At 42.1% G+C, this 144,179-nt stretch overlaps 2 protein-coding genes across 12 annotated transcripts; one reads left to right on the forward strand and one right to left on the reverse strand.

The window, feature by feature from the left end:
- Positions 1 to 4,415: 4,415 nt before the first annotated feature.
- LOC144264047 (uncharacterized) lies at positions 4,416 to 38,687 on the reverse strand. Of its 11 annotated transcripts, none has more exons than XM_077815303.1 (10): positions 38,416 to 38,682; positions 26,533 to 26,955; positions 24,471 to 24,497; positions 21,641 to 21,817; positions 19,581 to 19,607; positions 16,765 to 16,941; positions 14,703 to 14,729; positions 8,302 to 8,381; positions 7,531 to 7,606; positions 4,416 to 7,085 (listed from the first exon to the last, which is right to left on the reverse strand). In XM_077815303.1, the coding sequence occupies exons 1-9, from the start codon at positions 38,459 to 38,461 to the stop codon at positions 7,532 to 7,534; spliced, it is 1,059 nt and encodes a 352-aa protein (XP_077671429.1). In that variant the 5' UTR covers positions 38,462 to 38,682; the 3' UTR covers positions 4,416 to 7,085; position 7,531. The 11 variants fall into 11 exon arrangements, with proteins under 11 accessions (XP_077671429.1, XP_077671431.1, XP_077671432.1 ...); XM_077815305.1 differs by having other exon boundaries at positions 16,765 to 16,935; positions 26,533 to 26,958; positions 38,416 to 38,681; XM_077815306.1 differs by having other exon boundaries at positions 19,581 to 19,606; positions 21,679 to 21,817; positions 26,533 to 26,958; positions 38,416 to 38,679.
- Positions 38,688 to 39,742: 1,055 nt separating this feature from the next.
- On the forward strand, positions 39,743 to 46,747 carry LOC144264385 (uncharacterized). The gene is made up of 4 exons (XM_077816148.1): positions 39,743 to 39,750; positions 40,141 to 40,286; positions 45,279 to 45,536; positions 46,124 to 46,747. Exons 1-4 carry the CDS (start codon positions 39,743 to 39,745, stop codon positions 46,663 to 46,665), a joined length of 954 nt encoding a protein of 317 aa, XP_077672274.1. The 3' UTR covers positions 46,666 to 46,747.
- Positions 46,748 to 144,179: the final 97,432 nt, after the last annotated feature.

Genomic DNA, 144,179 nt, shown 5'->3' on the forward strand with positions numbered 1-144,179 from the left:
CCACCATCAAGCGTCTAACAGATATATAACAGGGAAAGAGCCCGCTTGGAAACGTCTTTCCCCCCCAAATCCTCCCCAAACCCTACACCCCCTTTCCTGGGGAAGGCTTGATAAAAATCCTCACCAATTTGCATAGGTGAACACAGACCCAAACCCTTGGATCTTAAGAACAATGAAAAAAGCAATCAGGTTCTTAAAAGAAGAATTTTAATAGAAGAAAAAGTAAAAGAATCAGCTCTGTAAAATCAGGATGGTAAATACCTTACAGGGTAATCTGATTCAAAACATAGAGAATCCCTCTAGGCAAAACCTTAAGTTACAAAAAGACACAAAAACAGGAATATACATTCCATTCAGCACAGCTTATTTTCTCAGCCATTTAAACAAAACAGAATCTAACGCATATCTAGCTAGATTACTTACTAAGTTCTAAGATGCCATTCCTTTTCTGTTCCCGGCAAAAGCATCACACAGACAGAGAGAACCTTTGTTTCTCCCCCACTCCAGCTTTGAAAGTATCTTGTCTCCTCATTGGTCATTTTGGTCAGATGCCAGCGAGGTTATCCTAGCTTCTTAACCCTTTACAGGTGAAAGGGTTTTTCCTCTGGCCAGGAGGGATTTTAAAGGTGTTTACCCTTCCCTTTATATTTATGACAATAGCTAAAGGAGACATTGTTGAAAATTCAACCTGCTAATTCTGTTATGATGGAGGGTCCGTCCTCATCTCAGACACTGTACCTGCCTGCTCAGCAAAATCAAACTGTTCCAGACGTTCACAAAATTGTGGCTAAACACACATACAGTGAGTTATTTCAACCCAGGGAGCCCTTTCTTTCTACTATGCTTCATCTCATCTACACCACTAATCAAAATTTAATTCAGAGAGAAATATTTATACAGGAAAAGAAATGTGAAGCAGTGATGACCAATGTGTGTTTGTGTGTTTGTGTGTGTGTGAGGGCGGGGGGTGGGTGGTAACTTCCTCTTACTTATGTTGCACAGGACTCTAACCTAGTTGGGAATTTCTGAAGGAGCATGCCACTAGAGCTACTATTAAACTTCATGTCAGCTGCAGGATAAAATCCTGTAATATTCCTGAAATGAATGGCATGCCTCCCTAAAGCACCACCACAAGAAACATTTTGTTAAGTTATAGATCTCATGCCCACTGCTGACTTTCCTGAGAACCCATTATTTGCCAGTGTTTGACTCCAGTATTCTGGACTCCAGTATTCTTCTCATATTACATCTTCACTAATGACAATCTCTGAAGGGAACGTAGGGAAAGCAGCATTCCAGAGCCAATGTGGTATTTGTTGTGGAGGTCTGAAAGCAGATTTTGCTGCAGAGGCCTGTCCCTGACACAGCATGATTCCCATGGTGGGGCAGCTTGCCACAGCGCATACAGGCCCTGGTCAAGACAGTACAAAACACATGGACCTCAATACAACCAGTAGGAATTGAGATAGTTGGTCACAGAGCCACCTTCTCAATAAATTAGTGTAATCACTCATATGATTGTGGAAATCCCCATCAAAGTATGTGAAATTAAAAGGTTTTTTCCCACCCGCATTGAGACAGCATCTGTACATCCACCTACTCCAGCTGTATTACAGACGTTTCAGTTCATCTGCTGATGGTAGCCCCAAAACCCCAGGCTGAGCCTGATGAAGAATTTAAATGGAGGAATCTCATACTAATTTTTCTGTTTTGTTTCAAGCACTAAACTCTGCTCTCTGGCACATCTGGTGTAAATCTGGAGTGATTTCCACTGAAGTTGGCCCAAATTACCTGGTCCACTAAGGTCACTTTGCTGCTATGCAAAATGGTCTTAAACCAGTCAGAGTTTCCATTGGAATTCCAGTGTGAAGGAGAATCGCTGCTGGCATAGAGCTGTGCTGCCTCCCATGCAAGACACCTTTCCCACACCAGCATAAGCGGGAGGGCTGAGGGAAAGGAGTGGGCATGAGGTCTGCATGGGGACGTTACACCAGCAGGCTAAGTTAAAGTAGGACACTTCTTGCTCTTGTGCTCGGGCTAGGAGGACTGTATCTGAGAGCCACAATCAGCTCCCTGTAGCCTCCCCTTGTCACTGCAGTCGCATGCTTCTTGGAAAGAGTGGTTAATCAAGGCCACTGACTTCAATAGGGGTAACTTCCTATTTAAACTGGGGAAGCTGAGAACAGAATTTGGCTGGAAGTGAGTTCAGTGCACTTGAAAGGTAACTGGACTGAAATCCTAAGGTACTGAAATCTTCCCTCAATAGAACATGTACAACATTCTCTTATCAATGCCCATTGATGAAATTATGTATCAAAAGAACATGTGAACTCCTTGATTGCAGATGGCTTCTAGCAAAAAAGTATGTCAAATTTGTCTCACACTGTCCGACTGTTGTGTGTTAACTCTTTCGAAGAGGGACGTCAATGAGGCAAGAAGATATTGTAATTTCCATGCTTATTTGATAGTCAGCCTCTCTGCAGGCATAGGTGCTGGAACCAGGGGTGCTGCTACAGCCCCCAGCTTGAAGTGGTTTCCGTTACATACAGGATTTACAATTTGGTTAAATGGCTCTCAACATCCCCACTATACAAGTTGTTCCTGCACCCCTACCTGCAGGGACAGCCAAGCAATTCCAGTTCTATTGGTGTTTTGTGACAATCATCCACTAGGAACTGGAGGAAGAGAAACTCATTTCATATAGGCCTGAATGGTCTTGTGATAGTGTGGCAGAGATTTTCACCCACTGCCAGTCTAAACAAATAAACTAACATCTGCAATTACTAATCCTCTGAGCACGGCAATTCCCCTTCACCCCCTTCCTCACCACTTCCCATCCACAAGACTCTTTTTTTCCATAGTGTTAGGCAGCTTTAGACAGTTGGGCAGTGGTGAGTCTGCAGCTGGCATGTTCAAGAGGCTGTGAAGGGAAACCTGATAAAGTGAACGTTAACAGACTGGAGGATGACTTTGCATAAAAAAGCATTGCTCCCTCAAAGCACAGTACAGTGTACTGTGATATACTCCTACACAAAGAGAAGTACCTGCTACACTGTGCACTCAAAAAAAATGATGACTATGTACCAGTCCATTGTCTGAGCCGACCCCATACTTTACCAAGATTCAGTCCCTGTTATTTTCTTTTGTTTTCCTTTTGATGTGTCTTTGTTGCACTCAACACCGCCTCAACTTTAGTGAAGCCAGTTATATGAGGGCAGTCATGCCAAAGAATTTTGCTGTACACAGATATTGCAAAGGGGCGCATGGTTGGTATTCTGGCCCATTGAAGCCAATGGCAAAATGTCTATTGATTTCAGTGGGGCCAGGATTTCACCCCATAACAATGTTGTGATTCCCTGACATTATCAATGTGTCCAAGGGACCCACCGATCTTCTTAGCCTGTCAGTGGAAGTACCATAATGCACAGTAGTTCTATTGACATCAAATTCTGTTAAAAGGCATTTATAGTGATATGACTGTAAGATGTATACATTGTTGATTTATAGTGATATCACTGTAAGATGTATAATTGTTTTAGTTCCTTCCCCCCAAATGCATTTTTAACTAATATAGAGGAGTGCTTTAATACAGCTATTTTAAATTATTATTTATAATTTCTATAGCATCATAGCTGAGTATAGTGCAATTTTTAAATCATGTGAAATATAATTACAAATGTAAAATCCCTAGCATTATTACTTATGTAGTATATATATTTCTCGCACTACCTTCTTGGATAACTATTCATTCCTTAAGTCATATTGCACCAGCAAAAAGAAGTTTTAAAAACATTTCTTCACTTTTCTTAACAGACATATGTGATTAGTAATATTAGTTAATATGCATGAATAGACATCTGGACCATATTCAGTATCTGACATAGGATGTTTGGGCCAGAGGCTTTTTTCAGAATGCAGATTTGAACTATACTTATACAGGTTATTAGCAAACTACAGCATTGTCTAATATTTTCTTTCAAATGCAGCATTAAAGTATAGTGAGATTTTGATTAGAATAAAAAACAAACATAAATGTGCAATATTTGTCCATTGACTGTAAGGAGATAATGAAAATATTCCTTGACACTGCTGAGACAGGCCTATCATAGATTGCTACTCTGATTAAAAGGTATAGGGAAAGTGCTTTGTACCTTTTTGACAGTGCAGCCATAGCACAATACACCACTAAATCCACATTCACTGATATAGATTTCTCCTAATGTACATGTTATACTGGAATGTAAACATGAACTAGATAGGTAGGACAAACCATTTTCGACTTCTGAGTTGTTCACTATTTGGTATTCATTACTCATAGTGTGGAATTGATCACATAAGTCACATAGTATTGTTTCTGATTGCTCATTGGCTGACAAACATTTTAAATAGGACAGTAACAAATGGTGGACACCAAATACTGAATAACAAATACTCCTGTTAGAACACAAATAATATTGTTCACACAAATACAGCCATTCCACAAACATTTGGAAAAGGAAAATAGCACTCACACAAGTATTAATGAACAGCAAATAAAAAAAGAACATAAATATGGCTGACCTGAACTGCTGGCGCATGAACAAATATCTTTGAGCCTGCTTCTGCAACATTCAACCAGCACTATAGAACCATACAGGGCAATAAAATGTAGTAAAGCATTTAAGCATATGCTTAACTTTCAATTAATCCAAATTAACTATGACATTTCTTTAACAAAATACCCTGAAATCTGCAGACTATGTCTATATCAAGCAAAACAAAATTATAGATTGCTCTTCCAAAATTCAGAGTTTATTATTCTTTTTGTGGAAATGAAAATATAATTATAATTGCAGTTTTTAGCAAGACTGGAATGAAACAGAATTCTTGTAATGAGCTCATCCTTAACTCAGATCATGTGTACACAAAAGCAAGATTTTAGCTCTCATTTGTTAAGCACATAGGAAAAAAAGTGGCCAGCATTTTCAATTACCTTTCTGTGTGATCAGTCTTATCCGGATCCACTGAAGTCAATGGCAAATTCCCTTTTCCCTTAATGGTGCTGAACTATCTTTCATCTTCTCTTCCCCTCATGCAAGGAACTTCTATACTTAAGATTTTGCATCCTCATAGAATGTTGATTACTGGTTGAAGGCTAATATAACTCAATTCCGTATTATTATTAAGAGGGAAGATATCATGCCTGAGCAGATTTGGAAACAGGCCAAAACCTATGATTAGATTTTCTGGATAAGGTACTTGCAAAAGCACCTGTTACCTGAGCACCTCAATCTTTAATGTATTTATCCTCACAACATCCTTGTAAGGTAAGGAATTGCTATTACTCCTGTTTTACATACCGGGAACTGAGGCCTAGAGAGATTAAACTGTAGCTTGACTATAGGCCACACAGGAAGTCTGTGGTAGAACAAGGAATTGAATCCAGGTCTCCCAAATGCTGGGTTAGTATCATACCCACTGGGTCATGCTGCCTCACCTTGCCACTTTATTAATATGCCAACTTTACATAGTATACTGAGACTTAAGTATGCGACTACTAAGTGCTGGATTCTGCACTCACATTGCATAGTACTTAACTCACATGAGTTGTTCCATTGACATCAGTAAGTAAATAAGTGCTACCCACTCAGAGTAGAGTAGTGGAACAGGGCCCTTAGACTGTACTATGAAATTCAGGAAATGCAAGATTCCCAACCTTAACTGTCACCTTTTTATTGATTATAGTTATTGTTAAGCACAGGGGCTGAATGAGATAAAAGAAAACCACAATTTCTACTCTAAAGAGTCTCCAATTTAAAGCTTGCACATTTAGTGGTCTGATTATGCATTTATACTAGTTTTTGCACAGGTGTATCTTCATTAGCTCTGGTGAAGAAATTCTTGATTTATACTGGTGTGAGAGGAAAAGCAGACAGGCCTATATATTACAAAAGGGTTTTTCCGTCTAGGATCATACAACCCTGATTGCAGTAACACTAGTTAGCAAATAACTTCATACCACGGAAATAAGCTGCATTGTTTTCTTACATTGTGTTTGTAAAACTGTAAACATGGTATACAGAATCGTAGGCTTCCATGTTAAAACTACACATTATTTTATAACACTTGATGAACAAATATAATGTTTTGTGTTATTGCATATATAAGTGTTATGATTAGATGATAAAAATCCCTATTGTGCAAAAGTGTCTCTGGAAACCTGGGGCCAGATCTTCAGCTGGTGTTAATCAGTATGGCTCCAATGAAGCCAAGGAAGCTATGTCAGTTTGCACCAGCTGAGGCTCTGGTCCCTTAACTTTACATTTTCTGATTTCAGTGAGCATAACATTTCAATCTTAGCAGTACATCAGCATCATTTTTGCATTTAATAGCAATACATTGTGCTGAGACTCACTTTTACTTAGGTCATTTATTAAAAAACAAGCTATGTACAAATAATTAGGGACTAGATTGTCAGAGGCTTTTGGGCAGATGAATCGGTGGGAGCAGGGGGCATAAGGAGTTTTCTCCGCACTCCTTAGGGGCTCCACATAAGGGCCCAGAAAGACCCCAGTTCCTATACTCAGGGAAGCATAAGGACTGCCCCCCTCTGTGTCTCCCTCCTGCTGTGCACCCACAGGGCCACGAATCCCCTAAAGGAAGCAGGCAGGGGCAGGAAGAGAAGGGTCATGGCATGCTTCTTCTGCATGCTAGAGAACTGGGAGAGGGATTATGCCTCCCCCCGTTCCTCATATGCTGGTGCAGATTTGTACCTAAATGATGGAATTTGGCCCTTAGAGAACTATATTAAAGTAAGGTGAGCTTTTTTCCACAACCAAAAAGGAACAGGCAATGAATAAAGATTTGTAGCAGCCAGCACCAATGAACATCTGCTTATTACTGTGACTAGATTCAGGAACACACCAAAATGTGCCATTTAAAAAGAAGTTTACACTACTGAGAGTGCCATTTTCTGTGATTAAGTAGATTTCTTTGAATTTTTCCAATCCATTTTAATCTCTCTGAATATTCAGCCATATTAGTTCTTTTTGTGAGATGTTCTTGAATGGCTATTAAGTGAGAGTGCTTTCATTTCTTCTGCCCACCTGAAAATGATACAAAGAAAAACAGGAAACAGTAAAAATTCACATGAATTAAGAATAAGATGGTTAACACACCCCACTATAGTGTATAATATAGTCAAATACAAAATAAGGACCAGAAATCATGGTTCAGAAGTGAAGCTGAGTCCCACAGGCCATGGTATTGCATGGTTTTAATGCTGTAGCAAATGGCTTTGCATGAGTCTTGTTTGGAGATTGAGGGTTTTTTTCATAATGATACTTTTGGGGTGTGAAACTATATATTGGTTGAAACTGAAGAAAATGTTGGCATGGATTCCTGTGAAGCACACAGCTCTAGTGTGTAGGTTCACAGAGTCCGAGTAAAGCCGCAAGTAGATTATATATGCTCAATCATAAAGAGTACTCTCCTACACCCTCCATTTTAATGGCCATTCAAAAGAACAGAACAAAACCAAGGACACTCTACCTTAGCTTGGTTCTTTTGTTTCAATGGGATTTAAGGGAATAGTTACTTCTACTGAGTTCAAGTCAAATGAGCTTTTCTGTACAGGAAATAGAAATATGTTAACATCACTGCTGTACACATTCAAGCTGTAGAAACCAAATGGAAATATTATAATAATAAATAATAATAAAAGATCTGCTGGTCTTACTTTTAATCTCTGTAATCTATTTTCCTCATACCGATCAGTTTCAATCATATCATTGCATGTTAAAACTGTTCACGCTTTAACATTTCAGTAAGCATTAATTTATTTTTTAATATTAAGGTTACAGATAGATGGCTTGAAATGTTAATGTGCCAACATATTATTAACTTTCCATGCATCTTGCCTATAGTCCTCAGAGAACTAAAGAGCACAATCTAAACTGGATAGGCTATGTTCTCTTAGGGTCAGTGACATTTTCAGATGGACTGTCATCTGCTGGTGCTGAACCTCCTGGTGACAGAAAAGTATCTCAGAAAGAGATAGCATTGCAAAGCAGGGACCATCATTACTCCAGAAGTGGCTGGCATTGGCCAGGACTGGAGTATAATCCAGGTATCAGGAAAATATGTATATCCTAAAAGGATTAAGGATGTCATCCACTGGCAGAATCTCACGGGGAGATCTAACAGTGGGTGAAACCTCATTAAACGATCAGTGCAAATCTGAGAGATCACTGAAGAAATTTAAAAATAATAATATAATTACAAAAATATAAGAATAATAAATATAAAAAAGTTTACACTTACTCTTGACTTTTTCCATATACAGAAATAAATAATGACACTACAAATAAGGAGGATCCCAAAGGAAATGCTGAGTCCTATCACTGAATAAGCAAACAAATAGCATTAGTTACTGTGAGTCATCAATAAAGGGAACAAACAAGTACATCCTTTGGCAGGATATAATGGCACAAGAGATAACAGTTATATAATACAGTGAAATCTCGATCTTCAAAAATGAAACTTCAAAATTAAAAAAAAAATCTTGATGAGCACAAAAATGAACCATACATGGTGGCTATGACTGCCTTTTTCTGGACAATGTGACATAACCTAAACCTTAGCAAATCAGCTCAGGACAACTAACCCCTAACCTCCCCTAAGTGTCTGTTGAACTTCATGAAGGACAGCACTAAGTTTAGAAACATTTTCCCAAACAATAGGTCTATGTTTTATATGAAGACACTCAATGGGATCCAAACTTTTTGACCTGCCCTTGGAAAATGTTTGGAATACAAATGATTTGTGCAGTTTTATTAGAAGTCTATGAACCCAATCTTGTGACATGGCTAGACTCCTTTTAGAGCAGGGGTCTTTTAGAAGTGGTGTGCCGAGTCTTCATTTATTCAGTTTAATTTAAGGTTTCGCGTGCTAATAATACATTTTAACATTTTTTAGAAGGTCTCTCTCTATAAGTCTATATATTATATACTAAACTATTGTTGTATGTAAACAAGGTTTTCAAAATGTTTAAGAAGCTTCATTTAAAATTAAATTAAAATGCTGATCTTACGCTGCCGGCCCACTCAGCCTGTTGCCGGCCTGGGGTTCCGTTCACCTAGGCCAGCAGCGGGCTGAGCAGGGCCCGCAGCCCGGACCCCAGCTGGCAAGGGGCAGGCAGGCAGGCAGCCAGAACCCCAGACCAGCAGTGGGCTGAGTGGGGGCGGCGGCCGGGATCCCAGACTGGCAGTGTCAGTCTGGGGTTCTGTTTGCCGGCTCCTGCCAGCCAGGGTCCTGGCTGCCAGCCCTGCTCAGCCCACTGCTGGTTTGGGGTCCCAGCCCTGTCCACACAGAGTAGGTACCTAACTTCTCCCTGGTTCTAGCCATTCTCTTCCTCTCTCTGCACTGAGATGAGGGTGGGAGTGTGCTGAGAACAGGGCTGGGGTGAAGGAGCAGGCTGGAGGTTGGGGTGCAGGGTCTGGCCAGGAGCTAGAATGAGGGAGGGGGCTCAGGGTTGGGGCAGGAAGTTTGGGTAGCTCCCATTTGGTGCAAGGGGTGCAGGTGGGAATGAGGGTGTGTGTGTGTGCAGGAGCTCCCGTTTGGTGCTCAGGGTGGGGGTGGGGTGGTGGGGGGTGCAAGAGTCAGGGCATGAGGTGTGTGGGGGCTGGGTATGTGTGTGGGGTGCCGGACTCAGGGCTGGGGTTGTGGGGGGGGTGCAGGTGTCAGGGCACAGGGTTGGGGTGTGGGGGGGTGCAGGGGTGAAGGCAGAGGGCTGGGTGTGTGTGAGGAGGGTTCAAGGGTCAGGGCAGAGGGCTGGGTGTGTGTGAGGAGGGTGAAGGGGTCAGGGCAGAGGGCTGGGGTCGTGGGGGTGCTCCCAGCCTCCTGCCCTGAGCAGTTCATGGCAGGCGGCTGGAGGGGATATGCCCTGATTCCACCCCTTTCCCCAAGGTCCCTGGAGCAGAGAGCACGCTGCGGCTCCACTTTTACCTCTGCCCCGCTTTTCCCTCTCCCCCTCCATAGCAAGGGCCATCAGCTGATCGGCCCCAGGGAGGGAGAGAAGGAGGGGCAGGAACCCAGCACACTGGGGGAAGAGGTGGGAGGAGGGGGAAGCTTGCCTGCCCTGCAAGGAGAGAGTGGTGGGCGGGAGGCGGAAAAAAGCAGGCCGGGCCGGGCAAGATTTTTAGTGGCATGCTGCTGTCTGCCCAGGTCCAGCAGACAGAAGCGTGCCATTAAAAATTGGCTTGCGTGCCATGTTTGGCACATGTGCCATAGATTGCCCACCCCATTTTAGAGCAAGGTAGCCTTACCAGTACATGCCTTTTGCAGGATTTCAAGCATTAACTTCCTGCAATTTGTTTCATTCCATTTTTTCTTTCAGATTTACTTTCATTTTCACATTGTTTTCAGAAGATAGATGAGATACATGACCCAAGGTGAAGCCATTTAGTAGCCACAGCGTGGCTCTTCCATCCATAGAAAAAACAGGGTGTCATAAAGTTGAGGTGAACTGGTTAAAAATAAAGGTTTCAGAGTGGTAGCCGTGTTAGTCTGTCAGCAAAAACAACGAGGAGTCCTTGTGGCACCTCAGAGACTAACAAATTTATTTGGGCATAAGCTTTCGTGGACTAGAACCCACTTCATCAGATGCATACAGTGGAAAATACAGCAGCAGGTATAAATACATGAAAAGATGTGAATTGCCTTACCAAGTGTGAGGTTAGTCTAATGAGACAATTCAATTGACAGCAGGATACCAAGGGAAGAAAAATAACTTTTGAAGTGGTAATGAGAGTGGCCCATTTCAGACAGTTGACAAGAAGGTGTGAATAACAGTAGGGGAAAATTAGTATTGGGGAAATTAGGTTTAGGTTTTATAATGACCCAATCACTCCCAGTCTTTATTCAGGCCTAATCTGATGGTATCTAGTTTGCAAATTAATTCCAGTTCTGCAATTCCAGTTTTCACGTTGGAGTCTGTTTTTGAAGTTTTGTTGTTGAAGAATTGCCACTTTTAGGTCTGTTATTGAGTGACCAGGGAGATGGAAGTGTTCTCCTACTGGTTTTTGAATGTTATGATTCCTGATGTCAGATTTGTGTCCATTTATTCTTTTGCATAGAGACTGTCTGGTTTGGGCAATGTACATTGCAGAGGGGCATTGTTGGCACATATCACATTGGTAGATGTGCAGGTGAACAAGCCCCTGATGGTGTGGCTGATGTGGTTAGGTCCTATGATGGTGTCCCTTGAATAGATATTTGGATAGAGTTGGCACCGGGGTTTGTTGCAGGGTTTGGTTCCTGTGTTGGTTTTTTTGTGGTGTGGTGTGTGGTTGCTGGTGAGTATTTGCTTCAGGGTGGTGGGCTGTCTGTAAGCGAGGACTGGCCTGTCCCCCAAGGTCTGTGAGAGTGAGGGATCATCCTTCAGGATATGATGTAGATCCTTGATGATGCGCTGGAGAGGTTTTAGTTGGGGGTTGTAGGTGACAGCTAGAATGTCACTTAAAGACTTAAAGTTACAGAGACGCCATCACTTACACTAGTTTAAATCTGCAAGTGGCCCATGCCCCATGCTGCAGAAGATGGCAAAAACAACAAAACCCAAAAGCAAACAAAACAAAACAGGGTTTCTGCCAATCTGACCCAAGGGAAAATTTCTTCCCAACCCCAGATATGCTGGTCAGTTGGACCCTGAGCATTTTGGCAAGACCCAGTGGCCAAACACCTGGGAAAGAATTCTCTGTAGTAACTTAGATCCCTCCCAATCTAGTGCCTCGTCATCAGCCGTTGGGTATATTTGCTGCTAGCAGTCATAGACAGGCTACATACCATTGTAGGCAGTCTCATCACAGGATCCCCTCTACAAATTTATCAAACTCAGTCTCGAAGCCAGTTAGGTTTTTCTCCCCCACTGCTCCCCTTGGAAGGCTGTTCCAGAACTTCACTCCTCTGATAGTTAGAAACCTTCATCTAATTTCAAACTTAAACTTATTGATGGCCAGTTTATAACCATTTGTTTTTGTGTCAACATTGGCCCTTAACTTAAATAACTCCCTCAGGGTATTTATCCCCCTTGTGAAGTGCTGGGAGTGGAAGGTGCTTAGCACCACCTCATGGGATCTGACCCCCCCAAATCCATCAGAATAGATGTTTCTTTAAAAGCCAATAATTCAGGTCCTGTAATTAAATGGTATAATTTTGACTGAGTGTTTGTCTTTTCAATAAATTCCTGAATGTAACCACTTACAGAAGGTTTACAATTCAAGGCAGAGATTCCCTACTCTTGGACCATAGAGAGAGCTGGCTAGTCTCATATTGTTGGCTCCTCTTCCTCGCTTCAGCCAGAGTCCTGCACTTAGGATGGAAGAATCCCATGCACCGCTACAGACTAGGGACCGAATGGCTAGGCAGCAGTTCTGCGAAAAAGGACCTAGGGGTTACAGTGGACGAGAAGCTGAATATGAGTCAACAGTGTGCCCCTGTTGCCAAGAAGGCTAACGGCACTTTGGGCTGTATAAGTAGGGGCATTGCCAGCAGATCGAGGGACGTGATCATTCCCCTCTATTCGACATTGGTGAGGCCTCATTGGAGTACTGTGTTCAGTTTTGGGCCCCACACTACAAGAAGGATGTGGAAAAATTGGAAAACGTCCAGCGGAGGGCAACAAAAATAATTAGGGGACTGGAATACATGACTTACGAGAACAGGCTGAGGGAACTGGGATTGTTTAGTCTGAGGAAGAGAAGAATGAGGGGGGATTTGATAGCTGCTTTCAACTACCTGAAAGAGGGTTCCAAAGAAGATGGAACTAGACTGTTCTCAATGGTAGCGGATGACAGAACGAGGAGTAATGGTCTCAAGTTGCAGTGGGGGAGGTTTAGGTTGGATATTAGGAAAAACTTTTTCACTAGGAGGGTGGTGAAACACTGGAATGCGTTACCCGGGGAGGTGGTGGAATCTCCTTCCTTAGAAGTTTTTAAGGCCAGGCATGACAAAGCCCTGGCTGGGATGATTTAGTTGGGGATTGGCCCTGCTTTGAGCAGGGGGTTGGACTATATGAGCTCCTGAGGTCCTTTCTAACCCTGATATTCTATGATTCTATGATAAGACAACTACAATACATAAAACCCTTGTTTAATTTCTGTAGAAGCAACTGCTGTCGTAGCCACAGAGATGTTATGTAATTGTGGAGGGGAGAGGTTCCATGAAACAATTCCTCTGTTAAAAGGTGGTCCACACTATGAAAAAAGCTTATGAACCTTTGCTTAAGGCATCTGAGTACTGTAAAACCTCAGCAAAAAGTTCTGTTTAAGGAGTTAAATGAGAAAACATCACATAGTAGGGGAAAAACACACTAATAAGTGGTTTCTGAGGAGCAGCCTTGTTAGTCTGTATTCGCAAAAAGGAAAAGAGTACTTGTGGCACCTTAGAGACTAACCAATTTATTTGAGCATAAGCTTTCGTGAGCCATCCAATGAAGTGAGCTGTAGCTCACGAAAGCTTATGCTCAGATAAATTGGTTAGTCTCTAAGGTGCCATAAGACCTCCTTTTCTTTTTACACTAATAACTATAGCTAGTCACAAAACCAAAAAGTATGTTTGAAAAGTAATAGTAACATTTTCCTTTGTTTTGTCTCTCCTAGCCACTCACCACACTCTCCCATACTGAACCCCAGTCTTGGCATACAAGGAGTAATTGGAATTAGGGTAGTCAGTGAGAAAAAAAAGATACTGAAGTTATTATTAAAATAAAAATAAATCAATAGTACTTCAGTGGATACTAACTACTAATATAGCACAATGCATTATTATTAGTCAGATGAATATACAACAATAATATTAAGGTTTGCACTTAAAGAAAAAGTCCTCTAAAATTTCCTTTATAGATGCAGTTCTTTTCAGGCCATTCTGGGCATGCAATATAATGTCTATTCTTCAAAACTTGCAATGGTAAATGACTTAGGCACCTAAAGAGGCAGATCAGTGCCTAAAGACCTTTGATCTGGACCTCTGGGCTCAGATCCCCATCCCTGAACTGGGGAACTTTTTATCTTAGATACTATGGTGATAGGCAGCAGTATAAAAACTAAGTGCCTACCACGTGAAATCAATCGCCATAACAAAGCCCCTATAGATTTCATGGAGTCATAGACACTTCTCGCTTTTGGGGTCAAAACTGCTTGGGACAGATTAAGAGTACATAAGGGGATTAAGGTCGTGAGCATTCTTATTCATAGATTCTAAGGCCAGAAGGGACCACTGTGATCATCTAGTCCAGGGGTTCTCAAACTGGGGGGTCAGGACCCCTCAGGGGGTCGTGAGGTTATTACATGGGGGATCATGAACTGTCAGCCTCCACCACGAACTCTGCTTTGGCTCCAGCATTTATAATGGTGTTTAATATATAAAGAAGTGTTTTTAATTTATAAGGGGGTGGGTCTCACTCAGAGGCTTACTATGTGAAAGGGGACACCAGTACAATAGTTTGAGAACTACTGATCTAGTCTGATCTCCTGTGTAACACAGGCCATAGAAATCCTCCCCGCTCCCGCCAAAAATCCGTTTGAACTAAAACATAACTTTTAAAAAACATCCAGTCTTAATGTCTGTTCTTCAAAACTTGCAATAGTAAAAGAAACCCAGCAGTGAGAAAGACATGGGAAGCCTATTGGAAAGTCGAAATATACATATTAAAGTTGTTGACATACCTAGTCCAGATAATTGCTGTTCTTTCTCTATGGAAAAAAAACAAAAAAAACATCAAAGTTAATTTTGAGGGGAAAAACAGGCTCTTTGGAGGCAGGGGCCTCGCTTTCTTTTGTGCTTGTACAGCATCTAGCATGATGTGGGTGCTACCAGAAACAAATAATAACATGCAACTTCTCTGTCACAGTTAGTAAGTTCCCTTCCAGCTATTAATTACTGCGTGCTTATATTCACGCTGAGCATTTTGCTTGTATGCTGCATCCCATTTCACCTTCCCTACATCTTTCTTTTGTCTAGACTATAAGCTCTCTGGGGCAGGGACTGTTTCTCCTTACATGTTCATACAGCACTTAGTGCAATGAGGCCCCAATCCTGACAGTAGCCTTCAGCTCCACTGTAATACAAAAAACTATTAATAATAATCTGTTACTAATGAGGTAAGGTGGATCCTGACAGTGTGGGTTCAGGTGGAGAGGAGCACGAGGGTGCGGCCTGATGTCACTTCTCCTTCCTGACTTTCTTCTGGTTACTCCACTCTCTGCCTCAGGTATGGTGCAGTGAGAAGCACAGAGCAGACAGCTGGGATGGGGGAAGGAAATCCAGCAGCCATCTGCAGGGCAAGCAGAACAGCTCTAAAAGCTGCTGGAGGAGAATAATACACCTCAAAAAACCCATCTAACTCTGGCTTTGAGGCCCTACCATGACAAGAGCATAGCTCTCAAGCTTCGTGAAGCTCTGTGATTTTATGTAAATTGTTACTTAAGTTAATTTGCATAGATATACATAGCTTGCATACAGGCACAAACTTCCATACAAATTGTGGCGTTAGTGCTTGTGAAAGGCATTGGTTTGACACCAGATTTCCCTTACAAGATTCCCTCTAAAGCAACAGGAGCAGGTTTGGGGAGGCAGCACTTTATTTCTTACATCACTCAGAAAACGGGGGAGGTCTTGTGGGGACCTCAGAAGCAGCTTTGTGGAGAGCCAAGGATTACCAAGGGATCACAGTTCATTGGAAGGATGGAGTCTGTGAGTTATTGGAGTGAAGCTGGGGGAGAGGGGGTAACTACACAGTGACATTAGCCCCATTCCCCCATATTCTGTTCTCCCGTTAGGTCATTTCCCACACAGCAACTCCTACTCTTCCCGCAGCTCATATCCCCTCTGAGCTCACTTCATATCTCCTGTCCTCAGTGGTTTCTGCTCCCCATCATTCCTGCTCCCTCTCAACAGCTCCTGCTTCCTCTCCTTAGTTCCCCTCAGTAACCCATCTGTTCCTCACAAATAGCTCCAGCTGCTTTCCATAGCTCCCCTGTCTCCTCCACCTACCCTGACAGTTGGGTACTGCTGCCTCTGCTGCTACCTCCTGCCTTCTGTGAGCCAGATTAAGGGCTAGACACAAGAGGCACAGGCTGAGGGCTCATTACTAAAATCCTGTGTTGTCTTAGAGTCTACATTTTCATTTTTAAAATTGATGATTGCAAAGAAAAGCTTGAAGATGTGACGAGAGTATAATCAATGTCTCAATGAGGTTTATAATACTGCAGTTACTTCCTCAAATCAAATCACTGAGGCATTATTGGCTCTTTGGCCAGCAAGTACACTCTGGCCAAAATTACCTTGATATAACAGAAGCTGCATCAGGCCGCAAAGAACTGCTTAGCTTAAACCTGGACTGAGCCCTGCACTTTCTGAAACTGGGGATAGCAAGATCTTTGCTGAATCTCTAAGACTGTAGTGCAGGCATTGTAAGGGCACCTTCACGGCACCTTCTTGAATGGTGATTTAAGCAGCAGGTCTTAACAGCAGTTAAGAAAAGGAGCCTTGTACCATCTCATTGCACTAGGAAGGATGAATGGGCAAAGAAAACCCTTAGTTCTTTTCTGTCTAAGCAATGTGACTTTGAGGAAGAAATCTGATTTGAGGGGGAAATTTGCAAGAGTCCATCACTGCAGGAGTGGCAGGAAGAGCAGAAAATAGTGACTTAACAGGACTAGAGTGTGCATAGTGAGGGGAGAACGGATTCAACATTGTAAGGAAATAATGAGTTAAAAAAAAACAGACCTGGCCCCAAAGGCAGGTTGACTAAATTGTTGTCCTTATGCACTATGGCCACCGTCGTCTCCCCCGTCGTGTCTGGGATGGTCGCCTCCGTGACGGGCGCTACCGTCGTCTTTTCCGTCGTGTCTGGGACGGTCGCCTCAATGATGTTCTCTTCCACTGCCATCACATCTCCTAAATCTTGTGCATACATAATATTAAAAGAAAAAAAGTTATCACTGGTGGGGCTGATAGCAGTGCCTTTTATTAACTCTATCAGACACTTTCCTTAGAAGACTCTGGTTTCAGCTGCTTATAACTTTGCCCAACTTTAATGATTCAGGCTGAGTTTTTTGGAAAGTTTCAGCTAAAGTGGTTTGCCCGTTTAAGCAACATTTTACCCCTGTGAAAAATATTCTTACATCCTTTTCTCCTACATGGGATAGCCCCCTATGCTTTGGAGCAAAGACTTGATATTTGAATAGAGTCACACTGGTACTGGGATTGTGCCTTTTGCCCTCGCTGTGAAAATCTGCCTAAATCTGGCTAAGTTATAAACCTCTGAAAAATCTCAGTTTGCACACATTCAGCAGCGTGCACTGAATACCCAGGGCTACAGGAACTGAGCAGGATTTGCGCTGCACTTGCTTCTCCTGCCCACTGAGAGCTGCTGTGGTGCCAGACGCCAAAACTAAGAGCAGAGAGACTGTCTGTCATTACTCAGTGCTGGCACTACTCCCCCTGCTGGCCCCCAGGAAAGGTGAAAGCTGCCTGACTCAAATCCTGAAGGGCCAGAGCTGGGCTGGGAAGAAGTCAGAACAGAGGAGCAGAGATGGGCTGTGGGAAGGGGTAGGGAATAAGATGAAGGTGGGGAGGAGACAAACTGTGGGATACATGCTAAAGGACAGGGACAGACAGAACTGCAGAAAGGCCTGTAACCACTGCAGCACACTCCCTTCCAGAACCTGGACTGCAACCCAGGATTTCCTTATGTCATCATTCCATTGTTGTCTAGCAAATAACTGCAAAACCCACTGGTAAAGTGCAAGTCTGATCCCATCTAGTGGCTGGTTCACATAGCAGATAACAACCTATTACTGCTAGCAGTTATCCCATTAGTTCGTATTTTAGAGTTCTATGCTGTGGCCCTAAAGGTTACAATCCTGCTAATGACAAATAGGAGAGTCAGTATTGTTCCACATGATAGTTTTGTTGAGGTTTGTTTGTGCTTTTAAAAGTATAGGAAAGTACCTACAAAAATCTATGTTAAAAGAATGTTAAAGGTGCAAAGTCTAGCTTGTAAAAGTTAGGAAATACCAGAAGTCAGGTTGAATTCATCTTTCTTGCATGTAAGCAGCATTATACACACTTTAATCACACATTACTATTTCCACAAGACCTCTGCCTCATTCAGTGTATGCACAAGGGGGCTCCTCTTTATGAAGAACGGAAAGGGGATGAAAGAAGAGAGAAATTTAGATAAGTAGAAGGAAGGAAAAGTTAACCAGAGGGACAACAAACACTGGATTACACTGAAAGAGAGAGAAACAGAGACAGAACCCAAAATGTAATGAGGGAAAAGAAGTAGAAAAAGAATGTCATGGTAAATTATTATATTTTATTATTGAAATGGCAGTCAAATATAAATGATACTGTACAGGAAGACAAGTAAAACAATTCATATATAATGTACATCAAATACAATTTTATCTATAGCATTGTCTATAGTGAGTAATGCGATGAGAAAGATTCACCTGGCATCACTGCATGAAAAATTAAATCAATCTATGTTTGAAATAGTTAAATGTCTACCTTGGGTAAAATCCTGCCCCTAGTAAAGTCAACAGGAGTTTTGTCATTGATTATCTTCAACTGTCCCCATGTATTTTACTTATAAATATGAAAAAAATGTATTTGGCAATGTCTTCTTCCACCTTCTGCCACAACCAGCAGATCTGCATTGATAAAGGCAGAAGCACATGCTAGCCCCTTTCGAAGGCTGTAGCTGGAGCCAATCTGCCTTACTGTCTCCAAGGAGCATTGTGCCCTAGTGCTGCTAGTCCCAGCTATATGCTATGGTGCCTACATGACTTAGGCACCTAAAGAGGCAGATCAGTGCCTAAAGACCTTTGATCTGGACCTCTGGGCTCAGATCCCCATCCCCGAACTGGGGAACTTTTTATCTTAGATACTATGGTGATAGGCAGCAGTATAAAAGCTAAGTGCCTACCACGTGAAATCAATCGCCATAACAAAGCCCTTATAGATTTAATGGAGTCATTGACTCTTCTCGCTTTTGGGGTCAAAACTGCTTGGGACAGATTAAGAGTACATAAGGGGATTAGTGTCGTGAGCATTCTTATTCATAGATTCTAAGGCCAGAAGGGACCACTGTGATCATCTAGTCCAGGGGTTCTCAAACTGGGGGGTCAGGACCCCTCAGGGGGTCGTGAGGTTATTACATGGGGGGTCATGAGCTGTCAGCCTCCACCACGAACTCCGCTTGGGCTCCAGCATTTATAATGGTGTTTAATATATAAAGAAGTGTTTTTAATTTATAAGGGGGTGGGTCTCACTCAGAGGCTTGCTATGTGAAAGGGGTCACCAGTACAATAGTTTGAGAACCACTGATCTAGTCTGATCTCCTGTGTAACACAGGCCATAGAAATCCTCCCCGCTCCCGCCAAAAATCCTTTTGAACTAAAACATAACTTTTAAAAAACATCCAGTCTTAATGCCTGTTCTTCAAAACTTGCAATGGTAAAAGAAACCCAGCAGTGAGAAAGACATGGGAAGCCTATTGGAAAGTCGAAATATACATATTAAAGTTGTTGACATACCTAGTCCAGATAATTGCTGTTCTTTCTCTATGGAAAAAAAACAAAAAAAACAACAAAGTTAATTTTGAGGGGAAAAACAGGCTCTTTGGAGGCAGGGGCCTCGCTTTCTTTTGTGCTTGTACAGCATCTAGCATGATGTGGGTGCTACCAAAACCAAATAATAACATGCAACTTCTCTGTCACAGTTAGTAAGTTCCCTTCCAGCTATTAATTACTGCGTGCTTATATTCACGCTGAGCATTTTGCTTGTATGCTGCATCCCATTTCACCTTCCCTACATCTTTCTTTTGTCTAGACTATAAGCTCTCTGGGGCAGGGACTGTTTCTCCTTACATGTTCATACAGCACTTAGTGCAATGAGGCCCCAATCCTGACAGTAGCCTTCAGCTCCACTGTAATACAAAAAACTATTAATAATAATCTGTTACTAATGAGGTAAGGTGGATCCTGACAGTGTGGGTTCAGGTGGAGAGGAGCACGAGGGTGCGGCCTGATGTCACTTCTCCTTCCTGACTTTCTTCTGGTTACTCCACTCTCTGCCTCAGGTATGGTGCAGTGAGAAGCACAGAGCAGACAGCTGGGATGGGGGAAGGAAATCCAGCAGCCATCTGCAGGGCAAGCAGAACAGCTCTAAAAGCTGCTGGAGGAGAATAATACACCTCAAAAAACCCATCTAACTCTGGCTTTGAGGCCCTACCATGACAAGAGTATAGCTCTCAAGCTTCGTGAAGCTCTGTGATTTTATGTAAATTGTTACTTAAGTTAATTTGCATAGATATACATAGTTTGCATACAGGCACAAACTTCCATACAAATTGTGGCGTTAGTGCTTGTGAAAGGCATTGGTTTGACACCAGATTTCCCTTACAAGATTCCCTCTAAAGCAACAGGAGCAGGTTTGGGGAGGCAGCACTTTATTTCTTACATCACTCAGAAAACGGGGGAGGTCTTGTGGGGACCTCAGAAGCAGCTTTGTGGAGAGCCAAGGATTACCAAGGGATCACAGTTCATTGGAAGGATGGAGTCTGTGAGTTATTGGAGTGAAGCTGGGGGAGAGGGGGTAACTACACAGTGACATTAGCCCCATTCCCCCATATTCTGTTCTCCCGTTAGGTCATTTCCCACACAGCAACTCCTACTCTTCCCGCAGCTCATATCCCCTCTGAGCTCACTTCATATCTCCTGTCCTCAGTGGTTTCTGCTCCCCATCATTCCTGCTCCCTCTCAACAGCTCCTGCTTCCTCTCCTTAGTTCCCCTCAGTAACCCATCTGTTCCTCACAAATAGCTCCAGCTGCTTTCCATAGCTCCCCTGTCTCCTCCACCTACCCTGACAGTTGGGTACTGCTGCCTCTGCTGCTACCTCCTGCCTTCTGTGAGCCAGATTAAGGGCTAGACACAAGAGGCACAGGCTGAGGGCTCATTACTAAAATCCTGTGTTGTCTTAGAGTCTATATTTTCATTTTTAAAATTGATGATTGCAAAGAAAAGCTTGAAGATGTGACGAGAGTATAATCAATGTCTCAATGAGGTTTATAATACTGCAGTTACTTCCTCAAATCAAATCACTGAGGCATTATTAGCTCTTTGGCCAGCAAGTACACTCTGGCCAAAATTACCTTGATATAACAGAAGCTGCATCAGGCCGCAAAGAACTGCTTAGCTTAAACCTGGACTGAGCCCTGCACTTTCTGAAACTGGGGATAGCAAGATCTTTGCTGAATCTCTAAGACTGTAGTGCAGGCATTGTAAGGGCACCTTCACGGCACCTTCTTGAATGGTGATTTAAGCAGCAGGTCTTAACAGCAGTTAAGAAAAGGAGCCTTGTACCATCTCATTGCACTAGGAAGGATGAATGGGCAAAGAAAACCCTTAGTTCTTTTCTGTCTAAGCAATGTGACTTTGAGGAAGAAATCTGATTTGAGGGGGAAATTTGCAAGAGTCCATCACTGCAGGAGTGGCAGGAAGAGCAGAAAATAGTGACTTAACAGGACTAGAGTGTGCATAGTGAGGGGAGAACGGATTCAACATTGTAAGGAAATAATGAGTTAAAAAAAAAGACCTGGCCCCAAAGGCAGGTTGACTAAATTGTTGTCCTTATGCATTATGGCCATCGTCGTTTCCCCCGTCGTGTCTGGGATGGTCGCCTCCGTGACGGGCGCTACCGTCGTCTTTTCCGTCGTGTCTGGGACGGTCGCCTCAATGATGTTCTCTTCCACTGCCATCACATCTCCTAAATCTTGTGCATACATAATATTAAAAGAAAAAAATTATCACTGGTGGGGCTGATAGCAGTGCCTTTTATTAACTCTATCAGACACTTTCCTTAGAAGACTCTGGTTTCAGCTGCTTATAACTTTGCCCAACTTTAATGATTCAGGCTGAGTTTTTTGGAAAGTTTCAGCTAAAGTGGTTTGCCCGTTTAAGCAACATTTTACCCCTGTGAAAAATATTCTTACATCCTTTTCTCCTACATGGGCTAGCCCCCTATGCTTTGGAGCAAAGACTTGATATTTGAATAGAGTCACACTGGTACTGGGATTGTGCCTTTTGCCCTCGCTGTGAAAATCTGCCTAAATCTGGCTAAGTTATAAACCTCTGAAAAATCTCAGTTTGCACACATTCAGCAGCGTGCACTGAATGCCCAGGGCTACAGGAACTGAGCAGGATTTGTGCTGCACTTGCTTCTCCTGCCCACTGAGAGCTGCTGTGGTGCCAGACGCCAAAACTAAGAGCAGAGAGACTGTCTGTCATTACTCAGTGCTGGCACTACTCCCCCTGCTGGCCCCCAGGAAAGGTGAAAGCTGCCTGGCTCAAATCCTGAAGGGCCAGAGCTGGGCTGGGAAGAAGTCAGAACAGAGGAGCAGAGATGGGCTGTGGGAAGGGGTAGGGAATAAGATGAAGGTGGGGAGGAGACAAACTGTGGGATACATGCTAAAGGACAGGGACAGACAGAACTGCAGAAAGGCCTGTAACCACTGCAGCACACTCCCTTCCAGAACCTGGACTGCAACCCAGGATTTCCTTATGTCATCATTCCATTGCTGTCTAGCAAATAACTGCAAAACCCACTGGTAAAGTGCAAGTCTGATCCCATCTAGTGGCTGGTTCACATAGCAGATAACAACCTATTACTGCTAGCAGTTATCCCATTAGTTCGTATTTTAGAGTTCTATGCTGTGGCCCTAAAGGTTACAATCCTGCTAATGACAAATAGGAGAGTCAGTATTGTTCCACATGATAGTTTTGTTGAGGTTTGTTTGTGCTTTTAAAAGTATAGGAAAGTACCTACAAAAATCTATGTTAAAAGAATGTTAAAGGTGCAAAGTCTAGCTTGTAAAAGTTAGGAAATACCAGAAGTCAGGTTGAATTCATCTTTCTTGCATGTAAGCAGCATTATACACACTTTAATCACACATTACTATTTCCACAAGACCTCTGCCTCATTCAGTGTATGCACAAGGGGGCTCCTCTTTATGAAGAACGGAAAGGGGATGAAAGAAGAGAGAAATTTAGATAAGTAGAAGGAAGGAAAAGTTAACCAGAGGGACAACAAACACTGGATTATACTGAAAGAGAGAGAGACAGAGACAGAACCCAAAATGTAATGAGGGAAAAGAAGTAGAAAAAGAATGTCATGGTAAATTATTATATTTTATTATTGAAATGGCAGTCAAATATAAATGATACTGTACAGGAAGACAAGTAAAACAATTCATATATAATGTACATCAAATACAATTTTATCGATAGCATTGTCTATAGTGAGTAATGCGATGAGAAAGATTCACCTGGCATCACTGCATGAAAAATTAAATCAATTATGTTTGAATCAAATTATGTTTGAAATAGTTAAATGTCTACCTTGGGTAAAATCCTGCCCCTAGTAAAGTCAACAGGAGTTTTGTCATTGATTATCTTCAACTGTCCCCATGTATTTTACTTATAAATATGAAAAAAATGTATTTGGCAATGTCTTCTTCCACCTTCTGCCACAACCAGCAGATCTGCATTGATAAAGGCAGAAGCACATGCTAGCCCCTTTCGAAGGCTGTAGCTGGAGCCAATCTGCCTTACTGTCTCCAAGGAGCATTGTGCCCTAGTGCTGCTAGACCCAGCTATATGCTATGGTGCTTACATGACTTAGGCACCTAAAGAGGCAGATCAGTGCCTAAAGACCTTTGATCTGGACCTCTGGGCTCAGATCCCCATCCCCGAACTGGGGAACTTTTTATCTTAGATACTATGGTGATAGGCAGCAGTATAAAAGCTAAGTGCCTACCACGTGAAATCAATCGCCATAACAAAGCCCTTATAGATTTAATGGAGTCATTGACTCTTCTCGCTTTTGGGGTCAAAACTGCTTGGGACAGATTAAGAGTACATAAGGGGATTAGTGTCGTGAGCATTCTTATTCATAGATTCTAAGGCCAGAAGGGACCACTGTGATCATCTAGTCCAGGGGTTCTCAAACTGGGGGGTCAGGACCCCTCAGGGGGTCGTGAGGTTATTACATGGGGGGTCATGAGCTGTCAGCCTCCACCACGAACTCCGCTTGGGCTCCAGCATTTATAATGGTGTTTAATATATAAAGAAGTGTTTTTAATTTATAAGGGGGTGGGTCTCACTCAGAGGCTTGCTATGTGAAAGGGGTCACCAGTACAATAGTTTGAGAACCACTGATCTAGTCTGATCTCCTGTGTAACACAGGCCATAGAAATCCTCCCCGCTCCCGCCAAAAATCCTTTTGAACTAAAACATAACTTTTAAAAAACATCCAGTCTTAATGCCTGTTCTTCAAAACTTGCAATGGTAAAAGAAACCCAGCAGTGAGAAAGACATGGGAAGCCTATTGGAAAGTCGAAATATACATATTAAAGTTGTTGACATACCTAGTCCAGATAATTGCTGTTCTTTCTCTATGGAAAAAAAACAAAAAAAACAACAAAGTTAATTTTGAGGGGAAAAACAGGCTCTTTGGAGGCAGGGGCCTCGCTTTCTTTTGTGCTTGTACAGCATCTAGCATGATGTGGGTGCTACCAAAACCAAATAATAACATGCAACTTCTCTGTCACAGTTAGTAAGTTCCCTTCCAGCTATTAATTACTGCGTGCTTATATTCACGCTGAGCATTTTGCTTGTATGCTGCATCCCATTTCACCTTCCCTACATCTTTCTTTTGTCTAGACTATAAGCTCTCTGGGGCAGGGACTGTTTCTCCTTACATGTTCATACAGCACTTAGTGCAATGAGGCCCCAATCCTGACAGTAGCCTTCAGCTCCACTGTAATACAAAAAACTATTAATAATAATCTGTTACTAATGAGGTAAGGTGGATCCTGACAGTGTGGGTTCAGGTGGAGAGGAGCACGAGGGTGCGGCCTGATGTCACTTCTCCTTCCTGACTTTCTTCTGGTTACTCCACTCTCTGCCTCAGGTATGGTGCAGTGAGAAGCACAGAGCAGACAGCTGGGATGGGGGAAGGAAATCCAGCAGCCATCTGCAGGGCAAGCAGAACAGCTCTAAAAGCTGCTGGAGGAGAATAATACACCTCAAAAAACCCATCTAACTCTGGCTTTGAGGCCCTACCATGACAAGAGTATAGCTCTCAAGCTTCGTGAAGCTCTGTGATTTTATGTAAATTGTTACTTAAGTTAATTTGCATAGATATACATAGTTTGCATACAGGCACAAACTTCCATACAAATTGTGGCGTTAGTGCTTGTGAAAGGCATTGGTTTGACACCAGATTTCCCTTACAAGATTCCCTCTAAAGCAGCAGGAGCAGGTTTGGGGAGGCAGCACTTTATTTCTTACATCACTCAGAAGACGGGGGAGGTCTTGTGGGGACCTCAGAAGCAGCTTTGTTGAGAGCCAAGGATAACCAAGGGATCACAGTTCATTGGAAGGATGGAGTCTGTGAGTTATTGGAGTGAAGCTGGGGGAGAGGGGGTAACTACACAGTGACATTAGCCCCATTCCCCCATATTCTGTTCTCCCATTAGGTCATTTCCCACACAGCAACTCCTACTCCTCCCGCAGCTCATATCCCCTCTGAGCTCACTTCGTATCTCCTGTCCTCAGTGGTTTCTGCTCCCCATCATTCCTGCTCCCTCTCAACAGCTCCTGCTTCCTCTCCTTAGTTCCCCTCAGTAACCCATCTGTTCCTCACAAATAGCTCCAGCTGCTTTCCATAGCTCCCCTGTCTCCTCCACCTACCCTGACAGTTGGGTACTGCTGCCTCTGCTGCTACCTCCTGCCTTCTGTGAGCCAGATTAAGGGCTAGACACAAGAGGCACAGGCTGAGGGCTCATTACTAAAATCCTGTGTTGTCTTAGAGTCTACATTTTCATTTTTAAAATTGATGATTGCAAAGAAAAGCTTGAAGATGTGACGAGAGTATAATCAATGTCTCAATGAGGTTTATAATACTGCAGTTACTTCCTCAAATCAAATCACTGAGGCATTATTGGCTCTTTGGCCAGCAAGTACACTCTGGCCAAAATTACCTTGATATAACAGAAGCTGCATCAGGCCGCAAAGAACTGCTTAGCTTAAACCTGGACTGAGCCCTGCACTTTCTGAAACTGGGGATAGCAAGATCTTTGCTGAATCTCTAAGACTGTAGTGCAGGCATTGTAAGGGCACCTTCACGGCACCTTCTTGAATGGTGATTTAAGCAGCAGGTCTTAACAGCAGTTAAGAAAAGGAGCCTTGTACCATCTCATTGCACTAGGAAGGATGAATGGGCAAAGAAAACCCTTAGTTCTTTTCTGTCTAAGCAATGTGACTTTGAGGAAGAAATCTGATTTGAGGGGGAAATTTGCAAGAGTCCATCACTGCAGGAGTGGCAGGAAGAGCAGAAAATAGTGACTTAACAGGACTAGAGTGTGCATAGTGAGGGGAGAACGGATTCAACATTGTAAGGAAATAATGAGTTAAAAAAAAACAGACCTGGCCCCAAAGGCAGGTTGACTAAATTGTTGTCCTTATGCACTATGGCCACCGTCGTCTCCCCCGTCGTGTCTGGGACGGTCGCCTCCGTGACGAGCGCCACCGTCGTCTCCCCCCTTGTGTCTGGGATGGTCGACTCCATGACGGGCGCCACCGTCGTCTCCCCCATCGTGTCTGGGACGGTCGTCTCCGTGACGGGCGCCACCGTCGTCTCCCCCCTCGTGTCTGGGACGGTCGACTCCGTGACGGGCGCCACCGTCGTCTCCCCCCTCGTGTCTGGGACGGTCGACTCCATGACGGGTGCCACCGTCGTCTCCCCCCTCGTGTCTGGGACGGTCGTCTCCGTGACGGGCGCCACCGTCGTCACCCCCGTCGTGTCTGGGACGGTCACCGCAGTGATGTTCTCTGCCACTGCCATCATAACTACTAAATTTTGTGCATTCATAATATTAAAAGAAAAAAAATTATCACTGGTGGGGCTGATAGCAGTGCCTTTTATTAACTCTATCAGACACTTTCCTTAGAAGACTCTGGTTTCAGCTGCTTATAACTTTGCCCAACTTTAATGATTCAGGCTGAGTTTTTTGGAAAGTTTCAGCTAAAGTGGTTTGCCCGTTTAAGCAACATTTTACCCCTGTGAAAAATATTCTTACATCCTTTTCTCCTACATGGGCTAGCCCCCTATGCTTTGGAGCAAAGACTTGATATTTGAATAGAGTCACACTGGTACTGGGATTGTGCCTTTTGCCCTCGCTGTGAAAATCTGCCTAAATCTGGCTAAGTTATAAACCTCTGAAAAATCTCAGTTTGCACACATTCAGCAGCGTGCACTGAATGCCCAGGGCTACAGGAACTGAGCAGGATTTGCGCTGCACTTGCTCCTCCTGCCCACTGAGAGCTGCTGTGGTGCCAGACGCCAAAACTAAGAGCAGAGAGACTGTCTGTCATTACTCAGTGCTGGCACTACTCCCCCTGCTGGCCCCCAGGAAAGGTGAAAGCTGCCTGACTCAAATCCTGAAGGGCCAGAGCTGGGCTGGGAAGAAGTCAGAACAGAAGAGCAGAGATGGGCTGTGGGAAGGGGTAGGGAATAAGATGAAGGTGGGGAGGAGACAAACTGTGGGATACATGCTAAAGGACAGGGACAGACAGAACTGCAGAAAGGCCTGTAACCACTGCAGCACACTCCCTTCCAGAACCTGGACTGCAACCCAGGATTTCCTTATGTCATCATTCCATTGCTGTCTAGCAAATAACTGCAAAACCCACTGGCAAAGTGCATGTCTGATCCCATCTACTGCCTGGTTCACATAGCAGATAGCAACCTATTACTGCTAGCAGTTATCCCATTAGTTCGTATTTTAGAGTTCTATGCTGTGGCCCTAAAGGTTACAATCCTGCTAATGACAAATAGGAGGGTCAGTATTGTTCCACATGATAGTTTTGTTGAGGTTTGTTTGTGCTTTTAAAAGTATAGGAAAGTACCTACAAAAATCTATGTTAAAAGAATGTTAAAGGTGCAAAGTCAAGCTTGTAAAAGTTAGGAAATACCAGAAGTCAGGTTGAATTCATCTTTCTTGCATGTAAGCAGCATTATACACACTTTAATCACACATTACTATTTCCACAAGACCTCTGCCTCATTCAGTGTATGCACAAGGGGGCTCCTCTTTATGAAGAACGGAAAGGGGATGAAAGAAGAGAGAAATTTAGATAAGTAGAAGGAAGGAAAAGTTAACCAGAGGGACAACAAACACTGGATTACACTGAAAGAGAGAGAGACAGAGACAGAACCCAAAATGTAATGAGGGAAAAGAAGTAGAAAAAGAATGTCATGGTAAATTATTATATTTTATTATTGAAATGGCAGTCAAATATAAATGATACTGTACAGGAAGACAAGTAAAACAATTCATATATAATGTACATCAAATACAATTTTATCTATAGCATTGTCTATAGTGAGTAATGCGATGAGAAAGATTCACCTGGCATCACTGCATGAAAAATTAAATCAATCTATGTTTGAAATAGTTAAATGTCTACCTTGGGTAAAATCCTGCTCCTAGTAAAGTCAACAGGAGTTTTGTCATTGATTATCTTCAACTGTCCCCATGTATTTTACTTATAAATATGAAAAAAATGTATTTGGCAATGTCTTCTTCCACCTTCTGCCACAACCAGCAGATCTGCATTGATAAAGGCAGAAGCACATGCTAGCCCCTTTCGAAGGCTGTAGCTGGAACCAATCTGCCTTACTGTCTCCAAGGAGCATTGTGCCCTAGTGCTGCTAGACCCAGCTATATGCTATGGTGCTTACATGACTTAGGCACCTAAAGAGGCAGATCAGTGCCTAAAGACCTTTGATCTGGACCTCTGGGCTCAGATCCCCATCCCCGAACTGGGGAACTTTTTATCTTAGATACTATGGTGATAGGCAGCAGTATAAAAGCTAAGTGCCTACCACGTGAAATCAATCGCCATAACAAAGCCCTTATAGATTTAATGGAGTCATTGACTCTTCTCGCTTTTGGGGTCAAAACTGCTTGGGACAGATTAAGAGTACATAAGGGGATTAGTGTCGTGAGCATTCTTATTCATAGATTCTAAGGCCAGAAGGGACCACTGTGATCATCTAGTCCAGGGGTTCTCAAACTGGGGGGTCAGGACCCCTCAGGGGGTCGTGAGGTTATTACATGGGGGGTCATGAGCTGTCAGCCTCCACCACGAACTCCGCTTGGGCTCCAGCATTTATAATGGTGTTTAATATATAAAGAAGTGTTTTTAATTTATAAGGGGGTGGGTCTCACTCAGAGGCTTGCTATGTGAAAGGGGTCACCAGTACAATAGTTTGAGAACCACTGATCTAGTCTGATCTCCTGTGTAACACAGGCCATAGAAATCCCCCCCCCCCGCTCCCACCAAAAATCCTTTTGAACTAAAACATAACTTTTAAAAAACATCCAGTCTTAATTTTAAAAATCGCCAGTGTTGGAGAATCCTCCACAGCCTTTGCAAAATTGTTCCAATGGTAAATTACACTCACTGCTAAAAATGTACACCTTATTTCAATCTGAATTTTTCTAGCTTCGGCTTCCAGTTATTAGATTTTATTATACCTTTGTCTGCTACACTGAAGATCCCATTAGCAAGTATTTGTTCCCCACATATGTACTTATATACTATGATCAAGCACTTTCTTATGGTGGAAAGGCTTTTTCAAAGAGCAAGCATTTACTGTATATCCTAAAGACAGACACTGGAGTTACCTGACCTCCCTGGGTAATGGCACTTCCCTACCTCACAGGAATATTGTGAGAAAAAACCAATAGATTCTGAGGTGCTCAGATACTACGGGAATAAGTGTCATACAAATACCATAGATTGATAGCTTAAACATACTGGGCTTTTTCCTTGCCTTCCTCCTCCTTTTTTCATTGTTTAGGAGTGGGCATATCCTCTGTGACTTTGTTACAATATGTTTAGTGGCATCCATGCTGAGTCTACAGATTTTAGTTTAATTTTAGACTTTAGAGTTTTTTTAATTAGTTTCTCCACTATTTTTTAAAATCCTCATTTCTAGTCTTTGATGTTACAGTGCTAGTTTCTGGTTGCATTCCTCCCCTGGAGGATATCAAATTGTTTCACTGGCTTCAGTTGTCATTTAGTTTTTGTTGTGCTGTCTTGTTTTAACATGGATTCTCTCAGACAAAACCCAGACTGAACCCAGGTGTCCCCATCTACAATTTAATTGCCTTTGCAGCTTTTGGAAGAAGCTTGTTTCCTGTGGAAATCTGTTCCAACGAATTTAACAACCAAATGCTCAAGAAACTTGCAGAAGCACTTCCCAAGTTCTTCCCAAGCCTGGGGTTGCATCCTTGACCATCTTGACCTATAGCTATTGATGGATCTATTTCTATGAACTTATCTAGTTCTTTTTTGAAGCCAGTTATACTTTTGGCCATCTCAACAACACATGGTAATGGGTTCCACAGGTTAATTGTGTGTTATGTGAAAAAGTACTTCCTCTTGTTTGTATTAAACCTGCTTATTAATTTCATCAGGTGACCCCTGGTTTTTGTATTGTGGGAAAGGGTAAATGACACTTCTCTTTTCACTTTTTCCACACCATTCATGATTTTATAGACCTCTGCCATATCCTGCGTTAGTCGTCTCTTTTCTAAGCTGAACGGCCCTAATTTTTCTAGTTTCTCCTCTTAAGCTATTCCATACTTTCAGTCATCTTTGTTGCCCTTCTCTGAACCTTTCTCAGTTCTGCTATGTCCTTTTTGAGATGGATTTATATAGTGGCGTTATATTTTCTGTCTTATTTTCTATCCCTTTCCTTTAAATGAAGACTAGATCCCTTCCTAAAAGTTATGCTATATATCCAGGAGAAGTTATGATTACTAGGTGAGGTTCTAGTCGTTAGCTCGACCTGCTAACATGTGTAAAAACAGCAAACACTTGTGTCTTCCCTAGAATTTTATCTGAAGTTAGTGAGCTCAAGTTAAGAACACATCTTTTTTCCTAATGAAAGCACAGCATTAATGCTTCCCCTGATGGTAAGCAAGCAGAGTGGAAGAGGAGGAGATGGACTTGACTGGAATAATGAAGAAGGGTGAGGAATGCTGTGGGGTCTGAAAAGCAGGATGCAGGGGCCATAGGTGGGAAGAAGAAGAGGAGCAGGTGGTCAGGAGCTGATGAGGGTAGACAGGAGGAGAGGGAATGGATCTGGAGGGGCATATATGCACCAAGAGGGAGAGGGTCAGGACTAGGGGGGTCAGATAGGAGCAGAGAGGGGAAGGGAGAAGGAGCTGGGAGGGGAGCAGATGATGAATCAGAGCTGTATAGTGAATGAAGCTGTTGTCTGTAAGACCTTGGCCTCTTGTTGCAGAATTGGGAAGGTGAATAAGGCAGGGGATTACCAGAAGAGAAAAGATGGTCTCATAGCTAAGGAATCTGAATACCACCCGAGATGATTGGATTCTATCTCTATCTTCCTATGTGATGCTGGAGAAGTCATATAAACTACATTTTTCACAGGTGGTCACTAATAGCGTGTTCCTCATTTTCTGGGTGCCCAATGTGACTCATGGGGTGTGATTTGCAGAAGTGCTGAGCACTTATGACTACAGCTGAAGTCAATGGGAGCTGTGCTTAGAACATATAAAGTGCTATCTAATGCTAAGTCTTTGAAAAATCAAGTCCTAGTTATCTCAAGCTGGGGACTCAAAATTAGAGAGAACTTGACAATTTTGGTCTTAATCGCTCAGTTCCCCGTGTGTAAACAGTAACAAGTCTCCAGGACCAGATGGTATTCACCCAAGAGTTCTGAAGAAACTCAAATGTGAAATTGCAGGACTACTAACTGTCATCTGTAACCTATCATTTAAATCAGCTTCTGTACCAAATGACTGGAGGATAGCTAATGTGATGCCAATTTTTAAAAAGGGCTCCAGAGGTGACCCTGGCAACTACAGTCCAGTAAGCCTCACTTCAGTACCGGGCAAATTGTTGAAACTATCGTAAAGAACAAAATTGTCAGACACGTAGATGAACATCATTTGTTGGGAAATAGTCAACATGGTTTTTGTAAAGGGAAATCATGCCTTACCAATCTACTAGAATTCTTTGAGGGGGTCAACAAGCCTGCAGACAAAGGAGATCCGGTGGATATAGTGTATTTAGATTTTCAGAAAGCCTTTGACAAGGTCCCTCACCAAAGGCTCTTAAGCAAAATAAGCAGTCATGGGATAAGAGGGAAGATTCTCTCATGGATTGGTAACTGGTTAAAAGATAGGAAACAAGGGGTAGGAATAAATGGTCAGTTTTCAGAATAGAGAGAGGTAAATAATGGTGTCCCCCAGGGATCTGTACTGGGCCCAGTCCTATTTAACATATTCATAAACAATCTGGAAAAAGGGGTAAACAGTGAGGTGGCAAAATTTGCAGATGATACAAAACTACTGAAGATAGTTAAGTCCCGGGTAGACTGCGAAGAATTACAAAAGGATCTCAGAAAACTGGGTTACTGGGCAACAAAATGGCAGATGAAATTTAATGTTGATAAATGCAAAGTAATGCACATTGGAAAACATAATCCTAACTATACATATACAATGATGGGGTCTAAATTAGCTATCACCACTCAGGAAAGAGATCTTGGAGTCATTGTGGATAGTTCTCTGAAATCATCCATTCAACGTGCAGCGGCAGTCAAAAAAGCAAACAGAATGTTGGGAATCATCAAGAAAGGGATAGATAATAAGATAGAAAATATCATATTGCCTCTATATAAATCCATGGCATGCCCACACCTTGAATACTGGGTGCAGATGTGGTCGCCCCATCTCAAAAAAGATATATTGGAATTGGAAAAGGTTCAGAAAAGGGCAACAAAAATTATTAGGGGTTCCATATGAGGAGAGATTAATAAGACTGGGACTTTTCATCTTGGAAAAGAGGCGACTAAGGGGGGATATGATAGAGGTCTATAAAATCATGAGTGGTATAGAGAAAGTATCATAGAATCATAGAATATCAGGGTTGGAAGGGACCCCTGAAGGTCATCTAGTCCAACCCCCTGCTCGAAGCAGGACCAATTCCCAGTTAAATCATCCCAGCCAGGGCTTTGTCAAGCCTGACCTTAAAAACTTCCAAGGAAGGAGATTCCACCACCTCCCTAGGCAACGCATTCCAGTGTTTCACCACCCTCTTAGTGAAAAAGTTTTTCCTAATATCCAATCTAAACCTCCCCCACTGCAACTTGAGACCATTACTCCTTGTTCTGTCATCTGCTACCATTGAGAACAGTCTAGAGCCATCCTCTTTGGAACCCCCTTTCAGGTAGTTGAAAGCAGCTATCAAATCCCCCCTCATTCTTCTCTTCTGCAGGCTAAACAATCCCAGCTCCCTCAGCCTCTCCTCATAAGTCATGTGTTCTAGACCCCTAATCATTTTTGTTGCCCTTCGCTGGACTCTCTCCAATTTATCCACATCCTTCTTGTAGTGTGGGGCCCAAAACTGGACACACTACTCCAGATGAGGCCTCACCAATGTCGAATAGAGGGGGACGATCACGTCCCTCGATCTGCTCGCTATGCCCCTACTTATACATCCCAAAATGCCATTGGCCTTCTTGGCAACAAGGGCACACTGCTGACTCATATCCAGCTTCTCGTCCACTGTCACCCCTAGGTCCTTTTCCGCAGAACTGCTGCCTAGCCATTCGGTCCCTAGTCTGTAGCGGTGCATTGGATTCTTCCGTCCTAAGTGCAGGACCCTGCACTTATCCTTATTGAACCTCATCAGATTTCTTTTGGCCCAATCCTCCAATTTGTCTAGGTCCTTCTGTATCCTATCCCTCCCCTCCAGCGTATCTACTACTCCTCCCAGTTTAGTATCGTCCGCAAATTTGCTGAGAGTGCAATCCACACCATCCTCCAGATCATTTATGAAGATATTGAACAAAACCGGCCCCAGGACCGACCCCTGGGGCACTCCACTTGACACCGGCTGCCAACTAGACATGGAGCCATTGATCACTACCCGTTGAGCCCGACAATCTAGCCAGCTTTCTACCCACCTTATAGTGCATTCATCCAGCCCATACTTCCTTAACTTGCTGACAAGAATACTGTGGGAGACCGTGTCAAAAGCTTTGCTAAAGTCAAGAAACAATACATCCACTGGTTTCCCTTCATCCACAGAACCAGTAATCTCATGATAAAAGTAAATAAGGAAGTGTTATTTACTCCTTCTCATAATACAAGAACAAGAGGCCACCAAATGAAATTAATAGGTAGCAGGTTTAAATCAAACACAAGAAAGTATTTTTTCACACAACGCACTGTCAACCTCTGGAACTCCTTGCCAGAGGGTGTTGTGAAGGCCAATACTGTAACGGGGTTCAAAAGGGAGCAAGGTAAATTCTTGAAGGATAGGTCCATCAATGGCTATTAGCTAGGATGGGCAGCAATGGTGTCCCTAGTCTCTGTTTGCCAGAAGCTGGGATTGGATGACAGGGCATGGATCACTTGATGAAAACCTGTCTGTTCATTCCCTTTGGGGCACCTGCCATTGGCCACAGTCAGAGGACAGGATACTGGGTTTGATGGACCTTTGGTCTGACCCCGTATGGCCGTTCTTATGTAAAATGGGGGTATTAATCTCACAGAGGTGTTGCGAAAATAAATTCATTAATGTTTGTGAAGCACTGATACTATAATGATGAGTACCACAGAAACGTCCCTAAGGAAATTCATTTTGTGCTCAGTGCAGGGTTTGGATGGTGTGCATTTAAACAATGGCCACACAATCAATGAAGACAATTAAAGGAAATATTCAGTAACTTCTCATTCACTGAATGAGGTAGGGGAAAAATAGAATGTTATCATGTAATTAAAGACTATATCACAATGCATACACATAAGGGGGCAAATTAAGCTTGTGCAGGTAACCTGAACTCTGGTATTTCCTCATTTTTGAGTGCTTGACTTTACAATTTTAATGCTCCTTTAATATAATTCTTTGGATGTAATTTAAAATATATTGATGTATATCACATATTGGCATCGCATTGATTTTAAATATTGGGGAGAGCTTTGTTACCTTTTAGCATGCTTCAGTCATGGCAATATCTCTGAATTATATGTGCAGTGCATTATTACAAACCAATGGAAAATTAAGCAACAAGATAAAACAGTGTCTGGTATCTAGCCATCATTGTGGTGATATTACAAGTTGATACTGCAAGTTAACTTAGTTTACTTCCACTTTTTCTATAGAATAAATTACATGTTTTTCCACTTTTATTGTAAACATTGCAAACATTGGAGCTATTGACAAGTATTGCCATGTTTGGGGAAATTCAGAGACCACAATCAGATTCCTGTTTTGGTGCATGTCACTCTAAAGCTAAGTACGTACTCAAAATATTTGTCACAACTTAATAATAATTTACATTCATCTAGTACTTTTCATCTGGAGAGTTACTTAAATACTGTAGTCATAGGCACTATAGAAACCTTTGAGACAGTTACAGCAGATTAGCTAGAACTTTTAAAAAGTTGGACAAACGTCATTACTCCATTTTATGATGGTGTAATTAAGGGAGAAGGTCTATGTGCCATGCTTATCACTGTGGTAGCTGAGAGATTGATTTTTCTCTTATTTACACCAGTTTAAATCTACATTGGAGTCAGTGGAGTTAAACTGGTGTAAGGCAGTTGATAATCAGGCCCAGACAGACAGTTTAAATGACTTGTCCAAGGCAACAAAGTCATTCAGTGGCAGAAGTTCAGAACGCAACTCTGCCAGTGACAGAATGAAATAACAAATATACATTTTTTTATAAAATCGTGGGCTCATTTAGGTTTACTTCTCAATATTCTGACATCAAAATTACTACTAGAGTGTAGCCAAGGTGTTATTTCCATGAATAAGGTTAGGTAACATACTTTTCACCTCTACTGGGGAAAATGTACAAGAAAAACAACATGGAAGTGTTTTCTAGAAGGAAAAATTCCTATTGGATAATACATTAGAGTCTTTTTGTGGTGCTGGGGTTTTCCATAAATCTTGTCAATGTGTCCATTTTAGTGTCACCCTCCAAAACCAGAAGCATTGACTCCAGTGTGGGAATCTGACAGAGGGTAGTGATTCCAATTAATGCACTCAACTTCTGAGATAAAGAGACTGATGAAATATACATGGGCCACAGAAGACAGTTTAGTTTATTTCTCACCCATTTGGTGGAATAGAGAACAATTATGTTAGTATTCGTACAATATAATTAGGAAACATTGGTTAATGTACAACACCCAAATCTTTCTGCACTATTTAAATGTACTATTACATTCAGAACTGTCCTCCTTTGTCAATAAGTACGTCATGACAAAAACAAAACAAAAAGCCCCAAACCCATTAATATGACTTTTTAATGGATACCAGTGTGATGGAAGGGAATGAACTTTGTAAATTGCTGCAACATTATGTGGATGCATCTTAAAAATATTTAAGTCATGATATTAAAACCAAACCAAACCATGCTTTATGGTAATGAGTGAAGTCCCACACATGAATTATACATTCTGAAATGGCTTATGGGGCTAGGTTTTGCAGCAAAGTTTCTTGGATATACAGCTAAGTAAAAAAAATTGCATCCTCTAGTGTATATGCTAATCAGCTTCTATTGCCTTGCCCTCCAATTTGAAAGTTCTTCCTGGGCTATTTCAGGATCCTCAGATATCACACATAACTCACAGAGTTAATCAAAAGGGGATCATAGTGATGTGTCTGTGAGATTGCAATAAGGGAAGGCAATTCAAGTAATGCAAGGACTCTACCTCCCTAGCTGAGATATCACATAACCGTTGTGGATCTCCAGATTCAGAATATGCTGCACCCATTTGCAGTCTGTTGATGTTGTTCAGTAGTTAGAGCAAAATCTTGTCCTGTCAGTGCTGCAAAGGAGGGTAAGGGTGCTGGCACACACATCTTGTTTCGCAAGTATCCTGCTAGCCAGAGCACAATTCCATGGGGTAGTCCTGAGGGAGGTGTAGTTGGGTACACCTGCCTACTCCTTTGAAAAGGAACAGCATGAACTCTCAGCTAGCACATGCTTGAGTGTAGTATGTGCACTAAAAAGGAGACCATGTTCCCATGTGGTAGTCCGGTGCATGGTCCGGACACCCTCACCTTCTAGCACCCATCAGAGGGATAAGTAGAGTTCCTGCAATACTACTGCATTTGTAGGGTGAGGGAAGAGGTGGAAAGTAAGCTCCCTTTCCTCCTCATATGCACCAACACCATATACAGCATATGGAAGGATCTTGCCCTATGTAATCAAGGAGGCAAAAACTTGATCAAAATTCAGGGGATAAAGGGTAATTAATTTTCAGTTGCACCAAAAGCAATCACGTTTCGAGCACTACATTTAAAAATCTTTCATTAGACATGGCTTAGAGCAGGGCCACTGCCCCCCTCCTTCCTCCACCAAATACTTCTTGCAAACTCCCAAATACCAAGTCCTAATAACACTAGTGGTAAGGGTGGTGGAAAACTCATGAAAGCTCACAAAGGGAGAGACCATGGTTTCTCACAGCAAAAGACTACAACTCCCACTACTGCAATCAACAGTACTTTGGGGTTTACAATTTAGTGGATACCGGTGTGGGGGACAAAGCTCTTGGAACATGAAGACAAGTGCTTCATATCTAAATAGCCTGCACTTACTTCCTGTTTTGTAGTAGCTCTGCGACACAGTGCTGATATTTGTCATCACAATGCTAACCGTATTAAGATTTAATTTAGTAATCAGTTAAACATTTACTTTTGACACATGCTAGTGAAAATAAAATGTTTAAAGTTGCAAAAAGATGTTGGTGATTGGTTCTCTTGTACCTTCAATACATTTCTTTTTAAATAACATGACCATATACATATATTTTTAAGATTAGTAACTACAGAGGTGCCATTTACATTACATTTGCAACATATCTGTCTGTTTTGCCACGCCATTACATGAGTTGGATCATATGGATTACAAAACCATAATGATGGAGGTGTAATAAATGCAGCAATAGTTCTAGTAATACAATATATTATTACATAGCAGTTACACATCAGTATATTATTGATATTTAACTTATATGTAATAGGGATCTAGTTTCAGAGTAGCAGCCGTGTTAGTCTGTATTCGCAAAAAGAAAAGGAGTACTTGTGGCACCTTAGAGACTAACCAATTTATTTGAGCATAAGCTTTCGTGAGCTACAGCTCACTTCATCGGATGAATGTCTACATAAAATCAGGAGATGAGTTGAAGCAAAAGCCATTTATAACTGACAAAAAAAGAAGTAAAACAAACAAAAATGTTCACTCACCGGACAGTAATAGAATACAAGGAAGTATAGTTTTGCACATCTTCATTTCTCCTGTAATATCTAACCACAGAGAAAAACACCCAGAAAACAAACCAAAACTCCTTGCTTTGTTCCCTCCAACCAGCAAGCTATGTGTGATTTCTATACCCTCAGGCAACAGACTAAACTCACTATCTCTCTGCCCCTGTGTCTTCCTGAAGTTCTAATCAGCCAGTAAGAAGCAGGCCAAGTAATAAATTATCTGCTGAAAATGGCTAACACATCATGCAGCATATGAAACTTCAGGCGTTATCAGAAGTCAATTTCATACACTGAATTTCAAAGTGAACTGTGCAGAGCATATGAAAGTTATAAAACTACCAACTGAATGGCAAAATCACACGTAAAAACAGGTTCTGATCTGTGTAGTCATTTAGTAATGCTTAAATTATAAGGACCATATAATGATATTTAACACTTATTGAGTGATGTTTATCCATAGATCTCAAAGCACTTTATAATTATGGATATGTATCATTAGCCTCATTTTGCAGATGGGAAAACTGGGGCCCAAGGAGGTAAAATGTTTTGAAGATCATACAACAAAACAATTGCAGTCCCTTGAGCTAATCACTGGACTACAGTCCCTTCCAAAATATTCTGCATTTCATGAAAATAATTAATATATTTATCTATAAAGGGTTTAAAAATACCTCCTGCATCCACACTAGAAAGTTCAGCTCAGGTATAGCAGTTGATATTACTAATCTTTCTAATCTAACTATCTAGGGCCTTCTGTGGGTGGGACCTGAGTGCCTCCCAGAATTTTGGCCCAGTTTTCCAGCTGCGCTGATTTAGGGACAGGGACTCAGTCTGGGTTAGAACACAGCCCGTGCAGTATCTTCAAATAAAACTGCGATAAACTCAGGGAGTCAAGCAAACCCTTTTATTGAGATGTGTGCATGTGCTGACAATACAACAAAAAATGTTTGGGATTAAATTTTCAAAAAATGCAAACATGCATGTGTACTCGAATCCCCCAAGATAGAACTCCCTAGGTGCATGGATATCCTGTGCAGAACAAACTGGAAGGGTCTAAATGTTTGAAAAACAGGAATTGCCTCTTCCAAAAAGTGTAGCTGTAGAAACTAATGATAGGCCCAAAGACAAGGCAGTAATTCTAGCCCAGCTATATGCTGCGTGTACAGAATGCCATTTGATTTTCAGTGAGTTGGGTACATATCGGGGAGTGCAGGCAAATTCAGAGAATATGAAATTAGGCCATTAGCACACTTTCTCTTGCTTGCTTCTGAATTTGAGCTCAAATGCACCCACATGTTCACCAGCCATGCCCAGGTAGGCGAAGGTGGGAGCTTGCCGTGCAAGAGCAATCTCAAGACCTCAGTACAGGAGATGTAGATCCTGCTGTCTTGGTGCACAGCTGTATGACTGTTTGTGTGGAAATTTGATCCCTGTACTCAAGGGATGAACAGTATCTCTCATGATTCAGGATACTTCTGTTGGAGGACTGTTCCCAGCAGCATCTCACAATAATCTACCATCAATGACCTCCATTAAATATACAGATCCTAAAAGGGTAATGGGCTATTGGACAAGCCAGTCCCATTCCAAAGCATGTGCCCTTTAAGCACATGTAGATCTTGTAAAGATCACCTGACTAAAATGGGATGGGGCGGAAGGTCAGGTGCCTGAATCATGTGACTACCATTAAGGATTAAAAAGAAGTATTCTGAGCTCAGTCAATGAAAACCTAGAGTCAGAAGAAAAGCCTTCTTCTGATAAGATCAATGGCTGGGATTCAAACACAGCCCCAAGAAGGAGGGCTGTGGAGACCTTGTCCCAAGAGAAGGAGTCTGAGCCCAGGGAAAGAGGTAGGAATTATCCCAGGAGTAGGCCTCTCCAAGCGAGACCATCAGAGCTCCCTTGCTCAGAAGGAAGCGGGGAGCTGAGAGAGAGCCAGAGCCTGAAGCCAGGGTATATTGAAAGCACTGAAGTTGGGGAGGGGAAGGGGAAGGCTGGGGGAATTATATTTATTGTGTAAGGGCTCAATTATTCAGCCCACAAGAGAGGGAATGGGTGGCTAGAAAACCAAGAATGGGAGCAAATGAATTGGGGTGACTGCAGTGCCACATCACGGAGTGCCATGCTCTGGGACTGCACTGGGCTCTATGTTTGTATCTTTTAAATGTCAGAATTGAACATAGTTCAATTCAACATAGTTGTTCAGAAAAAAACATCTGGGGGAGTTCACACATCTACCCAAACTTACAGCACTATGATTTTACTAGAATTAGAACATAAGAATGTCCCTACTGGGTCAGACCAAAGATCCATCTAGCCCAGTATCCTGTCTTCCGATAGTGGCCGGTGTCAGGTGCCTCAGAGAGAACAAAATGGGCAATCATCAAGTGATCCATCGCCTGTTGCTTACTCCCAGCTTATGGCAAACAGAGGCTAGGGACACCATTGCTGCCCATCCTGGCTAATAGCCATTGATGGACCTATCCTTCATGAATTTATCTCCTTCTTTTTTGAACTCTGTTATGATCTTGGCCTTCACAACATCCTCTGGCAAGGAGTTCCACAGGTTGACTGTGTGTTGTGTGAAGAAATACTTCCTTTTATTTGTTGTAAACCTGCTGCCTATTAATTTCATTTGGTGACCCCTAGTTCTTGTGTTATGAGAAGTAGTAAACAACACTTCCTTATCTACTTTCTCTATACCAGTCATGATTTTATAGACCTCAATCATATCTCCCCTTAGCCGTCTCTTTTCCAAGCTGAAAAGTCCAGTCTTATTAATCTCTCTTCATACAGAAGCTGTTCCATACCTCTAATAATTTTTGTTGCCCTTTTCTGAACCTTTTCCAGTTCCAATATATCTTTTTTGAGATGGGGCGACCACATCTGCACACAGTGTTCAAGATGTGGGAGTACCATGGATTTATATAGAGGCAACATGATATTTTCTGTCCTATTATCTATCCCTTTCTTAATTATTCCCAGCATTCTGTTCGCTTTTTCACTGCTGCTGCACATTGAGTGGATGTTTTCAGAGAACTATCCACAACTCCAAGATCTCTTGGAGGAAAGGATACAAAAAAGAGCAACTGCCCAGTATTCAGTGCCATTAGGAACAACTACGAGTAAAAATGTGTGATGCAGGATTAGATGTTCCAAGAAATGTTCCTTCACGTCATTTCTGAAAATTGCACGTGAACTGTGCTGGAGACTCTTACTTGTGAGCTCCTGTTTTGGACTGATAAAGTGAGAGTGGATGAAACCAAACAGCTACAAAATGCAGAATAGAAAAGCAACTGTGTCTCAGTGATTATTTGGTGTCTCATAAAATGCTGCCTCTACAGTATGTGATACTATTTAAGGGCCTTCAAGTAATAATTACCACTTACTAATGTGCAAAGTCCCGCTGAAGTCAGAACACGAACTAGGAGTCTCCTCTTCACCAAGATTACTTTGCAGGATCTCATTCTTTACATGTACAATTTCATGAGAGATTCATGTATCAGAGTTATATGGAAAATCAGTGAAAAAATGCTAATGTTCATTAAATTTCTTACTCACAAAACTTTCAAATATATAAACTTCTATTGAGCAGTTACAAATCCTTATGCAAATAACTGGTCACCAGTGCAAGATGAATTAGAGGGTGTGTCTGACCTTGTATTCCTGACACTTATGCCCCTATGCAGTAAAGCACTTGAGCATGTGCTTAACTTTAAGCACATAAGCAGTCCCATTGTAATCAACTTGGCTAATTATGGGTCAGACTGCAAGCCCCTTATTTCCACTGGTAAGAAGTTAGTCACACAAATAGCATCCATTGTCTTCACTGGTACTATTCATGAGAGTAAATATTCACCAGTGGGAATAACAGGGTCACAAATTGATCTGTGTGCCCAAAATTAAGCACATGCTGAAGTGATTTGTAGAATTTAGGGCCTTAGAGCTCCCTCTGACATCACCGGGCATTTGTGATGGGCAGGGGATTCAGCAGGAGGAGACTTGGTTTATAATAATCATAAAACTGGAAGCAAACCACATGACTGAAATGTGCACTTCATCCTGACACCAGTGTTGTCCCATGTAGAGAACACGTGACCCCTGTACATGAGTGTATTGTCTAAGCTAAAAGCAGGCACTGATCCTGAAAAGAAATCTATGTGGAAAGACCCCCGTGTTCCTATGAATCTCTTTGCAGAAATGGGATAAATAAGGAGTTCATTAATGCGTAAATCCACCTCATGTCTTTATTCCTATTCTTTCCTCACAAAGGACCCATGCCACTGAATAGTGGAAAGTGTCACCTTTGTCTGCATTGTTCCAGTGTAATTCTGGTTAATGAACAAACCTAGGTAACATGAATCTGGGCAGGTCTGTGAATCCCAGAAGGCTTTGTGATTCCAGTACTAACACATGATCAGAACCTTTTAATGGGAGAACAAGCTTCTCTAGCATCCAGAATAACTATTGGTGCTCAACTGCTCTTTTTGTGATAAGGTCACTTCTTTATCAGGTCAGAACACCAACTCTGCAGTAAGACATCCTGGGACATGTCTATATTTTTTAAAATAAAATAGAAAAAATAACTCAACTACCTGCCTTCAGAGTCCTTGCATCTACAGCATTATAAGTAATTATCTCCTTTTAAATAGCAGCAGCAGATTTTTCAGACTAAGGAATGTAACACTGGGAACAAAGTTTGAAAATTTCAGCCATAATTTAGTATATTGAGGTTAAATTTTTAAGTGCTAACATAACATGAGACACGGATCTAGTTAGTATTTTTAAAATACCTTCATTGAAATTTTCTGTTTAGACATAAGACAACAGCTAAGACATGAATGTACAAATAACTCAGTACATAAATTAGAAACCACTTTCATTTTAGTTTATAATTTATTTATGCTTGATTCTAGATAATGACTGGGAAGCCAGTGCACAAGACCACTCTTATTAGGTAACCTCCTGTCTTAAGAGACAGCTCCAAAGCGTTTGCAGATATAATGGAATACGTGCTGCTCAGGTTTTATTAGAAGACCACCACAAGCTATTTCTTGTTGCCTGAGTGGTCCCTTAAAAAGGTTTTACTATAATTAAAATAAATGGCAAGCAAATCATCCAGAAAATTTCCAGTATGCACTAAATCTATAGTTAATTAGTCTTCAACAAATTAGGGTTTTTTAACTTTATTACATCTTAACAATTTCTGTTTTATGAACTTAGAAAACATCCAAATATAAATGAAGAAAGAAAAAACAGGGATAAAATAGGTATCCAAACACAGGGGAATACAGAAAAAGTGCAGGAAGACACAAAGAAGTAGGCTGTTCACTCAAGTTCAAATACAATAGAATCCCCAGTTACAGTGCTACGAAAGCCCTGGTATCCACAAAGATCAAACCTGTTTGTTGAGATAGTCTCTAGTGTAAGATGCGCATGCCCACGGTTCCACAACAAAAATCTCTCGCAGCAATTGGACACCATGGCCATGAGCAGACATTAATGGACATATGCTCCCTTTTTTGAGCCAGATTCCTTGGTGGGTCTGATGGCCTGCGTGAAATGAAACACTGATCCATATCACTGCATGGTCTTTTTTGAGTCATTGCTTGTCACATCATCCCCTCCAGGAAAGTTTGGGGGCAGAATGGAATGCTCAACAGGGGCATAGACATCTCTTCTTGTAGAGGCTGAGGATCCATGAGGGAAAATAAAGGGGGATCTCAGTTTTTGTGGATCTCAGCATATGTTTCCTCTAAACTACCCTTACAACACAGACAGAACAGCAGTCTACCCTGGCATGCTGCCACTGGTTTTTCTTTCACCTGCTGCCCACCATACCTCCTGCATAGTTTGTCAAGCTATGGTGTTATCTCTGCTCGGAGCTGCCCCAAGAACAGAAAAAACCCATAGAAACTGTCTTGTGACTACACCCCCTACCCACTTAGCTAGCACCTAGTTCCGCGGAGCTCAGATTCCATGTCGGAGCCACAGAGGGGTGGGGCTAGTGCTTATGCCGTGGGATGCTACCGTATAAACCTTCCTCCACATGTGCAGGACCCTTCTGCATCTCCTTTCTTACAAAGTGGTTTTTATTTTGTTTTGTTTACTCATAATTTTCCTCCATTTTGGAGCAATATATTTAAAAGGAATAGAACACTGCTGTATTTCTAGCACTCCTGCTTCAAGGAACACATATCCACACACATTATCTCATAGTGCAAAGTACCATAGACTCACATCGCAGTGAGCAATACACACAATACGTGAGAGTCACTGGCCAGAAGTCTTCCTTCATGTTTGGCAGACTTCACACAGCTATGAGAAACACACCATCCCACATCCAGCCACACTGAGTGCCCCCTTCAGGTATCCCTTGCCGCTGGCACCAGCCCCTACAACACTTGCTTTGGCAACCTTCCTCTGCTCCTTCAACCCGCATGTCCCACAAACTAAAGTTTTCTTTGTTTGATCATCTTGATGTCAGGTGTCCAGTTATGCTGTAAATTCAGGCGATTATCTGTTCGTTTGTCCTGTGGGAGATATAGCTAACATGCATTGCCTGCAGCATTTCAGTTCAAAGGCAGAAAGCCTCTTAATGTCCTGTTTGCTTAACTTCCATGTCTCCCATGCATACAGCAAGAGGCTAACAACAAAAGACTGCAGCAATTTCAGTTTACACTACATGGTAATACCTTTGTTTCTCCAGATGTGGCTGAATGTCACGAGAGCAGCAGTAGCTAGTCCAGTTCTATGTTGGATCTCTCATTGATATTTAAAGTCCCTTGCAGTGATACTAGTTGCGTATTTGAAGTGTACAATGCACACCAATGCCATTTTAGGGGGTTCAGCCACCACTACCCCAGCCGTGTTGTTTCACTCCTTCAATGGAGATGGAGGCAACACGGAAGCAGGTTTTGGAGACGAAGAAGATGATGATGATGATGATGATGAGGTTGTAGATAGCTCAGAGCAAGCAAGCGGAGAAACCGGTTTTCCCGACAGCCAGGAAGTGTTTCTCATCCTGGATCTGGAGTCAGTACCCCCCGAACCCACCCAAGGCTGCCTCCTGGACCCGGCAGGCGGAGAAGGGACTTCCGGTGAGCGTACCTTTTAAAATACTATACATGGTTTAAAAGCAAGCATGTGAAAGGATTACTTTGCCCTGGCATTCGCGGCTCTCCTGGATGTACTCCCAAAGCCTTTGCAAAAGGTTTCTGGAGAGGGCAGCCTTATTGCGTCCTTCATGGTAGGACACTTTACCACTCCAGGCCAGTAACACATACTCAGGAATCATTGTACAACAAAGCATCGCAGTGTATGTTTGCTGGCGTTCAAACAACATCCGTTCTTTATCTCTCTGTGTTATCCTCAGGAGAGTGAGATATCATTCATGGTCACCTGGTTGAAATAGGGTGCTTTTCTTCAGGGGACACTCAGAGGAGCCCGTTCCTGCTGGGCTGTTTGCCTGCGGCTGAACAGAAATGTTCCCCGCTGTTAGCCACGGGGAGGGGGAGGCTTGAGGGGGTAGCCACGCGGTGGGGGGAGGCAAAATGCGACCTTGTAATGAAAGCACATGTGCTATGTATGTAATGTTAATTGCAAGGTTTACCCTGAAAGACTGTAGCCACTGTTTTATAAAATGTGTCTTTTTAAATACCGCTGTCCCTTTTTTTTTCTCCACCAGCTGCATGTGTTTCAATGATCACAGGATCTTCTCCTTCCCAGAGGCTAGTGAAGATTAGAAAGAAAAAAAAATGCACTCGTGATGAAATGTTCTCTGAGCTCATGCTGTCCTCCCACACTGACAGAGCACAGACGAATGCGTGGAGGCAAATAATGTCAGAGTGCAGGAAAGCACAAAATGACCGGGAGGAGAGGTGGCGGGCTGAAGAGAGTAAGTGGCGGGCTGAAGAGAGTAAGTGGCGGGCTGAAGACAGGGCTGAAGCTCAAATGTGGCGGCAGCGTGATGAGAGGAGGCAGGATTCAATGCTGAGGCTGCTGAAGGATCAAACCAGTATGCTCCAGTGTATGGCTGAGCTGCAGCAAAGGCAGCTGGAGCACAGATTGTCACTACAGCCCCTGTGTAACCAACCGCCCTCCTCCCCAAGTTCCATAGCCTCCACACCCAGACGCCCAAGAACGCGGTGGCGGGGCCACCGGCCAACCAGCCATTCCACCACAGAGGATTGCCCAAAAAAAAGAAGGCTGGCATTCAATAAATTTTAAAGTTGTAAACTTTTAAAGTGCTGTGCTTAAAGTGCTGTGTGGCATTTTCCTTCCCTCCTCCACCGCCCCTCCTGGGCTACCTTGGTAGTCATCCCCCTATTTGTGTGATGAATGAATAAAGAATGCATGAATGTGAAGCAACAATGACTTTATTGCCTCTGCAAGCAGTGATCGAAGGGAAGAGGGGAGGGTGGTTAGCTTACAGGGAAGTAGAGTGAACCAAGGGGCGGGGGGTTTCATCAAGGAGAAACAAAGAGAACTTTCACACCGTAGCCTGGCCAGTCATGAAACTGGGTTTCAAAGCTTCTCTGATGCGTACCACGCCCTCCTGTGCTCTTCTAACCGCCCTGGTATCTGGCTGCACGTAACCAGCGGCCAGGCGATTTGCCTCAACCTCCCATCCCGCCATAAACGTCTCCCCCTTACTCTCACAGATATTGTGGAGCACATAGCAAACAGTAATAACAGTGGGAATATTGGTTTCGCTGAGGTCTAAGCGAGTCAGTAAACTGCGCCGGCACGCCTTTAAATGTCCAAATGCACCATTCTGCCACCATTCTGCACTTGCTCAGCCTGTAGTTGAACAGCTCCTGACTACTGTCCAGGCTGCCTGTGTACAGCTTCATGAGCCATGGCATTAAGGGGTGGGCTGGGTCCCCAAGGATAACTATAGGCATTTCAACATCCCCAACAGTTATTTTCTGGTCTGGGAATAAAGTCCCTTCCTGCAGCTTTTGAAACAGACCAGAGTTCCTGAAGATGCGAGCGTCATGTACCTTTCCCGGCCATCCCACGTTGATGCTGGTGAAACGTCCCTTGTGAGCCACCAGAGCTTGCAGCACTACTGAAAAGTACCCCTTGCGGTTCATGTACTCGCTGGCTTGGTGCTCTGGTGCCAAGATAGGGATATGGGTTCGGTCTATGGCCCCACCACAGTTAGGGAATCCCATTGCAGCAAAGCCATCCACTATGACCTGCACATTTCCCAGGGTCACTACCTTTGATATCAGCAGATCTTTGATTGCGTGGGCTACTTGCATCACAGCAGCCCCCACAGTAGATTTGCCCACTCCAAATTGATTCCCAACTGACCGGTAGCTATCTGGCGTTGCAAGCTTCCACAGGGCTATCACCACTCGCTTCTCAACTGTGAGGGCTGCTCTCATCTTGGTATTCATGCGCCTCAGGACAGGGGAAAGCAAGTCACAAAGTTCCATGAAAGTGCCCTTACGCATGCGAAAGTTTTGCAGCCACTGGGAATCGTCCCAGACCTGCAACACTATGCGGTCCCACCAGTCTGTGCTTGTTTCCCGAGCCCAGAATCGGCGTTCCACAGCATGAACCTGCCCCATTAGCACCATGATGCATGCACTGGCAGGGCCCATGCTTTCAGAGAAATCTGTGTTCATGTCCTGATCACTCACGCGACCGCGCTGACATCGCCTACTCGCCCGGTATCGCTCTGCCAGGTTCTGGTGCTGCATATACTGCTGGATAATGCGTGTGGTGTTTAATGTGCTCCTAATTGCCAAAGTGAGCTGAGCGGCCTCCATGCTTGCCTTGGTATGGCATCCGCTCAGAAAAAAGGCGTGGAACGATTGTCTGCCGTTGCTCTGACGGAGGGAGGGGCGACTGACGACACGGCTTACAGGGTTGGCTTCAGGGAGCTAAAATCAACAAAGGGGGTGGCTTTACATCAAGGAGTATTTCAGGCAGGACTTCACGGAGGGTTCCAATAAGAAATGGTGCATCTAAGTTATTGTTCTTATTGGAACAAGGAGGTTAGTCTGGCCTCTGATTGATATGTGGCTAGATTTACCTCGCTGCACCTTCCCTGTGAGTGACTGCAGTGTGACCTAGAGGAATGAGTCCCCTAGATGGGGGAAGCGGGGGAAGCAAATGAGTACAAAACAAATCTGGTCTATTTCTTGTTTTGATCCACTCCATCTATCTTTTACATCTTTGGCTGGCAGCAGATGGTGCAGAAGGACTGCATGCCATCCACATCTCTTGCCTGCCTGGCAGAAGATGGTACAATACGACTGCTAGCAATCCATATCGCCTGCCTGCTCACCATAAGATGGTTCAATAGGACTGACTGCAGGACTAAAGAGAATGACTTGATCAAGTCACTCCAAATTTAGTCCCTGTGCCCATGTCTGTCCAGGCGCTCCCGGCCGACGCGGCCAGGAGCTCCTCGGACATGACGATGACGGCTACCAGTCCTATTGCACCATCTGCTGCCACAAGGCAATGGGTTGCTGCTACTGTGTAGCAATGCAGTACCGCGTCTGCCAGCACCCAGGAGACATACAGTGACGGTTACCTGAGCGGGCTCCATACTTGCCATGGTATGGCGTCTGCACAGGTAACTCAGGAAAAAAGGCGCGAAATGATTGTCTGCCCTTGCTTTCATGGAGGGAGGGAGGGAACGGGGGCCTGAGGATATGTACCCAGAACCACCCGCGGCAATGTTTTAGCCCCATCAGGCATTGGGATCTCAACCCAGAATTCCAATGGGTGGTGGAGACTGCGGGAACTGTGGGATAGCTACCCACAGTGCAGCACTCCGGAAGTCGACTCTAGCTCGGTACTGTGGAAGCGCTCCGCCGAGTTAATTCACTTAATGCACTTAGAGCATTTTCTGTGGGGACACACACACTCAAATATATAAAACTGATTTCTAAAAAACTGACTTCTATAAATTCGACCTAATTTCATAGTGTAGACATACCCTAAGACACTGCAAACCAGAAGTAAATACAAAGCTGCCTAGCTCAGTAGCTTTTAGATCACCTGACCTAAACTTAGTTTTGATTCAGAAGTAATTTTGGCCACAAGCCCAGATCCAGAGCCTGGGAACTGGACGGAGACTGGTTGCCGGAGGAGTAGGTCAAAGGCCCCACTCTCCAGGAGTGTAAATCTGGCTGTATTGAAATCAATAAGAATTTTGCTATGGACTTCAGTGGTGTCACTATTTCATCCTAGGAGTCCATCCCTGAAGCCTGAGCTGCCAGTGCAAGCCAGTCAAAGAAAAACATCCAACCACAAGGAGCCTAGGCCATAGGATTCAGTCCCTGCTGTGTGGTTTGTTCCCAGTCCCTACAAGTAGCCTTCTTTGCTCCTAAAACTTCAGAGGTCTCATGCAGCCAGTACTAAAACATTTTTGGAATTGTTAAACATTATAGATAACAATTTCCTAACTCAAAAAAGTGTTGCAGCCAACACAGGGGAATTCTTTATTAGGTCCTGTACTAACAGATAGAGAGGAACTGATCACTGAACTAAAAAAATGGTAGCTTAGGTATAAATGATCTTGATGACATTTATAACGTGCAAGCAGAATAAAGTTCAGACCAGTAATATATATATCTGGTACTTTAATCGAGCCAATTTCACAAAGCTGAAAACAATTATGAGCCAATCAGCTGGGAGAAAGAATTTAATCAGAAAAATGTGAATGATTGGGAATAATTGAAGAACACCTTATTAGATGCCCAAAAAGTCACAATCGAGGAAGAAGGCTGCATTGGTTAAGGGGTGACTTGATTACAGTGTGTCGGTATCTACTTGAGGAATAGCTAATAATGGGCTCTTCAATCTAGCAGAGAAAGGTATCACATGTTCCAGTGGATGGAAGTTGAAGTTAGTCAAATTCAGACTGGAAATAAGGAGTAAATTTTTAACAGTGAGAATAATTAAACACTGGAACAATTTGCCAAAGGTCATGGTGGATTTTCCATCACTCAAAGCTTTTAAATCAAGTTTGGATCTTCTTCCAGAAGATCTGCTCTAGGAATTGTTCGGGGGAAGTTCTCTGGCCTGCATTATGCAGGAGGTCTGACTAGGTGATCACAATGGTCTCTTTTGACCTTGGAATCTATGAATATATAATGTAATCTTGTTTGGGGAGATGTGGTGCCGCCAGGGTACCTTAGGTTGTGGGATATGATATACTGCTGAATGTTCAGTGGCTATTGTATGGACAATAGGATGTTATAAAGCAGACACCAAATAATTGAGTCCTCCTCCTCTCTAACTCGAAAGAAATATCTTCAGAAATTGGACCATAGTGAAGGGAAACCTGTGCAATAAGTAACTGAATTTGTTATTGAATTTGTTAATGAATTTACTATTAATGATTAATACTGGAACTCCTTTGCTTAGCAACAAACTCCTGAAAATAAATGTGTCTATTTAACTACAAAGCAGGTAGGTATCCCCAGGGTGCTCCAAAAACTTGCCTCAAAGGTGACCCGTGGAGGGCCACCTCCAAGATCATTTCCATCAAACAGTCATCATATAAAGACTTTCAGCCACTAACAACCTGGACTAGATATACATCAGTGACAGTGGGGGAAGAAAATAGTACATCATCAATCATGTGAGCCAGTTAGCCCCTTTAGCAAAATTTGTGGTTGCAATTTATGACAACTGAAGAATGATTGCCTGGCTCTGTAACAAAATGAGATTGTTCAGACAGATCTGTGAACCCCTTTTGGACGCATACAAAGGAAAACACACATGCATTGCTACACCTACGTTACTGTATGTGATTTGGAGTTGGAGAATGACCTCTAGTGGCAGATTGGTAACGAGACATTTATTACTGAGAAAAGTGTCAACCATTCAACTTTGAAACTGTACTGTATGTAGTTATGTAATTGTAAGACGGATTTCTATGTACTACATCTTTAAGAGTAAAGTGAGCCCCTCACACCCATCCCTGCCAACTGCCTTTGCACTAGAATACTCCCAGTGGGGCAGGTTAAGATGGCTTCTATTACAGATTGAGTCATACAAACTGTGCTCTTTTACACTCTCTCCTTCATAAGACTTTACACAGTTTTTTTTCCCCATAGTTGGCTACAAACGTTCATGGATATCTACACTGAGTTTCCTCAGAATCATTCCTCTAGAAGAGCAGGGTTTGCCCCACTGTGGAACTAGCAGTGGTATTTAGCAGAAATAACAGATATTGGGACACCTACGGAAGTCACTACAGAGAAGCTAAGGCTTTCTGCACTGTTCCCTAAGCTTCCCTCTTCCCTTTGTGTGGGAGGTTGGCTGCAGCATGTAGAGGGAGTTATGTCTAGTTTGACTAGCAATGACTCCTAGGTGGATTCTCACTCAGAAATCCACCCAGAACTGAGTGGGATCCGGAAGTGGAAAGAAGTGGTTCCTTGCCCTCTTTGCTGGCCCCAAGTCATGAAATCCAGATTAAACAAAAGGGCCTTCAAGAGAGCTGGAGGCAAATAAAGGTCCCATCTCAGATTTGGGGACTGTTGCCATGTATTTTAACACCCTCTACTTTTTGTACCAGAGAATAACCCCATGTGTAGCTCCATGTATTTTAGGTCTCTCTGTACCATTGCTTTAACCAACATGCAAGGAAATGGAAGATGGTAAAGGGTGAACCAAGGTAAGTTCCTATCTGAGAATTATTTCAAAAAGAACTAGACTACTGAACAATAGTAAGTACAGTCACACCATTGTAAATCAGGAATGACTCCAGGGAAGTCAATAGAGTTTCATTCATGTGAAACTAGCATAAAAGAGAGGAGTATCAGGTCCCCAGAGTACCTCTCACACACCTGCCTGTACATTAAATAATTTCTACATGAAGAACATGAAGCTATTATTTAAGAAATTGTTTTAATGTATGCTATGAAAGCACCACTCAAACTCTTCTAAAAATACTTTATTAATTTAAAACTCTGGGTCACGTATCAGGTCTGGAGCTTTTCCTGCTGGGCTCTGCCTGACTTCTCTAGTCAAATCTCATGTTCATGAGTTCTCTGGGTCGGTGTATCCCAGAACGCATTGCTACTCTTCTGACTCAAGTGAAGTAACAGATTCAGGAGACCTAAGGACAAGAGTTGATCAAGCAGAGATTGACAGGTCCACTGAGACCGTAAGAGGGATTTCAGCAAAATTATTGGAGGAAGATTTTTGGGAAGAACAAAGGAGTTTCAACAAATGGTTGGAAACTTAGCCAAGAGCTTAGATGTGGCTCTTCTTTCAGTTTGGAATGAGGGTTGGACAAGTTTTTATTCTTTATGAGCCATATTAAGCATACATAAGCAGTTTTTGCTTTTCCTGGAAACACAGACTGTCCATGTTGCACTTTGAAGAAAAGGACTGAGCCCTAACTGGAGCCATATAAAATTCACTCCTGTGGTTCACAATGGGTTTGAATCTTTTATGCTTTGTTTGGTTTGTTTGTTTGTTTCTTTTAACCTGGGTTTATTCCTGAGGAGTTTCACTCTGAATTTTGCATTCAAACTCACCCCAAACTCAAAGCCAAACTTAGCTGAAGCCAACGATTTGGTGTGGTTTCATGTAGAAATCATTATTATTTATTTGTATTGTGGTAGTGCCCACTCAAGGATCTGGGCCCAATAGTTCTAGACACTGCTAACAAATGTAATGAAAAAACAGTTGCTGGCTCGCAGAGTTCATAAGTAATGTGAGACTGTCTAATTTCTCATGCCTGCCACCCAAAATGATAGATCCTGCTCAACTGCCCATGGAAAGGGAAGGTTTGAAAATAGGCCCAGATATAATCAAAACTAAGCCTGAAATATAGCTCAAGTTATTCAAAAGGTTTGCCAAGCTGGTTTCAGTAAAACAATGCCAAATTTTGTGTTCAAAACAAACCCCCAAACCTGGTGAAAATTTTGGCTGATGTAACAAAAGTCTCACACAGATCGTGCCCTAATGATTATCTTAAACTGGCCCAACTCATCTCAGTTCACAAACTGAATGTAGTAGTTTGAATTTATTGCCAAGCCTAATTTGCAAAAGGAGAAATGTCAGATTTTTATATGTACCCATTTCATCCCCAGGCTGTGATATGCTTCAATCACTATTGACTGCAAGTTAAGGAGAGGCTGACAGCTAGCATGTCAGTTATTTTAAGATATCTGTTGCTGTCAAATTCAAAACTCAAGAGAAAACAAACAAAATACAGGATTTCAAACACATGTGAAATCAGAACTGACATCTCCCTCAAGGATTTTCCATTGTGCCTGCTGTACTATTTTAAAGCTAAGATTTCCCAGATGTTTAGAAGAAATGTTTGAGGGATATTTTCTCATGATGACTGCAACACTCTTGGATTTAACCTTTTCCTAATGTATTTTAATTAATTTAAACCCTAGCAGTTATTCTGCAGTCCCTGTTCTGTTACCATAAGAACATAACAATGGCCATACTGGATCAGACCAAAGGTCCATCTAACCCAGTATCCTGTCTTCCAACAGTGGCCAATGCCAGGTGCCCCAGAGGGAATGAACAGAACAGGTAATCATCAAGTGATCCGTCCCCTGTCACCCATTCCCAGCTTCTGGCACCAAGGTAACCATAATACAATAATGAAAATGGGGCTTAGCAAGTTTGGATGTCTCGGACAGGTTCTGAAAGCTGCTCGTTTCAAATTTGGGGACATACTCTGCTATTTAGAACAACAAAATATGGCAGAGAAAACTTGAAAACTGTGGAAGGGGTAGAGCAGCATCTCCACTGAGTATTCCCTCCTGCCTTCAGAAGCCATGAAGATACCAGTGCTCTAACTTTGTCAAGGCCAGGCCTCTACTGCTTTGAGCCACGGTCGAGCAGAGAAGCAGCCACTCTCAATGGCATGCTAGATAACTGGTGCTTTATTGAGTGAAAATCCACTTGTAATTTACTGCTGATGGGACTAACAGTAATTCTAACAGTAATTCTCACTTTGTGCCCCTCACAGGGAATGGGGGTTAGGGTGCCGATAAATAGGCAAAAACAACATGGCTCCCTTTTGAGCTGTTCGGTCATGGTAATAGAAGGAGGCCAGTTAGCGGGTTGGGTGGGAGGATGCATCATAGGGATCCATGGGAATCTGTGGATCCACTTCTACTGCAAGTCCGCTTCCCTCACATCCCACACCCTACCCTTCCATGCCCCTCTCCAAACCCTTCACTTAGGGGAGAATTAGGCAAAAGCTTCTCGAGTTCAAGGTTTTAACACTGTCTAGACTCCTTGGAAGGATAGCAGTTGGCTCCTGGGTCAGAAGTGCCAGAGAATGTACTGTTTTTCTGATGCCAAAGAACCACTAAAGCTCATAATATTAAAAGATAGCAACAAGTTCAATCTTCCCAGAGACTTACTATCCCATGAGCCCAGCACAAACTGTATGAGATCTCTATGTAGCAGAGAAGCCAAATAGGGCACAACATTCGTGGATCAAGTAGGGCACCAAGCTATTTATCTTAAGGTTTCTGAGCCTTGCAAATTGTTCTGGTTTGTGTTTGGCTAAGATTCTAGCTGGTCATATTCCTTTAAAATAAAACCAGTTCACTCATCCAATACTATATAGTCTCTTTATTAAACTATTGAAAATTACTTTATTTTGTCTCTGTTGCTAAACCCATACATAAACTGCACACTGATTTAAATGCTGTGGCTAGATTGCTTACATTCACTGCCCATAATCAGCATATTACATCAGAAATCAAGTCATATAATTGGCTTGGACTTGCCTGACATTGATTTTAACCTAGCATTTATGGTCTGCAAGGGTGCAAATGGATTGGGCCTGGTGTACACTGCTGGCAGAAGGTTTCTTGTCACCCTCTCGCCACACTCCCTTGCTCTGACACATGCTCAGATGTTTTTCAGCAAGCTAAGAGCTGTTTGTTCTTCCATCAGTAACGGTAACATTAAAGTCCTTTGAAGCTAGGCCATTAGTCTCTTAGGGCACTAGTTTAAAAATGTTCTATTACTGTTTTAAAAACAGCAGTTTTGCCTTGTCTACACTGACTCAGCCAATTGTTTAGCCCGCATGGGCAGAAAGCGTTCGCAGACCTCTGCTGTAATAAAGTAATTTCCTAGCAAAGATAAAACTTCCAATGTAGACAGGACCATACCCACCCAAACTCATCGTGAAGCCATGTCAAAACCTTACGTTAACACTGTTTTTTTATGTGGGTAGCTGACGTTTGCCACATAATGATGGCGGCTGTTTTCCTATAACCCTCTGAGAGGTTACTGAAATGAGAGGCACTGTAGAATTAGAGCTCAGTTTGTCTTTTTTTGTGGAAAAAATGTGGAGTATATTATACTCATACCACATTATGCACATATACCTATTTTCAAAATAAAAGACAAACAATTATGGCACAGAAGATCTATAAAATATGGTTTATAGGGCCAGTTACTGTGTGGACAGAAGAGGACTAATGAATGTAATTTTAAAACGGCTCATTTTTCTGCTAACTTAAAAAAATATGGTTTCAGAGTAGCAGCCGTGTTAGTCTGTATTTGCAAAAAGAAAAGAAAAGCTTATGCTCAAATAAATTGGTTAGTCTCTAAGGTGCCACAAGTACTCCTTTTCTTTTTAAAAAATATGTGGCTAATTCACTAGCTTAATAATGTAAGTGGGCAGATGTCACCACATTTGTTCAAAAGGAACTAAAATGAGACATATATGAACAATCCCATGTTCAAAATAAAAGTGGGAAAATATTCCATGTCATAAGAACTTCTTCTATATGCTGCACTGTTTCTTGGCTGCAATGATGAGAGTAATACATTATAAGGGTAATATTTATTGCAGTTTTAATTGGAGATGGAATGGAATACAAAACTAGAAGGGCTCTGTTTCCCAAATCAAAGTTTAATACAGCTCAAAATAATAGCAATCTCATCAGAACAACTGGTTTCCATCATTTGGGAACAAAATCTTGCAAGATTTGTAGTACCAAATATCAAAATCCTAGTTGTAGTTTGGCCTTGAATTTGAACTCTAGCCTAAACCAAATATAGATCCAAACATCTTTCTACTTGGGCTCACGCAATGTAAAATACTTTCATCTCCTACATCAATATAAAATGTATATTTTCAGTATCTAGAATATATCTCATTCTTCATCTTATGCCACGGGATTTATTTTATCACTCCAGACTATGTCCCACTTCCTTCCTCATTACTTACAGATAAGTTTTAAATCCCAAATAGTAGATCTGGTAAATATTTTCCACAAAATAATTCAAAAGAAACAAAAATAATATTCTCAAAACTTTTCACAGATATCCCCTAGTTTTTGAACAAAAAACTGAACATCTATTTTATTTATTACTATTTATTTATTTGGCATTTTGGTAACATTTATAGGTTTTTTGGGGATGGAGGGCGGGGCTTTTGTCCCCCAAATTGAAAAATTTTGAATTAATCAAAAATTTCCTGCAAATTTGTTTTTTAAAAGAACAAGGTTTTATTAGAAAAAAAGCTTTGATAGAACATTTTCAACCAGCTTTACTGAATGGTGGGTTGGTTATTAACTAGTGGCCGACCTTGGAAGCTTTGCAAATGCATTAACCCTTGTCTTGGGGAATTGTTTTCCTTACCCTTTGTTCATTTCTTCCTTAAAAAGACAAAAAAACAATCTTGGAAATTATGGGCCAAAAAAGTATTAACACAGTGCAAAGGTTGCACAGTTAAAAATCAGAAAGTCAAAAAACAACTGTAAGGGCTGAAATCCTGACTTCATTGACGTGAATGGCAAAACTCCTATTGACTATAATAGGAGTCATGATTTCCTTCAAGGTCCCAACAACTATATTAATTTAGCAGCATTCCCCATGTGTACCATTTTCTATCCCTCTTTTTCTTGTTAAAGTGAGTTAGCATACTTCTGTTGAGGCTGACGGATGTGTATTATGCATGATAGCTAAGTTAACATTGCAGTTGGAACCTTGGGCCGGATCCTCAACTTGTATAAAAGTTGTTGTAGCTCGGTTGTAATTCATAGAGCTGTGATATTTTACCCCAGCCGAGGATCTGGCCCCTTACCTTTGTCGATGCCTGGCTTTTTGTTATTTTAACTGTACAATTGTCAGACTGTCCATCTAGTGCAGAATCGTTTCTCCAAGGGTGGACAGCGGCAGATGCTTCCGAGGGAAGTTCCAGAAACAATGCAGCAGGCAGTTATGGGATGGCCTGCACATAAGGAAAGTTCATTGCTATTGAAGTTTTACTGAATTGGGGAGCCCCATTTTAAGGAGGATTCCAGGGGTCTCTTCATGAGGGGGGTCCAGTAGAGTCATGTTGCTGAAGTGTTTGCGGGTTCCAGGGCCAGCATAGATGGTCCTTACCTCTAGTCATGTCAGAGAATCTGTGGGTTTTGGAGGTAGAACTTCAGTTTGATCCAGTGAGGCTCCCCCTATTTGATTAAACAATTTGGAAGGAAATCCATGAGGTGAGAGTTTTCCTCTCTATGTCTCTATCCATAGGAAAGGTCAATCTGGTCCTAAGTTAGGAACTATTATGCAGCTGGAGGTGTCATAATGCCTAAAATATTGAATTCTTGACCACTGGATATTTTTGCAACAGAAAAGACTTAACCTCTCCCCACTTTCCTGGCTAAATTCGAACTGGCTAACAACAATGTGGCCTACCTAGATTCCCACTGTAGTTTCGAATCCATCTTGAATTGTTATATAGTGTTGCTGTGCATTGGTCGTGAAAGCATCTCTCTGCTACTGCAGAAGTGGCTCCCTTTCACTGGTAAGGGAAGTGACCCAGGTATGTAAAGCTTGGGGAGCGCTTTGTGTTGCGTAGATGAAAGAGACAATATAAACGTGAGTACCATTATATGTAAACAAGTGTCACTGTCTAATTTGTTTTCTGCTACATGCTTCAGGAGGATATGGCAAAATTTTGAATTAGATTTTATAGAAATCCATGATTTTTTATTTTCATAAAAGATGACTTTATATTTTCCCAAACATATATCTTTCCTCTGTTCCATAAAAAGCCCTCCTTACAACAGCAAACTAAAATAAGTAAACCAAAATACAAATATAATATATGTAGGCTGTAGTGTGAAATTACTGAAGTTCATGTAAAGATTTATGTTCTGTGTAGTAGTTAATGTATTTTGCATACCAAATATAGTGAGATGAAAATGTATTTTAGGATTTATGGCACTGTAATCAGAAAATATTATGTTACTATACAGACAAGGTGGGTGAGGTAATATCTTTTATTGGACCTACTTCTGTTGGTGAGAGAGACAAGCTTTCGAGCTTACACAGAGCTCTCCTTCCAGTCTGGAAAACTAACTCAGAGTGTACCTCACCCACCTTGTGTCTCTAATATACTGGGGCCAACACAGACACAGCACTACTGCATGTTACTATATCTCATTTTGATGAGAAGAAAAACTCGGGAATTGAGACCTTGAACTAGTATTCTCTTCATCGAACACTAGAGGTCACCAAAGCCACAGACACAATTAAAGGGTTTGATTCTGATGCTTTTGAGCATTTCAGACAGATGCTTCAACCTCACTCCTGTGACTTTGATTTAGCTCTTACTGGAAGCCCTTTGGCTTCTCGTTTTTAAGAAGAGTGAACCGCTTAGACTACTTCTTCCAAGCATTAAATGTCTAAATGTATGGTTATGTAGCTAGTTGAAAGAGAAGGGTGTTTCATGGAAATATGATTTATTTGTCCCTCAGATACTTGAGAGCTCCTTGGCTGATACCTGCTGTATTTGAGTTCTGAGTAATGTTGTTGAGACAGAACCACAGAACACCCAGCAGAAACACATGTCGTTTCAAATGAAACAGCATGGCCCATTTCAGGGAAGAAACAGTACTCCTTTACTGGTTCCATATGTGGTGTCTGAAGGGTTCAGTGAAGCAGAACATTCAAGAGCACCGATTGCATTTTTGATTAAGAGAAAACACTACCTTTTAATACATTCACGATTTTGAATTTCTAGAACCAGTGCTTATGACAAAATACCCCAGGCCCCATGAGTGTGGAAGAGCCAGGAAATGTTCAGATATCTGTATATATTATACACCAGAAAACAAACACTCCTTAAAGAAATTATATTCATTCTTCAACTATGAAAGATGGAAATCAATTTGAAGAAAATGTTTTCTACCTTTCACATTGACAGTTTAAACTAGTGATCAGTTTGTATGCAAAAATCAATGAACTGTATTTATGTAACACATGAGACGGATGCAACTCTAGAATAGGCTTTTTAGCAATGATTCATTTCATAGCAATATACAACTAGTGGAGTGTAATAAAAATACTATTGTACTTGCGGGCTTCTGACTAGACTCAGACGGTACTAGCTAACAAAATGTCTTCTCAGTAAGTAGAAAGTTACTCCTTCTTTAAGAAGCTACTCAAACCTTGCTTTGTCACTAGAATTGACAGTCCTTGGACACTAAAGCGATCCAAGATTGAAATTTTGGTACACCCATAAACCCTAAAAATCAAGCAAGTAGCTATACCACACAGTTTTTATTCATGCTTGTTTTCATCATGTAGCCTTCATTTGACTTTGAACTTCATTTCACTTTGAGGTAGAGTACACAGGGATTTTTTTTTTTTAAGTTATGCAAAGTTAAAAGTTAAATCAGACAGGGGAAATCTTACCCTTGAAAGAAATCAAAACAACTGGACACTGTAAGTTATATATTTTCACTACTTTGTTTAAAGTAGCCCATTGCTGTACTTAAAACACTTCACATCAGTGTGTTATTTATGCTGCTGTAAACATATAGAAAAGCATGAAAGTCACTTTTTCCACTGCATTCAAGGAGACAAATTTAATACTACAGCTATTGGAAATCTGTTTTATGATTCATGTGAAAGGTGTAGTTAAATGCAATGCTAGCTGCAGTCTGTAACAGCCTAAACACTGCAAGTACTAGACAGTTGTTAGCTGAAAGAAAACATATTGGTCTAGATTCATTGGCATGCTCAAACTTTTTTGCACCTCTCCACAAAGCATTTGGAGTGTACTTAGGAATCTGGCCCAGTATATTTAATAAATACATTCTAATACTGAGACAGTCCATGAATGAAGAGTATCGGTTATATAAAGATAGATATAGTGTGGCCTAATGTGATCTAATATTAACAAGGGAGGAATCTCAGAACAGCAGGGCCATCAGGGAACTAGTTACAGTTCCTTGATTCTAAAGGGGCAGAGATCATACACTGGCTCTTGGAACAGGCTGGAGCATCTTGGAGGCTCCTTTAACTTCTGCCTGATAATCCCCTTTAGGGGCCGTGTGCCAGCTGAGCATAACCAGAACGCAGTGTGCTGTGACTACATCACTTCCCTTCTCATACCCAACCTCAGCCTATCCCCTGAGCTGAGACAAAGTGTGAGAGAGGGAGGTGAAGGGGCCCGCTCCACACCAGCTGAGAGCTCCCAAGCTAGGGCATTCAGTTGTGCTTGCTTTCTGCCCCCATCTGTGCCACTCAAGCAGTGCAAAGAAGCTGGAACACAAACCAGAATCTGGCCCCATATGCCTGAAGACCTACAAAGTGAGTCAGAGCCAGTTTCTTTTAAACAATTGTTATACTTTAGCTTAACTCCACTGTCATCATTTAAAGCCCAGTATCTCTGCAGAACTAACAATTTGAAAGTCAGAATAACTCATTATGAATTAAGGACCTGATCCAAAGCCAATTGAAGACAATACGAGGCTTCAAAAGGCATTGGATCAGGCCCTAATGATTACTTGGTCTTTAGCACCCAGTTTTGTTGATGTTCAGGGCATGCTGCAAAGCCCGTCTCTTTTCTCAGGCTTTTGCAGATGGAGGGCTGAGCTGAGGGGTGGAATGCGGGATTGTGAATGTGGAGTCAGGGGCATTGCACACTGGTTTCAGGGAAGGTGCTGACTTTTTTATAGTATTAGTTTATCGTAGTCTTACTATTTGGTGAATGTGTCTAGAGGCCTGGAAAAGCCTTGTGAGTGTATATATAATTCTACAGTAAATAAAGCTTCTTTCCTTCATATAGCCATCATGTGGCTCTGGAACAAGAAGTCAGTGTCAGATCCGACAAATGTAATATCTCATGCACATAACCATTTTGCTCATCTTTTTGCTCTTCAATTTCACCTTCATCATGTTGTAAAAGCACTTTGGATTTTAATTATTTTTTTCCTAAAAATAACCGTTCTGTCAGAAAGATCTGACTCCTACAACTGAAAAATGTGGGAAACACCATCTGGAGGAAGAAAAGGAGGACTTGTGGCACCTTAGAGACTAACAAATTTATTTGAGCATAAGCTTTCGTGAGCTACAGCTCACTTCATACTCCAAGGAAGGGGGAATCCAGCACAGTCTGAAGTTTTTCATTGACTTTTGTTAATCCTTTTTTCTTCATAGATGAAACCCAAGTGATTTTCAAGAGAAAAATCAGTTTTTAAAAAATTAACTGGCAAGATCCTCATCCCTACTCTAGCTGCTTTCCACTGGTCTGGCAGTACAAAGCTGCCCTAAAGCAGGTTTCCTCAGCCACTTGAGATTCCCTGTGTGCTGTAGCAGTATGTATGTATGTATGTATGTATTATGCATGCAACTTCCCACCCAGTCCCTGGCTCAGGATGTATGTTCAAGAAAAAGGGGACTTAGCCAAGGCACTCTATGTTTGGAAGTCCCTGGCTACTACAATAACTTTTTGGGGACCCTGTTCAGCCTGCAAAAGTCAGGACAACCCTGAGGCACCACACCGTGCAGCTGGGCCCCCAATTTGGGGAAAGCGGTCACAAAGGTGGCGTAAAGACCCCTCTGAACCTTTCAAATCAGGGACTTCTGACCATGTACTGAGTGCAGCATGGCAGGTCCAGAGGATGTGGCCCCATGTTTTTTCCTATCAAGTCTGTGTTATGCCTGCAATGAAGATAACGATGAAAGATAACTTTGTGTTCTGATAGCAAGGCAGGGACATTCTCCCAGACTAGAGACCAGTTGCCCAGAGACAATGTAGCTGCTAGATAGCAATGGAAATCAATGTGCCAAACAGAGAATATAGCGTGTGTGTTGGGGGGAAAATGCACAAAATTTATGGCTACCCATTGCATAAGTCTGGGTGCTATTTTTGTTTCACTGGTGATCATGGAACTGTAAGTAGACTTTATCCTAATTTAATGCATATTTCTGATCCAAAGTCCTTTTATGTGGCTCTGCATGGAAAAGGGCTGTGATATTTGTCACAGAAAGTTGAAACTGATTAATCTGCTTTTAGAATTTTTAATGTTTTATAAATTAGAACGGTTAATAAGACATAGTTGTGAGTGCAAGCTCTTGGTACAGACAGGAGCCACAGAATCACAGCGGAACAACTTTTCCACCCACTTCAAATTCTCATGGAGCAACGGAAACAACAGAACAACATGGGCAAAACCAGAAGAGAGCATGAACACAATTAACCCCTGACATGCAGTGAAACATATCTCAGTCATTGTTCAGTTTTTTAGACAGTTATGCAGCCTCTCCAACAAAAGTAAACTTGTTGTGCTATGAAATCTTGGCAGGTCACATTTAAAAATGCCAGATGCTCTGCACATTCTGGTAGCAATCTGGATCTTGGGTTTGTTATATCTTCTTCCATGCTAAAATTATATTCAGAACATCCATGTGTCATGAGTAGTTTAGCAACTCAAAGGTTACACAGGCAACATTAGGTCAGTATGATTTTTCTTTCCTGTATTCAAAAGATAGGATAGGCTATGATACCCTTAAGTGGTTCACTGAGGCAGCAGGACACCATTTCTGGTATGGATTGCTCAACCTGCATCTAGATTAACAAAGAAATTACCTGTGACAGATTTCTTCTAAAGCTATCTGTGAAATCCCCAGTCAAAGAAATTCTGCTCTTGCCACAATTTTGAAATACTGAATACAATAAGGAAGGGCTTGAGATACTATTGTGCCAGAACTCTTTTGCCCTTTCTTTGTACTCTAAATTCCCTGCTTAACCAATCACTGTGAGGGTTTTTTGCCAAGTCCTATGGAAGCTATGGATCTAAGCCATAACCTTTGGATCCATTAACATGGCAAGCATATGTCAATTTGCACATGCCTTGTAATCTTTCATCATTTCACCAATGGTCAATGATTTTCTGAGCCACACTGCTGCATAACCAGTGTGATCCTTCTTCAACTACATCTAAACCATTAAAATGCTCTGTGAAAAATAAAGCAGTTTGAACAAGACAACATTCTGTCAAACTTGTTTTTGACATTTATTTCTTGTTCCCGTCCCTCCCCAAAATGCAAAATTTGAAAGTCAGAAATTGGAAATTTCATCAAATATTGAAAACATTTGACCATTTCTTATGAGAACCATTTCATGTGCCAGAAGCCCTAGTGGCGTTATGACTGGACTTATGGAAACTGTCTCGAATTAGACAAGGATCTTGTATAATTGCTGTATCTATAGCTGTGCCTGTTCATTAATATATATATACATACACACACACACACACACACAAAGCAGAATTGCATCTTTTTGTAATATACAGTATCGGTTCTTCTCTGGGTCGAATTTATTCAATGAACAATATAGTCATGACTTTGGGAGAACGACTAAAATGACCCATAAGTTTTCTGGCTGTGGTAATCAAATTCTGTACTTTCCAATCATTTTCCAGAAACTCCAATGATAAAATTAATACAATGTGCAAAACAAAGGACATACCTTAGGATCATAAGCAAAAAGCTTCTGTATATGGCAATGCAATGGTTAGCACCAGTGGTAGCAATGCACAGCAGTAGAAGAAAAGCTTTCCTCCTTACACACATACTTTGCTTCATTTAGGTACCGACTGCATATATTTGCTTCAGTCTCTGTTTTTAGCCAAAGGATTTTACTCCCATTTGCTGCTATGTTGCAGCCTGAAATATATATTTGTTCTTTGTTTTCCAAATAGTATTACCAATTATTAGACATTTTTATGACTAAAAATATAATCCACAGTTACATTATACAGGGTAAAAATGTACAAGGAATATCACTGCTTCAGGACATATGACAACCACTAACTGCCTGGAGTTAGGAAGGAAAAAAAATTCCAAAACCAAAACAAAAAACTTTGCCTATGAGCAGATTATTATGTTAAATTAAAGACAGAATAAGGCTTGGAATTGGCGTAAAAGGCAAAAGGCAAGGGGTACATTTAAATAAATCAAGGGGCACAGCTAAATGAACAGATTAAACTCACAACAATTAGATTCTCTCCAAATAAAAATATCCCTTCTAACAAAAGTAATCAAAACCCCACACAGTCAGGGGTGCTGGAACAATTTATATAGTGGGGGTGCTGAGAACCATTGAACTAAACTCTAACCCTCTCTATAATGGAAACCACTTCAAGCCGGGGGTGCACCAGCACCCCCATCACTCCTAGTTCCAGCACCTATGCTCACAGATTTAAAACAAGCACAAGCCAAGAGCTTACCTGCAGGTCTCAGGTGAGTGAAATATATACATTGTCCCATATCTGGATCTCTTTAGGTATGACCAAAAATTAAATACAGTTACAGGTACTTAAAAATCACAGGCCTGACAATTGCTTGTGTGCAGTGTGATACCTATACAAACTTTCAGCTCTACGTGAACACTCACCAGGCTGTGCACCTACTGTCACTGAACCAGACTTTTCTCAGCCTGGAGACCTTTCCTAACTAAGAAGGTGCAGAGAGCAAACAATGGATGAGGAACTAGCTGTGTCATCTTGCTATGAAACAGGCAGACTTCTCACTGAGCAGAGCAGGTTCCGGATGGCTCAAACCCTAGCCTTTCCTTGGCCTCCAGAGCAATGGAATGGAAGCCTAACTAGTGAGGGACTTCTGCTAGTTATGGAGTCTGCAAGCTTTATCCCTTTGCAGGTGACTGCTAGACTGGGACAACTGGCTTCTCTCTCTTTATCTGATACTTTCAATAGCCAAGGCACTTCAGGGGTGTGTGAAGAGTCACCCCTTATGATCTGGGTAGCATCTGGGCAGTGGGGTATCTCTGGCTGAGAGGTAATATGAAATTCTCTCCCATACTGAGCAGAGAACAAGCCAGGAGCTACACTTCTTTCTGTGGCTGGAAGCTGACACCCAGCAACCAACTCCTTCCCCCCCATGTCTGTCCACGATGTTCAGTGGAAATTTTTGGGCAGGTCTCAGCCATGTGTAGGCTGTCAGAGTTCAACTTCTGCAGTTGGTTGCAATAGCATGTCAGTCAGGCCTCTGGTCTGGTAACTTCTCCTCCTTTTCTCTGTCTCAGCCCCCACAGCCGGGCTGCATCTCAAACACAGGTTACACAGGTAGTTCCAGTTTCTCATCTTTTGCCTCTGTGCTGCTCATTGTCTGTGTGAGCTGCTGGAAGCTTGTCTCTCTAGCCCTCAATAGGGCCAGGGGCTACATAAAGAATCTATAACTGGATCATAATTAACAGTTCCGGTGATGTAAGAGCCAGGCTAGACGCTCACTCATACTCTCCCAGTTGTGTTGATTTCATAGGGCTAACCTGATTAAAAAGTAGTAAAACTTTATAGTAGTCATTATTGCAAGCAGTTGTGATTGTGAATGAATGCAGATAACAGATTGGCTCAGCAAGAAACTGCCACTTTTACACAGTCACTCTTGTTGGGCTTGGTAATTCAATTTATTAGCACTCTAGCTTTTCACCTCTGGAAACATGTCTAAGGACACCAGTGACAGTGAATTTGATGGATTTATTTTATTCTGTCTTTGTGTGCACCACAAATCCACCACATAATTTAACACCACTTGAGTTCCTTGTTTAGGAGAAGCTCTGGGGTGGAATAGCAAGGGGGCAAGAGATTAGAACTGAGATGCACTGTCAGTGGTATGTGAAGAAATAATGCAGTAGCACCCGCACTCTGCTGGAATAAGCAGTAGTATCTGATATCTTTGTGAGAACAATATCTTATATTGTGTTCTCTCTCTAGATTGTAAGCTTCTCAGGCCCAGGAGGATGATTTCTTAGACAAATTATAATGTATATACACACAGGGTATATATAACATTCCCTTTCTCTTCTGGATGCTCAAAGCAGAATAATGAGACAGTCCTACTGGACCTTCCTCCAAGGCCCTTCTACCCCAAAAGTATTTAAAGAAGAAAACAATACATCTTTTTCACATGTGTTCTCCACCTCCCAAGCAGCCTGTCACTTGGTTCCTGGAGAGGAGACACTGAGCCTCAATATTCATGATACAACTGCTCTGAGCATCAGTTAGGACACTGAAGCATCAATAAACTCTACGGTGTCATGCGGCCCCTAGCCTAACACAGAGGGTACTCTAGCTATAGGCAAACTGGGCAGCTGCCTAGAGTAGCATATTTCTGAGGGCAGCAGATTGGTGGCTGCAGGGAATGAGACCGGCACGGCTGCCTGGAGAAAGAGATAACCAGCCAGGGCTCCGAGGCACAGGAAGTGGCCCACACCTGGGCTGCCAGGCAAGTGCTCCCTCTCCCGCCTCAAACACTCTCCCCCCACCCCACCCCCAGCACAAGTTAGATTGTGGGCATGGCCATAGCTCGGAGGCCGAGCAGCTCGGGGCTGCATCTGTTGGCACCGTGAGCACTGCCAAGGCTTTGCACACAAGCGCAGTGACCCATCTGGCTCCATGTTGTCACCCCAGCTGTCCAAAACTGTGCTAAACATGTTTTATCCTTGTCTACTTTTACAGCTAAATGATGCTCAGCACCAGTTCATCTACATCTATTACTGGCCCATTGTCAGCTATGGGTCATTTTCAGAGTGTAGAGTAGGGGCAAGCCTGGAAGTTTTTAGCCCCAAAGAATTTTTTCCCTGTGAAAGCCATGACCCTGTGAAACCAGAGATTTCTAAAGGGAGGGTAAATTTAAACTTACAGTCAACACAACTCTGACTGTCATAAAAGCTGTAATCTAAAATAATATGCTATATATACTCCTGTAAGACCAAGGCGACAAGCCTGGAAGAGCTGAAGTGACAGAGTGGGATATGTCTTTATCAAATTGTGAACGCCATTTTGGTTTGTGGCTTTGTACCATCTTCCATTTTGAATAGTAACTGTCATTTTGTTTCTCCGTTGAAGAAGTAGCCTGACCTGGACAAAGTCAGTATATTGCAGACACTGTCCTGCCTAGGAGGGTTTGGGGAACCTCAAAGGGGACTATCAATAAAACAGCCAAAGGTCATCAGCTTTGAATGACTCTCAATGACTGGCCAACCTTAAGTCAGGTTTTCTTCACATGTGACTCCGTGTGGCTAGGGGTTTGAATTTATCAGCTTGGGCCCATGGCAAAACAGGGTCAGAGACTGGATTTACTGGGAAGGCTACTCTGATAACGGGGACTGTGTTCTGTTGCAAAGATCTGTAACTCTCCAGTGCTTTCTTAAAAGTAAAAAGACTGTGGTTAAGAATTCCTTTGCTAAGCCTGTGTTCCTTGCTTGCCTGATTTCTTGTCCCTGAAGGGGTTAATTGAGATGCTCAGACTACCCGTGCTGAGTTGGAACTCTGAGGGAATGTGTATAAGCTTGTGAGGGCTGAAGCACTGGTTTGGAAGTCTAAGGCAGCCAGGCTGCAGAGCCCCAAGTTCCACCGAAGGTGGCAGACATGAAGTCTGCACCTAGAGTGTGCAATTGGGTATGTCTACACTGCAATTAAAAACACACTGCTGGCCCATGTCAGCTGACATGGGCAAAGGAACTGTTTAATTGCAGTGTAGACATTTGGGCTTGGGCTGGAGCTTTAGGACCCTGTGAGGTGGGGCAGTACCAGAGCTGAGGCTGCAGCCCAAGCCCGAATGTCTACACTGCAGTTAAACAGCCCTGAAAGCCTGAGTCAGCTGGCACAGGCCAGCCATGGATGTTTAATTGCAATGTAGACATACCTCTGGAGGCCCAGAGTGAGGAACAGTGACCTGGCTCTGGAACTTTCTCTAAAAAAGTAAGTGGAACAACAAGCCATATAAGGAATGGTTGGAGAAAAAGCCTGTCAGCAAAGCATAAGTCTCACTCGATAATCCTCCACTTGTGTAGAAAATAGCATACAAGAATACTGCACTGATAAGCAATAAACGATATGCTACCATTTCAGAAAGTCTTGAAGCTTCATGCTTTTTGTTGTTCTATGCCAAGTCATGATTTCTTCTTTTGTTCATACAGTTCTGTTTTGGGAGAATCTCTAAGCAGCAGGTTAGCTTACCTTGTCTAGAGAGAAAGAAAGGGGAGTTTGTTGGTGACTGCACAGTTAGGATGAGTCTATATTACAGGAACTATTGTGTCTGACATCAGTTGTCAATCGCTGGTGTCCCCATTGGCCCAACCATGGTTGAACAGAGTTCACAGGACAAAAAGTCAAATAGTGGTTAGTACCAGATGTAGAAAGCACTAGTGGTCCCTGTTAGAATGAGGGATGAGCACGCCTCTTGCAATGGGTGTTGGGCAGGGTGAATGCTGCCCACTGGTGAGCGCTGTTTGCAACTACCTATTTTAGATTTTTATACGATGCCTATCATTGTGGTATCTAAGTACAAACACTGCCTTCAGCTGTCAATCGCAGCTGCCCCTCTACAGGTCAATAACAGCAGTTTCTGTACTGTTGATAGTGCCAGACAGCTCTCTATATAGCCAGATACCACAAATTTGTTTGTAAGGGAATTTAGTGCTGTTTGAAAGGTGCCTCTGTTTACCCATAGAAAAGATACAGCATGGGCAGTAGAAGTGCATGCTTCCTCAGTTTACCACACCCCTGATCTGGAGAAACCATCTTCAGATTTCCAGTCATCATACCAAACTGGACTATGATTCAGCAAATCAATGGGATTCAAGCACATGCTTAAAAGTAGAGTTAAAGTCATAGGTATTTCCAAACCTCTGAGAAGCTGCTTATCTCTGGTCTCTTTCTCCTCCACCTTATCTAAACATTAATCTTTGATATTGTTTAGTGTGATATATAGCAAATCACGTATCTTAACCTTGATGTGCGTGCTAGCAGACTGATGGACTGGTGTAAAGAAAGTTTAGCAATGCAGAATGTCAATGAACTGTCCTTCGGAAATGATAATGAGGAATAAACTATAACACAGTCAGGCATAAACAAACACAGTCAGTGTTTTTCAAGGGTCCATCCTCCATTAGCAGAAGAGAGGGAATTTATGCATAGGGGCCTGATCCTGAAAGGCCTCTACATGCAGAATTCTCATTGACTTCAACAGGAGTTCTGAACAAAGCGTTAAAAGTTTGAGGAGTTAAAACTTTAGTAATTAATGTCCTTAAAACCCCAATGTTATTAGTTTTATCTATTACTTCATGAAGAAACTCTATTAATATCATAATAGATATTGCATATCCATTAACTGCAAAAACCAACCCACCTAAGATGGCTCAAAACAAACTTGACATTTGCCAGTAACTGGTTTCCATGGTGAACAAAGTTATTTAGTAATTCTGAAAATTATACCAACACGAGCCTCAATGCTTTCAATTATTAAGATTAACTAAGCCAATAAGCATCTATATTGTTTTTAAAAAAATCAACATGAATTTTATTTTATTAGAATGAGAACTGCATAGGATTTACTTATCCTAAGTTTGTCATTTTAAAATGTAGCTTGTACCGGGCTAAATCTGGAATAGAGTCCTATTAAAATGTCTCAGTCTCTGAAAAAGCAGCAGAGAGTCCTGTGGCACCTCATAGACCAACAGACGTATTGGAGCATAAGTTTTTGTGGGTGAATACCCACTTTGTCGGATGCATATAGTGGAAATTTCCAGAGGCAGGTATAAATATGCAAGCAAGAATCAGGCTAGGGATAACGAGGTTAGTTCAGTCAGGGAGGATGAGGCCCCCTTCTAGCAGTTGAGGTGTGAACACCAAGGGAGGAGAAACTGCTTTTGTAGCTGATGAGCCATTCACAGTCTTTGTTTAATCCTGAGCTGATGGTGTCAAATTTGCAAATGAACTGAAGCTCAACAGTTTCTCTTTGAAGTCTGGTCCTGAAGTTTTTTTGCTGCAGGATGGCTACTCTTAAATCTGCTATTGTGTGTCCAGGGAGGTTGAAGTGTTCTCCTACAGGTTTTAGTATATTGCCGTTCCTAATATCTGATTTTTGTCCATTTATCCTTTTACGTAAGGACTGTCCAGTTTGGCTGATGTACATAGCAGAGGGGCATTGCTGGCACATGATGGCGGGTATTACATTGGTGGACGTGCAGGTGAATGAACCGGTGATGCTGTGGCTGATCTGGTTAGGTCCTGTGATGGTGTCACTGATGTAGATACGTAGGCAGAGTTGGCATCGCGGTTTGTTGCATGGATTGGTTCCTGAGTTAGAGTTACTATGGTGCGTTGTGTCGTTGCTGGTGAGAACATGCTTCAGGTTGGCGGGTTGTCTGTGGGCGAGGACTTGCCTGCCTCCCAAGGCCTGTGAAAGTGAGGGATTGTTGTCCAGGATGGGTTGTAGATCACTGACGATGCATTGGAGAGGTTTTAGCTGAGGACTGTATGTAATGGCCAGTGGAGTTCTGTTGGTTTCTTTCTTGGGCTTGTCTTGCAGCAGGAGGCTTCTGGGTACACATATGGCTCTCTTGATCTGTTTCCTTATTTCCTCATGTGGGTATCGTAGTTTTGAGAATGTTTGGTGAAGATCTTGTAGGTGTTGGTCTCTGTCTGAGGGGTTGGAGCAAATGCGGTTGTACCTCAGCACTTGGCTGTAGACAATGGATTGTGTGGTGTGTCCGGGATGGAAGCTGGAGGCATGAAGGTAGGCATAGCGGTCGGTGGGTTTTCGGTATAGGGTGGTGTTAACGTGACCATCACTTATGGGCACCATGGTGTCTAGGAAGTGGACCTTCCATGTAGATTGGTCCAGGCTGAGGTTGATGGTGGGGTGGAAGCTATTGAAATCGGGGTGGAATTCTTCCAGGGTTTCCAGGATGTCATCAATGTAGCATAGGTAGAGAAGGGGCGTGAGTGGATGAGAGCTGAGGAAGCGTTGTTCCAGGTCAGCCATAAAAATGTTGGCATATTGTGGGGCCATGCGGGTACCCATAGCGGTGCCACTGGTCTGGAGTTGTATATATTGTCACCAAATTTTAAATAATTGTGCGTGAGGATAAAGTCACAGAGCTCAGCAACCAGTTGTGCTGTGTCTCTGAAGTGATTTGGTGAAATGGATACAATTCCTTCAAGAGGTGAATGTTGTCTTGCCAGATCATTAAAATCTTTGCATCTTTAAACTATACTTTTCCACTGTGCTATGGCAAACTGGACTTTTAGCCTATCATAATTAAGAGAGGGGGTTTAGACACTGTGACTTTTCTGTCTCAGCCAGACTGTCAAGGTTTGTTCAGATACCTTGGTGTACCATTACTATTTTTCTTAGTAGCCAAATGTCTCTCTTTTCTCCTGGGAAGAGTACTCAGTCAGCCCTGGACGCTGAGATTCTGCCTTTAATACCACCATCAAAATGGTATAAAGGAGGCATTTTTGATGAGACAGCAATATATATTAGTTTAGCACAGTAGGTATTCACTTTTGAAGCCTTTTAATATGTTTCTAACTCATCCTCCATATCAATAAAATAAAAACCACACAGGAAAATATCTTTTTTCTTATTAGACTGCTAAAAATCCCCAAATTTAGTGATATCTGTTTCCAATTTGTCTTTATGGAATAGAGGCCAAATAGTTGCTTTTCTTCCTACATTCAGAACTCAGCCAAACTATAGTTTAACCTGGGTGCACCCACACACATTCACCAGCGTGTGCCTTTTAGTCATGATTCTACTCAATAAATTTGATTAGGTTTTATAGCATTCCAAACCAGCAGCCCACAAGGCAGGTTCAACCAATACCTTTGCTTTAGTCTCGGTTCTCGGCAGGCCACCATGACGCTTGTTTGTATTTTTAAACCTGGGTTAAATTGTGGCATAACCACAAGCCATTGTATGCTATTAACAGTGGGGTTACAATGAATGACTGATAAACAAAATCTTAGCACACTGAGCCTCCTTCTCCCAGTAGTAAACATATGTTGTTAATAAAATGGTTCTAACAGGCTAAGAAATTGGAAGCTTTTTCTTGATTGACAAGACTATAGTTTCTAAGTGGGCTAAACAAACAGCATAAAAGTTTTTGTTTTACTTTGTTAGAACACGTTTAAATAAGACACAAAAGTATATGTTACAGATTCAAATACTTCAATGAATCTTTCTTCCCCAGTCTTGTAGCCTAATGTAACATTTCTACCTCAATATTCACTGTATGTAGTTCTGAACATAGAGGATTAAAAGCAAAAGAGGGCAAAATGTGCTTCCTCTGTCATCCTTCTAAAGGTACAAAATGGAAGGACAGACCTATGGCTTGTGTCCCACTGCTGCTCCATCACACTATCACTGGCATAGCTCAGCAGAGTAGCAAGCTGATAAGAAAAGGTAACAGCATGCATGTTGCATGGGACATAACACAGACACCCAGAACTACTGCATGCTACTATCATTCGGTTGTCAGCTGCTCAAACCACTGTTTCTTGGGCTGGCCTGGGTAGTATGCAGTGGGATGGAAAAGACGGATTTGCTCATATATGGATACTGTAGTTTGCATGCTTGAATAAGTCTATCTGTGGAGAACAGGGAGAGCCAGAAAACACAATTGCCGAACAGTGTCTCATTCTACCACCCACTTTTACGTTAGGAACATAAACTCCAATTGAGCATGACAACTTTCATGCTGCAATATCCTATCACAACTTTCAGGGCTACTGCACTTGACCTGTGACATTCTGATCTAAACTGGTGAAGCCAGATTGGTTTAGTAGGTTTATATTCTGAACGGTTCACCCAACCCTAATAACCATTGCACTGGAATGGAGGGCGCTGCCAACCAGTAACTTGTGATAGGCCAATGTGTTCTGATTACAAACTAATCTGTGTGCTCACAGGAACCGTGGAGTCCTCCTACACAATCTCTTGTGGCCTGACCACCTACACAGTGGAGCTTTGGTTGTTACACTGCATAAGGGGGCTTCTGTGCCCATAAGGGAGAAAATGAGGAGATGGGTTTGTCTTTCAGGCTAGAAGTACTTAAGTCAGCAAAAGAAATTACATGCTCAGCACGCTCATATTCTTCTCGTCTCAATGCCTTATCAAACCATGCCTTGCTCACCAACTCTGTGTAGAGACCAAGAATGAGACATGGCTTTGGATAGATGAGGGGGAAGAGGGGGAGATGAGGTGAAATGCCTGATAGAGGGATCATGTGCCAATCAGACAGGTTCACAGCATAACCCCCTTAAACTGCAGCCAGGTAGGGGGGAAAAAAAGGTTTCCCTTTCAACCTTTTAGGCTGAAGAAGTTAAGGACAGACCCTGGGCTCCTGGCCTGCTGCCACTCTGCTACATCATCCCTTCTTGAAGATTCAGCCAGGGAAGGACTAGATTTTGTAGCCAGGGTTCTATGAAAAGTTGAAGCTTGGGATCTGCAGTTCCTTGGGCTTTTTGTGCAGCTGGATCTCTCAGCTCCATGACACTGCTGCATGTGTCGTCCCATTCCCAGTATGTGCATACCCTATCATCGGCTCTGAAAAATAGCTAGGGTGGTCACTGCTGGCTCTAGCAACAGTGATTTATGATACAGCATACTTTGCTCTGATTGCCTACAAAGGATACATGCACTGTACAGGCCATGTAGAGTGACGGCGTCCCTGATTCCTCCTATTTTGGCAGAGGAAAACATCTACATTACAGTGACTTGAGTGAGGAGAGGTATACATGCAACTATAGAGGGAAAGTATGCAATTCCTCTGCATATCATCCCCTTCCAGCTTCCACCCTCCTCAAAAAGCATTAGGCCATTTCATTCTCCTATCTTTCAAGCTATGGCCTTGAGCACAATAGCCCTGGAAAACCTCTAAACACAGCATAGAGAAAGATAAAACTGGAAACTTCAAAGCATGTACTAATTTGGATTATAGGTCCAGGCTGTATCCCTCTGTATCCATCCATGTCTGATCACAGTGTATACTTGTCAATGTAAGTAGAACAAATGCTCAGTTGTCCATGAAATTTATGAACCAAACAAGTTCAGCTCCTCTTAAAGAGAAGAAACAAAGATGAAGTTGATGTTAATTTGAGAAAGCAGCTGTGGTAGCAGAAGCAGCAACTTCTGACTCCATCTGTACATGGATTTCCCCACACCCTGTTCACTGTTACCCTTGTGTAAAGTCAATGGAGTTACTTTAAATGCACATTAATGTAATGGAGAGTAGGATCTGGCATTGTACAGCCATTTTTTCCTCTTCCACTATTATGTATACTAGTAGGAATAAAGCTGCAACTTAAGTCAAAGAGCTAAACAGATATGTCAGGGGTTTAAGCTATAGTCACAAAGATTAACAAAAAACTTTATTACTACATTTGGCAGAATCAAATTACTTCACTTATATATTTTTTAAAAAGTGGTTATTAGAAATCGATCTGTAGATATGTTATACACATACGGATGATATTATTGCTGTAGAAAAATATTTTCACGAGATTGACTGTTTTCATCTTACAGAATCAGGCTGTGGAAGTAGGAGAGAGATCTAGGCCCCCTAAAAGGCCAGAGTACATGTCAGACCCATCCCCAGCAGAAGAAATGAGTCACTGGCATTCAAAAGACTGTTGTGTGTTGTCCTCCTCCCAGGGACTGGTCCCTGCTGAGCTGCATGAATTGTGATAGTTTGGGCTTGGAGAGGGTTTGGCCAGCCCCCTTTGTTTTCCTTTACACCTTCTTAGAGTTTGGCTTCACATCTCTCAACTTTTACAGGCTATGTGGGGGCAGAGAAGTGTGTATGTGGGTGGGGGAATGGAGTCCTAGGAGAGGAGGGTCTGGGGGGAACACAACAAGCTTCAGGCAAGGTGGTCGGGGGGAATATCCCGTGGCTTCAGATTCCTCTCAAAGTCCATCAAGGAAATGGCCTGCTTGCCCTGCCACCTACTGCTGGAGACTTTACTTACGGATCCTTATGCTATGGAACCTATTGCATGTTCCTTCATCCAAGCCTCTCCTCAATCCTTCCTGCACACACAGTGGGAATGAAACACTCCTTCCTCTGAAGCTTTTGAGAAGGGACTAGAGCCAATAGCTTGGCTGTTAGCAACTCCCCATCTTCTCCTGCTCATGGCTTGCACAATCTCATCCTAAAAGCCCCCTGCAGATTTTTGGTCCGGAGGACTCTTTCCTCTCGAGAAGTGAGCAAGCCCTCTTCAAATAGGCAGGGACTCATACAAAAGCTGGGATTCTGCCAGACTGGTCAATTAGCATTTCTGTTATCTTCTGTCTCCCTCATAATTGGAGCAGCAGCACCCCAGTCCCATCCTTTACTTGGAAGCTGAGACAAGGCAAGATGATAGAAAATAACCTATATTTAAACAGTTTTAAAAATAAGTTTTTATAATCCAATTTTGTCAGGGCATTTCCATATCCTTCAGATCATGGCGTATTCTAAAATAAAGTGACATCCACACTGTAAGCCCTAGCAATTAACAGGGAATTGTCCTAAAGCTTACATTTATTGAAAGTAGCTTCAATGGGATTAATGGCTTAAATGCATTAGTATAAATGTTGATCCTAATTTTCATTATCCTATATTAGATAACAGGCAAAAGGTAATCTGAGCTGTTGCTAACTAGGGATTTTTCCTTCTTCAAGGGAGAGAGAATCTGGAGTCCAATTTTTATGGCTCCAGGTTTGCTGGCTGGAACCACAGACTGATTCTCCCATCACATAGTACAAGGAGTTCTCACTGATGGCAGTTAGACTCACTTGTATTGTGTGACAGAAGAATTGGGCTGGGTCTGGGAATGCTATATACTTTGTGTTGCTGTGTAAACACCATGAAATTCATCGAGAAAGACAAGAACACGGATGAAACAGGCAATTTGCCGCATATTAGGTAATGGCATAAACGTCTGTGAGTGAGACACAGAAAACAAAGAACATGTCTGCAACAGAGAAAAATTGACTAGTCTGGCCTCCTCAGTAATGCATGTAAGAAAGTAGAGGAGCCAATGTTATATTCACAGCATGCACACAGAGAAGCTGAATACAAACATAAAATATCTTCCTGGAAGATTGTGACTTAACACTACTTTATTTCTTATCATTCAAAATGATATGCACAAGAACCCCAAAATACAGACAGACACCAAGCAGGCTTCTCCCTAAAACAGAGAGGCACAACTCACCACCTTACTCTAGGCTAGCTCTCTGCAGAATGGATTCTTATCACATAATTTCCTACAATGCCCCGTAGCTGACAAGCAGGACCAGGAAATCTCATACAAATGAAAGAGAGAGCTTTTAATTTAAATACAGTGTCAATATACCAGAACCAATTAGAATAAAATAGAACTATTCCTCTCTTTCAAAGGATACAGAGAGAGTCAGATGGAATTAATGCAACAGAAGCCACTTGTTGATTGTTCATTTTGATTTATAACAGGGCAAATATTGCTTTCAGCAATATGGCATAAAAGCTTTTTAATTTCTAAAAATTGGTGGAAGTTATGGGTTTGAGCAGAGGACTGGGGATCAGGAAGCCTGGCTCCTGTTCCCATTTTTGCCAGCCACTTGTTGTGTGCCTTCGCCAAGTCACTCGCCTTCTCTATTCCTCATTTCACTCATCTATAAAACAGTATGTACCTAGAAGGGCTGTGCTGATAGGAAAGGGTTTCAGCTCTCCCCCCCCCCCTCGCCCCTGCAATTTTCCATGTCATGTGGTGAGAGCTCCCTCATCCACGTGGCCAACTTCTGGGTGGGCTGGAGCAGTTTTCATGATTCCTCTCCCCCAGCTCACCAAGGAATTAAAAGCTGTTGAAAGCAGTGGTTGGAAATAGACTGGCTGTGCACTGGCTTTTTGTTGTGATCAGAGTGGGGAGCCTTGGAATCAGGACTGAGGGATAGAATCAAGCTGGTGAACTCCCATCCACATTGCCTGCTGCTGTGGGTAGGGTGAAGAGAAGCTGAGCTGCACTGGGGAAAAATTATGGGGAAGCGGAGGAAGAAAGATGTGTGGAGAACAAAGAAATCAGAGAGCGTAGAAGGTGGGGAAGGAGAAGGGAATCAGAGGGGAAATGGGAGACAAAGAAAGAAAGAACAAAGATAAAGTAGAAGCTTCTCCAGTCTGGAAAAGAGGGAAAGTTTGGTCCCTCCTCTTTCCCTCCCCCAAGAAAAAAAAAGTGTGAAAGAGAGAAAACACTACCAGAGGGGAAAGAGAAAACAGAGTTGAAATGAGAGTAAAGGGGAGGAAATTAACTGTAAATAGGCAAACAAAAAACCAAGTAGTATCTAGGTGTGGAACACCCTCATTATGGTTAATATTAAAATTGCCCAAAGGGACCTTGATTCTCTACTCCACAGTGGCTCAGCTCTTTCTCACCCTATTCTCCTCATGCATATCTAGCACTGTAAGATGCTAGCTCATCACTGGGGAAGCCTTTTGCAAGGATGATTGGTGGATGTATAAAGCAGGCATCTTTCAGTTAGCCTGTATGGTGTTTAATTAAGGGAATTTTTGGAGCCTCAGTAGCAATGATGTTCCAAGAACTGAAATGTCCTCTTTCAAAAAAAAATACCCCCCAAACAAAAAACAACAAAAAATGATCACACTTTGTGCTTGGACTGGAACTGAGCCTGCTTAAAAAAAAAAAAAAGTAAAACATGGGTCACTGTCCTAGATGCTGTGAACGTGCAGGAAGATAGCAAAGAGAAAGAGAGAAAAACAAACAAGCGTTCATTTCAGATTAGCCCAAGACAGCACAGAAAGTATATTATTGTATAAAGAAAAGGAGTACTTGTGGCACCTTAGAGACTAACCAATTTATTTGAGCATAAGCTTTCGTGAGCTACAGCTTGGTTAGTCTCTAAAGTGCCACAAGTACTCCTTTTCTTTTTGCGAATACAGACTAACACGGCTGTTACTCTGAAATATTATTGTATGAGATTGCCAGCAATGAAATTGCAAAGTGGAGTTTAAATTCAATTCTATAATAGAGTTGCAGTCAATAAAATAACATGACCTGTAATATTTTGTCTTGAGTCATTAGTACACTGTCACTGCACTGGGAAAACAAACTCTGCAAAGATGTTGGTTTTATTATTCATCTATTCTGAAGTTTATCAAAAAGTGCAACATCTTATACAAAAAGCTCCTTCCAGTCTACTCTTCATGACACAAAGCTGAAGCCGATAACTGTAAGAGCTGAATAGGATCAGGGGTGATAATACTTAACAGATTTTTTTTTTCGGATGTACAGCCCACCTTGGCCAGTGTTTGCATACATCTCTTCTCCTTAGGTTGTGTATTTTGATGGGATGACTGGTTGATTGTCTTACCAACTATTTAAAGGGTTGAACACAAACAGATCCTTAGGGAATATCAGGGGTGCTGGAACAATTTGTATAGCGGGGGTGCCGAGAGCCATTGAACCAAACTGTAAACCCTGTGTATAATGGAAACCACTTCAAGTCAGAGGGTGCTGCTGCACCCCCCACACCCGTAGTTCCAGCACCCATGGGTATATTGCACAAACGTAACTGTGCTTTAGAGCAGGATATTTCCACCTTAGAAGATGATCATTTTACTTACAAGTCAGACAGGGACTAATAGGCTATTACAGTGTACCTGAAACCTTGACTTAGCAACATGTAAGGATACCCATTGCCTGGTCAAACATGTTTCTGAGGTGCAGAATTACAAATCCACGTCAAAGCCATATGCTGAGCAAGATCCATGTTTGTGATCCTGAGCCAACTGAAAGTATAAAAGCAGAGCAATGCAGATTTAGAGAAATGTTAGTTGGCTCCTATAGTATGGTCCCTCATTTTTTCATTAAAGGAAGAAAATGTCAGTTAGCATAAGAAATAAAAACTGATGCCAACTCCAAATGGTACTGCTCTTCAGCTAACCCAGGTTGGGATCTTTAGCAAACTACAGTACTCCTAAGTATAAAGGACAGCTTTCTTCTGTATGGAGAACCAGGGAAATGTCATATCTATATTTAATTCTGGGAGTCCATTTACCCACCTCCTTTCTACCAGACAAGCCTTTGTGGTTTGCAGCAACTGGACTCATTTCTGACAAACCAGATGGGTGGCAAAGGCTGGGAAGAACTAGTGCTTTCCCCTGCTGCACCTCTGAGTGGCTCCTGAGTAGCCCTTTCTTACCTCAGTCCCTCTGCTCCTGGCATCCCTGCTGCCCCTTAAGCAAGGCACCCACCCACCATCACAATGTTTTCGAGCCCCCAAAACACTCTCCAGCTGATACCCCACTCCATATGTCTGTTATTCTCCCACTGCCTCAACAAAAGATAGTTCACACTTTCATTGGCGTGGGGGGGGGGAGAATCTAGGAGTAGCTCATGGCACAGAAGAAGGGGGAGGCAGCACTAGCTATTTCCCTTCATGCTCCATCTAGTGAACTTCCTCTGGGAAGGTAACTGTGCGGTGAACAAAAGGAGATTCATTTGCAACAGAATTCATGGAAGTGCTACTTTCTCAGGCAATGCAGAGCTGTTCATCCATTTCCTTACTTAGATTTCTCTGCACTTTGCCCCTCACTATGAAAGCTCACTCTCTGCAGTGCTGCCAAAACCTCCTACACAACTAGGCCTCGCGGGGGGAGGGGCCTTACATGTATAAGACAGTGACAAGCTTCCTAATGTTTGTAAGGATTATGGGATCCCTGAGAAGCCTTATACAGCTTGCTGGGGCTGATTTACTTATTGCTTACGGAGGTGGAGCCCACCTGTTTGTTTGGATGGATAAGGTAGTGTATGCGTCTGGTTTGCGTTTTATTTTCAGGGCTTTGCTCCAGGAGCAGAGTTAAGATAACTGGGTCCCTGTCTGGCAAATTCACTATTAACTCCGCAGTTCCTAGGTTTGTATGGGTAGCTTTATTTAACTCTAACATTCTTGAAAAGTAATATACACTTGAACCACTGACACTTGCCTGCTGCCTCAGTGAAGTGTGTATGTGTGTGTGTGTGGGGGGGAGGGTGTATAGGCTTAAAGAGTTCACTGGATTTACAATGATTAACATCAAACTACAGAAGAAGTTGAATTATATAAAGGCACAAAGTCATCTGAAGACCTTAGGAAAAATATGTAATAAGCTTAAGGAAGGTGATATTAAGAAAGTCTGCTTGAAGCCTTAGATTTTTTTTTTTTTTTTTTTTTTGTTAAAAGACACACACATACACAAAAAATCACTTAGCCAAAGTTATTTGGCTGATCTCGGATAAACTTTGCAGATCATGAAAGTTCTCTTGCTTTAAGGATATTTTAAGTGGTTTCAAATTGCCACAGATAATATACTGTTCTTTGGCCAAAATGGGGAGGGGAAAAATAGTCATGTCTACTGTAGAAATTTGCCAAATAAGCTAGAATAATTGTGAATCCACAGTGGCCCACCCACAGATTTGTAAGGAGAGCAGGTTAGTTTTACTGACTGTATCAGTAGTTCTTTTAGTCCACAGTAACCTCTGCATATCTTTAATGCAATATGATAGGTGCATCAACATATCCCTTTACACAATGGAATTTATGCAATAAAATGAACTATGTAAAGTAGGCAGCAGATTCCAATGGAGAGCACCCTAGACTGAGAGCCAAGAGATTTGGTTTCTGCTTCTAGCTGTGCTACTCACCTTCTGTGACCTCAGTCAAGGGACTTCACCTTTCTGTGCCTCAGTGTCCCCATCTGTAACACCACTTTCCTTTGGGTGTCCAGGACAATGAGCCACCGTGCTACCCTACTGCCTCCAGCGAGGAGTTTTTCTTGTAGCTGGACTTCGGCTCCCTAACACTGCCAGCCCTTCAGCCACTCAAGCTCTCTCCTCTGGGCTGCCAGCCCCTGTTTTGCTTTGCAGGTAAATACTTGGTGTATCCCAGGCCCTGAACTCCTCAGAAGCATTGCCTGTATTGTCCAGCCCTGTCATCAAACACTCACAGTAATGACCAGATTCACTACTTTCAAGGGAATAGGATACATGCATCAGCTTGTTTGATTCAACTGAGTGTCAGCTCCAAACTAACACCACAGCACCATAATTTATAGTGAAAACAAATAAGTTTATTAACAAAGGTAATGACTTAAGAGATAGTGAACAAAGGTAATAAGAACAGGTTAAAAACAAAACAAAAGTACAACACACTAAAAAACTTTAACAGGCTGATCTTGTCCAAAGCAATTTCTCACCCAAGCCCTTTCTTGCAGCATTTCAACCAAGGTTGGTGGAGATCCTGTTTTCATGGGCATAACAGCACTGTCCAGTTGCCCCCTCAAATGAATGACAAAAAGAGGGATCATTGTGCTTTCCTTCAATACCTCACAGTCCATTGTTTTTATCCTCAGAGTCAGAATGACTCCTTGTGGTTTCCTTCCTGGCCTGCAGGCTCCAAGGTGTCTTCCCATACTCCTGTTTGTTTCTCCCCACCACCGTTCAACCTGCTTTTCCTGTTGACTTTCACACATAAATAAGATTTCCTTTGTGTTGGCTTTACCATGCTCAATTTACATATGAACCAAGGCAGGTGGTTGCACATCTTTGTCTGGCAAAACCAGTTTGCCAACTCTTCCTGTGATACAGATTCTAAAATGTAATTTCAATACATACAACTTCTTAAATATCACCTGCACATACATCACAGAACAAATTATGATGATTAGTAGGATGTAAACTTCCATTGGACACCTCACACGACCCTTTTTGGGGTAAATACTATGAAAGCAGGGTGTTAAGCATAGTGAGTTTGTTAGGCCTGATAGGAGTAGCTGTTACAGACCAATGAACACTTTGCCAGTCAGCTTTGAGGGTCACAATCTCTCAACCACTTTGAGATCTACAGATCAAAGTACAGGAGCCAAGTATTGTTACTATAGATTTCATGTTGCAACAGATTTACAGAAAACTGGAGTTTTGCTAATTTCATGACATCGGGAGATATTGGTTTCCTTGCTAATAGTCCATTGTAACTGTTACGGGACTCACCCTTGCGGCACCTCCTGCTGGTCATGCAGGGAATTAGCATTCCAGCCTCCAGAGTGCCCTCTGCAGGCCAGTGTCCTGCTTGCTGCTGGGCCCTGAGTCCCTCCTGGACCCCAGTGCTCCTTTCCTCAGGGTTCTGCCCACTTGCAGTACCCCACACAGATCTGGATCTCCCCTCCTGGGGAACCCCCACTCTCTATCCCCACCTCACCTCAGTCTATGGCCACTACCGATCCTCAACTGTCCCCCATTTCCTGGGGCCAACTACAGTGTAAATGCCACTCATCATAGGCAAGGGGGTGGGGGGTTGGACATGCTGCCTTTGCTTACCTTTGGCTGCCCACTGCAACTCCAGTACCTATTTGGCCTTACTCTAGGCCTGCAGCCTGAGGGTTTTCCAGGCCAGAACCAAATGGCGGGACTATCTTCCACCTAAAGAGTAATCAGCTGGTCCCTGGGTCCTTTGGTCCCTCCCGCTAGGCTAGAGGAGGGGCATTTAGCACTTCCCGGGTTTTCCAATAAGACCCCGCTACAGTATAGGCGCGTACTCCAGGAGGTGAAGGCCACCTTGTCACCTGATTCTCTTGCTTTCCTGCGGCGAGCCCTGCGAGAGGGCATTCCCCGCCCACCCCTCACCCTCCAGACATTTTTCTTGGGCCCCTGTTCCGCGAGCCCCCCCAGCCTCCACGCTCCCACACTCCAAGCCAGCTGCATACCCTGCAGCTGGTCCGGTTCCGAACCGCACCCAGAAACCATCTGTACACGGTCGTGCTCCATACGTTACATTTCCTCACCCTCGTGTCCCGTCCCGACACCAAATGGCGGGACTATCTTCCACCTAAAGAGGGTGAGGAACCCCGGTGGGCCAGCCTTTATTCCACCTTGGTCCCACGGCCCGCCGGGGACATTAGTTGGCGGCTCCTTCATGGAGCCATGAGCACGGACATGCACCTGGCGCAGTTCACCCCTACACCTGAGGCCTGCTCCTTTTGCGGCGTGAGGGAGAACCTGGCACATGCCTATCTCGAATGCTCCAGGTTGCAGCCCCTATTCCGGCTCCTCCAGAACCTCTTGTTGAGGTTCTGGCTGCACTTTTCCCCACACTTGTTCCTCTTTGCACACCCTATCCGTGGCCCCACGAAGTTGCGAGACCTCCTTGTCAGCCTCCTCCTGGCTCTGGCCAAAGTCTCCATCTACAATACCAGGAGGAGGAGGATGTTGGACGAGGGGGTGCTCTGCGACTGCGGGGCCTATTTCCATTCCTCCCTAGTTTCACGCATCCGGGCAGAGTTCCACTGGGCAGCGTCTGCTGGCTCCCTTGATAGCTTTGAGGAGCAGTGGGTGCTGTCCGGGGTTCTCTGCTCGGTGTCCTCATCCGGTATCCTCATTTTGAACCTCTGACCCTCGCTCCGGTCCCTGTTTTTCATTAGTTGTCCCCCGTAATCAGTTGGTCCCTGGGTCCAGTGGTCCCTCCTGCTAGGCTTGGGGAGGGGCCTTTAGCAGTGGGTGGGCTTGCGCCCACCCACTTCCCGGGTTTTCCAATAAGACCCCACTACAGTAACATTTATTTTGAATCTATTGCACTGACAACCTCTACTGGAGTATGCACACCAAAACCAAAACAAACAAACAAACAAACAAACAAAAACCCTACTTGAATTAATCCAAAACACTAGAGAACAGACCCTCAACTTGTGTAAATTATCACAGCACAATTAAAATAACTGGAGCATATACGAGCTGAGGATCTGGCCATAGAACTTAAGTAGATGTGTACAGGGGTTACACAAAGGGAGCAATGTGCAAGTAGTCTTTATTAGTTATGTTGTTTTCTGTCATATTTTCAAGACACTGAGCTACAAAAAAGATACACAAGTTTGGCTAGACATATGGGATGAAATCCTAGCCTCAGAGAAGTAAATGGCAAAACTTCCAATGACTTTCTTAAGGCCAGAATTCCACTGCTGATATTTAACAGGGGTAGAAGTTTCTTCCATAAAAATTGTCTGATTTATATAGGAAAAACCAACATTGGAAACAGTTCTCACTTTAACTCCAAGGTTCATTATTAAAGCGAATGAAGAATATGCCTCAATAGAGTAAAAATAAATTTAAAACTTCCTTTTTATCCTATAGACTTTTACAACATTAAGCCTCTCCACTGTCCAAAACATCAGGGAGCCAGGACTCTATTCAGGTTCTGAAGGGCATAGATCATCTTGCATCACTCTTGAATCTCCACACCCTATGGAGGAGATATTGCCCCGCAAAGTCAGTGATCAAGATGAAGAACTGATCACAATAGTACTTGATAAAACCTGTAAATCTTGGGAGAGTTGTAATAATATAAAATAAACAATACCCTTATTTACCTTTTAGTACAGAGGGGTGATTTTGGCCTTCTTGAAAGTAAGGGATTGTTCTAGTCCCTGATTTTCCTTGAGCAAGGTCTGCCAAACTGTGAGATATAGAAAGCAGGAGCAGGGTGGCAGGTTTGTATAATTTTTGGTGGTGCCCAGAATGGGTCCAAGTCCCACCCCCACCCCTGCATATTGGTGCACATAATGAAATTAATGGGGTGGGGCTGAGGGATTTGGAGTATGGGGGGGGCTCAGGGCTGGGGCAGAGGGTTGGGGAGCGGGGCCAGGATGAGGGGTTCAGGGTGCAGGAGGGGGCTCAGGGCTGGGGCAGAGGGTTGGGTTGCGGGGGTGGGGTAAGTGCTCTGGCTGGGTGTGTGGGCTCTATGGTGGGGCAGAGCTTGGGATGAGGAGTTCGGGACGCAGGCAGGTTGCCCCAAGGCTGTGGCCAGAGAGGAGGACGCCACAGTCCCCCCCAGCCCTCTCCCTGCCGGCAGCAGCGAGCTTTGCGGGAGGTTCCCCTCCACTCCCCTGGCAGCACACTCACCAGGCACCAGCACTGCATTTGCTTCTAGGGGCCGGGCCCCTCTCAGGTCCAGGAAGCCCCCTCGCCTCACCTGTGGTGGGTGCCGGGAGAGGGGGCTGCCATCACGTGTGCGCCTCCTTGCTCTGCAGATGGTGATTCCTGCTGCTGGCACCGCTCCCTTTTGTAGGCGGCAGTGGCCGGCGAGGGAGCGCAGCATGGAGCAACAGGGCAGCCACCTGCTGTCCAGGGCGCAAGCAGGGATGCTCCAGGGGAGGCAGGCGGGGCTGTAGGTGGGGCCGGGAACATTTGCGGAGCCAGGCCCCCGGGCCCTGAATTTCCTGGAGCATGGGCACCACGGGCCCATATAACTCACCGACCCTGAGCAGGAGAATTATTTCAGACTGCCAAACTCATTTTTCAGTTGTGAGTGGAGTGACATATTTTCAACCCATTTAAACTGTGAAAAGCCAATACATTAACCCAGTGCTATGGACAGAGTTTTAAATCCTAAAAGTTAATCCTTGCATTGTAAAACCAAGTAATGCACTATACACAATGTTGATGAAGCTGATGCATAAGCCATCTTTGTTCCAGGGGTTGAATTTTACTTCCCAAACATGGAAGTTTAAAATCCCCATAGATAAATGTTCCTTTTACAGAAGTAAGAAAATATTTCTAATGAGATTATTTACTGGAAGTGCTGTAAATGCATGCCCCATAGTAAAGAGGATTGGTAACTCATTCAGCATATGCAGGAAGGATGGATAATGAAGCCAAATGGGTGTCAAATTACTTCAGGGCTTTCCTTTGCCTGATCTGGATGAGAACATGAGGTTTTATCATAAAGGGAGAAAACTGCAAACTGAACTGACTGGCCTGCAATCCTGGAGAAAAGGCACCAACATCTGTTTCTGGTCTTTTTCCTAAGAATCTCTCCAGTTGATAATTTGGATTGGAAGCAAATTGGTTTGTTTTCATAGGTCCATTTCTTCCAAGTGCAGATAAAAAAAACCTCTCCTGTGGGTCCAATGGTTTGTACTCTGAATTCCTGGTTTACGTGGCACAGATTCTCTATATTATATGGCTAGCACATTATCCATCTTGACAAGAACAAAACTGGCTATGCTTTGGCAAGATTTCTGTGGAATAGGACTCCCTGGTCAGATACAAGCATGAAAATAGGATTCTGATAAATTCCCTTTGGAGAAGAACATCTAGAATATATACTGTTACATTTATCACAAAATGTCAAATTCAGTATTCTAGAAGGGAAGCTGTTCTCTGCTAGCAAATTCTGTCCTTAGATTTGACAGATTTTACAGGTCATATTACAGATGGTCCTGAGCCACAAGATTTGGGTCTGGGTATGAGATTCTTCAAAGTTTGCAGCCCTATGGATCAGGAATTATGGCTCAAGCCTCATCTTTTATATGTCATAATTAGAAAGAAATTAATCTCCTTCCCTCTACTTCAGAAACTTTCCTTGAAAGATGGAATAAAGGGGTGGAGAGGGAAAAATAATGAATAGTTCCAACTTCTTTTGCCTGAAGTGAAATGAAATCAAAGCATGTAGTCTACAATGAGAAGGCCATTCTGAAGAGTCTCAAGGGGCTAAGTGCTTTCTCTTTTTAAAAGACAGCAAAATGCAAAAACCACGGGAACCTTGCTTTGGAAGAGAGACTGAGAAATGTGCACCCATATTAAAGTTGTGAAATACTTCCTACAATGTATTTTCCTTGAACACATCAATACATGATAAATGAGGAATTCATTTACTGTACTGAAGGAGCCATAAAAATAGCCAGAGGGAGGGAGGAACATTGGAGAATCTAACATATGAGAGAGAGAGAGAGAGAGAGAGAGAGAGAGAGAGAGAGAGAATATATTATTGGTTCACTATAGTCTATGCAGAGTAACAGTTTTAATCAAGAAAGTTTCTCTTGCCACCCAGGTAATCTTTCAGCATGGAACCAGTTTGGGGCAAACTATCTAGATTCTTAAGTGTAGGATATGGGTAAAGGAGGGGCAGTATCTACTATTTTGTGATTTTGTTTTCCATCAAGAAACAAGCACTTTCTTTACAGTTACGATAGCATTGACCAACCACAAGAGAAATGCAAAGTAAAGAAATTCAGCTCACAGTGCCTTCTGGTCAGAGTGATGTGGCTGTTTGATGGCTCTTGGGAGTGACAACTACAACTGATGTGATTTCTAGGTTACAGCTGATAATAAGACATAAAAAACTGAGTGTAAGTCACCATGATGGGCAATAATGCAGTATCTTATATGACTCAGTGAGTTCTACCCTAGCTTCAAATTTCACATCTGAAATATTTGTGTGTATCTAAGAGTACGTCTACACTTGGAGGTGTAATTTCCAACTCAAGGAGACATACTTGCACTAGCTTTGACCAAGCTAACATGTTAAAAAGAGAGTGTAGCCACAGTGGAAGGAGGGGCTAGCTGCCCAAGTATGTGCCTACTGAATCAGATATGTACATACTTGAAGTGTAGAAGTACCCTATGTTTGTAGGAGGGGAAGAAAGTGTGACATTGTACTTGAGAAATAATGTGTAATCAAATAATCAACAATGCAATATATATGTGCATGCGGGCAGAGTTAAGGCTGAATATTCAAACTAGAGTTTTGTATTCTCTGGCTTCTGAGTGTTATGGAACAACTACTTTGCAGTCAAGTAGTATTTCTGCATTTTATGGTGTAGTTACATTGATTTTATTCATACACCCCTAGCACAGGTTTTCAGGACTGATACTAAATTTGCTGATACTGTGTAATAAGAAAAGTGTTTGGAGCTATAAACACAGAAGTTTCTGAACCTTTCATACTGGAGTCATCAAGAAGCGTACCACAGATGTGTATTTAGCTCAAAAAAACTGACATGGCTATCGCTCTAGTTATATGCTCCACATTATATCTGTAAGAATTGTACTAAAGGCATCAAACTTGCTTCTATCCTTGGTTCAAAATAGTCCAAATCCGGTGACCTAAGCATGCTGCAAAAGATAACTGTTGATAGAGTTTCTGAAGAGGGCTAAAGATAAGCTTCCTAGATGGAGACAGAATGAGTTATTGTAGATGTCTTGTTGGCTGAGTTCCTGCTAAATTTATTTTAGCACTGCTGAGATTTAATTGTGTTAATGGTGTGTTAGGTCACCTTGAGCCTTGGACACGTGCCTTTTTATTTGTTATTTAAAAATAAATAATCAAAAATGTGTCAATCAAGACTGGATGATTTAATCAGAAGTGGCAGTATAAAACTATAAGATAGACAGATTTGTTTGTATCTCACTGCTTAGTGAGTAAAAGAAAGCCAATTGAAATGTATTCAGGCTTCCAAAAGGTCTTTGAGAAAGGTCCCACACAAGAGGCTACCAAAGAAGCTTAGTAATCATGGGGTGAGGCAAAGTGTTGTTATAGGTCAAAAGCTAGTTAGGTGACAGGTGAAAAGTGATTGAGTTTGTTTACACAGAAGTTTACAAAAATGTCAAAATGGATACCTTTCTAATTAAATGTTTTCATTTTGAAACCACTTTTCATTTTGAAATTTATTTTTATTATAAACATTTTAAAATGTTTAAATCATAATGGAACATTTTATATAAAATAATATAATATAACATAATTTATATAATAAAAATATAAAATAAATAAAACATTTTGATCAACATAAACTTTTTTTTGCAGAATTTTTTGGTGGGAAATTTCAGCTTGTGGATTTTGCTCCATTCCAGAATGAACAATTTTGAACTCATGGAATTTTCTACAAAACGGAAAATCCAGTTCTCAGACATTTCACTGGCAGCTTCACCATTTTCACCCCTATATGGATTAGGTCTGCACCCAATGGACGTGGCGCTGAAGATGTGTTGGCAGCAAGTGGGCTCATAACACTGACTTAGATGACCCAGTGTAAGCAACTTTCCCAAAAATTTCCTACCAGAAACAGAGCAGATCACAAGAGTCAGAATTTATTCAAATAGGGATAAACTGACCTAACAGAACTGTCAGCTAGTCATAATGTCTTTTGGAACTAAGCGCATCTGATGAAGTGGGTTTTAGCCCATGAAAGCTTATGCCCAAATAAATTTGTTAGTCTCTAAGGTGCCACAAGGACTCCTCGTTGTTTTTGGAACTAAGACTGTTTTGAGAGCTATAAGCCACAAACAGGATAATAAAACATGACAAAATAATGAAGTGCTTCCTCCCCCCGACCATTATTTAAATTTGGCAACATAGAGTCTTTGAAGTGTTGACTGAGGACGACTCAGGGGCCTCACTTTAGTTTCCAACCAAAGAACAGGTACAATCTTCTATATACAAAGTGCTATGAAGACTTGTATGGCTAAATTACTCCTTTATTTTTTCCATTGAGTAAAACTGTTGTGTTTGGGACTTTTCTTATTGATGTTGTTGTTACAAGTGTAACACAAGTTGTTAACTTTTCTGTAAGCTGGGCCCTAGGTTTGCAGGCTAGCACATGCTTCCTAACATGAATATCAGTACATTCAACAATGATAATCCAAATAAAAAGATTGATAGGCGTAGGTACTGGTTTCTGTGTTCTTGTAGGAAGTATATCAGCACAAGTTCTTTGCGGATAGAGGCTATATACTGGTCTGTGTTTGTACAGTACCTAGTACAATGGGGCCCTGGTCTCAGTTAGTCCCTAGGAATTACCATAATAAACATGATGAATAATAATACAGAACAAAGAAACTGAGCTTTGAATAAGTCTAATTTCACACTGTGTGGGGAAGTATTTCCTTGTATTGGTTTTGAATCTCCCTCCTTTTAATTTCACTGGATGTTCCCTTGTTATGAGGCAAGAAAAAAATAGTTCCCAATCTGTGTTATTTATACCATTTGTTATTTCATATGGGCTTTTTTATCATATCCTCTTATTAACGTCCTTTCTAATCTTCTATGTAAACAATCTCAATCTCTTTTAACTTGTCTCCTAGCTAGTTTTTCACTTATAACACTTTGCCTCTGTAAAGCTTCTGTAGTAGCCTTTTGTCAAAGGCCTTTTGGAAGCCTAAGTAAATGTCAATTTGCTTTCTTTTACACAATAAACAATGAGATACAAACAAAATCTAACAGTTTTATACTGCCCCCATCATTGTAGTATATGAGCATCTTCCATGTAAAATCAATAGCAATAGTGAAATCTCTAATGGAGTTCAAAAAAGGATACGTTCCAGAGGCTCCACAGAGCTTACATCTAAATTTTTGTTTGGATTCTAGCTAACATAGTTAGCTTCTACAACACGATACTAGACTCTGATCTTGAGATGCACTGCGCTCCTGCTGTTCCCCCTGACGTTAGTGGAACTGGTGAGTGCTCAAGCTATCCAGGAATAAAGACCTTACTTTAGATAGTTTTCATCTATTGTTTAGAAATACCAGGCCAAATCCTTAGACCAAGTTGTCAGAAAGTCTGAATAAGGACCACATAAAAAGTGAGTAAAGCATTTGGTATTTGACCCTTAAACAATACAATGAGCGATTTAAATAAAGGGGAAAATAAATTAAGAGATAAAATTTAAGAGACATTTTCAGATTCGTTTTGAGGCATCTAAAGTCTAAAACTTGCTTTAGAGAGCCTGGAGATTGTTCTTTAGCATACATAAGATTTTGAATTCAGTTATTTTTATTTTCTTATTGAACAGTAATTTGAATCAGTGAGAGACTGCCCATTGAAGTCAACAGGAGTTTTGCCTGTGTATGGGCTGTATGACTGAATCCACAGGCATTCTAATAGGTAATGATGGAGAAGTCGGTATCTCCTACAAAGGATTCTTTGATATTATAACATAGAAAAGTAGTATCAAGAGGTGATCTAGGGTTAGTAAACAGAAATAACTCACAAATTTTAAACTTATGCTGGTTTTGTATTTTGCCAGTAAATCTGGGATTCCAAATTAATTTTCATATAAGACAAAATCAAAGAAAACCCCTATTTATTGTGCTGACCTGCCACACTATTCTATGTGACTCACAAGCAGCCTTTATAAAAGACACATTGTATTCTACTGTAACTTTCCAAAACATTGCAATTTATCATACTGTCACCAATCTGATTGCTGTAGAAGGCTAAGGTAGTATATTTTAAATAAGGGAAGTAGGAAGATAAAATCATACACATAGATCAGGACAAGCTCATCATGCCACATCAAAACATTTTTGAACAAAATTCCTTTTGTATTAGATATACTGCTCTACATTTAAGAGTTAGCAAAAATATATGCAGTATTGCTAACCTTAATCATTCAAAAATCATGAGTCAGGCCCCAGTCAATCATAAGACTGTCTTAAAAATCATTAGATTTTAAAAATAAATGGTGATGGTAGAGAGTTATTTGCTTCCTGGTTTTTCAGCCATTGGGGTTCATGTTTACAGGCTGTTCTCTACAACCATGAGAGCCAGAAATTAAAAACAAAACAAAAAACCCAAAGCTGAGATTTTCATGTAATCCCATGATTCCAGGAGCTGGGGCTTTAAAAAAACACACCAAATTTTGTTGAAGTTGATAAAACCGCAGAATATGAATGCTACCAGGAATTATTTTAAACAAATATTCTCACATGCAATTAGTATGTGGTGCGAGCTCCCAAATCCATCATGGGTAGAAAAACATCAGTCTGTTGCATTCTCTTCTTCTCCTGGGAGCATGGAGAAGAGTGCTCTGGCATACTCTCCCAATTACCAAGCAGGCATTCTCCTGAGAATTTTTGCTGACAGGACCAGTAATAACCCCACTCCTCTGCTGAGGTGAGAGGTCTGTGGGGGAGAGGAAAGGCAAGGGACACATAGGGAGGCAATTGTTCTCTGTGCTATTGGTCCTTCCCCTTGTGGATTTCAGGCTGGCCTCTGACATCTGTGGATGTCCCAACACCCTGTCATTTCCTCAGGGAGGAGCAATTCTCTAACAGGATAATTCTGAGGAAACTCTGCAAGTAGGTACTCAGTTTCCTAATATGGCCAAACCAATGAAAGGCCTAAGGAATGCAACACTTTAAACTTGAACTTTAATGGCTACAGAATAGTTGCATCACCTGAAGTGTTACACAGTTGCAGATTTAAATATTTATATATCCTATACGTTGGAATAGAGTAAATTTTGTTCAGGTATACTCCTGTCCTCTCCCCATATTGAGAAGATGCCAAGCGCAGGCCTATTCCCTGACAAATACACACGGCCAATGCCAATCTGAGTTTTAGGGAAAAGATCAGCTCTTAATTCCTTGAGCTAACACAGGGCTCAGCACAACCCCTGTTTGTACAGCTTGTAAGAGTCTCCTCAGGCCTACTTAGTCTCAGTGTCAGTCTGTCTAGAACCTTCCAGTTCTCTCTCCGCCTTTAACAATGGATGTTTTGTTCCCTCTGCTTGCAGCTGAAAACCTACCCAGCTGATTATTCTGGCTATCTCCTGAACAGTTTCCTCTCTATTTCTCTTTCTAGTCTTTTGCTTAGTTTCAAATGCCTATTTCACCCTCAAATTGCAGAGAAAATTCTAATTTATGTAAATTAAATAAGTTATGCACGTTTGCCTTAATTTTTTTAACATTCTGCATTTTCATGAAGCCAAAGCAAACATGTTCTATAGCATCAGATAGTGATACTGAGGGGTGCCTCCTAAGAAGCAAGCTTTCACAGCAACTCTGTAACACATATGTCTTCATATTGTCTTCCTCTTAAACCACTATAAGTTCACAACGCTTCTCTCTTTCTGATTACCAGTGTTTTTAACATGCTTATTGTCACAATATCTTGGTGCTGATCCCGGGCAAGTCTCAACACTGCAGGAAAGGCATTCTATAAACCCAGGATTACAGAGCAGTGATGAGCAAAGCTTCAAGAGCGTTAGAGGTTGGTTTGGTCACATATTCAAAAAAATGGATGCGAATACAAATCTTATCTGAGCTACAATACAGTATCTGAACCTCGTAAGTCTCCAAACTAGGTTGGCAATCTGATGAGAACCCATTTTCTTAAGATATTTCAGCATTTCTTTCTGGTCAAGCCAAAACTAAAAACTAGAAAAGCATGGGGAAAAAATTAAAATCATTGAATGCAAAGAAGTTATCCAAAAATGTTAAAACTTCAAAATAATTCAAATTTTAAGTTAAGGCCGTCTGTGCTGCAGAGATAGAGATACCAGATATATTTGTACTTGCAAGTCTTTGAGATCAAAATCCCCTCTCCCACTCCCACCAGCTTTTGTGGTCAATATGGAATACAGAATTCCAAGCACTCCACAGGGCATTGGGGATCATGGCTGAATGGTACATTATTCAGAATGAATAGGTATAGCATTTCAGGGGTCTTATTAATCACATGATATTTGGAGAGCTCAACCCCTTTCTCTCATTATTAGAGTTTTTTCACCAACTTCTTCAAGGGTTGGGAGGAGCAGCCTCTGGCATAATCTTCCACCATTCACTCTTGAAGTTTGGAGGCCCAAGTACTTCCATCACTGAAACCCCAGTGGCTCTAACATGAGTCTTCTCCTGTTAACCATGAAGGGATGGAGAGGGTCCAGCACTGTGACAGAACCATCTCCCATTCAGATGAGAAAATCCAAGGCTATTCAAGAGTTAATACAAAAGCAAATTGCAGATGGCAGGTTTTTAAAAGGTTAACACAAAACACACATTAAAGATGTCTCATGATTAAATTCATGATAAAATTGGTTGGTTAAATAGATTTGATGTTGGAGCTAGTCAGTTTTCCCTCATGATTTTATAATGCTGATTTAAAGTTAATTTTTGCTTTCCTTTCATCTTTTAAATTGCTTACTAAACATATGTTTTAAAATATTGTCAACAATACAAGTTTATTTGCATATTTTGGGAAATTTCGTCTACAGACTAGAGGCATCTGTGTGTGTTCTACATATGTCAAAAATGTCATGTTTGCATTTGCTGACTGCACATCATTCAAATCCTCATGTCCTGTACAGTATGAGCATTACAAGTATGATGATCAGCTGCAAATGACTAAAATCAAATTATACTATAAATGTTAGGTCAATCAAGATCTGTGATATAGAAATCTCCATACCTGACTCCATGTAACTGTCCGACAAATTGTAAGTTATTTTGTGCTGCTGGAACTTAAACCAAGATTTCCAGTGACTTCTCTGTAATATCTGATCATGATTGGGGCGTTTTCTTTTATGTTACCAGGATTTTTCACAAAGGTAGCTGAATTTTCCAGATGTTTCCTCAATGAAGAGAAGTACTTTGGGTCTCCAGTGTTCAATTCTTTTCATAAGCTTTGACATTGTCAAACATGATGGCTATCATTATTTCTCAACTTTGACATTTTACATTTATACCATTGAGTGAATTCAGGAAAAAAAAATCAAGTAATTCACCCAGGGTAAGATTGTTAGTTCTGAGCAATCTTCTTCCTTTCAAACTCAGAACACCTCATTTCTTCCACACGCGCTATACACAGCAATCTGACAGTGCTGTATCTCAGCAATCAGGAATATTGAGACTTCTGTCAAAAGTGTTTTAAACCTCTGATCACTAAGAGCTCTACGATAACAAAATTCACAACTTTCATCACCATCCTCATTAAATTTTCAATCAGTTGTTAAACTTGCTTTTGCACAGACCACCTCTTGAGATACAATGTAATGAAATCCCACCAACTGCTGACTGACTTCCTTAACAAGATATTGAAAGAAACATGCATTACAGCTGATCAGTCTAAGAACTCTACTGTTACTGATACAATGTATGAGATATTGTCTGTTTATGATGCACTGAAAGTATATTTAAATTCTTAGAACAGAGGTACAGTTTCATTTTGCCTTTTGCCACTCTAACTTTTCAAAGTTGGAGAAGTTTTGAAAAGCTACGGAGTAGCAAAAGGGAAAAAATCCTGGACAGAATTAATTTTTATTGCACTCATTTGCAAAAAGAAAAAAAAAGAGAGAAAAAAGGAGGCAAAGGAGATAGACGATTTTTAATAGACTTTTTCACAAAAATATTTCATGGGAAATTTTTATTTTTTTTAAATGTTCCATTTTGACCCCCGAGAAACAAACAAATTCAAAATGTCAAAGTTTTACTTGATACTATTCCCCCATATTTTTTGACCAGCTCTACTATTTGGCCTTACATCAAAAGTAAGGTAAATAGGAGCCTGCTGAGGTGTTGGAGGCAGGACTATTGCAAGGGCAGAGTCACTGGGTGCCTAGATTGGAGCTAATGGAAGACAGGGAGGGGCATAACGATTTGGAAGTCTGGGATAATAGCTGCAGGAGGTCTGTGTGAAGAAGGAGATTGCAGAGAGATGAAGTTTCAGAAGTTGCACCCCCACATCTAAATTTGCTGGTGCTTAAATGAACCAAGTCTCAGAAGCTTGAGGCTCTCCCATCACTACTTGGCAGGTTAATGTATTCTGCACTCAGTGTTCTATGATGGTGCCAGATTGATTATCTTTTCCTAATTAATATTTGTATGAATATGACGTTTTGTTTATACCAATTCTCTTTTTGTTCTCCATGTGCATAAACAGCTATACCAATGCTAAACAATTACAATTTTGTCTTACAGACCCAGATGTGGAGAAGCCTGTAGGCTTTCAACAAGGGTCAGTGATGCCAAAAAAAGTCGTATTTTACCTAATAGGTTGCACAATCGCATTTCAAATGAAAAAGCATGTGCACTGCAATGTCTCATCTACAGGATGAAAAATTAGCAAATTGAATAACCTGTTACCACAGTGCTGCTGTTCTAACTGGGTCTTGCATCACAGTAGCTATTCATTGGGTTGAGAGGACCTAATCCTCCGTAGTTGTCTCTGAAACAGTTGGAGTAGAATTCAAGCTATTATATATTTATCTTTAGATGGAAAGACACAAAGGACAAAAATGAGACTCTTCAATAGTTACAACTTTCTTTAATATGGATTCTGTAAACCAGATCTTGCCATGTGATAAGATTGCTTTGTGTCATTCCAGTGGCTAAAACCCATCTTTGTTGTAGGTGTACTAAGCACTACTTGATTACAGCTGTGGATCTGGTCCTTCATTTCCAGAAACCCAGAGTAGTTCTTTCTGCATTACAAAATCCCCACTGGAACACATGACTACTGTGCTACATTGTGTTTTTCATGACTAAGCATATAATATTTCATGAATAAGCACATATTCTTAACAGTGCAGTAGAGAGAAGAATAGCTAAGGGAAAGGAATAGTTGTCCAATTCAACTGTGGAGTCCTCTGCTCTATCTTAAGTGTCTGAAGAACTGGACATTAGGAAGCCTACTAACACTGCACAAACTCAAAGGCAGTATTTTACACAACTTCAGCAAATAACGATAGCATTCTATTGATAATCTGGGGTTGCCAAAATGGGAGGGCACATTTTTGAAGCCTAAAATTAACTAATTGCTAATGGTTAGCCAAGTTATATTGGGAGTGCAAGGGGGAACCACAAAGAATGAGTAAATTTGTTTTCTGAGATCTGGTTAGAGAAATAATCTTATATTATTACACATTTATGTTGCTTCCAGATGACATATTTATGCATACATGAATGCACACACTCACAAGACAAAAATGACATGATAAACTCATGAAATGACTTTTAGGGTTATCTTTGTCTATCTGTGACTGAGTCACCCTGCTTGACTCCTTTGCATATATGTGTCTGAGTCAAATGGTCATCATATTCATGTGTCAACAATCTTTCTTTCTAAGTACGCTGAGTCGCGGATTCTGATTCCTTGCTAAAGATTCTAAGAGAAAGCTGGAAAAGCAGTATAAATCATGACAGATTTGGAATGATTACTTACACTTAAATTCTGTAGTCCTTATTAAGCAAAACACCCATGGACTTAAGTAGGAGTTTCGCTCAAGTAAGGACTGCAGAATTTGGCCCTTAATTCCTTACTGTGCCCTGCTTTAGTATATGCTATTATGATAAAGTATTATTACAAGCGTTTACTCTTATATAGCAATTTACAGCCAAGGATTTGAACAAACACTGCTGAGGTAAATATTAATGATGCTCACGTTACAGAGGGTAGTAAGTGATTTGCCCAAGCACACAAATTTTGTGCTCACACTACACACAACTACTCATGAAGTAAATGAGGTAGTATGATTATATTCACCTATGAACAATACACACTTGCAGTAATCTATTGTAGAGAAAGGAGATTAAAGAAATTGTTGTTGCTGGATATTAAAATGAAGTTTAGGAGACTAATATCAAAGAGAAGCCCTTGAAGCGTCTTATTTTGCTCATCAGTCTAGAAATCATAATTTTTTTTTAAAATCTGAACAGGACAATAATATGGTTTCTATTTGTGCTTGCTGGCTTGCCTGTCTGTGTTTATCTGTGGGTTGCAGCTAACTGATCACATACCATATCTGTTGGACTGTGGTAAACCAGCACTAGTTATTTTCCTTGAGATGCTTTTAAAAATGCTTCCAGATATCAAGAAACCAATTGATCTACGAGAGCTAGGGCTTGATTATGCTACAACACAAACAATGCACATGGGTGAGCAAACGCTCATAAAATGTGTAATGTAATGAGGCCAGCAATCTGCACATGACCTTTCCACAAATGGCACATCTACAAACCTGTGTACAACATGGGGAAAGATCACAGGTTCATAAAGAGAGCAGAACACCTCTATTGCCATGGAGAGAGTGTCTGATTAACCTGATCATAAACTTTAGAGTGCTAATCATTGCATGGAAAGAGAAGGCTATAATTTGTGTGTCTGGATAGTTCCAATTCATCCACCATTGGTATGGCTGTCTGTTAGTAAGGCTTGGGACCAGTATTGCTCTACTCTGTCAGATCTTTCCATCGAGACATATTCCTTCCAATTAAAAAACAAAATAATAAACAAAAATCCCCACATTTATCCTCCATGTATCCTTCAGTTCCCATACGACAGATACCTGAGCACACAGGACTGCATACTTTAAAAAAGTTACTACTGGTAACTTTATACACTCCTTGTGCCTTTTTTCTTCAGGTTTTGGAGTGGGGAGCAGGTAACACTGTATTTCACTTTCAGGTCACATCAGTCTTTGTATTGGCCATGCCCAGATAAAGAGCTGAATTAAGGTGAGTACTTGTTATGCTGTTTACAATTAAATGGGCCCAGGCCCAGGGGTAGAATAACAGTACTCCTGTTTTCAAGTATAATGCACTCTTGTTTTGACCTACCGGCCTTTCCTCTATTGTGTAGCATACTACAGATAGAAATGGACCCAATCATCTTAGGTGTCTGCTATGTCTTCTACAACGCAGTGGCTCAAATTTAAGCGCTAATATACTTCCATATATTGCTAACGCGCTTGGAAGGCTTAGAAATGTAAAATGTATGTTTTACAATCATGAAATCAAGATATACTTATATTTTTAAGTGTATAGGGCTGTCTGAATGCTTTGCCCAGGGGATGGGGGGAGGGACAGAGAGAAAGTGAGACCAAGTGTGCTGCCTTGCTGCCTACAACTTTTGGCAGTGGATCAGACAATAAGTTCAGCAGAAAGTCGATTTAATTTTATTGGACCACACTGTCTCAAGCAATTAGAGAAATATTTGTAAAACATCAGATGAGAAGGAGGAACATGGAGCCCAATAACGCAAAACAATGTTTATAAAAGAAAAATCATGAAACTGGAAGAGTAAACACAATTACTCTGTCAGCACCTCCTGTTCTTCTAAAGATTACTTAGCTAAAAACCAGAAAGTTTTCCTAATGCATTTGAAAGAGTTCATACTAATGAAGTCCAGAAACATACATATATCAGCAGAAGTGCATGTGTGTGTGTGTGTGTGTGTACACACACAACACACATGATTTACACACACGGACAAGAGTTTCAACTATATCTGTTGAAGAAATATGAGTTTTTGATCTACAAATATTTGTTCAGAAAAAATACAGAACACAGAATGTGTGTGTGAATTGCACAAATAAACAGCTACTCTCATGTCAAACGTCTTTTTGGGAATACTTCCTCTCTTTTAAGTAGCTATCTTGTTAAAAACAGTTTTGACAACATATAGAGTATAGTCTCCTACTCACTGAACAATAGCACTTGGTTCTTCTCCCCTCTTTGTTTGAGAGAAACACACACCAGCCTGTATCCTAGGCTAGGACAACTACTGTTCTTTCCTATCAAGTGGGGCAGAAAATGTAATCTTTCTAATTCACATCATAGGACTTGTCACATTAACTGTGCTGTTAAGATTCCAGTTACTTACACGTTAGTGTATGGGAAGGGTTTATCTGTTAATGCTAGGATAACTCAGTATTGCTTGACCAATGGCAATTATCTGATTAATAGGACTGGACAGAATGCAAATATTAGTGTGTCCATTAAGTGTTCTAGCAAGATTAATAGTGGGCCTCAAAATTTGGATCGAGGTTTGGTTCAAATTTTGAGCAATTTTAAATGTAGGTATGCTAGGAATGGAGCTACAAGTTCAAACTGGTCTCTAATCAAGATTAAAACCTAGGGGGCTCTTCTGGGGAATACCTGGTGTCTGAGTGTGCTCATTGCCCAAAAACGCAAGGAACATGACCAGGTGAAAGGACACCCTGATGCACTGTGATGCCTAAAAGAAAGCCCACAGCTCCAGACCAGGGAGATGTTCAGGAAATGAAGAGCCACCCCACAAGGACTCACGTCACAGATTGGGTGGTAGAAGAACCAGGAACCTTCCAAATGTAGACTGATGCCAGTAGATGGGGTGACTGACCAGGTTCCTGCTATTTCAGATTTGGGGAAGCATCTTGAATACTGCAAAGATAACGGGGCAGAGAATGTGGGGCATCTCTAAATGTTTTAATAGTTCATAAAAAGCCTCTGAACAATGAAGTGCTTGTCTGAATCACTAAAGCTTTTGTGGATCAGCTCTCGCTAGTTTTGCTTTGACTATTTCCACAAAAGCAAAGGACTGTTTGCACAAATGCACAATTAATATTGGACGGCTCTTAAGTTCAATGAGGAAAGGAATTTAAAAGTCAGGACTTAGACACATTGACTGGGTAGTTTAGGAAAGCTTGAATTGCCACTACCCATGCTGTGGCTAGATTACAATAGTCTCCAGCTCTTTGGGTCTGACACCATCCATGAGCACTTAGTTCACCAACAAAAATTCTTTCCAATTAATCTAATTTTGTGCTTCTAGCATGCTGTATATTCAAGCTAGGCTAAGCAAAATGTTCCCATCTGAAGTCAGAGTGGTTTAGAAGTTTTATTGCACCAGCCCTTGTCCACATTCAGTAGGTCGGTGCTGTTCACACAGCCCTATTTACAGCAGCTGAAGAGTTTAAACACTTAACAATGGAGTTGACTTCAATGGAAACAGGAGCAGGTCTTGGGAACACTAACCTCCAAGTTTGTCTGCAGGGCTTGAATCGAGGCCCAGCCACTCCCAATCAAAACTTGCAGGGGCTCACCTATCCGTAAGTCAGTGAAAACAATATGCAGTATAACAGTTTTTCAGCAAACAGGCTTACATTGAAAACAGACTGTCAATTTTAGGACATATAGAAGGGTATGTCCACACTGGAGCTGGAGGTGTAATTTCCAGCTCAGACAGACATACCTGTGCTACCTCGATCAGAGCTACAGCGCTAAAAATAGCAGAGTAGCATGGGTGGCATGACAGGCTAGCCACACTGAGTACATACCTAGATTTTCAGATGGGATTGTATTTGAGCAGCTAGCCAATCCTCCCACCTATGCAGCCATGCTTGCACTAAGCATAGCAGCGTAACACTGCTCAATCAAAGCTAGTGCAGGTATGTCTACCCAAACTAGAGATTGTACCTTCCACTTCAATGTAGACATAGGGTATGTCTACAGAACGCGGTTACATTTGAAACTGTGTTTATGATGAAACTTTGGCAACTCCAAAAAACGACTCAGCTTTGATTTCCTTGCATTTATATAAACTCTGAAATATGTGTTTCAGATGCTGGAAATGAGTGCTTTTCCATTCCAAAAGCACCAACAAATGACTGCATAACAAGACTAAAATACTCCTTTGAGTGGTTACAGTGGGCAGAAAGGTTACAGATGGGGACTTTTTTGATGTGTTTGGGCAGAGCTGTTGCTCTTTGACTCCCATTGGATTCAATCAGAGTTACAGAGAAGGTTCATCTACACAGAACCTCTCCCCACCCCCCACCCCCAGCCTCAGAGCCTGGGTCAACTGGGCTCATTCTGCAGGAATAAAAATAGCAGCATAGATGTTCAGGCTCAGGCTGGAGTCTGGGATCTGAGACACTTCCCCCACCCTCACAGGATTTCAAAGCCTGGCCTCCCACCCAAGCCCAAACATTGACATTGTTATTTTTATTTCTCAAGAGTGAGCTGCGTGAGCCCAAGTCAGTTGACCCAGGCTCTGAGACTTGCTGCTGTGGGTCTTTTTTTTTTTTTTTTCCTATGTAGACATCCTTAAAGTCCTTTGAACAGTTTGGGAAGAATATGTGGAAAAAGATGTAAAATGTGACTCTAAATGCTATCCCATTAACAATTGGCACTTGTGATGGGTAGAATGGTTTGTATCAAATAAGAACTGGCTTAAATCTTTACTCAACTATTCTACTGAATATAAACCAAACATTTGAGTTTAATAAAAAATTTAAGACTTCACAGTACAAATGTGAAAGATTTGAATGAAGAAATAGGTTGAATGGAGTCATAGAGTTTCTGGTCCCCACAATTACCAGAGAGGACCAGGATGTGTTGCAAGGGAGCTTAGTAAAGGAAGGGGCTTCCTTTCTGGTCAGGGAGTTCTTTAGTTATTGCTTAATGCATGGCTCTTTGTGTTTATGTCCTCACACTTCAGGTTGTTTGGTGCATTAGCAAAAAGCAGCTGTTCCAAGTCCAAGAAGCAGTATGGAAAAAATGGCATGAATACAAGAATGGAAGCACCCATAAAAAGAGGCCTAGACTGAAAGTAGGCAATGAGTGTAGGAGGAAGTGAGAGCAGAGAGGTAGGTGAGGGAGGAGTTGTGAGAGCAGTATATATAAGGGGCTTCCATTATTTTGAAAACAATGAGATTACATGGGAAAGTATGTTATGCAGAAAATGTACATTTAAAAAGTGACCTATTACTTTAACAAGTCAGTTCTCAACTGGATTTCCTCACTGTCAGTGTTGAATGTGGTTTTTTTCCTTTGCAAGGAAAGGAATTAATGGTGGGGAAATATGGGGTAAAGAAACCCTTGCCAAAAAAAAAAAGTATTTACAAACATCCATTTGAATAAAACCACAGGTTTGGTTTGATGGTATTTGGTTTTCCTCATTCATACAAGCAATTTTTTATTTCTTAGAATGTTTGCACAAAGTCACAGAGAGAGGATTCTGAATATTTGTGAGAATATGTATTTGGATGAGTATTCACACTGGAGCATTCATAGTATCATCTTTAAAGTTCTTTTGGGGTTTGGGAGTTGGTAGATATATGAAATCTTACTACGTATAGGATGGGACTTATTGTTTAACAATACAGCATGGTAGGGACTGTTCCCAAAACCCAAGGCCAGACACTAGGCATTAATGCAGTTAATAAAAAAAGAAGGGTATGACAGTAACTTTTGCAGGTGGACCATGAAACCCCTTTGTTCTGGAAGAGGTGCAATGAAATACGTTAGACAGGAAGTGTCAGAATTTTTTGTAACTACGACTACATACATCCGCACACTGACTTGCTGTAAATTTTACAAGAGTTAGGAATTTCTGTTAATGCATCTCTTGCCCCCAGTCATATTTTTATGTCAGGGATCTACACAGATAGCCAAAATAATATTATCCTTATGGAAAAGAAGAAACAGGTTCAATCAAACCTAGGACATTTTATCTTCTACTCTCTTTCCCTAAAGTGCTTCCATCCTGTCCTTGAAGAAATCAAAGCCTCAGTGAGGTTTTCAGGATCTCCTCCTGCTTATAAAGCTTTACTCATTTAGTTAGGGAGTAGAAACAATTAAGTTCTGAAAGAATTTTGAATTGAAGGATTCCAAAAAAGAATTAGGCAATTTTATGGACCGTGAGAATATCCATAGTTACATTAGACAGGATCTATTTTAAGTGGAATCTAAAGCCTTAATGCTTCAGGGCATAAGCCAACCACTAACTACTTGGAGTTAGGAAGAAGCTTCCTCTATGGGCAGGTATTCCATAAATCAACCATGGGATTTCCTGCTTCCTCTGAGAATCTGTCAGGGACAGGGTATCAGACTAGATAGCCCACTGATCTAATCCAGTAGATCAGTTTCTATGTATTAAATCAATAAATCTGCCTTGATGGAGTCTTTCTAATTCCTGAAGGGGAAAAAAACACCCAAAACAACAACAAACCCCACCCCCACCCCTCTTAAAGAGTGAGCACTTAATAGTATTCAGTCATTACCAAGTAAATTCCAGGCTTCCTTCTTGGACACTACACTCTGCCAGTTTCTCCTGCCTTACAGCTCATCACCTTCTCTTAGTAATTATTCCATGTCTTTGTTCCACATCTTCTCCCTCTGCCAGGAGCAGATACTTCATTGTAATGCAACAAGCAGCCTCATTCTCCTCTTTCAAATGATTCATCTTTGAAGTTATTTCAAGGGTAAGAGCTCAGGCCTGTGAGCATGTTCGTGGTGCCAGTAGAATATTCTTCTCTTCCTTCGCTCCAGCCTACACTGCTCTCATCTCTCTTTTGCCTCCACTTCCCACAAAATGTAAGTTTCTCTTCATTCCCCTTACCCTGCGTTACCAAGCTAGTAGGTTTTGGGGTGGGAGGCAATCAGAAGAGAAGAAGTGGCTGGTCAAGATCAGGGGGCCTCACTGGGAAGTGAAGTCCAGACTGGGTGCTTCCCTTCCTTAGGGAAATATGATAAGAAGAGCTGTTTTCAAAATACTCTCTTCTCATATGAGCTAAAAGCACAGAGCAGACACATTCTAAGTCAGTTTTGCTTTGGAAAGAACACCACATGGGATGGTTTGGATCTAGCATTTGACTCTGAACTCTTGCAGAATTCAGGGACTTGTATCTCATTGAGAAGTGCAAGAAAAGGTTCACAGCAATTGTACCTTATCATGGCCAAATCTAGGGAAAGAATCTTAAAAAAACCAAACCAAGGGAGTGTCATCTTCTTGTCATATTAATACATTCATCCTCTGTGGCAAAGAATGAAGACAACTGCCAACAACATTAGTGCTTTGCTTTTCACCAGAATGGCAGATACTTATTTTTTTAAAAGCCACTTAAATCAATGATGGAATGAACTGCAAATCTGCAAAACATTAAAGCCACCCTGATTCTGCTCTAAAAATATTATGTATATTCACTATCAAGAGCTGTACAATCAACTTTGATTCAACTACTATTATGTTTCAGTCTCTTTCAAATAAAAACAATATTTTCTATCAGAATTTGCTCTTACTGTTACAACTTTGAATGCATGTCCTACTATATGATAAACTACCACCAAACTCCCAAGAAAGCCAAACTATTAGAGGTGGATGAAAAATGTGGACTTGAAAATATTCCAGCCAAAACCAGGATCCTATTTTAGGGGAAATTTGTGAACATTTTCACATTTTTTGAACAGCTCTGTAAATTATGTCTATTAAATGATTAAATATAGAGTATGAGCTTAGAGTACAGCTTAGTACAAAACTGGGAAAATACCATCTAAATGTAAACTGGCGTTTACATTTCTTAAGAGACATATATGCTAACACCTAGAATGAGTTACCAATACTGAGTGTCAGTTCATTCCAGCTGCTTAGGTATGTGGCAGTGAAATGACCCAGGAACAAGAAAAATACACACATTGGTTCTGCAGTATGCACTAAATAATCTGAAGCAGGGGGCAGCAATACCAGTTAAAACTTGCAAGATTCCACAATCTTGCAAGGGTACCTTAAAAAAAAATTAGGAAAGTACAGAGAATGTACTGATCACACTTTTAGAGTGACGGGGAAAAAAATTAGAGGTTTTAAATTCACACCAACACGTTATTTCAATCTGGTTACAGCAACAAGAAAAGCAAAGCAATCTTTGTTTGGTTAATAACATCAACTGACAATCACAACGAGTCAAAATCATCGGACACCCAGATATAACAAACAGTACTAAGTAGGTTATATTCTAATGTGAGATGTTATTTGCTGCTGGTAAATGGCAGGTTCAAACCATCTCTCTTAACCCATCACATAGCACAGCCTCCTAGAGCCATACTTAGATTCAAATTAATAATGCTGGTGGAAAAATATCTGAGGGCTAGGTTTTGCTGTAGGCACTCACTGTTATGCACATAATAGGGTGTGTACAGTGGCTGTGTAGTAACTGAGTCCCCAGATGACTCAAATGACTCAGAATGTTTCCTGGGAGTACCCAGCCAGGGCGCACCCAGTGCATCACTTTCAAGAGAGTGAAGCCATGCTCCCTTTGCTCCTCTGTGCCCAGCCAGCTACTTTAGTGGGTGTGTGCGTTTGTCAGAGAGAGGAGGATGGATCTGTGTCCTTGCCTTCATCCTACCTCTGACAGGAACTTACCACCTGCAGAAGTGCCAGAAAGAAGTCCCCCTGATGTCTAGCATTCCATTTCCTGCACAAAGACAAGAGGGAGGAGGGAAGCTCCTTGCGTCTTCTCCCATGTAGTCATGCTGGACTGATCCTGGCCTTACACTTTTGTGATAATTGATGTAGTATTAAGAAAAGTACCCAATGAAGTAAAACTAGCAAATCTAAATACTAGTGTTTTATGAATCAGGATGATCAAATCACGCCTACAAATTTTCCCCCAAAAGTGAACCAAACAAAGCCTTTAGAAAGGTTCAGCTGGTTTATTTAATAATTATTTTTCATTTTCACACACTTCTTGTCTATAACTTAATTGGAAGCAGAAGGAACTTCAAATCTTTCAAGGGAGTCTGCTCAAGTTTCCTGCCCCCATATTTCAGATTCTAGGGGTCTGGTTAGTTTAGAGAAGCATCCAGTATTTTAGGTTTGGGTTGCTTTTCGGGTGTACAGAAATAAATGCAAAGGACACACTTTCTATTAATAGCAGAGGAAGCTGATCCATTACATTTTTTAAGTCTCTTACTCACAAAAAATAATAGCACATACCGTTCTAGACGCTGAGTTACACAGTGTGTGTGTGTGTGTGTGTGTGTGTGTGTGTGTGCGTGTGTGTGTGTGTGTGTGTAGGGGAGCAGGGAGGGACACAGCAGGGGACTGAAATGCTAAGAATATGAGTGCACCAGATGAGATGTCAGTGGAATAGAAAGTCATCACAGGATAATGGTCTCCTGCTGCTAAATAAAGGCCAAGGAAAAGCAGATGTTGACTTAAAGCAATGAAGTTTATTTTCAAAGCAGAAGACACTGATCCTGTCACAGTATTACTATACTAAACCACTTTTATAGAATCATTCACTTTATCTGATAGACATTTATGCACCTGGGCCACTACTGAGTGGCTGTATTCTTATTGGAAGACAGATTTACCATGCCCTACAACTAATCAGAAACCAGTTCAGTGCAAGCTTTTTAAAAACAAGATTGAACTTATCTGGATAAGCAGCTTTCTGATTGAAGTTTTATTGTTCTGAAACATATTACTAAGTTATGGTTGGCCCAGATTTAGTACATTTAAAATTCAAAGTGTTGCTATACAGTACATGGGTGGGGGGGGGACGACAGGTGTTGGGCTGGGGAAATTACTATTGGAAAAAAATGGTCATTTCTGTTTTTAGGGCTCATGAAAGACTGACATCTTGGGTGGAATCCTGGTCCACTGAAGTCAATGGGAGTTTTGCAGTGACATCAGTGGGGCCAGGATTCCACCCATTGACTTCAAAGGGGCAAGGCTTTCACCCTTTGTGTTTGTCTACACAGCAAAGCCAGAGGCTGTTATTACCATATGGAAATGTTTTTTCCCCATGTTGTCCCCACAAAGTGCCTCAATTTTATTTTGGATAAACTAGCTGTGTGGGTAAGCTGGTGTTTCCTCCCACACATTCTATGGCCTCAGGCAAGTCCTTCAGGGTTAGATTCAAGAAACTTCGGCATGGTGACGCTCAGCATCCCTATACCGAACTTTTAGGCACCTAGAACATCACTGGGATTCACAAAGCCTGAGTTTGGTGCTCAGGCTCCCTGTACAATGAATATGGAAAGATATAGGGTCCTCTGAGTGGGATTTACGAAAGCCAGCATGCTAGAAAGCGCCATGCCTCAGCTAGCCAATGGGAGATGCCAAGCCTAACTCTGAAGGGGGAGAAGGGATTTGAACAGGAGAAGGCTCTAACCAATGAGCTAAGAGAGATTCTTATGGGGGACTCTCTCAATTTCTCCTGTTGAAGCAGTTCCACTGTGGCTAAATGAAAAGAATCACTGGGCAAAGAGGGAGGGAGAAAGAGCCAGCACGTAAATGTCACTGTAGACTGATGGTTAGAGCACTTACTGGGGAGGTGAGAAGTTTTACTGCAAACCTTTATGTGCTGAATGAGTTTAGGCACCTATACTATTCAGTGGGAGCTGTGTGAAAGTCTTGTTAATCCCATTGGGGCCCGATTCTGGGATTTAGGTGCCTAAAATGGCAGTTTGGTGCTTAAGTCCTTTTGTGAATCTAGTCCCTTAATCTCTTGGGTCTTCAGTTCCTCACTTGTGAAGTGGGGGTGGTAATGCTGCCTTTCCTTCAGCCTTTGTCTCTTGTCTATTTGGACTGCAAGCTTGCCAAGGCAGAGACAGTCCCGTACAGTATGTTTCTACAGTGCCTAATATTCTGAACCCCAGACCTAAGTTGATGCTTTTAAGAACTACTGTAACACAATTGATTATTATTAATAATACTCAGCCAGACCACCAAGAATACATCACTCCAGTGCACTGTTCTCTTCACTGGTTTCCTGCTGAACACCAAGCTAAATTAAAAGTCTCAGTTATCTTCAAAACCATGGACTTGGCACAGGTTACCGGAGAGATCATGATAACTCAAAGTAAAGTGACCTCCCATGACAATGGAAGAACAGAACTTTTAAACTCAAGAGCACAAGAGACTGGTCTCTCAGCAACAGTAACTACACCAATGGGAGAAGCTCTCCTGTCAGTGTAAGTAGTGTCTTCACTAAGCGCTAGAGCTGTGCATCTGCATCTGCAATTACTGTACGTGTAGGGGAAGCTCTTAGACTCAGCATTGCAGCACCAAGCATTTAGGTGCTTTGCTCCCTCGTGGAACCTACAGCCCAAGTTATGCACTTTGAATCCCTATACAATGCATGGGGAGAATTAGGTGCCTAAGAAATGAGCATGTTGAGTGGGTAGCATCTCTCCTGGCCAATACAAAATGCCAACGAGCTGATCCACTTTGTATTAAATATATCAATAGTTATTGGAGCAGGGACTGGAACCTTGGTCTCCCAGGTGAGTGCCCTAACTACTGGGCTATCGAGTCACTCTCTCTCTCTCTCTAGCCCAGTGAATATTTAAGGAATGCATACAACGAGGAGGAGGAGATTCAGGAGAGATTCATCAGGAGAGATTGAGTGACACCCAATTCCAGAATGCCTTAACCATCAAGTTATAGGGTACTCACCTGAGAGGTGGGAGACTACCTAGGTTCAAATCTCAGCTTTGACTCAGGCAGAGTGGTGATTTGAGCCTGGGTCTCCTACATCCCAGGTGAGTGCTCTAAGCACTGGGCTACAAAGTATAAAGGGAACAGTAGTGCAAGTAAAATTCCTTTCTTACCAGTATGCTGCACCAGCTAAAGGAGAGGCACGTGACTTCACCACGTGACCCCCCACACACACGTGACTCAACACATGACCCCACCCCACCCTCAGCCCAGGGTCCCATGCTGTCCCCCTCCCCATGATCCATCCCACGTTACCTGAGCAGGGGAGGGCTCTGTCCTCCTCCCGCTGTGCCGGAGACTTCTGAACCGCAGGGCTCTCTGGAACCACAGCAGCAAAAGGAACAGAATGTGGAGCCGCCAGGTGGTCCCACGCCAACAGCTCCTCCAGCTGTACTGTCCCCCTCTGCCCCCAGCCCTTCCACACAGCTGAGTCTCCTGAGTCCTGTCCAGGGTCTGTACAGCAGCCCCGCCAGAGGACGTGACTGGGTGGGGGGCAAATAGGATGACCAGATAGCAAGTGTAAAAAATCGGGACAGGGGTGGGAGGATAAGAAGTGCCTATATAAGAAAAAGCCCCCAAAATTGGGACTGCCCCTATAAAATCGGGACACCTGGTCACCCTAGGGGTGAAGCTAGGAGCAGTACAGCTGCACCGGAGAAGCTGCTTGCATGGGGGTTCTGCTCCTTTTGCCGGTGCAGTTCCCAGGAGAGCCCTGAACCACAGAGCTCTCCCGGGAACTGCAGGGGTGAAAGGAGCAGAACATGGGGCCACTGGGTGGCCCCACACCAGCAGCTCCTCCGGCACGGCTGTACCAGTCCTGTCCTCTGGCGGGGCTGCCTACAGACCCCAGACAGGAGACGCAAGACCCAGCTGCATGGAAGGGCTGGGGGTCGTACAGCCACACCAGAGGAGCTGCTGACGTGGGTCTGCCTGACAGCCCTATGTTCTTCTCCTCCTTCGTCTTTCCAGTACTGGCTATAAATATCTTACTGGTACGGCATACCGGACCGTAGCGCCCTGCTTGCACCACTGAAAGGGGGGTAGGTAGTGGTGACACTGCCTCCTCCTCAGCTGTTTTGTGTGGGGCCCAATCTTTAAGCACACTTACTGGATCAGGCCCTGCGGGCACAATAGGCGGGGTAATGCCTACTTGGAGGATTGTGCCAGGGCTAGGCATCTAGAAGCTCAGTGGTGTCTGTACTCAGGTGGTTGTGAGCATGCCCAGTGGCAGAAGTTTACTGTTGGAAACCTATGCCTAGGGAATTTAGGCACCTTCAGGGTTAGGCAGCAGCTGACCAGGGGTTTTGAGGATCTACATTTTGGACTTAGGCACCTAAATTGTCAGTTAGGTGCCTAAATCCCTTTGTGGCTCTAGCCCTAAGTGATTTAGGGGCCCACATCCCATTTTCAAAATGGATTTAGGCATGTAGGCACCTAGGTCCAAATGTGTAACAGGAGCATAGGCTTCTAGCTGCCCTAGTCACTTTTGAAAATAGGACTTAGGCACTTTTGAATACTTACCCCTAGCCTTCTCTTAATAACTGCCAATGTTTGGTATAATAAAACTTTTCTTGCATTCTAACTAATATGGTAATTTGTCAAATAATTCAGTAGCACTATCAGGCAAACCAGGCAGGATTTTTTTCCATTTTGAGAATTTATAGTATTTTGACTATCTTCTTACTAAATTAAACATAATCAACTGTTCTGTAATTCTATTTGTTTCCAATTTCTTCCCACAATCAAAGCATGGCTTCAGTACCCTAGGCAATTAACATACCTTTATTTATAGATATATAGATAGATCAGAATTGCATGAGGTCTAAAAATCAGACTTTGTGTAATTAAGAATACATATAATGATGACAGACCTTGTTGGAAGACATAGCCGTAACATCATCTCTGTAAATCACAGCTCTAAGCGGGAAGAAAATAGCCACTACTCAACCAAAATAGCAACTATAGAGTTGATTATGGCCAGAAATGACATTTTCAAACACTATTGTCTTTGTCTACTCAAGGTAGACTTAAACACTGAGTGGTATTTTAAAATAAATAAATTAAAATGTGGAAGCTAATGCATCTGATAAACATAACCTATTTTCCTAGTCTAGACAGGGCCTTTATCTCCCTGTGCTTTGGTTCACCATCTGTAAAATGGAGATAAAGATACTTCTGGTCTCCCACCCTGTGTCTATTTAGACTGTAAAAACTGTAGGGCAAGCAATCTATGTGTTTGTACAGTACCCAGCACAGAGGGGCACTAATCTTGGTTTGGGCTTCTTGGTGCTAAAGTAATGCAAATAAACGAAACAGAAATAAGAATTACAGAGTTGCAAAAGTCTCTGTTAATCTAGGTGTATAGTTTTGTACTATTCCTAAAGAAATATACATAAAAATCCATTGTATCACTCATATTACTTCGGTGATCTATTTACATGGGGAAGCACTTCACATTGTTCTTTAGTCAGTTTGCGGGTAGAAGGTGTCTCAAAACTTCAGAGACAAAACAACCAAAATAAAGAACACAGCCATTTTGCTGATAAATAATAGGTGAATTATCAATGCCAACAATAATCCCATCAGAAAGTAAAAAAGACATTGAACTGGCAGTTAAGCTAGCTATCAGACAAAGGGCAACTAGAAATTGCTACAAGTTAGAAATTACTTGACTTTAAATACTAACACACTACAACTGCAAAACAAGGGACAGAAAGGAGAGCAGAGGGGACCTGTATGGGGGCAATGGGATCAATCTATAATGAAATGAACATTCCTTTTGAGTAATACTTACTCACACAAATAGTCACTTTACACTCATGGATGGCTGAACATCTGAGTGTCTTGGGCTCAGTTTTGTCCTCAATACACTCATAAATCTCATGCAACTTCGACTGAAGTCAATGGGAGTTGTGAACATGTATCTGAGAGTACAACTGAGCCTGTAAAATTAGGCCAAAAAGTTTTGTGAACAACTTTTTTCAAGTATTTTGGCACTTCTGCTTTCATCTAGAACTAAGAAGTGCAGAAACATACATAAAAGAAAGAACTGGAACAGGGGCTAACGTAAGAAGTATGTGAACTGTGGTGTGGATTTATTATTATAATTTAATACTTGCAACATATTTAGCTTTATACAACACACAAAGATAGTTTAATGAACACCCTGCTGGGCTATAGAGGGGAAAATGGCATAGGGCAAATTGATGGTCTGATTGGATGGGTTTGCACAAATCCCAGTGAACACAAGTTCTGGTGCTGTAAAATTTTCTTTCAGTAAAGTGTTGAGGAGGAGCCACTCACCTCAAGTGCCTCCTTGCAGCTGGGTGCAGTATTGTAGTCCTTTTCCCGCTCCTGGCACCCCATATATGCCATCAGCTTACCTCTGCCAGTCTTCTGTGGCTTGTTCCTCCAGCCAGGTCACACAATTAAAAAGAAACTCTTTTGGTGTAGCAGAGCCCAACAAATAATCTAACTGCCCTCCCCAGGGTCTTCAGTCACAGCTCTGTGCCCTTTAAATTCAGCACTTTGCTTGGGCTTCCAAAGGAGCCCTGTCCCCTTCTTGTGGCTTAGGTTAGGCTTGTCCCCACTTCTGAGGGTTTACACCACTTGGCCTGTGGTCAGTGCGGGAACCCAGGTCCATTGTCTACTCCAGGTCTCAACCGAGGGACCTCATAAACAGTAACCACATACTGCTCAATTCAACTTATTGCTGCTACTTCCCTAGGTTTCTTCCAGCCTGGTCCCTTTATCTTCACCTTAGCGCAGGGCCAAAGTTCTCAGGTCCCTCTTTCCCTGCAAACCCAGCTATGCAAGCACAGCTAAAGTTAAACCCTAGCTAGTCCTTGGGCTCCTGTGGCCAGAGAGGGGCACACTTCCCTGTTCCTCAGGCCCCAGCCAGACCCTGCCCTTCTAGAGCCCTGCAATTCCTTTTATCTGAGTCTGCTCTGCTTTGATTGGCTGTTGCTAGCTCTTCTTGTCTTTGGAGGACCAGTTCTCTGGTAGTTTCCAAGATGGATGTTCCAATGAGGCCTTTATAGGCAAGCCTGAAGAACCCACCTATGCTGTTCCTTTCTCTCCCATGTTGCTGCTTCATGAAGCAGTGTGTGCTAGGATGGTGGAGCCTCCTGTAGAGGGCTACAAAACCCACTAGAGGGGTTCTGCTTTGCTTAAATATTTATTTAAACAAAATGTGAGGCTATACGCCACACCAGTGGCTGCTGGGAGTTAAACTGGTTGAATTACACAACTCCTTAATCTCCATTAGGATGCTAGGGATGCTCCACTAGCCTCCAACAAGTCATCGGTGGAGCTATAAAACAGTCAAGAGAAAACAAAGGATGGGCAAATCAGTTTGGATAAAATAATAACCACCCAAAACTTTCACTCAAAACATGAACTGAAACATTTTTGGGGTGGGGACTACCATTATTAACCTTTTAAGGGCTTGATCCAATGACCACTGAAGTCAGAGGAAGCCTTTTCATTTATTTTGATGGTGCTGGATCAGGCTCTAAATACTTAGGTGTAGATTCTCAGCTGGTTTAAATTGCCATAGCTCAATTTAAGTCAACGGTGATATCACAATTGACACTAGCTGAGCATCTGCCCTCTGGGGCTAAGATAGGTACAGTTTATAACATTATCTATATGAATATCTTTTTGTCTTGTAGAGAGCCAATCACTTGGTCAGTGTTAAATAATAACTGGCTCTGAAAATCAAACTGTTTCTACTTAGGTTCCAAAATATACTTTAAATATCTAACTTTAGACACCTGCTTTTGAATACATTTATATATCTTGTGATTTTCTGTTGTCTTGGTTGCTGGGGACCTGAGGGCATAAAATATGGCCATTTTTACTTTTATGAAATGCCATGAAGCAAAAGTAAGGCTGTTTTCCTAAATTCTAGTCCATATTTCAGTTTATTGAGAATCTGGACTGCCAGAATTACCACCTAAAGACATTTAAAATGGTAGTGAGATGTGATTCTTTAAACATACTCTGAACAATGTTCTCAGTAGCAGAAGTGCTGTGGCTGCAGAATGGGCATGAAAGACTTTCTAAAAGAATGATTCTCTAGGCTATCAACTACAATTACAGCATTTGCCAACACAGTTAACTTACTGTTTATTGGCAAAAGGGACCAGGGGTTTTCAGAAAACTAAATTTGAATTTGCAACCAATAGACTACAAGGCAAATTAATGAATGACAGCTTTGAATTTTACTAAATGGACACCAAAGAATGATGAGGTGCACTAAAGAAAAAGGAGGAACCAATGTATTGATACTAGATAACTACACAGACCACCTTTGATTTTCCTGCCACCAAATACCGCATCTTTATTATTCCCTAGTCCACAGGTTGAATTAAAGAGCATGAATGGAAAAGAACTGTTGACAGAATACTGCACGCATTAGATGGTAGTCAACATAATGGGGCTGAGATTGCATGGAACATTACCCTTCTTGATGTGATACACATGTTACATTCAGGAAGGAATGCAGTAATGCGTATGAAAGGGCTTTTTAAAAAACCCTGCGTATTCTGCCTATGCCATTAGAAAGCAAAACCCAGGTGGAGGGTGTGGGAGCTCAGATATTAGGAAGGAAGTCTTACAATTACAGAAAAAAGAGAGGAAAAAAAGACAGATCGCTTTAATCAGTGGTTACTCATGAAAGAATTTTTGTTGAGGAATTTGAAGAATTTGGGCAGACTAGGCAGCTTATTATGCTTTGGGTAATTATTCTTAACAGCTGTCTCTTTGGGCATTTCAGCAGTCACAAATCACCAAATTATTGTGTTTGCATAGGAAGAACCTTATATCTTTAAAGCCAAATATTCAAGTAAAGTTTTATTTATTATTTTGATTAATAAAAGAGTTAACCTAGTCATCTCAATATAAGATGATTATGGAGGCCCTGGCTATGACTCCATAGCTATTGGTGAGTTCTGTTTTGCATTAAAAGCAGGATTCGGTATCTTTGTAATATATGAAAAATACAGCATGCCCTCCCCAAACTTACAGCACTTTCTCTTCAAGTACAGAATGAATTTTCTAAGAATTTACCAGAAATCCGTTCATTAGTTTATGCACAAAACTAATTAAAAACTGTATCCTTTAAGAAATGTATCCTGTCAGTCTTTTCTTTGTCCTAAATGATCTTAATAATGAAACAATATAAAGTCTTCAAACTTTACATATATTTAAACTATTTTGTGGGTAGGCTATATTTGAAGAAATTAGGTTGTAACTAAGCAAATTTATTAACGTTTCTTGTATCTAATTGCTATTCTTAAATAGACTAAAGAAAGGCTCAGGTCATCAGCCACTCAACACTTATGTGGAGTCATTGTGACATCAGAGACTTCAATCAGCACCCTTCCTCTGAAGCTAATTTGCATACAAGAATTCTGTTAGTTGTAATGAGTTAATGATATGAGGGAGACTAAAAATATATGACAGGTTTCAGAGTAGCAGCCGTGTTAGTCTGTATTCGCAAAAAGAAAAGGAGTACTAGTGGCACCGTAGAGACTAACCAATTTATTTGAGCATAAGCTTTCGTGAGCTACAGCATCCGATGAAGTGAGCTGTAGCTCACGAAAGCTTATGCTCAAATAAATTGGTTAGTCTCTAAGGTGCCACTAGTACTCCTTTTTTTAAAAAAAATATATGTCAAGTTCTCACTGGTAGATTAACTGGCCTAACAGTCTTTAAAGGTTCTTTAAAGGTTCCATAGCTGAATGATAGTTTGGGCCTCAGTACTTGACAGACTCCCCACAGACCAGCTGTGTCTACTCCAGTGCCAGGATGAATGAGGCAGGAGTGCAGGGGGAGTAGTTAAAGCACAGAGACATTAGAACTCAAGAACTGGGTAGCCTCATCCCCTCCTTTCATATAGAGGCTACCTTTATAATAAACCCTCTTAACCAAGCAGTCAATTTCAATTTATGGACCAGATTCACCATTTCATCTAGTTTGCATTGCTCTGGTAATACAAAGCAGTTGTAAACCCCACTCACCTGGCCAGTATGCTCTGGTGGTTGTGTTGTTCTATTGTACTGGTGAATCTGCCTATGAAAGTTTAATTTTTAAAATGGATTTAAAGTTGATATGACATACTTTCTAATCATTAGAAATATTACAAGGCATTCTCTTTGGGTTTACTGTTTCATGTTAGAATATGACATTTTTAATAATCTTTTAAAAAATAAGAAAATTCCCAGACCAAGAACTATATTAAAATGGAGTTAAGATTGAAAGTATATAATTAATTAAAGGTAAAATAATATTACAGAGATGCTGTAACTATCTCCAAACCAAGTGTTACAGACCTAGGAAATTCAGAGTTAAGGTAACACTTAATAGAATTCTAAACATGTTTATGTATGAAAATGCAGTTAATACACCCAACAGCCATAACTCTTTATGATTCCATGAAGAAAATTACTGGGTGGGGTTCACAAGGGGAACTTGGAAGCTTAAGTCATCTAGGCATCACTGGCATTCACAAACCCCCAAATCATGTAGACCCTGAATCCCTAGATGCTTATGTTTCTGCTGTTAAAGTCCTCAAGGTGCCTAAATTTTAGAGGCTGAGCATGTGCACAATCACCTCAATCGTGATCGTGCCCAGCAATTTAGCGCCTAACTCGCACCTAAGCCCCAATGGGATTCACCCACTAGACATTCCCCATCAATCTTGCCTTCAAGGCCCGACCTGGTAGATGTGCTCACATTTAAACCCATGTCAGATGGCTACAGGAGCAAGTGATGGTTTCCCCTTGTAATTTTTAGCTTAGTGGTTAGCCCATTCATCCAGGTTTAATTCCTTCACTGCCTGATTTAATTCCTTCATAATCCTTCACTTCCCAGGTGAGTGGCCTAACCACTGAGCTATAAAATCATTCTACCTTGCTCTCTGGCCCAATGACTACTTAATTATTTATACACAGTGAAACAACTTCAATAACAGGAGAGACTGAGAGACATGGCCCAACCAATCTGTTGACATTCACAGCCTTCACGGACTTTCATGGAATGTCTTGGTGGAAAGAGCAACTGAATACACATCCTTCCTCATGAACAGCAAATGGAAATAGTACAAGATTGCCCACTTTTATAACCACTAGTCGTGTTGGATGGCACTGAGATCCTTGAAGTGGTTCAGGGGCACAATGCTGCCTAGAGAGAAAAAGGAAGCACACATCCTTCATGAATATGATATACAAGTGTGACCTGAAGCTGTGTTTTCAAGATGTTCTTTTAAAAAAGAAAAGGGAACATTTTTCCCCCTCTTTGTTTTGGGGCGAGGGGCGGTAGGAAGAGATGTTCATTTCAATGTTTCATTTGCCATCGTGCATTTTAGAGAAAATGGTAGTTCTTTAATAAAGCCCAAATCAGCAAATCTGTCCTGATTCAGCAAAGTATTTAACCATGTGTGTATCTTTAGGCACATACATAAGTCACATTGATTTAAATGGACATTAAGCAGGTGCTCAAGTGCTTTGCTGAATTAGGGCCATAGTACTTTACAAATTCAACATACCAAATATTAACTAATCCTCACTACATTTCTTAAGGAACATTTTATTCCTAAATGCAGTTATAAGGAGCTGGTGAGCCCTCAATAACTTTTGTAGCAATTATTTTGTGGTAACAGAATTTAAGAGCAGACCTATACTTCCCAATGTTTCTTTCAATGGAGAACTGCGGGTATGAAGGAGGAGCTGATGATAAAAGAATATTAGCTGTCAGTTGGAGAATTGCAATAAATGCCTCTGTGTTTGTGTGTTTACTTATAATAAGCAGCATATATTCCAATCATTGCTGGTGATTCATTGACAATAAATAAATAAATGTATTCAATATGTAGATGGAAAGTAATTAGCAAAGGTGCAATTAACTAATGTCGGGGGAGGGCATAATCTGACTGCACACTGTGAAAATTAAAGGCTCATTACCGTGGAAACATCTTGAACAGTTAGAACCTGCCAAGCAAAATCTTTCAAATCTCTTAAAACAAGTAATTATAAACCTCAGCTTGTGAAGCAAATGTAATTGAAACCTGCCATGCTTTACAAGAACAGTATATGTCAGAGAGTATAAGGGGATTTCTATCATGTCAAAATTCCAAAGGGCCAATATTTTTACATCAGAAAAGGACTGAATAAAAAGGAGGCTCTTTGTATGTTAGGTAGTTTGTGGTCAGCATGGTTAAAAACTCGGAACCAAACACAATCAGGCTTTTGCCAGTTCCACAACAAATTTGATTTCATTTACAAATATACAAATGCCTCCAAACTAGATGTTTCAACTGGTTGACTCAATCAGAAACAGATTAAGCTTTATAGTTTCATTAGAAACTAAATCCAGATTTAAACCAACGTTTTGGTCTTGCCATAGGATCATTGTATCCATCTATTTGATGACACTCCTTTTAATTGTTATAAAACCAGAGTTGTGCTTTAATCTAATTCCTTTTAAAATCCGATCTAGGTCATTAGCACTGCTGTAGACAAGTGTCCCTTACCATGTTCAGGCACTGGAGGGAATAGCATTCACCTCTTCTTGGGAGAAGAAAAGTTTAACTCATCAGTTTGGAATTTTGGAGGAGCAGGGGGAGCATAAATACTTGATTTTCCTTTCTTCCCAATAAATGTGTGTGTGAAGAGAGAGAGAGAGAGAGAGAGAGAGAGAAAGTGGGGTGAGGGGAGAGATGAAAAAAATGAAGAGAAAAGCTGCCAATTTTTTATTTGTAATGAATATACGAATATCTTAAGGGATTTTTAGCATACAGACAAGGTGCACGAAGTTTCTAAACCATAAAGCAGCATTCTGCCCTATTTACTTTGAAAAGCAAGAATCGGATGAGAAGAAAGCATTAATTAGAAACAGGACATTATGAAGCGCTAGATTGTTTTTCCTCATACGCCTATATTTCTTTAAACATGTGTTGCCTAAACTCATTTTTCTGTACTGACTCTACAGCAAAACATCCTCCATGACATTTAGCTCTGACATGTTCTGCAGCGCATGGAAAAAATGCTTTCCCTAGGAATTTCCCAGTGCCTGTGTTGAAGAGGCAAACATAGACAAGAAATCTGTTGTCTGATTTCCATGTCCTGGTGTAATCTGGGGTAAGAAGTTTCACTATGCCAACTGTTTGGCTCATTGGAATAAACACAGTGGTCAGTGGCCTGAACCTCCTGTGGCCAAGTGTGTCGTTAAAGCCTGGTGGTCCATACATAAGGTGAAACCACGGCCATATAAACACACACGCCATTTCCCACACGTCCAAAGGAATGCTAGAACCTCCTATTCCTCTTGTGAGTGATACTATTTTGTTGGTGTCAGAGCCTGGGAAGAAAATGGACTGCTTTTTCCTTTCCTGAATATGAATACAACTGCTCCCCAAAATACAGCTAAAGTAGTGCAAATGACCAAATGAAACCTCACAGACCACCACAACTGGGAAAGGCTGATTAAAATGACCGATAAACCAGAGCCAACATAAATTTCCCCTTTGTTTTTATTACCATAGCACTTGGGAGCATTCTGGTCACAGACGAGGACCCCATTGTACTAGATGCTGTGAAAACACTGAACAAAGACAGTCCTTGATGTGCTAAAACCACTGCCTATCATTCTATTCTATTCAGCTTCTATTCTAGAATAGAATATCCTACCAGAGACAGCCTATCATTCTATTCTATTCTAGTTTATCCTATTCTATTCAGTTTAAGGCCTCAGTCCCTCATGGTGCTGAGCACTTAAGCATGTGTTTATATTTAAGCACATGAGTAAGCCCATTGAGTTCAATGTTGGGGGAGGGCGGGCATGGATCAGCGTTCATGTCACACTCCCTGTCAGTACCCGGCCCAAACCAGGGAAGCTAACGATCCAAACAGCCAGCCAAATTTGGTGATGAATCCTGCTCCTGTGCCACCTGAGGCATGTTGTGCATTCGCCAAGAAGTTCAATGTTCAGACGCTTCAAGTTAACTGTGTTTCTGTGTTGGGGCCGCTCAACCCTTTCAGGATCCTGCCCAATGCAGTCAGAAATCCAGAGCCACTGGCTTCCTTGTAAAATATCTTGGTGTAGTGATACTGAAGTATCTGCCTGTTATAAAGAGAAATATACAGTTGGCTATTATAGTAATTAGTCATTTTCAGAAATGAAAGTGGAGATGGATTTTCTGAGTTGGATAGCTGTTGGGTTATGGCTCCCTTAGATTCCAGTGGTGTCAACCTACCTTTCCCAATCGACGTCAAACAATGCAGAATGGCACCTTTCATATGCAGTCTTTCATATTACAGATTGTCAATCCAGCATTAAATGACCATTGACTGTAATGGGGCCGGGGGAGGGGAGGAGATGGAAGGGAGAGAGAAAAAAATTTAGTCCCACTTGAGCTATTGCTTACAGCAGGAGTTGTGCCTGCTAGTTCCAGGGCTGAATTTGTCCCCAAGAGGAAATAAGAACAAAAGAGAGAAACAGGGTATGAGAAGAAGTGAAATCTGAAAGACAAAATAAAAAGAAGAAGCTATGTTGGCAGGGATCTGAGGGAGAAGAGTCAACATTCTGGGCACAAATTCTCCCCACAGAAGGCTCTGATCTCCAGTAGATCTTCCAAGTCCCATGACAGGAGTGTGGGGAATGGGCAACATCCCTGATGGAAGATTTTGGAGCAAACTCCCAAATGCCTATGTGGGTTCTTTTGTATAGGAACAAGTTTTGCCCAGAAAAATCCTTAATTCCAGTACACATTCTACCATGCATTACCTCAAACTTGATTTGATATGCTGCCTGTGGGATTATCCAGTGCAATGGCTATGCAGTTTTCTAAGGATACTCATTTTATATTTGGTCCATTTAGAGAAATTAGCAGCAGCAGCACCAGGCCTTCTCTAGGCATTCCCGCAAGCCTGAAAGAAACAATAACATAGTGGCAGAATTATCCTGGAAGTATTTATATACCAATATATCTTAAGAGTACAACTTATTTGTTTTAGAAGGGTTGTTTGTTCTAATCTTCCTAATTAGGAGTGATTGTCTTTATTGCTTTAAAGCCATATGCCATAGTAAGACCCAAAATCATGTTTAATACATATCTTAAAAACTGCAATGAGAAGTGCAAAGTAAACACTTATGTTTTGATTAGCTTCATTCCATGTTATGTGTCAGAACAAAAACTTTTTAAAACATTGGCCCTACTGTATTGTAGGACCTATCTATAATTATTTCAAAACACAGAGAAAGAGGCAGACAGAAAAGTAATGAATAAAATATGTAAAAAAAAACCCCAAATGAATAAAACGTTTAGATATTATAAACAAAGCACTTTTTTGTAGAGCTAGTTTCTTTTAAATCCAGCATATTTATAAGGGTACCCTGCTTTAAAAAAAAAAAGCTGTATATAAACTAGATAGCATACATAGCTGCTCTGTTTAGAAAACAGCAAAGTACCATGTAAAAAAGTCTCTGTTTAGTCAGCCCACCCACTATGAAAAAAAAAAAAAGCTGACATTTAGAAAACAGGATATACTGAACAGTTTTTACCATTGTGCCCAGCAAATCTGATAGGGCTTTCTATGTAAATACTACTTCTACGCTGATGGCCCAACCCTACAAGCTGCTAGGCACTGTGGAGTTGAGGGTGCTCAGCATCTTTTAGGATCAGGACCCAAGCTAAACAGGACTATAAGGGGCTGATCTTCCTTTGCAAAAAGGCCTTTTTACACTGTCAGGCCATAGTGTAAATGAGAATCAAGCCCCAAATGTTAGAAAAATACAAGGCAGTCTCACATTTCTGTAGTAATTCTCTTCAGTCCTACTGTAGGTATGTTAGGATGGGCTTACTGATAGATCAATACAGAGAATACAGATCAATACAGTAAAATAACACTGAACAACAGAATCAAGTTGATAAAAACATCAGAAACATTTTTAATAATGTTAAATATGATCTTCAGAATAGGGATCATATCTTCCTATACGTGTGGATGGTGCTTACCACAATGGAGCCCAGACCACAGTGGGGGACTATGGTCATTATTGCAATACAGATAATAAATATATTTATTTTTCGTGTAACTCATTAAACAACACAAGCTGATGTATACGAGACTTGGGTTCCTAGGTTGGGATAGTCTTGATCTGGTTTGTGATGTCATCTATTTAATGATCCAATCAGTTAATGGAGTTAAACTGCAGTGCTTCATACTCTCCTGAGTACATGTACATGATAGATGGCACTCCACCTCAGAAAACAATTCAACACGCTCTGAACAATTGTGGAATCCAAGTGTAAGAACTCCTAGTTCAAGGCACTGGGAGTGGGGAAAGATGTAATACTTTATAAAACACAATTAAAGGTAATACTTTATGAAACAAACACAAAATCAGTTTAGCAGTCAAGTCCCTTTTCCCTTGATTCCTGAAGTCTCAGAAAATGACCTAGTGGCCTAAGCATGAGTGCACAACTAGGAGTTCTGAGTGCACTACTTTCTTCAGAAAGAGTGATGACAAATGGGTGTGGTTAACAGATAAGGAACAGCCTTAAACAATTGCAAGAATACAAATGAAGAAGTAATAGCAAGCTGAGCACTTTTGAAAAAACACACAGTTCAGGGCATTTGAATCTTTCAAAAAGTAAAATCCAGTGCTAGGGATTCCCCTGAGGATTCTCTGAACTTAACTAACTAGGCAAGGGTTGCAGGGGACTCCACTGGGGCACTCAAAAATACAGCCACTATACAGATGTGTGTCAGTTTGGCATCTCAGAAAGTAGTTTCAGGAACAGGGCCACACTGTAAGCCAACATCAGGCACCCCACTTCAGTGCCTCACAGGAGCTAAAGTTGGAGTTGGGTGAAATTTTTCAGCTGAAACTCTTTTTCCATTAAAAATGTAGCTATGGCACAAAACATTTCACGAATTTCTGTCCAATTTGCCATATTGTTTTGGTTTAAAAAAAATGCAAATCTAAAAAAATTCAGAACAAATCAAAACGTTTTGTTTTGACATTTTCAGAACAAAACATTTCTATTTTCCACCAGTGACATGTTTTGAAATTTCCTTCAATGTTATTTTTTAAAGTTTAAAAAAAGCTCAAAAATGAAAGGACACCTTTTATGTTATGTCAAACAAAATGTTTCCTTCAACCTGAAATAATTTTTTTTTTTTTCAGAAAAGCCAGTGAGCTGAAAAATGAGTTAGCTCTGGTCTACACTACAGGGTTAGGTGGAATTTAGCTGCCTTAGGTCGATTTTAAAATGAATGTGTCTACACAAGCAACCCCATTCCGTTGACCTAAAGGGATCTTAAAATCGACTTCTGTACTCCTCCTTGGTGAGGGGAGAAGCACTAAAATTGAACTTGCTGGGTCGAATTTGGGGTTGTGCAGATTCAAATTGATGTTATTGGCCTCCAGGAGCTATCCCAGAGTGCTCCAATGTGACTGCTCTAGACAGCACTTAACTCTGATGTATTAGCCAGTTACACAGGAAAAGCCCCGGGAACTTTTGAATTTCATTTCCTGTTTGGCCAGCGTAGCGAGCACAGGTGGCCATGAAGTCCCCCCAGAATTGCAAATGAGCTCCAGCATGGAGCGAACGGGAGACACTGGATCTGATTGCTGTATGGGGAGAAGAATCTATGCAGGCCAAACTCCGATCAAAAAGAAGAAATACTAATATATATGCCAAAATTGCACAGGGCACAATGGACAGAGGTTACAACAGGGACACACAGGAGTGCCGCATGAAAGTCAAGGAGCTCAAGCAAGCCTACCAAAAGACAAAGGATGCAAAAGGTCACTCTGGGTCAGAGCCCAATACATGCCACTTCTATGATCAGCTGCATGGCATTCTGGGCGGGTATCCTACCGCTACCCCACCACTGTCTGTGGACACCTGCAAGGGGAGAGTCTCACGCAACAGGGAGGAGGAGTTTTTTGATGAGGAAGAGGAGGAGGAGAATGTGCAGCAGACAAGCGGTGAATCCATTCTCCCCAGCAGCCAGGACCTTTTCATCACCCTGGAGCCAATACCCTCCGAAGGCGGGATCCCCAACCCTAAAGGCGGAGAAGGCACCTCTGGTGAGTGCACATTTGTAACTACAGTACAGGGTTTAAAAGCAATAGTGTTTAATGTCTGATTTGCCCTGAAGAATTGGGATGCATTTGTGGCCAGTACAGCTACTGGAAAAGTCTGTTAACATGTCTGGGGATGGAGCGTGAATCCTCCAGGGACATCTCCATGAAGCTCTCCTGGAGGTACTCTGAAAACCTTGGCAGAAGGTTTCTGGGGAGGGCTGCCTTATTTCATTCTCCACAGTAGGACACTTTCCCACACCAAGCCAGTAGCAAGTAGTCTGGAATCATTGCAGCACAAAGCATGGCAGCAAATGGTCCTGGGTTTTGGTTGCATTTAAGCAACATTCGGTCTTAATCTTTCTGTGTTAGCCTCAGGAGAGTGATATCATTCATGGTCACCTGGTTGAAATAGGGGAATTTTTGTAAGGGAAGAGTAAAAGGACTCCGTTCATACTGGGCTGTTTGCACTTGGCTAAAAGGGATCATCCCAGAGAATAGGTGAGAGGGGTGAAGGGATCATCCCAAATAGCCATGCGCAGGGGTCGGGGGAGGTGTGTGCTGCACATCCACCCGAAAACTGTAGCCCCCCCCCCTTTTAAATGGCAAACCCAACCGGCATTGCTTGCTATGGGAAAGGCAGGCACTGCAGTTTGAAAACATTCCCACATGTTATGAAGGTGTGAGAAGCCAAACCCGCATACCCTTTGGCTTACCATGGCTGTCTGGAAACCAAATTCTGTTGCCCAGCCATGTGTGATGTGTCACCATACCGGCAGGCGCTCAATATAAAAGGCAAAATGCGACCTTCTACCTAAAGCACATGTGCTGTGTGCTGTGAGTTGCTCGATTCACTGTGAAAGAGTCTCCATTTTGGTCTCAGAAATGTATCATCTTAAATTTTACTCTCCCTTTTTATCTCCCCTCAGGTGCAAATGTTTCTGTGCTCCCCCTATCATCTCCGTCCCCGAAGTTATCGCAGATTAGAAGGCAAAAAAAAAATGCACTTGTGATGACATGTTTTACAAGCTCATGCAGTCCTCCCGCACTGATAGGGCACAGCTGAATGCATGGAGTCAGTGGCAGAGTCCAGAAAAGCATTAAGTGAGCATGATGAAAGGAGGCAGGAGGCAATGTTGAGGCTAACGGGGGAGCAAACGAACATGCTCAGGCATCTGTTAGAGCTGCAGGAAAGCCAACAAGAGCACAGACCCCCACTGCATCCATTGTATAACAGCCTGCCCTCTCCCCAAGTTCCATATCCTCCTCACCCAGACGCCCAAGAACGCAGTTCGGGGGGAGGCTCCGGGCACCCAGCCACTCCACTCCACTCCAGAGGAGGGCCCAAGCAACAGAAGGCTGTCATTCAAACAGTTTTGATTTATAGTGTGGCTACAATAAGCAATGTGGCCTTGTCCTTCCCTCCTCCCCCACCCCACCTCACCCGGGCTACCTTATCAGTTATCTCCCTTTTTTTTTAATTAATAGAGAAAGAATGCATGGTTTCAAAACAATAGTGATTTTATTTCCTTTGCCAGCTGTGATTGAAGTGGGGAGGGTAGTTGGCTTACAGGGAATTAAAATCAATAAAGGGAGTGGGTTTGCATCAACGAGAAACACACACAGCTGTCACACCGTAGCCTGGCCAGTCATGAAACTGGTTTTCAAAGCCTCTCTGATGCGCAGTGCACCTAGCTGTGCTCTTCTAGTCTCTCTGGTGTCTGGCTGTTCAAAACTGGCAGCCAGGCGATTTGCCTCAACCTTCCACCCCACCATAAACGTCTCCCAGTTACTCTCACAGATGTTATGGAGCACACAGCAAGCAGTAATAACAATGGGAATATTGGTTGCCCTGATGTCTAAGCTAGTCAGCAAACAGCGCCAGCGAGCTTTTAAACATCCAAAGGTACATTCTACCACCATTCTGCAGTTGCTCAGCCGATAGTTGAACTGCTCCTTACTACTGTCCAGGCTGCCTGTGTACGGCTTCATGAGCCATGGGAGCAAGGGGTAGGCTGGGTCCCCAAGGATAACTATTGGCATTTCAACATCCCCAAGGGTAATTTTCTGGTCTGGGAAGTGAGTCCCTTCTTGCAATTGCTCAAACAGCCCGGAGTTCCTAAAGATGTGAGCATCATGCACCTTTCCCGGCCATCCCATATTGATGTCAGTGAAATGTCCCTTGTGATCCACCAGGGCTTGCAGCACCATTGAGAAGTACCCCTTGAGGTTTACGTACTGGTTGGCAAGGTGGTCCGGTGCCAAGATAGGGATATGCATTCCGTCTATCACCCCACCACAGTTAGGGAAATCCATTGCAGCAAAGCCATTCAGTATGACCTGCACATTTCCCAGAGTCACTACCCTTGATAGCAGTACGTCAGTGTTTGCATTGGCTAATTGAATCACAGCAGTCTCCACAGTAGATTTGCCCACTCCAAATTGATTCCCGACTGACTGGTAGCCGTCAGGCATTGCAAGCCTCCACAGGGCTATCACCACTTGCTTCTCAAGTTTCAGAGCAGCTCTCATCTTGGTATTCCTGCACTTCAGGATGGGGGAAAGCAAATCACAGAGTTTCAGGAAAGTGGCTTTATGCATGCGAAAGTTTCGCAGCCACTGGGAATCATCCCATACCTGCAAGACTATGTGGTCCCACCAGTCTATGCTTGTTTGCTGGGCCCAGAATCAGCGTTTCACTGTATCAACCAGTTCCACTGCCGCCATGATGTCCCAATTGCCACATCCCATACTTTCAGGAAGGTCTGTGTCCATGTCCTCCTCCTAATCGTCCTTGTGCTGCCATCTCTTAGCCAGACTTACACATACTGCTGTATAATGTGCGAGGTGTTTACAATGCTCACAACAGCAGCAGTGAGCTGAGCAAACTCTATGCTTGCCATGCTATGGCATCTGCATGGGTAACCCAGGGAAAAAAGTGTGAAATAATTGTCTGCTGTTACTTTCATGGAGGGAGGGAGGGGAAACTGACGACATATACCCCAAACCACCCACAACAATGTTTTTACCCCATCAGGCATTGGGAGCTTAACCCAGAATTCCAATGGGCAGCAGAGACTGCGGGAACTGTGGGATAGCTACCCACAGTGCACCGCTCCGTGAGTCAATGCTAGCCACGGTAGTCTGGATGCACTTTGCCGACTTAATGCGCTTAGTGGGGACATACACAATCGACTGTATAAAATCAATTTCTAAAAATCGACTTCTGTAAAATTGACCTAATTTCATAGTGTAGACATACCCTTATTTCTCACAGCACAAATTAAAACAGTATTCATTGTCTGAGCTGCTGACCAAAGCAAGCCAGGAAAAGCTTCTCTAGACTAGAACAGTGGCCTAGATTTGAGGCACAAAGGAAGCTGTGCTGTGGATTCCCTAGGATTTTTCCTTCTCTTCCCTGCCAGGGGAGCGTGTATTGGGTGGAGCGGTTGGGATGGCCAACAGGATGAGAGTGACAGATTGCAAAAAGCTTCCCTCGCAGACCGCCTCTCTTGGTCCTCTCCAAAAAAACATGTTATGAGGAGTGCTGGGTCCTCTCACTGAGCTCTCACCCTCTCTCAGCGTTGCTGAAAGGGTAGGAACAACAGGCTGCAAGAGAAAATGTTCCCCCTTTCAGTTAACACTTTGTAGAACTGTAGAGAGCTTCCCTCTTCAGAGAAGCACTAATGGTGAAATCCTCTCACACAAATAAGACTCACCCAGCAGGTACCTATGCTAAGGATACATTTTCTAAAAATATTTGGACTTCAGAATTGCCATATCCAGAGGGTTCCTGATTTCAAATGATAATTTCAATAAAGTCAGAAAGAATAACAACTAAAGGATCTTCACTGATAATGCTCCATGGTTAATAAGAAGGTCAGCAGTTGCCTGTCAGGAATGAGGGCCTGCAACCAGGCCCGGGATCAACGAGCTAACTGTAGCTGAAACCCCTAATTGGCCAGATTGCCTGACTGGCGTTGCCGGTACTGCTCTTAAACCCAACAGTAGCACTTGGCCAGCGGCTGCTTAATGCATTCTCCCACAGCTGTGATCTCTCCTGTGTCTGCCTTGCTCCCAGCCTTGCTCCATCCCTACCCTGCTCTGCTCCTGCTTTATCCCCAGCTGTGCTCCAGCTCTGCCTCCATGCTGTCCCAGCCTTCCTCCTGGGTCCTGACTCTGGCTCTGACCCTTGGTGTGGCTCCTTGTTCCTGACTCCAGTTCTAACCACCACAGTGCCAACCACTGTGCTGGACTGCCATGGATCTGACCACTAGGCCTGACCACCCATGTCCTGGTCTGAGACAGTTCAAGCAGTCCCCCCAAAAAGGGAGGTAAAGAAGGGGAGTAGGAATAAGTTGGTCACTGGCCTGGATCTCGCTAAGACCAGCATCGCCCTGTTGGAAATAGTGGACACCCTAAAAAACTAGAGATACAGATAGATACCCTGCAGATGCAGAAAGCTATGCTGAAGGCACAGGCCATGGCACCCACGATGCCTCCCTCTTGAAAACCTAAACTTCCCCTGTTGGACAAGTTTGGCAGTGACTGCAGCCAGTTCTGCAGTTTTATGAACTGGAGCTGACTTCTAATCCTGCTGCACCTGCAGTCCTTTCCCACCTACCGGTCTCAGGCAGGACTTACCAGCCTGCTGACTGGGGAGGTGTTGGCTTGGGCCTCCCCACTCCTGGAAAAGTTTAGCCCTCTCCTGAACCAGTTTGAGGACATTGTTCAAGCCATGACAGTGATTTTTGACGACCAGGGCTGTGTGTGCACAGACTCCCTCCAGACCCTGTGGCTGGGATGTTGATCAGTTGCTAAGTATGTTGTGGCATTTCAGTGTCTGGTAGCTGGCAGTGCGTTGAATGAGGCTGTGCAGTCCTACCACTTCCAGCTCAGCGTCAAAGATGTTTGGGGTTGGGCTGGAGCCCAGTTTCTAGGGCCCTGTGAGGTCTGTGGCTCCCAGAGTGAGCCCAAACATCTACACCACAATTAAACAGCCCCTTGGCCCAAGCCAGCTCCGGGTGTCTAATTGCAGTGTAAACATGGCCATTGACGAATTCCTCCTCTCTTTGGGCCCACTCCCCCACCAAACAGTTCCGACAGAAGTCAACACCCTTCAAGGTCACTGTGAAGTCCTCCAGTTCAGGTTGATCTGTCCACCACACTCCCTGGTCATTCTTGATTTCCCGTGGCTTATCACTCATGACCCCTGTATCCACCAGCAGACTGGCACAGTTTGTTTTATATTTGCCATGCTGCTGGCAATCTTGTCTCCCAGAACCCAGCTGCAGGCCAGAGTTCTCTGCAGCTCTGCCTGCTCCACAGGGTTATCCGGAGACTGAAGGAGTTAGTCTAGAGTCCCTGCAGCCTCCACTACGCTCCGAATTGCCTTGACTGTACCCACCAGTTATCAGATTGTCAAAGATGTGTTATGATAGAAAAAAAAGAAAAAAAGGCCTACATCTTATCATCATATTGCAGCTGCAACTTCCCCATTGACATCCAGCCTGGAGTGGAAGTCCCTTTTGGGAGCATCTGTTCCCTCTCAGAGCCGGAGCTACAGGATCTCCAGATCTAGCTCAAGGAAAACCTGCAAAAGAGGTTCCTCTGCCTCCTCCTGTCCCCGGCTGGTGATGTGATCTGTTCTGTGAATAAGAAGGATGTCTCCCTGTGTAGACTATCAGGCATTAAATAAGGTTAAGTTCTGTTACCAGTATTCCTTATTAATGAGCTTTTTGAAAGACTGTACTTTGCCAGGATCTTCACCAACCTGGACCTTTGTGGAGCTTATATTTTAGTTTGGATCTGAGAAGAAAGCAAGTGGAAGACTTCTTTCCGTATCGGGTGTGAGCATTTCAAATGAAAGTCATGCCTTTCAGCCTGTAAAATGCTCTGCTGACCTTTCAGTACTTCATTAATGGTATATTCAGAGATATGTTGAACCAATTGGTCATTTATCTTGATAATATCCTCATTTTTTCCAAGGATCAGGATTTTCATGACAAACATGTATGCAGCGTTGTCCCAGCCAGCAAGCTCCCATAGTCAACTTCATCATTGAGCCTTTTGCTACTGTAAACTGACTCCAGCAGAAAAGAATGATAACATCTGGGACAAAGGGGTACTGGCAATCAAGGTGGCATTCAAGGAATGGCACCACCTCTAGAAGGGACCTTGGTTCCCAGTCCAGGTTCTCACTGACCATAAGAACCTAGAGTACCTCTGGACAGCCAGGCACTTCAATCAACACCAGATCCACCAGTCTCTCTTTTTTTTTGCTTGATTTGACTTTGTTGTAACTTATCACAGAGGGGCTAAAAATGGGAAAGCAGATGCCCTGTCCTGCTAAAAGGAGTACCCTGAGGCTAGTGAGAAACTTCCCTCCATGTTTCTTAAGGTATCCAAGTTTGTCAATGGGTCAGTTGAGAGCAATCTCATGTTGTCCATCTGTTCTCAGCTGCTCCCAGATGCCTTCATGACCCAGATTTGTCAGACTCTAAATAATGCGTATGCCCACTTGGGCTCCAAATTCAGGCTGCAGGATGGCGTCTTCTATCACAAGGACTGTATTTACATTCCAGAGGATCAACCTAGACTCCATGTCCTGATGCCTCTCACTGGTCACTTTGGCCAGTCCATGATATGGGGCCTAATATCAAGGAGAATCTGGTGGCCTGGACTACATGCATATCTCAAGAAGTATGTAAGTTCCTGTAACCTTTGCTAGTGAACAAAGACCCTGCATTCAAAACCACTTGGCCTTCTCCAGCCTTTGCCCATTCCCCCTCAACCAAGTAAATAACCCTCATGGCACACAGTGATTTTAGCTGTGGTTGATCTCCTAACTAAAATGGCACATTCTGTTCTGTGCCGTGCCACCCCTAATGCTCTGGAAACAGCACACATCTTCCTGGAAAACATCTTCCACTATAATGGGCTACCAACTGGCATCACGTTGGATTGCAGTCCCCTGTTTATCTCCCATTTATGGCGGAGTTTCTACAGACTTCTCAGCATACAGTCTCTCACTTCATCTGCCTACCACCCAAAGACCAGTGGGCAAACAGAATGACACAACCAGGTTGTAGTACAGCACATACACTGTTTTCTTGAATTATCACCAGAAGAACAGGTTTTCTCTGCTTCACTATGCAGAATTCACTTATTATAATGCATCTCATGCCTCAACCCAACAAAGCCCATTTTATGTGAACTGCAGTTGTGATCCTTGGTTTCATCCTCATGTACACATGAATTCCCAACTGCTGCAGACTGGGCTGCTCACCAGCACCAAATACATTAAGAGCTCAAGGAATAATTGAAGTCTGCGAAGGAAACTTACCAGAACCATGCTGACCAGAGCCAGCATACAGCCCACAGCCTACCTGTGGGGAACAAGGTCTGGCTTTCTACCTGGAACCACAAATCAGCCTGCCCATCAGTCTGCCCATCAGTACCTGGATCCATTCAAGATCTTGGAACAGATCAATCCTGTAGCCTTTAAGCAGCTACTACCCACTTCATTCAAGATCCATCCAGTGTTTCACATTTCCTTCCTTAAGCCCCATACTGAACCTACATTCCTGAATCACTCCAACTGTTCGGGTGCTAGAAGAATACTTATTCTGACAAATCCTTGATTTCTGGTGAGTTAGGGAAAACCCCAGTACCTGGTGGACTGGGAGGGCTACATCTAGACAACTGATCTTGGGAACCGGTTATAGACATCTCCACTTTGGACCTGCTACAGGACTACAGGAGAAACCAGGCCCTAGGGAAGCATCCTCGAAGGGGAGATCCTGTCAGGAATGAGGTCCTGCAGCTAGGCTTGGTATCAACTAGTTAACTGCAGCTGAAACTCCTAATTGGCCAGATCTCCTGATTGATTGAGTGATGTTGTCAGGACTGGTCTTAAGCCTAGCAGTAGCACTTGGCCATGGCTGCTCAATGCACTTCCCTGCATCTCTGATTTTTTTCCTGTGCCAGTCTTGTTCCAGCCCTGCCCAAACTCTGCTCCTGCTTTGTTCCCAGCCATACGCCAGCTCTGCCTCAGTCCTGTTCCAGCCCTCCTCCTGGTTCCTGACTTCAACGGTTGCAGCTCTAACCACTAGACTTGAAAGCCCACATACTGGTCCATGACCCAGCCTAGTTCAGAGAATGAACAGTTAGCTTCTGAATATACCAGAAAAAATAGATCCATTTTAGCCAAGGAGACATATATTGAGTAACTTATTTCTGGGAACAGCATTTTGAAGCATTTGAAAATGCTGTAAAACTATATCAGAAATTCCAGCAAGCAAAGGAAATTCCAGCAAGCAAAAGATTCTTTCAGTCAGTGTTCACTGTCACGGAAGTATGAGATATTGTTTCCACCTCAGGTTACATTAAAATCTCCTAGAACCTGGCTGTTTGTTTGAAAATACAAACTGGAATTAATTAATGTATGACTCAGATAACAAGTGACTTTATTACTTGCAGATTCAGTGTTGTATCGGAAGAAGAAATCATATTGCTATTAAATTATGTTTCAAAGTAATGGCCAGATTCATATGAAACTGAAGAGTTAACTTATTTAATTTTATGCTTCATCATTATTGATTTTTATTATGTTCCATGACATTGACATTTGAATTTCGGTTGGGTGCAGTGACTGAGCCAACCCCAGCAAAATAAATTCAAGTGTCATCAAAAAAATGGTGATGGTTCGCATGAAGATGACTGAAAATAATATTTAAAAACCCACAATCAGTGTAAAGGACCCAGAAATAGATCTTGATGAACTCCTGACTCATCCTGAAATCTGGGACTAAACCACATTTTTTTTCACATTTGGGTTGTCACTAGAGCTGGGTGAACAATTTAAACAATCTATTTGATTAATTTAATCCTTCTTCCTCTTTGTAAATTGTCTGCAGACTGTGGAGAACCAAATACTCCAACTGGTAACTAGAATACTGGCCAGGCCAAAACCTACTTAGAGTAAAGGTTTGAAATGGCACAGCCCCAATGTTGTACAGCTATGCAAAACAATCCTCACTTCTGCTGCCAATGCAATAGGTGTTCTTTATTGGAAGGCAAAACAATAGTATCTAGCAGACACATATCATCCATCTGTGGGACCCTAGAGTCAGATGACTATTCTGGTGAGGAACGCTGGTCTTGTGGTTAAGCACTAGCCTGGGACTCAGGAGACCCAGAATCAATCCCCAGCTCTTTGGTAGACTCTGTACTTGTCCATGAGCAAATAAGTCACATAACCTCTTTGTGCCTCACCACACCATCTATAAAATGCTTTCTTTCCCCCATTCTTTGCATGTCTTATCTATTAGACTGCAAGGTCTTTGGGATGGGGATGTTCCTTACTATGTGTTTATGCAGTGCAAAGCATAACTAGGTACTACAATAATAATAATTAATAATCCTTAAGATGACAGGCAATGGTGACAAGGTCAAAGTCCTCCAAAGAGCCCTCTAGAGTTCTAGTCTCCCTCTGAAAAAACTGCCTTTCATACAGCTGCTGCTGCCCTTCTCTCTGAGTAGGATGTCTCTGGCTTGTGCTTACCTTGCTGTCTTATCAAAAGTGCTCAGCTACTCTGCCAACTAGTCTTTACTTCCAGTGGTTTTATGTCCATCTCTTCCTCCAGCAGGTGGGGGTACATACTGTATTTATAAATCTGGGGAATATGTATGTGTCCACTACAGCTGAGGGGGGACAGGGGGAAATTTTCATGAATTTTTATTGAACTTTTTGTGTCTTTTTTGAACTTTGACCGGAAATATAGTTGGTCAAAAATATATGCCATTAATTGGAGCAGATTGACGTATTTCATATGAAAAATGGCCTTTTTTAAAGCCCCAACTTTTTGTGTAAATGTTTTGACATTATTGAAACTTTCTGTTTTACGAGAAATTTTCCACAATGTTTTAACCCATTTTTAACAAAAAGTTTTCCAAAATCTTTTTGATATAATTTTCAAATTCTTTTCATTTACTGAAACCCAGATATTTGTGTGTCTGAATGCATGCACACATATACACACACACACATATGTAAATTATACATTGGAAAACTTTGCATAAGAATGGGTCTATTTCAGATCCTGCAAAACAGAAATAAATTGAAAATTTCAAAAATTTTCTGACAGTCTCTCCAGTTAATTCAATGTATTCAGTGCCCCGTGCTTTAGGCAGCCATGGAATTCGCAGCAGAACCAAGACCTTGTTAAATATGTGCCCACACACACACACAGGCTATATATAATAGTTGCTTCTTCTCAGATACACAGCAGTGTGTGCTGATAAATGACCTTGCTACTGCTACTTTTGTTTAGGGTATCTCACTGCTTGCTATTGAACGTGTAATCAGTGTCTGGACAATTGTTCCCAGCCAGGTTCATCTTCCTTACCCTCACAACTCTCAAGTGTATGCCAAGTGGTTCTTTTCATTCCTCAACAAAGTTTTGCAACAGGCTTTTTAGAAAAATGAGAAAATGGGAAAAATGGCATCTGGCATATGGATTAGCATCAGCCACCAGCTGCCAGAAGCCACAGCCGTCCACATTTTATTTTTTGTTAACAGAGTGCCAAAACTGAAACATCCGTTGACTCAATGCATTGCAACAGCAGGTGAACAGATTAGTCAGAATTCTTCCCTATATCCTATGTATTGCACATTTCAATGGCCGCCCTGTAACTCTTTAAAAAGGGAAAATGTGTGTTCCCCACTGTATCTGGCCAGCATTGATGGCTGGTGTGGAAGAGGGACAGGACCATGAACTTGTCCTCAATCAGGCCTACCCCCTTTGGAGACACCAGCACCATTGGCTGTACTAACAAGGACCAGTGACTCTGCTCCAGGGCCTCATTGTGGCTGGTCCTGCAAAGGGGGACAAAGGTGGAGAAAGCTTCTGAGGCCCTTACCTGTTCAGCCACACTGTGGACCTAAACTTAATTCAAGACGTTCTTTTCTGTCACCACTTTGCCAAAACTTTTAGAGAAGATAAAACATGGCCTACAAGAGAATATACTGAATGATATGATATGATGCAATAGAGCACCTACAATAGATTGTGCTGGAGAAGATGGCCAGCACAAGGAGGAGTTTTATACACTCCACATTGATATTTTATCCCAATGTGGTGCTTCCAAATTATCTTTTATGAAATAGGTAAAGAGGAAACCCCACCAACAATGAAGAGAGAAGCAAAGACTCTTAATGTTAAATTGAGGACGCCTCAGTAAAATGTAGTAACTATCATCTTATATCTTTGCTAAATGTGGTCTTAAAAATATTTACTAAACTGCTAACCGCAAGACTAAACAAGAGCATTACCACCATTGTAAATCAAGATCAAGGCAGTTTCATGCCAGGCAGAGAGGCAGCTGGTAATTTAAGAGGAGTGCTACATATATTATGAGAAGTGAGAGATGATGACGATCCAATTGCTGCTGTTTCTCGAGATGCTGAAAATGCATTTGATTCTGCAGGATCAAATGCTGCTATCTATAATATGCCCTTAGTGAGTTTTGTTTTGGATTAAAACTCAGAAACCTAATTAAAACAATTTACTTTCACCCATTAGCCTTAATCCTTATGAATGGCTTACTGTCTTCTCTGGTTATTTTACTAAGAGGCACTTGACAAGGATGTCCTCTCTCTCCTATCCTTTTTTGCACAGGCTTTTGAACCTCTAGCCATCTCCCTATGTGGAGTAGAACAGAAATACCGGGGTACTGAGAAAGGATTTGACATCCGTTAACTATTGATATATGTAGGAGACATTCAATTGTATATTAAAAACCCTAATAATTGAGTGGCAAAAACCTGTGAAGACATATCTGGATCTGATTCTCATTTCCACTAAGGCTCTTTTACATTGTACATTCTACATTGTACATTCATGGTAGGGCTACTCTGACGCTGCCACAGTGGTGTAAAGGACTCCTCAGGCCACATTTCCAAAGGAGTGTCAGTTCCTAATGAAGCAAAGGGGATTAAAAAAAACACATAAGCACCTCACTCCCATGGAACTCAATGCTCAGGGTTTTTTTAAAAATCCCACTCTGCACCTATCTGCATCTTTAGGTGTCTAAATACCTTTAAAAATCTGGCCCTTAATGTAAATGAGCCTCAGGCACACTGAGTTCTGTAATTCAAGCTGCACGATAAATCAAATAACTGAAGCTCTTCCGATTTCAGAATATTGTCCCTGAACACTACTTAACACCTGGCATTTAAACTATGAGTAGCTTTTTTAAAGTGTGCAATATTTACAAATAAAACTGAACTGTAACCAAAAAAAAAAAAAAGAAAAATACAGCCAAGGATAATTTTAGCCTCATTAACAAAAGCAAAGAAAGACCTCAAATACAGAGACCTTCTAAAACTCAGCCTTTGGAGGAGACCTTGAACCATTAAGATAATTACAGTTATACCATTTAACTACTTCTTCCAGCTGAGAGCAATACACATCCCGTCTGTATGCTGCAGACAAATAGACATCAGTATAGAATAGAATAACTTCATGCACCATTGAAGAAATGTGCATGGGTTCCCATGTCAAAGGAACCCTGTCTATTTTATGAGCTTCCAAGGGAAAACCCTAGCAGTTCAATTCAAGAGGCTAAAGGGAGCAGAGTAAGGCACTTCAAACAGATCCTCCTAGAGCCATATGGATCCGTGGTGATCCATGGATATAGTAGGGGGATCCTGCGGCTTCTTCTATACTTCACCCCTTCATAGAAGGTTTCAAGAAAAATTCCATGAGATTTGTGACATTTCCCAGAGTACCCAGGGTTGTGAATCACCTAACCACCACCTGCCCTTAACTTGAAGAAGCCTTGTCTGTGCCTCCCCTGGGTCAGATTCCCAACTCCACTGGCCACAGGCAACAAAAGCTCTCCCCTCACAGGCCCTGCTGTCACCTTACAGGTTAGCAATTGGCATGCTCCAACCCTCGAGCCTTCTGGGGGTCTCCCTGGAGCAGCCAACCCTTAATCCACTGGATACCTGCAGTATTCAAATTACCTGCTTTCAAAGAAACAGTACACCCTAGTTTACCAGTTCCACCTCAGATCACAAATCACTGCTCTGCTTAACACATAGCACTTAGATACATTTATAGGGAAATCAAGTATCAGTTTATTTTAAAAAGCACAGAGATTCAAGCAGTAGCAAGTAAAATGGAAACAAATGGTTACGTGTAGACTAAAACCATAGCACTCATTCTAAAGCCTAGACTTAATTAACAAGATACTCTCATGTCTTGTAAAGTATTGCTCACTGTGGTATCCCAATAGCTTGAAGACCAATCAGGTTTAAATGCAAACAAGAACAACCTTTATTCCAGAGGTCTGACTGGCACCTGCTTTAGATTTCTATTCCAAAGAACTCCCACCAGGGCCCCTCCTCTTCCTCCTTCTGGCTTCACTTAAAGGGTTACTTCAAGGGGCCTCACTTCATTAGCAGCCATTCCCAAATACTACATGTTCCCTCTCCAAACATGTTTTTGTACAACCATACAACAACAAATTATACAACTTGAACATTGAGAATTCCAGTAATTCCTCTGGATGCTACACCAGTGTGAGAACCCACAGGAGCACAAAGGTCTATGCCTCACCCATCGGACACCAGCAGCTGGTGGAGGCAGAGTTGGAAGAAAATCAGAGCTACTATTGGAACAGGCAAAACCTTACTTAGGGCAGACAGTATCCATTTAGCTGCTGATAGTGTAGTGGGGCTTTCCAGACCTGCTTCACCTGTAATGGGCTCCCGTACCTAGACTAAATTACTGATATGCTAATGGGATCCATGGTGCAATTTGTATATTACTGCTTCTAAATACTGCATAATTTGCATTGGAAGTGAAAGCTGTGGCACAAACTTGGACACCCCCTCCCCCATGTGGTTTGCGTACATTTACCAATTGCCCCACCACCAGGGTCTTCACCCTAGCCCTCTGTTTGTCATTGGTGTAACCTTTCGAGTGTGCCTGATACATCTATATGTGGTTGTTAACCTTCCATGATCCTATATTCCTGGGATCTTTAAGAAAAGGGAACGATAAGTCTAATGGTAAGCACAATTCTCGCCCCAGTATAGGAGTTCTGACTGGTCCGTCGGGTCTGACAGTTGAACAATGGCATCCACACTGAACTGCAATGGGGTGATTCCACTCTCCGACAGATGATGACCTACAAAATCCAGTTGATCCTGATGAAAAACATATTTCTCCATGTTCAGGGTCACATAGTGGTCCTTAAATCATGTTACTATTGCACATAGGGAAGAATCATGGTCAGAACAAGATGATCCATGAACCAGGATGACCACTCCAGGAATGCCTGCTAACACCGAGGTCATGACTTTTTGGAAATAGCTAGGAGCCAAATATAAACCAAAAGGCATCCATTTAAACTGAAAGTGGCCTATACGGTTGAGAAAAGCAGTGAGGTTCCATAAGTAAGGGGCTAATGATACCAGAAGATATCCCTGGTGTAGATTCAATTTAGTGAACCAGGACATTGATCTGCCAATTCCTCCACAGTCAGTAGAAGATAGCAGTCAGGTATGATTGCCTTGTTCACTTGGCATAAGTCCACACATAAGCGTAGCCCCCCTTCTTTCTTTTTTGCAACAACAAGATTTGACACTTACAGTCAATTGTGTCTATAATGTCCTCCTTGAGCAAATGAGAAATCTTTGTGGCTATGCCATCCTTTAACACCAGGGGAGGTCTGCAGAATGGTTGTATAATTGGGGTGGTCAGTGGATGCACCTATGGATGATCCTCATAGCTATGGAAACAACCATGTTCAGAAAAGACCTTGGGGAGTACGTCTCTCTGATCGCTCCCCACAAGGTGGATTTCTGTGTTCTGCAAGTCTAATACTTTAAAGCCCTGTGCCCAAAACAGATCCAGCCTAAGAATGTTGGCCCCAGAACGGGCCATGTAAAATGGGAACACTCCCACTTCTTGTTGACGATACATCATGGGGAGATCCACCATTCCCAGCAAAGTGTTTTTCACATTGCCCCATATCTGGATAGTGTGAACTGTGCTGGCCACAAAGCAAAACAGACAAAATATCTATGGTATGTTGTGTAGTTTATGGGTGTTACTCAGGCTCCAGTGTCCACTAGCAGCAGTATCTCCACACCCGCTAAATGGTAGGGGCAGATTTTAAAAGTCTCCTTTTGTCACGGAGTTGATCCCTTCAGGTATAGAATCTTCCTCCATCCCCTGGTCATCCATATAGGAGACAACTGGGGCAGAGTGACACCATCTGGCAAATTGGTTAAGTTTTCCACATCAACAGCACATTTGTCCCTGGGCTGGATGCTCCCAGAGCCCTGACAGTGACGGGCTGGGCCACAATTGCTAAGGTGAAGTGGCAGCAGCAGTGGATGATGCGAATGATGTTTCCAAAGAAGAAGAACCTGAGAGGTCTGGGTCTGGGAAAGGGACTGAGGCTCTTGGGTTGCAAGTTCAAATTGACAGCTAACTTCCCCTGCCCTGTGGAGTATCAGGGAATCTGGTTCCATCAGGAGGTGCTCTCACAGGTCTGCTCCATAAACTGATCCCAAATCATCATCGGTTAGAGGTGCAAATTTGCATGTAACTATTAGTTCCCAGAGGCTGGCTACCTACTGGCGGACCAACTGCCCGGGGAGTTGTTTTCTCTGCTGAAACGTAATATATTTAAGCATAGCATTGGGTGTAGGGTGAAAGTGTGTTGCTAGTGCCTTTAGTGCTCTCTGATAAGATGTGCCCTTCCCCAGAGTGGAGAAGATCAAAAAAGTCTTTGGTACCTGGCACGTGGAATAGGAGTGCATATTGGAGAGCTTCATATGCCACTCCCAGACCAGCTGCCATCAAGTATCCATCGAGTGCTGCGATTTCATCCGCTCTATGGCAAGGGTGGGTCCCCCGATAGCATCAGGAATAGGGCAGGTGTGGTCGCAGAGGCTGGGAAAGCGTGGTAGCCGGGGGCATTCTTGGATCCGACATTCTTGTCATCACTGTGTTATCCCAATAACTTGAAGACCACTCAGGTTTAAATGCAAACAAGAACAAACTTTATTTCGGGACTTTACTGGCACCCACTCTAGGTTTCACTTCTACATGATCTTCACCGGGGCCCCTCCTCTTCTTCCTCCTGACTCCACTTCCTGGTTTCTTAAAGCAGCCACACTTCATAAGCATTCCCAAATACTACACTCACCCAAACTCCGTGCTGTGCTTTACAGTCAGGCATGCTCTGAGCCTCCATTCATGAGACAAGCACACCATCAGTTTGCATCCTAGGTGAAGGAGTCCATGTGTCTCTTTGCATCCGGAGACATACCAAACCAATCCTTCATTTATATTCATAAACAGGGAAGGCCCTGCTGTTCGTTTCATGCTATAGATTTCTTCTCCTGTAGATTTCACAATCTCTTAATTTTCATCTGGCTCAGTGTGCAAATAGGTCTACATTGTGAAGCATACAATACACAAATGGCCAGACAGGAAGATAAGTGTCAGCTACCTCCTAGTGATCTGCCTGAACTCCGAGACCATAAGAATATAATTTTCAGCACTGATACATAAATATTGTCCATACACACATTTTGCAATGATCATGATGACTAGTGGGCTACTGGCTCTTGGCGGAAACCTCACACACCACCCTCCAATGAGCTATCATACATATGTCCTACCCAGGGAATCCCTATAAAACCTTGTGCACATGCTGTGCCCTCTGCCAGTTGGCAGCAAAGGCTCTGTGAGCCACAAGCTTCAACTTATAGAGTTTCCATTCCCCTGCATAAGATCGACTTAGGAGGGGGTGCAATGGGATCCTAAATTAGAGAAAATCACAGTAAGAGGTGACAGAGGGTGGGGGCTGCTGGGAAAAAGAAGGGTTACACAGTAGTTTGTTAATATAGAATATTAAATTACATATGTAATTATGTTAACTGTGTTTATGTGTGTGTGACTTTGGGATACATATACATTGCAAACATCATAGTACACTGGCAATGGAGGTCTTTGCAAGCAATGCCCTTCCACCTGCTTGCAGAAGAAAATCCCTATTTCATTTTTAAACTATTTTTTTAAATGCAGTTTTATTTTTAGATTTTTAACAGCAACATTTATATTGGTCCTTGGCAAAGATCCTGGCCAGCTTTCAAGGTCTGCAAAGCCAGTACATACAAAATCTCACCTACAAACCGGCAAGAAAGACAGCTGCTTGGGCTTTATGACTCACTCAAAGGATCCATGCACATCAGAGACTGTCAACAACTTTAGAAACATCAAAACTCCCTATTAAGTAGGATTTTCAACTTTTTTCTTCAGTTAAACTGAGAAAATTGGATGATGTTGAAAGAGACTTCCTTCAAAATGCTAGAACAGAGAGGAAAATGAATAATAAACCAAGTGAGAGATTATTGCTTAGTCACTTTTTAACACATATTTTGAGTATTTTTCAAAACCCCATCCATCTACTTGAAACACTTACCCCTCTCTCCCATGTATCTTCTCTACTTACATACTGTCCTCATGGATCGTGGGATTCAGCCTGTTAAGGTGTTTCACACTGGTGACTTGTATTTCGTTCTGCCACTTATGAATTATTTACCAAAACAAATATAATCCCTACAGGCCATGGCATAGTTTTTCACTGTAGACACCCAGCTGGAAAAAATATGATGAGGCCTTCAGGTAAAACATCCAAGCCAAACTCCCTTTTTTCTGGGAGGTTAGGGGGGGAAGAAAAGTCAAAAGCAGAACATATACTGAATCCTCCCTCCCTTTCCAACAATTTTTTTAAACAAGCACCCTTGTTTACAAAGCATATGCAAATAAAATACCTAGACATGTACATCTGCAATTCTTTGCCTTTATTTTTTTTTAACTATTTTAACAGGAAATGATCCATTGAGATGAAACATTTTTATCTTAAGTGATGTCCTGGGGCAGGACAAGAGAAAGCCAGAAATATATATCAACATTTCTTCAACATAGAAAATATGTTAAAAACAGCTGTACACAGCGTTTTCTATTCTTAACAATATAAAATCATAGAATATCAGGGTTGGAAGGGACCTCAGAAGGTCAGCTAGTCCAACCCCCTGCTTAAAGCAGGACCAACCTTCAATTTTTGCCCCAGGTCCCTAAACAGCCCCCTCAAGGATTGTACTCACAACCCTGGGTTTAGCAGGCCAATGCTCAAACCACTGAGCTATCCCTCCCCCTGTGGGTAAATCCCATGCAACTAAAAGGCTGCACTAACCACACTTGTCCCTATATTACCTGCACGTAAACTTGTGGGACACCATTCTCTGCACAGCATAGTATATTCACCCACACGCTGCAGTTCGACCTAATATTTGTCTACTACGGGCTCCTAATTTACTCAGCAATATTCATATCAGGACTGTGTACAGAGCAGGTTTATTACAGGCTAAATCAAATATATGTGTATGATACCTAAATACAGAATCACTTCAAGGTGTTCACTTGGTGTAACTTGGTGTACAACTGGCACATTGCACAAGAGGATTGAGGGAACATCTGTGAGCTCAAGTTAATTGACCTGGGCTCTGAGACTCAGTGCCCATGTTTTTTTCTGCAGTGTCGACATACTCTTGGGCTCTCGGGCACTAACTCCATACGAATAATAATAATACCCTAGTGTGATTTTCAAAGGAATCTAAGGATAAGGAGACACCCGACTCCCCCTGAATGTCAACAGGACTTGGGTGCCTAACTCCCTGACAATCCTAGGTTTGACAACCCTAGGCTCTGTGTATCTGAATTTCTCAGCAATGACGGTTCTGTGCATTCTAAACAGATCTGCACCATTGCAGGCGATACTATGCAAGCCATAAACACCCCCAATGAGATCCTAAGGCTACTGGTAGGTAATGTTTATGATGAATTTCACCTGTTCAGATCGAACACTGACATTTGTTGTTTCCAGAAAGGTTCAAGTGTCTTTGCAGCCGGTGATAACATTGGTGGCAGCTGCCAGATCTCTTCTTTTGTGAACTTTTGCCCATTGAAACTAGAGGTGTCTTATTTCCTTTATGCATGAATGTTTTTCTAGTAGCATCTCTTCTGTGAAGCCTTTTGTTGGCTAAATGTGCAATACAGCAATCTGGTGGACACCTGTTTGTTAGTGCCTCCTGCCAGATATGTTGGCAAGGTGGAGCCTCCAGAAATGATGTCAAGCCTAGCAGTCCCCACCAGATCAGAATCGTTGTGAGTAGGTGAGCCCCAGATAAACCTATGTGAAAAGGAAAGTTGGAGGGGATGAGGACAGGGCTAAACAGCTACTGACTTGTCAATTTTAATTTTGTGTAAAGCACTATGGTGACAAGAGTGGTATTAAGTAGACAGATTTATTAAATTATTTGAGCACTGATTCCTCCACTAATCTCTTGTAAATACAAATAATAAGTACTGAACAGCTGCTATTTGAATTCTTCGAGTTTTTTTTCCAAGTCTTAAAATCTCCTTTTTACAGACTGAGTTTTACTGTCTGCATGTTGCTGGATACAGTTTCTCTGCAAGGGCAGACAAAGAGGGAAATGAAGTGATCATCCTATACTGATACTCAGGATGTATTTGGCAAGGTTCCACACTGCAGATAATTGTCTACATACAAAATCATAGACGGAGAGGAGAGCAGGATCTGTGGATGGAAAATCATATAAAAGTGCAAGAAACAAAAAAAGGGAAGCTACCACTGGGAAACTGAAAGGTCAGAGTCTGAATCCAGCTTTTGTTAACTTTAAATGTTGACTTTTAAAGTGATTTTAAATGCGGAAGAGCTGTAAATAAGTAATAAAAGATACTTTGCATTTCTTTAGTGACTTCCATATGAGGATCTGAAAATGTTTTCTCAAGTGATTATCCTATACTTGTACTCTTAGAATACATTTGCCATAGGAGTGACTTAAGCAGTACAACTCATTGGTGAGTTTAAGAAGTATTTTATATACATTTTAGAGCAAGAAGAAATGAAGTACAGACAAGTTAAA

The sequence above is a fragment of the Eretmochelys imbricata genome, chromosome 4 (assembly GCF_965152235.1).
Source record: "Eretmochelys imbricata isolate rEreImb1 chromosome 4, rEreImb1.hap1, whole genome shotgun sequence".
Lineage (NCBI taxonomy): Eukaryota > Metazoa > Chordata > Testudines > Cheloniidae > Eretmochelys > Eretmochelys imbricata.

Bases quoted from the DNA above. Each gene is read 5' to 3' on its own strand.
- LOC144264385 (XM_077816148.1), top strand. The intron at 40,287-45,278 runs GTAGGAATTATC...ATGCCATTTTAG, and splicing joins GTCTGAGCCCAGGGAAAGAG to GGGGTTCAGCCACCACTACC. The intron at 45,537-46,123 runs GTGAGCGTACCT...TTTCTCCACCAG, and splicing joins AGGCGGAGAAGGGACTTCCG to CTGCATGTGTTTCAATGATC.
- LOC144264047 (XM_077815302.1), bottom strand. From the start codon at position 38,461: ATGAAGATGTGCAAAACTATACTTCCTTGTATTCTATTACTGTCCG. The intron at 21,818-24,470 runs GTATGTCAACAA...TGTATGCACAAG, and splicing joins ACAGCAATTATCTGGACTAG to ATTTAGGAGATGTGATGGCA. The intron at 14,730-16,764 runs GTCTGTTTTTTT...TTTTTTCCATAG, and splicing joins CAACCTGCCTTTGGGGCCAG to AGAAAGAACAGCAATTATCT.